This window comes from Notolepis coatsorum (assembly GCF_963971535.1).
Source record: "Notolepis coatsorum genome assembly, contig: SUPER_7_unloc_1, whole genome shotgun sequence".
NCBI lineage: Eukaryota > Metazoa > Chordata > Actinopteri > Aulopiformes > Paralepididae > Notolepis > Notolepis coatsorum.
In genome coordinates, this window is record NW_028174880.1 from 1,112,087 (window position 1) to 1,256,265 (window position 144,179).

Below are 144,179 nucleotides of genomic sequence, written 5' to 3' on the forward strand. Positions count from 1 at the left end.
GTCTATTTTTGCACCGAAGATATTCACTTGGGATTGTGTTTTGGAACAGTGCTCACCGTGTGTATTTACACGAAGATATTCACTTGGGATTGTGTTTTGGAACAGTGCTCACTGTGTGTATTTACACGAAGATATTCACTTGGGATTGTGTTTTGGAACTTTGCTCACTGTGTGTATTTACACGAAGATTAGTTCACTTGGATAACTTTTGTATTTGGGTACAAGTCACCTCTCCTGTTCTCCTGCTCGTTCCACCTGCACCCTTGTTGACTCGCTCCCTCTCTCTCTCTCTCGGTCCCGCAACACTTCGGAGATTCTGCCGAGAGAAGTCTGCAGAGCGGCTCAGACGTCAGCATCTGCTACCCCCTACTACCACCACGGGAGAAGCTGCAGAGCAGCAGAACATTTTCCCCCTTGCTTGTGTACCTGTCCTTTTTGACTTGCCTATTCTGTGCTCATTAATTAGTCTCAATAAACAAGCCCTTGTTTTTGGCAACTCTGAATTCCTACTCTCTTGTGTCGTGCGTTTGGGGTCGGTGTCAAACCATAACATTACGATCCAACCAAAATGACGACCCCAGCCGACACAGAGAGGGTCAGAACCGCACTTGCTAATCAAGTCGAGTTGACTAAGGATCACAGTCTCCAATTAGAGCGGGCTGCGGCTGCGGTGCAGAGTCTCAGGGATCAGGTCCTGCCTATGCAAGGGTCAATGGCCGCTATGGCGGGACAACAGTCCGACATTCTCGCTCAGCTTCACTCGCTGGGCGACACCGTTAATGCTTTTCATCTCTCACAACCTTCAGGAGCATTCCCCGCAGCCCCAGCAGATCCCGCACCTCGGGAACCCCGTCTCTCCGTCCCACGGCTGTTCGACGGCAATCCCGAGGAGTGTGCCACATTCATCATGCAATGTGAGTTGGTTTTCCGTCATCAACCAAGCCGTTTTTCTGCTCGTGGGTCCCAAGTGGCTTATATGACGAACTTGCTTTCAGGCCATGCTGCCCAGTGGGTCACTTCCTCCTGGGCAATGGAAGCAGATTTTGTGTTTTCCTATCCAGACTTCGTGGCGGAGCTCCGCAGAGTGTTCCACCATCCAGCCCGAGGTCTGGACCCTGGAGCCCGGTTGGGGACTTTCCGACAGGGGAGCGGCAGGGTGACGGACTATGTCTTGGAGTTTCGACTGGCGGCGGTGGAGAGTGGATGGAACGAACCTGCTCTTCGCCTAACCTTCTTGAGGGGGCTCAGTGACGCAGTCCGGGACCAGCTCGCTACCCGGGAGTTGCCCGACTCCCTCGAGGATCTGTTTAGCCTCGTCATCCGTATTGACGGACGCCTCCTGGAGAGAAGGCGCGAGAGGACCCGACTGTTACCTCCTGAGACACCCCGGATTCCCCGGACGCATGACGTCACTCCTGGACGCCCTGTCCTCAACACTACTGGTGGTAGCAGGCCCCCCCGTTCGGTTCGCGAGGAGGAACCCATGCAGCTGGGACGCTCTCATCTGAGCCAGGCGGAGCGTGAGGCAAGGCTCAGGTCCGGTCTCTGCCTCTACTGCGGAGGTGCGGGACACCGAATCGCCGACTGCCCCACCCGGCCAAAAGATCAGGCTCACCGAGACCCCGGGAGATCCTGGTGAGCCGTTTTTCCCATTCCCAGCGCCGCGCACCACCTGACCATCTGATGAGCGTCACCCTGGCCTGGGGGGACCAACGTGCCACGGTGGAGGCCCTCATCGACTCAGGAGCAGACGAGAATTTCCTCGACTTCGAGTTCGCCACCCGAGCCAACATTCCACTTGAGGACCTTGTGAGGCCCTTGGAGATCTTTTCGTTGGACCAACACCGCCTGGCCGACATCTCTCAACGCACCGGCCCAGTCGTGCTGACCATCGCTGGGAACCACGTCGAGAGAATCCAGTTCCTCATCACCCAATCCCCCCTTGTCCCGGTGGTCCTGGGTAGGCCCTGGCTCGCGCTGCACGAGCCCCACATCGCCTGGTCCTCCGGTACCATCAGGGGCTGGAGCTCCTCCTGTCACGCCCTGTGTCTGCAGGCGGCGTCCTGTCCCCCGCCCCGGAGGCCCGCTGGTGAGTTGCCTCCGGACCTCTCGTCCATACCTCCCGAGTACCACGACCTCTTGGAGGTTTTCAGTAAGACCAGGCCCTTCCACCTCACCGCCCCTATGACTGCGCCATCGACCTCCGCCAAGGGGCTCCCCTTCCCGGCAGCCGCCTCTACAGTCTGACTGTCCCGGAGAAGAAGGCGATGGATCTCTACATCTCTGAGTCATTGGAAGCAGGACTCATTCGGCCTTCCTCCTCCCCGGTGGCGGCCGGGTTCTTCTTTGTTGGTAAGAAGGATGGGGACCTGCGACCCTGCATCGACTATCGTCAGCTCAACGAGATCACCATCAAGAACAAATACCCTCTACCTCTCATGAGCTCCACCTTCGAGCCACTGACCCAGGCCTCGTTCTTCACCAAGCTGGACCTCCGGAGTGCCTACCATCTTGTCCGTATCCGTGAGGGCGATGAATGGAAGACCGCCTTCAAGACCCCCAGGGGCCACTACGAGTACCTAGTAATGCCGTTCGGCCTCACCAACGCCCCGGCGGTATTCCAGGCACTCATGAACGACGTCCTTCGTGACATGCTGGAGGTGTTCGTGGTGGTGTACCTGGACGACATTCTCATCTTTTCCAGGACCCTCGAGGAACACATCCAGCATGTCCGCCGTGTGCTGGAGCGCCTCCTCCACAATCGGCTCTTCGTCAAGGCGGAGAAGTGCCGTTTCCACTCCAACTCCGTCGACTACCTGGGCTTCATCGTTGAGAAGGGCTTGACCCGAGCGGATCCTCGCAAGATCCAGGCTGTGGAGGATTGGCCAGAACCCACCACTCGGAAGGAGTTACAGAGTTTCCTCGGGTTCGCCAACTTCTACCGAAGGTTCATCCGGAACTACAGTCAAGTGGCGGAGCCACTTACCAAGCTGACCTCCCCCGCTCTGCCGTTCGACTGGTCCCCAGCGGCATGCGCTGCGTTCGTATCCCTCAAGAGAAGGTTCACTTCCGCCCCTATCCTGCTCCACCCTGACCCCAAGAGACAGTTCATCGTGGAGGTGGACGCCTCGGATTCTGGCCTAGGCGCTGTCCTATCCCAACGTTCTCTTTCAGACCAGAAGGTGCATCCTTGCGCCTTCTACTCGCGTCGCTTCCTCCCTGCCGAGAGGAACTACGACACCGGCAATCGGGAGCTGCTGGCGGTCGTGGCTGCGCTGGAGGAGTGGCGTCATTGGCTAGAGGGTGCCGAGGAGCCTTTTACCATCTGGACGGACCACAAGAACCTGACGTTCATCCGCGCTTCCAGGCGCCTCAACGGTCGGCAGGCGAGATGGGCCAGTTTCCTCAGTCGGTTCGACTTCTCGCTGACCTTCCGCCCCGGTTCCCGCAACACGAAGGCCGACTCCCTGTCCCGGATGCACTCCAAGGGGGCTCCACCCTCTGAGGACCCTTCTCCCATCCTCCCGGAGGCCCGAGTGGTTGGAGCCATCACCATGGGCATCGAGGGTGTGGTAAGGCGTGCCCTACGCTTCCAACGTGCTCCTAGCAACGTCCCTAGGAGTCGTCTCTTCGTCCCCGACTCTGTCCGGTCCCAGGTACTGCTGTGGGGCCATACCAGCCGGTTCGCCTGCCACCCTGGCGTCCATCGCACGTTCTCCTTCCTGGCTCGTCGTTTCTGGTGGCCCACCATGCGGAACGACGTCAAGGAGTTCGTATTGGCCTGCACGGTCTGTGCCCGCAACAAGGCCTCTCACCAGGCACCCTCCGGGCTCTTGCAGCCACTTCCCGTTCCGAGCCGTCCGTGGTCACATGTGGCGCTGGACTTCGTCACTGGTCTGCCCTCCTCCCAGGGGAACACCTGCCTTCTAACCGTGGTGGATCGATTCAGCAAGGGGGTTCACCTCGTGGCCCTCTCCAAGCTTCCCTCGAAGGCCGAGACGGCGGACCTCCTGACGCACCACGTGTTCCGCCTTCATGGGTTTCCCCAGGACATCGTCTCTGACCGGGGGCCCCAGTTCACCTCCCAGGTATGGCGGGCCTTTTGCAAGGGATTGGGGGCAACGGTCAGTCTTTCCTCTGGTTATCATCCCCAGACTAACGGGCAGACGGAGAGGATGAACCAGAGCGTGGAGTCTGCTCTTCGGTGTGTGGCAGCCGAGAGACCAGCATCCTGGAGCCGTTTCCTTCCCTGGGTTGAATACTCCATCAATTCAATGGTCAGTTCCGCCACCGGCCTCTCCCCCTTTGAGGTCTCCCTGGGCTACCAGCCCCCTCTTTTCCCCGCACAGGAGACGGAAGTGGCAGTTCCCTCCGTGCAGGTCCACCTCGACCGCTGCCGACGAGTTTGGGAGATCACCGGGACCGCGCTGCTCCGGACATCTGAGCGCGCCTGTCGTGGTGCCGACCGGCGCCGGGTTCCTGCGCCGACTTACCGCCCTGGGCAGAGGGTGTGGCTCTCCGCAAAGGACCTCCCGCTACGGTCCTCGGCCAAGAAGCTCAACCCCCGTTTCGTCGGACCTTTCGAGGTCCTGAAGGTACTCAGTCCGGCGGCCCTGCGCCTGAAACTTCCTGCATCCATGCACATCCACCCCGTGTTCCATGTCTCCCGGGTTAGGCCCGTCTCCCTCAGTCCCCTTATGCCTCCAGCTCCTGATCCGCCGCCTCCCGTGTTGGTGGATGGTCACCCCCAGTGGCAGGTCCGCCGGTTGATGGGCATTCGTCGGCGGGGCCGGGGGTTCCAATACCTGGTGGACTGGGAGGGTTACGGCCCTGAGGAGCGTAGCTGGGTCTCCCGGCAGCTCATCGTGGATCCCGGCTTGATCACTGACTTCCATCGTGCCCATCCTGACGAGCCTGGTCGCCGGGTGGCTCCCGTGGAGGGGGGGGTACTGTGAGGTTTCTGTCCTTGCTCACTCACTCGTTCTGTTCCTTTAAACCACCTCGCTCTGTTTTCATTTGTTTCTGTTAATCATTCAATTCCCCCATTCACACGCTTCTTCCCAGTGACGTCGTCAGAGACGTCGTTGATTGGTTCTCTCCCGTCCGCACGCTTTTCAATCACATTCCCCAGCTGTCACTGCTTCATTTGTTTCTGTTAATCATTCAATTCCCCCATTCACACGCTTCTTCCCAGTGACGTCGTCAGAGACGTCGTTGATTGGTTCTCTCCCGTCCGCACGCTTTTCAATCACATTCCCCAGCTGTCACTGCTTGTCAATCAATCAATCCCGTATTATTTATACCCCGTTTCTCCACTCTAGTTTTGTTGGATCGTTTTGATATTTCTCTGTTTGCATTCTCCGTTCCTGCTGCTGCTGCTGTTGCTCTCTGTGCTTTACCTCCAGGATATTCCAAGAAGCCTTCCTCTTGGACACCTTTTCCCCGTGGCGACGCGCTCGCTCCGCTGCTGTTCCAGCACTCATTACGCACTACGTCTGGGTGAGTTTTTTACTGACTGTCTTGATCAAATTCCGTTTTCGTGTGTTTCTATAACACTGAAGATTACCACCTTTTTTATCAGACAGTCACTCACCCAGCGATCGCCTTTTTTGTTGTTCTCACTGGGATAATATTTTTGGGACTTTACATCTCCCACTGTGTGTAGTTCACACCGAAGATATTATTCACATTGGATTGTTTTTTGGACTTCACTCTCAGTGTCTATTTTTGCACCGAAGATATTCACTTGGGATTGTGTTTTGGAACAGTGCTCACCGTGTGTATTTACACGAAGATATTCACTTGGGATTGTGTTTTGGAACAGTGCTCACTGTGTGTATTTACACGAAGATATTCACTTGGGATTGTGTTTTGGAACTTTGCTCACTGTGTGTATTTACACGAAGATTAGTTCACTTGGATAACTTTTGTATTTGGGTACAAGTCACCTCTCCTGTTCTCCTGCTCGTTCCACCTGCACCCTTGTTGACTCGCTCCCTCTCTCTCTCTCTCGGTCCCGCAACACTTCGGAGATTCTGCCGAGAGAAGTCTGCAGAGCGGCTCAGACGTCAGCATCTGCTACCCCCTACTACCACCACGGGAGAAGCTGCAGAGCAGCAGAACATTTTCCCCCTTGCTTGTGTACCTGTCCTTTTTGACTTGCCTATTCTGTGCTCATTAATTAGTCTCAATAAACAAGCCCTTGTTTTTGGCAACTCTGAATTCCTACTCTCTTGTGTCGTGCGTTTGGGGTCGGTGTCAAACCATAACACTATTGCTCCTAAAACCATATTGATGGTCACTCAATAACCCATATTTTAGTCTATTTACAAAAATAATTTCAAGTATCTGAGTACTGAGTTTTTCCTTACCTTCTGGGAGTGTTGCATTCATTTAATTAATTTATTTTACATTTTATTTTATTCTATTTTGGTTTTCCTGGTATTTTTGTCTTTGTTCTTGATTTATTGTGATGTTTCTTCTTGACTTGTTTAAAGAAGACGTGTCCGGCCCGCGTGTAGCTTTATGTCAAGCAAGCAGTGCAAGAATGCGGAAGCATTCGTCACCGCACGCCACTACGGTAAAGCGCCTTTCTTTTCAGGCCCGCTTTGGGAGCTGTCGCGCGGAAATAGGCTGTCTATTGCCATTCTCTTTGACAAACTCTAACCTTAACCAGCTCCTTAACAGCGCCTAAACTTAACCGTTCTAACCTTAACCAACTCCGAAACAATGCCTAACCTTAACCTTAACCATGCCTAACCTTAACCATAGAAAGAATATTGCCATTCTCTTTGACAAACTCTAACCTTAACCAGCTCCTTAACAGCGCCTAAACTTAACCGTCCTAACCTTAACCAACTCCGAAACAATGCCTAACCTTAACCTTAACCATGCCTAACCTTAACCGGCGAAAGAATACACGTTAAAAAAAAATCACGTTAAAAAAAAAATATTTGATGGGATTCGAACTCGCCAGCAAACGAGCCGTAGGATCGTGCGGCACCCTGGAGTAGTTGGCCTTAACGTCCATTCACTCGCTCTTAACAACGCTCCATTCCCTTAACGACCATCCACTCCCTGTTTACAAAACCATGTATTATTTTGGCCATATGTGGCGCTGTTGCGAGTTTGTGGATGCTGCGCTGCTGTATCCACATTTAGGAGAAAAAGAACAGAAGAAGAGATCCGTTTGGCAGAGCTGGAGAAAGTAGCGTTTTTCATTCAACCTGTTAAAGTTTGAAGGTGAGTTTAAACTACTAAATAAGATCCGATTCCTAAACACTGTCACAACAGCAGTCATATTGTATATTTTCAACAATACGTTTGTTTACCAATAGGTTAAACTGTTTTTTAGCGTTTGTGTTGGCAGTTTCAACAGTTGGATGTACTCGGTGAAGCTGACTGAGTCGTGTTTTGTTTCTGCACAGCAGATCTTAACGATAATACATTGTGTGTCCTATCTATCTATCTGCTATGCTTCTATTTTTTACTCCGTTTATTTGATCAGGGACAGTGCATATCAATCAACAGTTATACATTTATAAATGAATACAAATTAAAAACTGTAAATATGCCAACATTAGCAGGGTTGCTAGTTTTCAGTTGTAGTCCCTGGGCTAGATGTTTAAAGCCCAACCTCCAGGTTAAACCCTACTGATCAATTATGGGTAGTTTACATCATTGGTATATAATTATATATATATCTGTACATATCTCTTACCTACTCTTACTAGTTACACTGCTGGTCAGAATGACTTACTACCATAGTGTCTTTATACCTGTATCACTGTACATATTAATACTATATCTAAATCTGTATATCTCTTACCTACTCTTACTAGTTACACTGCTGATCAGAATGACTTACTACCATAGTGTCTTTATACCTGTATCACTGTACATATTAATACTATATCTATATCTGTACATATCTCTTACCTACTCTTACTAGTTACACTGCTGGCCAGTATGACTTACTACCATAGTGTCTTTATACCTGTATCACTGTACATATTAATACTATATCTGTACATATCTCTTACCTACTCTTACTAGTTACACTGCTGGCCAGTATGACTTACTACCATAGTGTCTTTATACCTGTATCACTGTACATATTAATACTATATCTAAATCTGTACATATCTCTTACCTACTCTTACTAGTTACACTGCTGGCCAGTATGACTTATACCATAGTGTCTTTATACCTGTATCACTGTACATATTAATACTACAACTCTGTACATACATGTAGTACTCATAGTACTAATTTATATATGTTATACCCAGTTTAACCACCTGTACAGTGTATATTACTATTTCACGTTACTGCTACATAGTCACTCTGGTTGGATGCCAAACCTCTTTTAGTTGTACTGTACTTGTGCTGCATGATGACAATACATTACAATCTGCACTGAATTAGTCACAGAATGTTTTGGGACTAGAAGGTTTACAGGGTTAACCGGCTGTCGTGTGGCAGTGAAAGGGTTAACCTTCTGTGTATTGTTGAAGGTTTAGTCCACATTGTTTATTGAACAAAAATACAACATGAAGGTTGGCCTTTAAGCCAGAAACAATAGTACTGTTACGTGACATACGATATGCAAATATACAGTAAGGAACCTGACGCAAACTTTGCCATCACAACCATTGAACTATTATAATAGTTAGGATCTATGGGTAACAGTACTGTATATTTGCATATCGTATATGTCACAAATGTAACAGTACTATATACCTGTATGTCATGTATGTCCCTATGTCATAAATGTCATGATGTCATGTATGTTGTGTGTGTCATAAATGTCACTATGAATTGAAAATAGGGGACCCTGATGTAAACAAGACAAACGTCTTTCTCTGGTCTGCATCCCCTTAACAATTGTGTGTATTGAGCCGTACTGTATTGTACCCATTCTGCAATCTGTTAAATAAAGTTTTCATTCATTCATTCAGTGAGATGCTGGAGAAGCAGCAGCAGCAGCAACAACAACAGCGGCTCCCCAAGAGGACACACAACTGCCTCGCCTGTGGTCAGCCAAAGTCCCGGTTCCTCAGAGATGGCTCCACCATCCACTTTTTTTTTATCAGACTGGAGCGGTGAGATACTGTACTTCTACTGCTCCACTAAGGTCTTCCAGACCTATGCAGCAGAAGGACTCACCAATCCCAGGATGCCATTCCAGGACTTTGTTGAGACAGAGTTTTTTCAGAGGGAGTTGGAGGCCTGGAGGGATGTCTTTATTCTCCTTTATTTTATATATCAGAGGATTTTATAGTATGTCTGCACTTTATGTGCTCATTTCATCATTCATGTATTTTACATTCTACTAAAACTGAATCAAACCATAAACAAGGTGGCCCTAAAGGATGTTAGATCCTAATGTGAAAAACTGTGATTTTATATGTCTGCTCATTTGACTTATTTCTACTTTTATCTTTACGCCCCACTATCTGCTGGGTGCATACTATAACCTTATCATGTTTTGTAACAGATTACAGAAGCATATTGGAACGTGAGGTTCTGATATGAATTGATTAATATATCTGCATTATTTTATCCCACTTTATGCTTTGCTCTTGCTGCTTGTTTTACACTGATTTTATGTTTTATTTCTTACTGATGTAAAGCACTTTGAACTGCAATCCCCTGTATGAAAGGTGCTATACAAATAAAGTTATTATTATTATTATTACTGAGACACAGTTCTTTCAGATAGATAGTTTTTAAACCAGCTCAAAGCCGTTTTACCAAGACCTATATGCAGCCAAGCCTCTGCAGTAATGCGTGATCCACAGAGTCAAACGCTTTAGACAGATCAACAAACAATGCTGCACAGTGTTTTTTCTTGTCTAGTGCTTCAATTATGTCATTTGAGACTAGCATAGTCGCTGAAGTACTATGGATCTGAAGCCTGACTGAGACTTGTTAAGAATATTATGGTCAGCTAGAAACTCTTTCAGTTTGTTTACAAGCGATTCAAAGACTTTGGCCATTACAGACAATCTGGAAATAGGGCGATAATTATTTAGGTCAGAGGGGTCTCCGCCCTTTAACAAGGGGAGAACCATGGCCGACTTCCATGAGCTAGGTAATTCACCAGATATGATATGAACATTTCCTGATGACGCTGCCATTTTAGCTCTAATTAAGAATGACAGTGACCTAGCTGACTATTATTTGGAAATCCAGTGGTTTGTAAACTGGTGCGACAATAACTGTCTGGTTTTAAATGTTAAGAAGACTGAGGAGATGGTGTTTGACCCCAGAGGTGTTGGGGACCACAGGCCTGTGGTCATCCACACACAGTCCTCCTGTGCATAAATTAAGAAACATGATTTAAGTTGACAAAAACCTCTGCCGCTACAATCTAATGATAATCTAAATATGTGCAACAAGGAGAGACGGGGACAGAATTAATGAATGAAAACTTTATTTAACAGATTGCAGAATGGGTACAATACAGTACGGCTCAATACACAAAATGTTTAAGGGGATGCAGAGCAGAGAAAGACATTTGTCTTGTTTACATCAGGGTCCCCCATTTTCAATTCATAGTGACATTTATGACATACATGACATTTATGACAAGGACATACATGACATACAGGTATATAGTACTGTTACATTTGTGACATACGATATGCAAATATACAGTAAGGAACCTGACACGAACTTTGCCATCACAACCATTGAACTATTATAATAGCTTTACTATTATAATCTAAATCTGTGCAATATTCATGTTTATTTAGTGATATTCATGTTTATTGATTCAACATAGCTGTTTATCTTTGATAATGTATGACAGGCTTTTGCCCCGACCGGGATTCGAACACGGCTGCACGAGAGCAGTTCAGCTCCTTGGACAGCGTGACAAATGCACCCCATTTCATTGGCTGTCAGTCTGTTACACCTATACATGGCTGGCCATCGCGCCACAGCCATGCAGTCTTGCCAATTGAGCTATTTCTGGATACTGAATGAGGGGCGGTGACTTATATATATTGAGCTCCGCTCGTGTCGAACCAAGGCGGGATCTCATGCGCATGCGCGGGCACCTCGCGCGAGCACGCCGGCGCACGCACGTGTAAGCAGGTCGCGTGTAGCTGTTCCGCAACAGTAAGTGACTTCCGGGGTAGGCCTGATTGGCCCCGACAGGCACGTGACGCGCACCCCAAGGCACTTACTGTTGCGGAACCGGTACGCGTGTAGCTTTATGCCAAGCAAGCAGTGCAAAAATTTACCGTAGTGGCATGCAGTAATGCGCCTTTCATTTTCCGCCGCCCAGCGCCCAGGTCGCGCGGAAATAGGCTGTCTATTGCCATTCTCTTTGACAAACTCTAACCTTAACCAGCTCCTTAACAACGCCTAAACTTAACCGTTCTAACCTTAACCAACTCCGAAACAATGCCTAACCTTAACCTTAACCTTAACCATGCCTAACCTTAACCATAGAAATTATATTGCCATTCTCTTTGACAAACTCTAACCTTAACCAGCTCCTTAACAGCGCCTAAACTTAACCGTTCTAACCTTAACCAACTCCGAAACAATGCCTAACCTTAACCTTAACCGAAAGAATACACGTTAAAAAAAAATCACGTTAAAAAATATTTTTGATGGGATTCGAACTCGCCAGCAAACAAGCCATAGGATCCACAGCCATGTGTCCTTGCCAATTGAGCTATTGCTAGATACTGAATAAGGGGCGGTGACTTATATATATTGAGCTCCGCTCGTGTCGGATCTCATGCGCATGCGCGGGCACCTCGCGCGAGCACGCCGGCGCACGCACGCACCTGAGCGAGCACGCCGCCGCCGGTGCACGCACGGTAGCATTTGTCTGAAAAGAAGGGCGCTTTACCGCACTAGCGTGCGGTGACGAATGCGGAAGCATTTTTGCACTGCTTGCTTGGCATTAACGTACAGGCAACCGGCACACGCGTCCTGAGTTTGCCGCGTCACGTGCCTGTCGGGGCCAATCAGGCCTACCCGGAAGTCACTTACTGTTGCGGAACCGGTACACGACATTGATTATTATTATTATTATTGGGGTTTGAAATGTCACCAAATCCTGTTTATTATTTTATTAAGGGTTGAAATGTTATTAAATCCTGTTTACAAATGTTTAATGCTTACAATTGTTTATTATTTCTTTATACCAAAGGCACTTTTATTTGAATGTAACTTGGGAAGTTCACGTTCGAGAGTGTAGCACTTCCGGGGTCAATTATTAGCGCGATGATAGAAGCAACCTCTTCCGGTTTGGGGATTCAGTTGCAACAACTATTCAACCTGGGAGGTACGTTTGATTATTGTAGCGCGCAGCACTTTTATGTATTACACTGTTGTATATATATTTTGTATGTGAATTGAATGTTAACAGATGATAATGACTCGATAGTGTTGTAATGAATGGTGTGGTTATGTTATATGCACAATTGGTATTTCACCGTGGTAATATCGTCAATTTATTGTTCTCTGTCACCAGACTTGACGAGATATATTTGTGACGCTGTTCTTGTGGTATTTCGACCACCCATTTGATACAGGTATGTGTGCCTTAGAGTTCGGTCTATTGTGTAATTTGTCATTCACGTTTCATCAGGGTGTCCGCGGATCCTTAAAAAGTCTTAAATTTGTTTATCAATAATTAAGGCCTTAGTTTGTCTTAAAATGTCTTAAATCCATTTTCAGAGGTCTTAAAAATGCCATAGACAAAGACATAGATTTAATAATAAATCGCTATCTGACTGAATAGTTTGGTTTGTTTAGACAAAGAAATAAAATAAGTCGGAGCGATTCGATTGAGCCTATTTTGAAATCGCCTTTCACGCAAAATGAAATGTGGCTCGGCTCTACCCGTAGTGTTTTTAGCTGTGCTATCTGAGAACAGCGCGCGTGTGTGTGGTCAAAATGCCGGGAGGCTGCCGTTTTAATGAGCTCTGGCTCGAAAATATCAAATATAAGTCATGGTTGAAAAGCGGAGAACATCCTCGAGTAGCCGTCTGCAAAATATGCAGAAAGGACTTGAAGATTTTTACGATGGGGGAGAGTGCACTTTCGAGCCACATGCAAGGTGAGCTAATGGATCATATTATTAACGTGTCTCAGCCTGGCTCGACACTACAAGTGCTCCACACCGGTCTCCGTAAATGTTAGTTTTAAAAATACCACTTCAATAATCGAAATAGTCAAGTAACAGGCAGAATACACTATTGGAATTACAAACTTGTGTTTACCGGACTCTGTTTTCACCGCAGTGTTTTGAAATACGCAGCATGTAGCAAAGCCTTAACGTTAGGCGAATCAACGTTAGCTAATTTCCTTTCATGTATTTCAAAACACGAAAACTTGTTGTGTATTGAAATGGTATTTTATTTTTATAACGGAACATTTACGGAGACTGGCGTGGAACTGGTGTGGAGCAGTTGTAGGTTGGAACGCAGTAACGTACTGTATATGTGTATGTCATAAATGTTATGATGAATTGAAAATGGGGGACCCTGATGTAAACAAGACGAAAGTCTTTCTCTGGTCTGCATCCCCTTATTATTGTGTGTATTGAGCTGTACTGTATTGTACCCATTCTGAAATCTGTTAAATAAAGTATTCATTCAACCAAACCACAAAAACAAAACAACTGGATGAATGAGAACTTTATTTAACAGATTGCAGAATGTGTACAATACAGTACATACACACAATAATAAGGGGATGCAGACCAGAGAAAGACGTTTGTCTTGTTTACATCAGGGTCCCCCATTTTCAATTCATATAGACATTACTGATGAATTGAAAATGGGGGACCCTGATGTAAACAAGACGAAAGTCTTTCTCTGGTCTGCATCCCCTTAACAATTGTGTGTATTGAGCTGTACTGTATTGTACCCATTCTGCAATCTGTTAATAAAGTTTTCAATCAATCAATCAAAAACATACACAACATAGAATAGATAGAATAGAAATACTTTTATTATCCCGTGGGAAATTTGACACTGCAAATCGCTCAACATTTAAACATTTAGACAGGACAGGTCACTAATTAGAATAATAACACAAATCAATCAAGTTGCCTGGGATAAGAGTAGAGTAAAATAGAATAAAAATGAAATAAAATATACAGAAATAAATACAGTAAAAACATACATGACATCATGACATTTATGGCATAGGGACATGCATGACATACAGGTATATACTGTAGTACTGTTACATTTGTGACATACGATATGCAAATAATATACAGTACTGTTACCCAGAGATCCTAACAGAAAATATTATATATATATGATGGGGATGAGACTGTACATTAGGGGGGGGGGGGGGGGGTTGGACATTTACGGTGGCCAGTTTCGAATTGTAGCCTCCCGTAGGTGCTCTTAAAGAGCGGTTTTGAATGTGGGCAGGGGTAAAGTGGGTTTTAGGAGTGAGGTTAAGCAGTAGTCTGACCAGTTTGTTTTGTGATGTTTGTAATCTTGTTTTTAGTACCTTTGAGGTGCTTTGGTACCATGAGGTGTAGCCAGGCATAGTCGTAGTACCCTTGAATGAGTGTACTGAGAGTACCCATGATTTTTTGCCATTTTGTTATCGTGAAATTGGTATTAAATTTAATTCTGAGTGGCATTAAAAAGTCTTAAAAAAGCCTTAAATCTGACTGGGCTAAACCTGCAGATACCCCTGTTCATGCATTGCTAATGGTTTTGATATGTTAAATTACTATGTGAGATGTGGTTAAGCCATGCGGTACATGTAATGGGTTTTGATATTCTCGAGTTGCAACAACTATTCACTTAGCCTAGGTACAAGCCGCGCCGCTTCCTTTGCAGCTGGCTTTGGATTAGCTTAGCCTTTAGCTGCTCGGCGTTGTCGGATTTTAATACACCATCGTAGCGGTGGTGATGTTTCAGGTGACTTATTAGGTTGGATGTGTTATAGCTTGTTGCCCCTTTTCCCTCCTCGTGGAACTTCTGCATTTGTTACAAATAGCAAGCGAACTGTTTTCCTCTGAAACTTAACGTACACACGCTCGCCATGGACGGTCGCAAATCTCTGAGCTCCAGCAAGAACTCCAGCAACAACTACAATCAACACGGAAAACCAACAAGGTTTTTCATACATTTCATCATCTTCCTACTATGGATTACAGATTACTTTAATTCATCAAGAAAGCCGAACCAAACGGATAAAAGAGAAATCGGAAGAGAAAGCGGTAGTCACAATGACTTTTACCTCCTCGACGGCTCGGAGCAGAAACATCTGGCCATCGGAACCGCAGCTATCCACGGGTTCCTAACGGCAAATCCGGAGCGGAAGAAAATGCCCCCAGCAGGTAAACTAGATCGAAGGACGATAATCATCCTTTATCTACTCCTTGCGGGAGATATTAAATTAAACCCGGGGCCCGACTACACGACTACAACAGAAAGTGATGAATCAGAGGCTCCCACAAATAGTGACGGCTACCGTCGCGATCAACAATAATAACAACAACATCCCTTTCAACGACACCAACATCCTAACAACCGGCGTCGGGTGCATACATTCCACCCGTCACCGGAGCAGTGATGACTGCCGTCGCGATCAACAACGACAACAACATCCTTCTCAACAACAACAACAACATTGTCAACCCCGGACCCAGCCAAGTCAGGACCCCCGTCAGGACGCGAACCCAGACGCGACGACTGGGTCTGGCACTACAGGATGCAACGATGGCTTCGGATGCCTACTTTCCACCCGAGGCCGGAGCAATCAACACGCACGGCGCCGCCGCAAAGGAACACACGGGAGGACGAGACGTCTCCACAGCAGGGAGCCGGCGGGATGGAATCAACACAGCCCCTGGATCATGCCCCCTCCCCACGGAATTCCACCACCAGGCGACGCCAGCAGATGAACAGGACAAAGAATCTCACACCCCCCCCCCCCCACACACGGTCCAAATAATAACAACACAGCCCCCCCTCCCGTCGCGGGACACCCACCTTGATCAAAGGATCCCCCACCCCCCCTCCTTTCACCAGCAGAGGACAAAGGATCATCCCCACCCCCCCTCCTAACATCAATGAACACAGGACCCCATCCCCCCCTCTACCGCCACAAGATCAACCACACGGACTAGGATCCCCCACCCCCCCTCCGGACATCACAGAGCCCCCCCCCCCCCTTCCCACAGAAGAAGAATCCTACCTTGATCTCAATGATATAGACGACACAGCAGATAAAAACGGACTACATATCTTTCATCTCAATGTAAATAGCCTCAGGCACAAACTGCAGAAATAAGAAATCATTTCAGTAGCGGAAAGGTAAACATACTATGTTTCTCAGAAACCAAACTGGACCCATCAGTAACAGACCCGGAAATTGAATTAGAGAACTATTCTTTAGTCCGCAATGACAGGAACAGGCATGGAGGAGGTGTCTGTATGTACATCCATCAAGACACCAAATTTATTAACCGTACAGACCTAGATCATGAGGCTATTGAAACTGTTTTTGTAGAAATTCTATTTGAAAGGGCTAAATCTGTTCTAGTCGGCACAATTTACAGACCGCCAGACCAAAATGGCTTTTATGACGTGTTGGATGAGTGCTTAGCTGGAGTTGAGGATACAGAAATGATTCTTATTGGGGACTGGAACACGGATATGCAACAAAAAGATGCACCCGTCTTCAAATCCTACAATAGGTTTTGTGATCTGCACGGCCTCAGCCAACTAATCACACAACCCACACGTGTGTGTGAGTCAACTCAGACTACCATTGACCTCATCCTGACCTCTGACAAGTCCAAGATCGCCAATAAAGGGGTTATAGCATGCGGGTTAAGTGATCATTATATGATATTCTGTACCCGCAAAAAGCTAAAACAAAAGGCTGGCTGTCACAAAACAGTCACATCTAGAGACCTAAAAACCTACTCTAGCGAGGCCTTTAACCTTGAACTGGAGGGTCTGGACTGGTCAGATGAGCTCAATGGTACACTGGTTGAAGAAACATGGCTTGGCTTCAAAACCAAATTTTCAACGATACTAAACAACATGGCCCCCCTAAGAACCACCAGGGTAAAAAATCGCGCTGAGCCGTGGATGCACGCTGAAATACTGACCGCTATGAAAACCAGAGACAAAAAATGCTCTGAGTTTCGTAAAAGTCAGTCAAAGCTTAACATAAGCACGAGCAGTGAACTCCAAGCCCACGTGACTGAACTCAAACTGCAAAGAAACAGACTAAGAAATGATGTAAACTCCATGATCAAAACAGCAAAGAAAAAATTCATCAATGACAAAACCGAGGAAAACAAAAACAAACCGCGTGAACTTTGGAAATTACTCAATAACCAACTAGGCTGCAGTAAAAAACTTAAAACCAGATTCTCAAACATAAACATAAAGATGGACAACACGCTCATCACAGAAAAGCTGGATGTAGCCAATTACTTAAATAGTTTCTTCACAAACATAGCCACAACACTGGTAAACAAACTACCCTCCCACTCAGGGCATTATGGGGTAGAACACATAGTAGCTTACTACAAAAACCTAGGGGTCCACAAAGACGACTTCAAACTGGAAATGGTAACAACAGATGAGGTACTCAAAAAACTGAGCGCCCTCCAACCTAACAAGGCCACTGGCCATGACAACATCCCCTCCAAATTCCTCAGAGACTCAGCAGCCGCCATCACCCCAGTCATCACACACATAATAAACCTCTCTATAAAACAGGGACACGTCCCCAAGGACTTCAAAATTGCGAGAGTGACCCCTCTGCACAAAAAAGGCAGTAAATTAGACCCAGGCAACTACCGCCCTGTTTCTATCCTTACCTCCATCTCGAAAGTCATGGAAAAAATTGTATACGAACAGGTCGAAAAATACCTTGCGGAAAAAAATCTAATCTACGAATTCCAATCTGGCTTCAGAACATCCCACTCCACTGACACATGCCTTCTCTATTTAAACGACCACATCAAACAAGAGGTGGACGCGGGCAAATACTGCGGCATGGTCATGCTGGACCTACAAAAGGCCTTCGACACTGTCAATCACACCATTCTGTTTGACAAGCTAAAAGCAATTGGTTTTGATAGTCTATCAGTGAGCTGGATGCAATCCTACCTGGAGGGGAGAGAGCAGATGGTGGAGGTAAACGGTACCCTATCCCCCCCCCTCACAGTAAACTGTGGTGTTCCACAAGGAAGCATACTAGGTCCGCTACTGTTCCTAATTTATGCAAATGACATGTCGTCAGCTTGTGACTGCAACTTGTTCCTGTTTGCGGACGACTCAGCCCTGCTGGTCTCTGACAAGAACAAATTACAGGTTGAAAAAACCCTCAGCTCAGAACTAAGCAAAATCTGCATATGGCTCGCTGATAACAAACTATCATTACACATGGGCAAAACAGAGTCCATTCTCTTCGGTTCAAATAACAAACTCAGCAAGACCGACGGCTTCTCAGTTACAGTGGGTGACAATATTGTCACAAGGAAAGAAGATATTACCTACCTGGGTTCCATCCTAGAGGCAAATCTTTCCTGTGACAAAATGGCATCCAATGTAATAAAAAAAGTCAACCAACGAACTCGTTTCTTGTACCGGATCTCCTCACTGGTAAACAAGAATACCCTGAAGACTCTAGCAGGAGCACTCATTCAAGGGTACTACGACTATGCTTGCACCTCATGGTACCAAAGCACCTCAAAGGCGCTAAAAACAAAATTACAAACATCTCAAAACAAACTGGTCAGACTACTGCTTGACCTTACTCCTAGAACCCACCTCACCCCTGCCCACTTTGACAACCTAGGATGGCTTAGAGTAGACGACAGAGTACAGCAACTTGCAATGGGCCTGGTCTACAAGATACACTACACGACCAAGGTACCCATGTACATGACTAAATACTTCCCAAAGGTCAGTGAATACCACGATCACAACACCAGAGGGAGCTCCACAAATCATGTTAAACCCAGATTCGGCTCAAACAAGGGACTAAACACGTTTCGCAATTATGCCACATCAATGTGGAACGCCCTACCCAAAGCTGTAAAGGAATGTGAATCACTACCCACTTTCAAAAACACTCTCAAAAAACACCTAAGGGAGACTGCAACTCGAAACTGGCCCCTGTAAATGTCCGAACACAACCCCCGCCAACACCCCCCCCCCCCCACCCACTCCTACCCCCCCCCCCCCCCCCCCCCCCCAACCACCTCCAATGTACAGTCCCACCCCCACCTACCCAATCCAATGTACAGTTTCTACGCCTAATGTATATACTCTTTTCTTTCTGGACTCTTTTTGTATCACAAATACAGTACTGTAATTGCAAATCTGGTATGTCATAAATGTATAGATGTAGCAGTACTGTCTCTGTATGTCATATATGTTACGATGAATTGGAAATGGGGGACCCTGGTGGAAACAAGACGAAAGTCTTTCTCTGGTCTGCATCCCCTTAACAATTGTATGTATTGAGCTGTACTGCACTGTACCCATTCTGCAATCTGTTAATAAAGTTTTCATTCATTCATTCATTCATGGTGTACTGTAGTGTATCTTGTAGACCAGGCCCATTGCAAGTTGCTGTACGCTGTCGTCTACTCTAAGCCATCCTAGGATGTCAAAGTGGGCAGGGGTGAGGTGGGTTCTAGGAGTAAGGTCAAGCAGTAGTCTGACCAGTTTGTTTTGTGATGTTTGTAATCTTGTTTTTAGTGCCTTTGAGGTGCTTTGGTTTCGATTGATTGACTGAAAATTGTATTAACAGATTGCAGAATGGGTACAATACAGTACAGCTCAATACAAACAATTGTTAAGGGGATGCAGACCAGAGAAAGACTTTTGTCTTGTTTACATCAGGGTCCCCCATTTTCAATTCATCATAACATACATGACATACAGTTAATACTTCATGTATCCTTAATCCCTAGGCCAGTGGTTCTCAAACTTTTTACACCAAGTACCACCTGAGAACGTAGCTGGCTCTCCAAGTACCACCATATGACCGACGTTAAAAACAGTCTATTCAGCTATGCACAGTTCACGCAGGCAAATGTATTCCTAATACCATTATTTATTGTTAACTTTTGTCAGACACAGCCACAATGTACAAAGGGATAGCACTAGAATTAGCAAACGCTTCCACACAACTCGTACAATGCAAGGGGCATTGAGAACATAATAACTAACATTCTAACTAACAAGTGAGAAAATTAAGAACAACTGTATTTCAGCAAATGTACTTAATTCTCTCCCTCTCTCTCTCACACACACAGCAAGCAATTCGTCCTTCATCCCCCACCAGGAATAATTTTATTACAAAGACTTAATTTCCTGCATTCTGGTGCAGGAGTTTTTGAAATTGTACCCTTTAAATTCCAGTGTTGGTGATGGGCATCACAAATTATTGTAAAAAAAATAAAACATATTCAATACATTTTCGAATTGTAACCATTTAAATGCCTGTTTGTGTGATGGCATCACAAATTATTGTTAAAAAAACACACAAAAAGTAAAATATTTTCAATATATCAAATGCAAAGTAAATTTTTCTGGGGGGGATTATTACAGGCTAGGCATGTGTCAATGATTAACAACAACACAGATTTTGATGGATTTTTTTTAATGTCAGAAAAGTGGGAGTACTTCATTTGGTATCTGACATTACAAAAAATCTAAAAATAAAAATGGTTATGATCAGGGCTGAAGTTGAATAAAAGATGTATGACTGTTTAGACTGCATTACTCTCTGTCACAGTGATCTCCTGCATGGTTGTTCCCCACTTAGGTTATCTAACTATCGCGCCGCCGCAACTAGAAACACTGGCCTGGCCGCCTGAATACTTTAGACAACAAATGTTTGTTTCCGCGTCTCTGATTGGCCAGGTCATGTGACATGTACACCCAATCATGGGACCGCAAGTTTCTACACTGGTTAAGCTTAGGCGCTCTTTCGAAGTTGGTTAAGGTTAGAGTTTGTCTTAGAGCATGGCGATAGAACACCTGCCCTGATTCCAAACTCTAACCTTAACCAACTGCGAAAGAGTCGCCTAAGCTTAACCAGTGATAAACTAGGCGTTAGGTAGTTTGCAGGCTGTTAGACCCGGAAATAGGCGCCGAACTTGCTGTCCCACGATTGGCGCACATGACCTGGCCAATCAGAGCGCAAAACTCTAACGCGGAAACAAACATTTGTTGTCGAAAGTATAGACGCGGCAGGGCGGCTACGTGGTGCAGTGGGCAAGGCGCTCACCACGAATACTGGAGACTGGGCTCGAACAGGTACGCCTCCCTGTTCGAGCCCAGCGCTCCACATTGCTTTCAGTTTAGCTGGTCGTCCGCACTAATACACATTGGCAGTATTAGGGGGAGGGAAACTGATGGGTGGCGATCGGGCGTTGTGGACAGCGACTCCTACAGGTCGGTTGGTGCGCCTGCGCAGTAGAATCAGGAAGCGACGGGGGCGGGGCCCCTCCAAAGCCCAGACCCCTGACGCTGAAAGATCGAGCCGCGCAGGTGGAAAGATGCGACTGCTGTTACCTCAAGTATCGGAGGGGACTCGTGCTATGTATGACTTAGTCCACATTGCAGCCGGCTTGTGGGAGGCAAGAAACAGCGTTCAAAGAGAGGGGAGGGTTGAATTGGATGATACGAAAATTGGGATGGGAGAAAAATAGAAAATGGGAGAAAAAAGTGGATCAAAAAAAGAAAGTCACCATACAGCACATAAAGTCACCATACAGCACATAAGTACAGTACATTGAAAAGACGTTTGGGATCCAACCAGAGTGCAAATGTAACAGTAAAGTGCAATAGTAATGTACAAGTGATTTAAACTGGGTATACAATATATAAATGAGTACTACTGAGTAATAGTACTAATCAGATGTATGTACAGACTTGTAGTATTAATATGTACAGTGTTACAGACACTATGGTAGTAAGTCATACTGGCCAGCAGCGTAACTAGTAGAGTAGGTAAGGGATATGTATAGTATCCACTATTTAGAAAAAAAAGGGTTATACAGTATGTAGGCATGTACAGACTGTAGTGTATTGAGCTATGCGGGTACCCGTACTGGGAGTAACCCGGATGTGGGACGAGAGACGGCATTCTGTATATGCATGAAGCTGGAGAAGAGACATTAAATGAGGGAGTCGATGTTAGACTAAATCTGGTCGTCCTGTCAAGTCATTTCATAACACAAGACAAACATCACACAGACAGTGGATAGATATATATACCATAAGAATAAATTATACATTATTGTACATGCTATCATACAGAGTTATGGGTTATCCTCTAAAATCCCTTCAGTGTAGCAACAAGGCTTTGGTTTGGAGGAAGGAGTAGTTTTATTTACTGATTAAATGTGTTTTCTTTATGCTGCTTTCCTCCCCAGCTTCAGAGCAGCAGAGGGGACAGGTGTTGTGTGACGTCTGTTCGGACGGTGGCGTTGAGAAGGAAGCAGTGAAGACCTGTCAGACCTGCAGCTCCTCCTACTGTGAGAGACACCTGAAGAGACACAAGACGTCCCCAGACCTTCAGGGACACATTCTGCAGGAGCCCACTGCAGGACAGCGTAAGTGGAAAAGACACAGTTTGTCATTTCTACCGTTCATTCTTCAGAAGTAGCTTTAGCTGCATTGTTGTTTTTTCCCCATCTGCTGTTTCAGCAAAGACTCATCATCTACCCTATCTACTGTAGTACTGTGTAGCTATATTATGTACCAATTGATCTATATGTACTGTGTAGCTACAGTATGTACTAATATATCTATATGTACTGTGTAGCTACAGTATGTACTAATATATCTATATGTACTGTGTAGCTACAGTATGTACTAATATATCTATATGTACTGTGTAGCTACAGTATGTACTAATATATCTAATACTAAAAAATGCGGAAGAATAAAGGGTTAGAATAATATCATAGGTTACAATTAGGGATGTCCGATATTATCGGCCGATATTGGCAACTCTACGGCGATGCTGATATCGCGGGCGCGATAGAATGACGTCAATTGTTTGACGTGGTCTGCCTGGGAATTGTAGTCTTTTTCCAAGTTTTTTTTTACATAGGAAGTTACTCTAGACCGGAAGTTACACGCTACTTTTTATTTGGTGTTGATAAAACAATAAATAACTGAACCAGGATCATTTCAATTCGATGCTAAATAAACTTGTATGCATGCGTAAAATGTGCCAGATTTAATTTTACAGGCGTTGCATTTGTATCAATATCTTGGCCATTTCTTGTGCTACAATCAAACGGAAAAAACTGGACGGAAGTGCCGATTGATTGATTGATTGAAAACTTTATTAACAGATTGCAGAATGGGTACAATACAGTACAGCTCAATACACACAATTGTTAAGGGGATGCAGACCAGAGAAAGACTTTCGTCTTGTTTACATCAGGGTCCCCCATTTTCAATTCATCAGGACATATATGACATACATGACATACAGATAGTCAGTACTGCTACATCTATACATTTATGACATACCAGATTTGCAAATACAGTACTGTTTGTGATACAGAAGGAGTCAAGAAAAGGGAGTATATACATTTGACGTAGAAACTGTACATTGGAGGAGGTTGGGTGGGGGGGGTTGGGTTGGGTACATTGGGATATTGACAACCATACTGGGTAATTTACATTGGAGGTGGGGGGGGGGGGGGGGGGGCACACTGTATACAGGGTGTCCGCGGGACCTTAAAAAGTCTTAAAAAGTCTTAAATTCAACTATCAACTATTAAGGCCTTAATTTGTCTTAAAATGTCTTAAATCCGACTTTCGGAGGTCTTAAAAACATGCCATGTCATCTTATGTTTCATTGTGAAATCTGGGGGTTAACTATTATTAACGGGAGATAAAGTCAGGCTTTTTTTTTCTCTTTCACGCAAACGGTACGCAGTGGGGCGGAACCAATTTATGGTCCTTAATGTGTGTCGCCGTCGGGAGCTATTTCAGAACACCGGAGCATAGGTAACACGTTATTCAAGCCGTAGCGATAACGCTGACGTTTAGTTTCGTTTAATTGATTTGTATTTATTTGCACTCGTTAATTTAACATGGGAAAGTGCAAATTTAATGAGAACTGGCTCGAAAACCCTCTGTTTGCACCGTGGTTGGTCCCAGTGAAAGTACGAGGCCTGCTGCAAACTCCGCAAAAAGGATTTTAAACTGGGAACGATGGGAATAAAAGCAGTCGAGTCACACATGCACAGCGCTAAGCATGTTACATCTGCAAAAACCCGCCTGCAGACAACTTCAATATCAAATTTCTTTTCGACGCCGTCCACATCAACTGCTCAGGGACAGGTAGGTCTACCACCAATTACATCTGCACCTGTCCGGGTAACGTTCGGCTCCACGCCAACCCTTGAAGCTGAGGTACTGTGGGTTCTAAATACGGTCGCAAAGCATCAGTCCTACAATGGAAATGAGGGACTAGGAGAGGTGTTTCAAGCGATGTTCCCTGACTCTGTTAGGATCTATGCGTAACAGTACTGTATATTTGCATATCATGTATGTCACAAATGTAACGGTAATATATACCTGTATGTCATGTATATCCCTATGCCATAAATGTCATGTATGTTGTGCATGTCATAAATGTCACTATGAATTGAAAATGGGGGACCCTGATGTAAACAAGACAAACGTCTTTCTCTGGTCTGCATCCCCTTATTATTGTGTGTATTGAGCTGTACTGTATTGTACCCATTCTGAAATCTGTTAAATAAAGTATTCATTCAACCAAACCACAAAAACAAAACAACTGGATGAATGAAAACTTTATTTAACAGATTGCAGAATGTGTACAATACAGTACAGCTCAATACACACAATAATAAGGGGATGCAGACCAGAGAAAGACGTTTGTCTTGTTTACATCAGGGTCCCCCATTTTCAATTCATATTGACATACACAACATAGAATAGATAGAATAGAAATACTTTTATTATCCCGTGGGAAATTTGACACTGCAAATCGCTCAACATTTAAACATTTAGACAGGACAGGTCACAAATTAGAATAATAACACAAATCAATCAAGTTGCCTAGGATAAGAGTAGAGTAAAATAGAATAAAAATGAAATAAAATATACAGAAATAAATACAGTAAAAACATACATGACATAGTACTGTTCTGTTACCCAGAGAGCAAGGAGCAGAAGAACTGCCTTCAACCAGTTCAGTGCAGGCGAGACATGGAAGGATGGCTAACCAAGACAGGTGAGAGACTTATTATTATTATTATTATTATTATTATTATTATTATTAGTGCTTTTGTTTAGTTATAACTCTGTTCATAAAAGTTGAAAATAATGTATTTTTACATGTCATTGTCTACAGCAATGATTTGCCTGGGACATCCAGGTCAAGAAATGACCCAGACAGGTGAGAGACTTATTATGGATGTTTATTGCTTTTTTATTATTACTAGGTTTGCAGACTTTGTACGCAATATATACAGAATGGAATATTCCCCATTGCAATGTTTAGTGCAACATGTTTATTCGTGTTGATACACAGGGTCTCCATGGTATAGATCAGGTGTCAGCAACCTTTTTGACATGGAGTGCCTGTTTGAAATATAGTTGTAACTAGTGTGCCTCAACAATATTCCATGCATCGTAAAAAAAAATCTCATAATCAGGTATTCTTAATGATAATTTTTACATTATTACATCATTATTGTTATTGTTATTATTAACAATATCATTATGGTGGTTGTATCAACCCTAAATCTGAGTTGGGGCGGGGGTGCAATGCAGACAAACAGTTCTGCTTTACTGAGCTCCGTTATCTGGGGGCTGTAGTTGGTCACTTTAAGCTGCTCACCGGAGCATCTTTTAATCCAGCTGTTTGCTGTTCTCTGATATTTTCTGACATTTCGTTGATGCGTCGCTCGACACTTCGAGCTGACATGGGGATATCTTTTATCCTTGATTTGATTGTCTCTTTGTTTGGCAAGCCTTCAAACAAAACATCTGAGCTACAGAGAAAAGCCTCCTTGATATCAGTGAATGGCTTTCCACATTTCGCAATGAACTATGCGATAGCTTGCTTCAGTTGCATGGTTTTTAGCAGTCGTGAACACTTTGAGGGTGCTGGCTTGCTTTCCATACCTGGCCACGGCACGTTTAATCGATTCTGCCTTATCCGCCTGATCTTTGAAACTTTTTTGATGCTTCGTCTCAAAATGGCGTTTCACACCTGACGTTCTGCAAACTACATTTTCTAAACATAAAGTACACACAGCACGGTCCTTCTGACACACAAACCCGTAGTCGTCTGTCCACGAGGGCTGGAATGCCCGAATTTCCTTTGCTTTAACTTTCTTAGCGGGGGTTGCCATCATGAAAGACGGCACATACAGAATGCAACCGCAGCACTGTGTGATTACCTGGGAACTGCGCGCGGGCGCGGGAGGCCAGCTGACTGCTGACAGCTGAGCACCATGGGAACAGCTGTATAGCTGTCATAGGGGTGTGCAAAACAGTCGACTTACAAAAAAGAACCTGTGGGAGGATTTCAACAAGATAAATGCGAGAACAGTGCAAAATATTTCACTATAATATTTCAAAAAAAATAATATTATAATAAAAAAAATATTAAAAAAAATTATAATTCTTTTAATGCTGCCCCCTGTGCCAATGAAAATGCCCCCGCGTGCCTATGCAGGCACGCGTGCCTATGGTTGCCTACCCCTGCTCTAGAGGTTCAAATTCATGAACTCATATCAAGGCAAGAAGGACATGAACCCACATGAAAAGCTATTCGATTAGATTAAAATGTATTGTCATCATGCAGCACAAGTACAGTACATTGAAAAGACGTTTGGCATCCAACCAGAGTGCAAATGTAACAGTAAAGTGCAATAGTAATGCACAAGTGATTTAAACTGGGTATACAATATATAAATGAGTACTACTGACAGTACTGAGTAATAGTACTAATCAGATTTATGTACAGACTTGTAGTATTAATATGTACAGTGTTACAGGTATAAAGACACTATGGTAGTAAGTCATACTGGCCAGCAGCATAACTAGTACGAGTAGGTAAGGGATATGTACAGATATAGATATAGTATCCACTATCTATAGATGTGTAAAAAGGGTTATATGTAGGCATGTACAGACAGATATGGATAGATATATATACCGTAAGAATAAATTGTACATTATTGTACATGCTATCATACAGAGTTATGGGTTATCATCTAAAATCCCTTCAGTGTAGCAACAAGGCTTTGGTTTGGAGGAAGGAGTAGTTTTATTTACTGATTAAATGTGTTTTCTTTATGCTGCTTGGATCAACACACAGCTGCTGAAGAAATGTAAGGATTTGACATGTTTGATAATTTTACTCATCAAATTTTTTTATTGTTTTGACAGAACAATGGTGGACCGTATAAAGAGCAGCTACACACATGATCATTTTGGTGGCATGTTGCTGCGCTAGTGCTTGATAATAGGCTTGTTTGAGATGACTGATTGCTCACCGTGAAAATAGCAACACGTTCTCATCAGAAAACGTAAATAAAGTACTAATTTACCACAGGAAAAAAGGTACATGTACATTATGTTATAACCATAAGTAATAAAATAAGTATCGTCAAAAGTCCATAACAAACAACTCGACCAGGAGTCGAACAAACAATGATTATGATCACGGGCGAGTTCTCTCACCACTAGTAGACACCCACGCTGATACAAACACAGCAATACTATGATGAAGATTCATTTGAACCTTCAACGGTTATGCTTAAGATAGAAAATTAGTGTAAAGGTTATGGTTCATTTAAGGTAATAGTGTGGTTATGTTTTTGAATTTTTTATTTTATTCGATTTTATTAGGAAAAAGTATCATACAGGGCTCGAAATAAACTTTTTTACTTGGTAGCACTGGTGCTCCCAACTTCAAAAGGTTTGGAGCACCAGCAAACATTTTGGAGCACCAGCAAAGATTTAGGACCACCCACCAAAATGTAAGGAGCACCAACAATATATATGTAATCAGGGCCTGGAATTAACTTTTTGACTCACCGGCCAGTGGTAGATGGGGAAAATCTACCCGCCAAGTATATTTCTTACCGGCCCAAGAAAAAACACATTTTTGTGTCACATATATATATCAAATGTAAAGACTAACTCAAAAGATAACACACATATACTGTACATATGACACATATAACGATATATAATAATAATAATAATAATAATAATAATTAATAATGCAGGACCTCTTTAGGGGTCTTTATTCGGCATGCAACGAACTGGACATGCAATGGGAGCGGCACACACACACTGGGATACACACACACACACACACACACATGCATTGTCTTTTTCTCAGTCGCCGATGCGATTGAGTCTCTGCACTTGACCATCCCGTCTATGTGTACATGTAAGTAAGTACCGATAACTTAATATAACGTTCAGAAACAGCAGCAGTCTTTCAAGTGTATTTAAAGGTATGTGCTTGTTTGTCAGCTATATGTACAGAGATCAGTACAGTACAGGTAGTGCAGGAATACTTGCATGATTGACGGCCTTTATGGTGGTTGTATTCCATTGGATGTCCTTTTCTGTACAGTTGCACATTGCTGTACTCCACCCAGTAGGTATGGGAGTTTTCCGTTATTTGTCATGTTTTCAAACTCTTTGGGTGTTTGCAATTCATGGGAAGTATCTAATATCTTGGTACAGTGGGCAGGTTGTTAGAAAGTGTAGCTCTGACATGGCTGTTAGCCTAGCCACAGAGGGTCTTGAGGAGAGGCGCCGATGTAATCCGGGATACAGAGATGCAGCCAATGTGACAATGGCTCTGTTCATGGTCACGAATGGATTCCAGCTTCATTGATTTACTACCGATGACAAACGTGTTGTTTCTGTTTTTCCTTTTGACATACTTGCGGCACACAGAACAACTCATCACTACAGCCCAGCGTCATACTGTAGCCAGTCTCTTGAAACACCGCTATCTCCAAACTACCACTCCTCTCGAAACTTTCTTTTGTTAGGTGGTCTCGCTCTCGCTGCCGCGGTGGGTTTTCTTTTTAGCGGTCGGCTTACTCCTTCCATAGTTCCACATATTTGTAACCCATTTAACGTCATAGCAGCTAACGCTAGCTCCTTACAGTGCAAGCAGGCGCCACGGGCAGTCAAGACAGAAGAGTAGCGGATGTGACGTCGGTAAACAAGCCACAAATTAGGCCTGTCGTAAGACCAAAACACACTGCAGTTTTAATTATTTTACATTACTATTTTGTTACCCGCCACATGGCGGACAGACCACGAAAGGGAGTGATTGAAGGCTAATCTTAACCAATCTAAAATCAGCATTAAAGGTAAGAACGTCAAGCTCACGTTTGATTGGTTAGAATGGTCACTGTCAACTCACAAGGCACATACTGAGTGTACAAACTAGCGAATGTACAGAGAAAGGGACGTTCGGGGAGGGGGGGAGGAGGTCGCACCAGAACAATTATTTGCACTCGCACAAATGCTCCCAATTATTATCTTAGTCTGACATAATCGTAATAGTCTTGTTGTGATTTGTTCTTTTGAACCTGATAAGGGCTCCGTCTCTACTCCTGATGGACTCCAATATCTCCTGAGTAATTTAGTTTGGCAGTGTTCTGCTTTACCCCAATGTGTTTAATTGGAGCCAGTAAATCCAGCACTGATAGAAATGTCTCTTTAAAGAGATTCCATGCCTCATCTACGTCTTTACTGCTCAGTATGTCCATCCAATTTATCTCACTCAGTGATTCAATGAAGTGGTCTTTTGAATAGTGTTTCATTGTCCTTGTTTTTACATAATCCCTTTGAGCGTGGGGAGCTTTAGTGCGTTTGCGGGTACAATATGACCATATGCTCACTGAGGCCATAGGCTAACACTCCTGACTGGCTAATCTTCTCTGAATCAGATACCACGATCAGATCTAAAGTTGTTCTACTGCTGACACAAATACGCGTTGGTTCTTTTATCAGTTAGGATTAGGGTTAAGTTATAGTTAGTTTAAGGTAACAGTGTGGTTAGGGTTAAGGTTAGTTTAAGGTAACAGTGTGGTTAAGGTTAGTTTAAGGTAACAGTGTGGTTAGGGTTATGGTTAGTTTACAGTGACAGTGTGGTTAAGGTTAGGGTTTGGGTGAGGCTATCAGAAAAGTGTGTCTCTGTAGTCTTGAGGTAAAGGCATGCGAGTGTCCAGGGTTCATCTTAGTTTCCCATTGTTCATCTTAGTCTGAAGCCTAGTAAGCCTGATATCTCCCTTAGTCTGAAGCCTAGTAAGACTAATATCTCCCTTAGTCTGAAGCCTAGTAAGCCTGATATCTCCCTTAGTCTGAAGCCTAGTAATCCTGATATCTCCCTTAGTCTGAAGCCTAGTAAGCCTGATATCTCCCTTAGTCTGAAGCCTAGTAAGCCTGATATCTCCCTTAGTCTGAAGCCTAGTAATCCTGATATCTCCCTTAGTCTGAAGCCTAGTAAGACTAATATCTCCCTTAGTCTGAAGCCTAATCCTGATATCTCCCTTAGTCTGAAGCCTAGTAAGACTAGTATATCCCTTAGTCTGAAGCCTAGTAAGCCTGATATCTCCCTTAGTCTGAAGCCTAGTAAGACTAATATCTCCCTTAGTCTGAAGCCTAGTAAGCCTGATATCTCCCTTAGTCTGAAGCCTAGTAAGCCTGATATCTCCCTTAGTCTGAAGCCTAGTAATCCTGATATCTCCCTTAGTCTGAAGCCTAGTAAGACTAATATCTCCCTTAGTCTGAAGCCTAATCCTGATATCTCCCTTAGTCTGAAGCCTAGTAAGACTAATATATCCCTTAGTCTGAAGCCTAGTAAGCCTGATATCTCCCTTAGTCTGAAGCCTAGTAAGACTAATATCTCCCTTAGTCTGAAGCCTAGTAAGCCTGATATCTCCCTTAGTCTGAAGCCTAGTAAGACTAATATCTCCCTTGGTCTGAAGCCTAATCCTGATATCTCCCTTAGTCTGAAGCCTAGTAAGACTAATATCTCCCTTAGTCTGAAGCCTAGTAAGCCTGATATCTCCCTTAGTCTGAAGCCTAGTAAGACTAATATCTCCCATTAGTCTGAAGCCTAGTAAGCCTGATGGCTCCCTTAGTCTGAAGCCTAGTAAGACTAATATCTCCCTTAGTCTGAAGCCTAGTAAGCCTAATATCTCCCTTAGTCTGAAGCCTAGTAAGACTAATATCTCCCTTAGTCTGAAGCCTAGTAAGACTAATATCTCCCTTAGTCTGAAGCCTAGTAAGCCTGATATCTCCCTAGTCTGAAGCCTAGTAAGCCTGATATCTCCCTTAGTCTGAAGCCTAGTAAGACTAATATCTCCCTTAGTCTGAAGCCTAGTAAGACTAATATCTCCCTTAGTCTGAAGCCTAGTAAGACTAATATCTCCCTTGGTCTGAAGCCTAATCCTGATATCTCCCTTAGTCTGAAGCCTAGTAAGACAAATATCTCCCTTAGTCTGAAGCCTAGTAAGACTAATATCTCCCTTAGTCTGAAGCCTAGTAAGACTAATATCTCCCTTAGTCTGAAGCCTAATCCTGATATCTCCCTTAGTCTGAAGCCTAGTAAGACTAATATCTCCCTTAGTCTGAAGCCTAGTAAGACTAATATCTCCCTTAGTCTGAAGCCTAGTAAGACTAATATCTCCCTTAGTCTGAAACCTAATCCTGATATCTCCCAGATACCGAGATGGCACACCATGTACCTGTTTATTGCACTGTTTTATTGGATTCTATTAATATGTTGTACCACTGTATTTTTATTGGATTCTATTATATGTTGTACCACTGTATTGCACATCGTCGCGGGCAAGACCAGCCGCATTTCATTGTATACCTGTATGCCGTGACAATTAAAACTCTTGAATCTTGAATCTTGAATCCCTTAGTCTGAAGCCTAGTAAGACTAATATCTCCCTTAGTCTGAAGCCTAGTAAGACTAATATCTCCCTTAGTCTGAAGCCTAGTAAGCCTAATATTTCCCTTAGTCTGAAGCCTAGTAAGACTAATATCTCTGGTTAATAACATCTGGTTGATGTGCGGTTTCCCATGTGGGGGACCAGGTTCAGATCCATGTTGTTACACACAGACCCACAGCAACGCACATAGCACACACATCCACACGCACACACTCACTTTAAACAGACACACTGTAGCACCCACTCCACACACTTTATAGCACACACCCACTTTAAACAAACACACTGTAGCACCCACTCCCCACACTTTATATTTATTGATGAAGGATTGCACTACAACTCGTACACCTTACTGTAAATTGTACCTGAATTGTACCTCATCCCATTTCTGCTTTGCACTATATAGTACTGTACATTAGTACACTGCATAGTATTGTATATTATATGGTAACTCAGAACATTGTACATATGTCTATACCGAACACTGTGACCTCATTTTCTTCTTCTAAATTACATGCTATACTATGTTATTTGATACTATCTTGTCTAGCACAGTCTCTGGAGCGTAACAGTAAGAAGCATTTTGTATGAAAGTATTCTGTACTTCTGTATGACAACTATTAAAGAAACTTGAAACTAAAGAAACTTGAAACATCTGTATGAAGTGTAATATTTCTATCTGATTTAACAGGATTAAAAAAGTAGAGTTTTAGTCACCAAACATGTGTGTGAGCTTGTAAACTTGTGTGGATGAAAACACACAGAGACTCAAACACTGGATGCTTCACACACACACGCACGCACGCACGCACGCACACGCACACGCAAAGAGACTCTCACACCGGATGCTTCACACACACACACACACACACACACACACACACACGCAAAGAGACTCACACCGGAAGCTACGCACGCACGCACGCACGCACGCACGCAAAGAGACTCTCACACCGGAAGCTACCCACATAGACACACCAGATGCTTCACACACACACACACACACACAGACACACACACACTTTGTTACACACACACACACACACACACGCACACGCAAAGAGACTCTCACACCAGAAGCTACCCACATAGACACACCAGATGCTTCACACACACACACACACACACACACACACAGACACACACACACACTTTGTTACACACACACACACTTTGTTACATGTCTGGCTGTGTGACGTCAACTTGTCAGCATGAAATAACCGCACCAGGATAGCTTAGCAAGTAGATAATCAGACGTTGTCGCTTTTGGAATTTACTCCACACCCATTTATTATTAAAAACATTGAATCAGGGCTATGAAATTACAATGCCTGGTCATACAGCATTCATTCAATGTACATAATCAACAAATAGTTTTCACAGACACAAGCCACATCGTTGAGAAGCATCCAGCTGCACAGCCGGAGAGCAAGGCTCCCAGGGCCGCGCTTTGGGGGCCGCGCTGTGAGGTCCGCGCTGTGGTTGGAGTATTGCAGCTTGGTCTCTGTGCACGAGACTGTGAGGAACGTGCGAAAACAATCGAAAGTAAGTAACGTTAGTGCATAACTAACACTTTAATAACTAAAAAGGAATATTAATATAGGAGAATTTGACAACCAAATTAACTATGATGGCGCAAGGGATTGAGATATAATAATTATTGTGTCTAATGGCACTGACTTCAACGACCGTAGCCTAAGTATTAACCTGCAAAACTAATCGTTAGTCCAACATTAGTTTAACGTTCTGTTATATTTCAATTGCCTTACTTACTTACTGCCTAAATATATGGTAAGGGTATACTCTTGCTATACAGTATGTGGATATGATAAGTAAATGTATGATAAGATATGATGAAGTAAATAAGGAATGGTGAATATTACATGTATGTGTATACTGGATATTAACAGCAGTATTATAGGCATACAGCAGTATTGTACAGCAGTATTGTACAGCCAGCAATATTATACATTATTATACATGACTATTCTATGCAAGTAGGCTATGTCTAAGCTATTTTACAGTATTATACACAACCTATGTGCAATATGCATAAGACTATGAGCTATATGTGGGTATGTCAGGTTGTCTTGTGGTCAAAGTTATGTATGTGGAATCATATAAGAATGTTCAATTTGACCAATTAGGCCCTTTCTTTTTCTAGATGCATATCACCATTAAAAATGGTGAATCTTGATGCACCACATGCTGCCAGCACTTTCATTGCCCTTTCTGCAATACATCCTTATTCAAACGAACAAGGTTGAGAGGTCCATTTTAAGCAGGCAGTTTCCTATGAAGGTAAAGTTGGCCAACATTCTCTGGGAAATGCAAATGGGTTTACAGTAGAGACCATTAGAGAAATTAATCAAAACTAACCCTTCTGTGATGTCTGTGGCAGGTAATAGGTATATGATTCAGATGTTGTAGCATATTCAATTGACAAATGATCTCTCTCTCGCTCTCGCCCTCTCTCGCTCTCGCTCTCGCTCTCGCTCTCGCTCTCGCTCTCTCTCTCTCAGGGGAAGGAGTCCAGCTGGAACTGCATAGCTGTTCCTCCATCCATCCACCTATCTATTCTTCCCTACCTCCTTGTCAATAAAAAAATATAAACAAATAAAGCCGTTCCGTCCTCTGAGCTTTTAAAATTGACAAACTGGTTTAGGTAACTTAGAATCTAGATCACAAGTCAGTTTTGGGAAAGTTATGTGAACACAGAAGAGCTTGTGATAACGGCTGCAGTGGCTACTTTTGTGTTATATTGTTAAGATATTGTGTGAGCAAATAAAAAGAAAAATACATTTTATGAAGTATAGTTAATATAACTATATATTAATTTGAATGTAATGTATTAATGTATACTAACTATACATAACATTTGTAATTAATGTATAGTTAATTTACTCATACAGTATGCACATCCTCTGGCCTGTTTGTAGAACTTCCCTGTGTTGTTGACAAAGCTAAACCCTATTGATATGAAGTCGAATGGGAACATGAGAGGATTCAAGATTCAAGATTGTTTATAGTCATGTGCACAGTTAAACAGACAGTTTGCCATACAATGAAAATCTTACTTTGCTAGTCTCTGTTCAGTATTGCACTACTGAGTTATTTGCTGCTATGTTTCAATATAATAATAAGAAGAAGAAGAAGAAGAAGAATTATAATTAATACTTTTGAGTTTTTATTTGTTAGCATGGAAAAGCAAAGAAACGTGATTGTCAGTTGTGTATATACAGAGCTCCAGATTCAGCATTGAAGGACTGCATGGAGGTGTTATTTGCCCAGACTCAGAAGGTTACATTCATCTGCGGGGATAAATCACTGTACATTCTATATTGCTCACTAATAAATACTACCATATCTGAACTACTGTGTGGAGATTTGGGGTAACACTTATAAAAGTAACTTAAAACCATTATGCACACTACAAAAAAGAGCAATTGGGATTATCAATAAGGTAGGATATCTGGAACACACAAACACAGTTTTTAAAATCACATCCCATGAAACTCGGGGACCTGGCTGAATTTAAGACTGCACAAATCATGTTTAAAGCATGAAACAATTCACTCCCGGGTTACTTTTCGATCGCGTGACATTGTTCAGAAAGTTTGGTGCACTTGACAAATCGCTGTGTGAAAGCAAACCGAACCAAATTAAGAATGCAACCTAACTGCACCCCCCCCCCCCCCTCCAGAGTGACAAACATGGCACTCATAAGTCTGCACCTAAATAATAATGTAATAAAAACGTGGGTTATATGATCATTAGCAGGGGAAACTGCTGTTTGTCAAAATGCCCTTCAATAACCAACTGCACAGCCGGGGTACAAAAGAGTAACAACTGTATTAGATAAAAGCACCAATGATGATCGGATCATAGTTACAGGGGACACGGGGTTAATAATCAGGCACCGTAAAGTGCTTCTGTTATATAAGTAACTAACTGATCACAGTCTATACACAACCATATGGAACACACAATAGTGGATACAATGTAAAATGGGTTAGGGTCATTACAGGGTTAATGCCCAATCGCCTCTACGAGCGGAACGTAACACATTTCATTCACCAGTTTCGCAGAATGTATCTGGAGAAGAAGGTATTTGAACACGTGACGACCGGCCGCGTTGTTATGCAAAGTAGTGCCGCGCGTGCAGCGCGTTCCTGTGTGCACGCGCGCGCGCGCACCAATAATGACCCGCGTGGGTCCCTGCTGCTCCTCCTGACGTCGTCATCACCCGCGCTCACTCGCGTCACAATAATAACAACACAAATATAATAACGCGCACATGTTGTGTGTGTGACTGTTACAACTTCTGATTAGTCATCATCACTTTTATTTGTTATTTCTTGTTTAGATGACCGTCGACTCACAATGGATCCCAACACAGTAAGTAGGTGGATCTTACTGTCCGAGGGGAACAGAAGAGCGAGGTGGACACGTGAGCCGCAGACATATCCTGATCGCCCGGAGAGATTTGACTACAGTCTTGAAGTGCTGTGTGGAGAGAGTCTGACTGGACGCTGCTACTGGGAGGTAGAGACCAGGGGATATGTTGATGTAGGAGTGGCGTACGGGAGCATCGACAGGAAAGAAGCGCGAGGCCTGAGGGACAGAAGAAGCAGCGACAAGCTCTGGTTCTGTAAGATTCTTCCTGACGGGGCTGGTTCTCACTTTACTTTCTATCACAACCGTGAAGAAGACACCGTGTTTGTCCCGGGTCCCCGCCTCACCCTCCTCTACAGACTCGGAGTGTATCTGGACTGGCCCGCTGGCATCCTGGCAGTCTACCAGGTCTCCGCTGATGGCGACACACGGACCCACCTTCACACCTACAACACCACGTTCACTGAACCCCTCTACCCGTGGTTTCACATCTATGGAGAGGTGACCTTGTGCAGAGTATACCAGAGTAATGACGTGAGTATTTCTGTTGGCATCTTCCTGACCTGCATATACACTGTATATATCATTGTCAAATTAAGTGTTGATAGCGTGGATTAATTACCACGAAGAGATGCTATAGCATTGAATGAATGAATGAATGAATGAATGAATGAATGAAAACTTTATTTAACAGATTGCAGAATGGGTACAATACAGTATACGGCTCAATACACACAATTGTTAAGGTGTTGCAGACCAGAGAAAGACGTTTGTCTTGTTTACATCAGGGTCCCCCATTTTCAATTCATAGTGTAATAATAATGTGTAATTGTGTAGTGTGTAATTACTGAGAAAGTTGCCATCGTTAATATAGTACGGTACTTTGATTTAAATGTCTCAAGCTATAATCTTCTGTGCAATAATATACATTTCCTTCGTTTTTTTTTTTACATTTAAAAAAAAATTATAAACCTTTGGAAATTTTACCCGGAGACAACCGAATGAAACCAATAGATAAGAGGTTGCTGTTACAATGTCATAAAGATAATAAAGATAATAAACCCCACGTTATCTAAATAGATTTGACTGTGACGTATGGGAATTCTACGTTGGTCAAACTTTAGCACAGTATTGATGTTGGTATCTTTTAGAAAACAACACGTTCTGTTCCTTTTTTGTATTCCAGTCCTGGACGAGCTTCACACCTGACGTGTCAACTGTCTCTACAAGCACCTACAAGTAACCACATTTTAATACAGGCTCCTTTCTGTTTCCCCTGCCCTTCAAGATGTTAACATTTGAATCTGTACAAATTCTAAATAACAATTTACTTTGAATTGCCATACTTGGTTTGAATGACTTATATGTTATAGAAAGTGGAGTATACACACACAGTAAATTTCGCAGAGTAGATTTTACTCAAACTGAGTAACATTTTAGTAAGTTTGAGTAGTAGTAGTTGAGTAGTTTGAGTAAAATTTACTCTGCAAAATTTACTCTGTGAAATTTACTGTGCACTAAGCCTAATATCTCCCTTGGTCTGAAGCCTATAATAAGACTAATCTCCCTTAGGCTCAGTGGTGCAGTCCTAATATGGGAACTGGTAACACGCCACGCCACGTGCACGCGCGGGTACGTGCATGCGCACATAACTGATTTATACACACACACGCACGCACACACACAAGCGCATATACGCAAGTGCAATCTTTCTATCATACAAGCTCTTCTTGCTCTCTATTTGTGTGAATGTGCGCGTGGGAAGCTGGCGCGCAGCACAGACGCTTGATTCAATATCATAAGCAGGTAGACCCCCATCACGAATTCCGAGCCACATTAGTATTCACCTCCACTGCCTGTGTCACACAGAATGAAGGGGGAGATGCATTCAGATAGCCAACACCCAGACACTTAGTCTACCTGCGCTTTTTGTTATGTAAAACGGTGGCCGGGTACTTAGTCACAACGAATGGATACAGCGCATTTTTGTGTGCGCGTACACGCGAGTACACATCCGTGCGCGATCGCGCGTACTTCTGCCTCAGTGATGTGGTAACACGGCGTGTAACCGGGTGTGACCGCGACTGCACCACTGCTTAGGCTGATGCCTAGTAAGACTAATATCTCACTTAGTCTGAAGCCTAGTAAGCCTAAAATCTCACTTAGTCTGAAGCCTAGTAAACCAGACCCACAGCAACTGTATGAAGTGTGATATTTGTATTTGATTTATCAAGATTAAATAAGTAGAGTTTTAGTCACCAAACATGCATGTTGTGAGAGTGTACCTCTCTGCTGTTCCAAGAACTATAGCTATTCAGATAGAGCCCTAATGTTTCATGGCTTTAGAAAAGAACTTAACTTCAATTCGAGCAAATACTAGCTTCTCTATTGCATGTGTGCCTATATTGGGACAGAATTATTGGACTGGAGGAACTGAATATATTGCTATCATTATTAAACGTCAGTTTCTGCATCACTGTAGGGAAAACAGACATTAGTATAAATCTGATTCTTTGGTTATAACCTGCATCTGAATCGTTCTGATACAGGTGTTCCTATGGTGTCTCAGATTCAGGTTATATAAACACACATACTAATAATTATAGAGCCAACGTTATAGTTGTTTGAATCTTTGCCCCAGATTCAGGTTATATAAAAACAGATGGTATAAACAAAGCCAACATCATGTAATCTTTCTAATACAGCAGTTACTATTGTGTGCCCCAGGTCCAGGTTGCCCAGTGTAGGTGTGTTCAAGTGTGGTTCCACAGGGCTGGTGTTGTGTGACGTCTGTTTGGACGATGACGTTGAGAAGGAAGCAGTGAAGACCTGTCAGACCTGCAGCTCCTCCTACTGTGAGAGACACCTGAAGAGACACAAGACGTCCCCAAACCTTCAGAGACACATTCTGCAGGAGCCCACTGCAGGACAGCGTAAGTGGAAAAGACACAGTTTGTATTTTCTAGCGTTCATTCTTCAGAAGTAGCTTTAGCTGCATTGTTGTGTTTTCCCCATCTGGCAACACATCACCCCCACCCTGCAAAAACTCCACTGGAATGCTCAACTTCACATCATTAGATTTTATCGTTTTAGCCTTAGGTACCATCTTACCCTTCAAGCATTTTAAATATAGCTCATTCTGCTCATCTTTCGTTTTAGTGTCCCATATGACATTGGGGCACTTTGAGGTTCTTTGGGGTATTTTGTGAAACTTTGTGGTATTTTAGGGTATATTTGGGGGCACTTGGGGTACTTTGTGGTATATTTCCAGGCACTTTGGGGTATTTTGGGGTACTTTGAGTTATTTTTAGGGTACTTTGTGGTATACTTTAGCTGCATTGTTGTGTTTTCCCCATCTGGCAACACATCACCCCCACCCTGCAAAAACTCCACTGGCTCCACATCATCTACCGAATCCCTACAAGATCCTCCTCCTCACCTACAAATCCCTGCACGGGTTGGCCCCTTCCTACCTGACCGACCTACTCCACCCTACACTCCACCCTACACTCCACCCTACACTCTACCCCTACACTCCACCCTACACTCCACCCTACACTCCACCCCTACACTCCACCCTACACTCCACCCTACACTCCACCCTACACTCCACCCCTACACTCCACCCCTACACTCCACCCCTACACTCCACCCCTACACTCCACCCTACACTCCACCCTACACTCCACCCCTACACTCCACCCCTACACTCCAGACCTACACTCCAGACCTACTCCACCCTACACTCCACCCTACACTCCACCCTACACTCCACCCTACACTCCACCCTACACTCCACCCTACACTCCACCCTACACTCCACCCTACACTCCACCCCTACACTCCACCCTACACTCCACCCTACACTCCAGACCTACTCCACCCTACACTCCACCCTACACTCCACCCCTACACTCCACCCTACACTCCAGACCTACTCCACCCTACACTCCACCCTACACTCCACCCCTACACTCCACCCTACACTCCAGACCTACACTCCACCCCTACACTCCACCCTACACTCCACCCCTACACTCCACCCTACACTCCACCCCTACACTCCACCCTACACTCCACCCTACACTCCACCCTACACTCCACCCCTACACTCCACCCCTACACTCCACCCTACACTCTACCCCTACACTCCACCCTACACTCCACCCCTACACTCCACCCTACACTCCACCCTACACTCCACCCCTACACTCCACCCTACACTCCACCCTACACTCCACCCTACACTCCACCCCTACACTCCACCGCTACACTCCACCCCTACACTCCACCCTACACTCCACCCTACACTCCACCCTACACTCCACCCTACACTCCACCCTACACTCCACCCTACACTCCACCCCTACACTCCACCCTACACTCCACCCCTACACTCCACCCCTACACTCCAGACCTACACTCCAGACCTACACTCCACCCTACACTCCACCCCTACACTCCACCCCTACACTCCACCCTACACTCCACCCTACACTCCACCCTACACTCCACCCCTACACTCCACCCTACACTCCACCCTACACTCCACCCTACACTCCACCCTACACTCCACCCTACACTCCACCCCTACACTCCACCCCTACACTCCACCCTACACTCCACCCTACACTCCACCCTACACTCCACCCTACACTCCAGACCTACACTCCACCCTACACTCCACCCTACACTCCACCCTACACTCCACCCTACACTCCACCCCTACACTCCAGACCTACACTCCAACCTCCTCACCATCCCCCGCACCAGGCGTTCCACACTGGGAGACCGAGCCTTCTCCTTGGTGCCCCCAGGCTGTGGAACTCCCTCTCCCCCTCCATCCGAGGCTCTGCCACCATCAACCTCTTCAAAACCCACCTAAAAACACACCTGTTCACACTTGCGTTCACGCAACACAGCGCTGCTCCCAAGTAGCCCACCCCCTTCACCCCTTCCCCCCCCCCCCCTGACGCTTTTATTTTAAACTACTGATCCTGTTGTTTTAGTTTTAGTTTATTTTGTGTTACTGTTTCTTCCAAATGTTCTGCACCTTGCTTCCTTTTTATTTTTATTTGTTTTATTTTCCTGTTGTTACTATACATATATATTCATATTCTTATCTTGTCTTTCATATAGCTTCTCTCTCATTGTAAAGTGTGCTTGAGTCTGAGAAAGGCGCTCTCTAAATCCAATCTATTATTATTATTATTATTATTATTATTATTATTATTATTATTATTATTATTATTATTATTATTATTATTATTATTATTATTATTATTATCTGCTGTTGCAGCAAAGACTCATCGTCGACCCTTAACAATAAAAAGACTCATCATAACTTTAACTATTTCCATCTATTGCCTCAAGCTCAACTTTGAATGTAAACTGATGTATCTCACAGCTCTGAAGACCCTCAAGTGGATCTAAAACACCCACTTACCTAAAACCTCAAGCTTCAATCTGCAAACATGTTATAGGCCTGTAGTTAGTACTGTACATTATGTACCAGTCTATATATATATGTGCTGTGTACTGTAGTTACAGTATGTACTAATGTATCTATATGTACCGTGTAGCTACAGTATGTACTAATATATCTATATGTACCGTGTAGCTACAGTATGTACTAATATATCTATACATATATACTGTGTAGCTACAGTATGTACTAATATATCTATATGTACTGTGTAGCTACAGTATGTACTAATATATATATATATGTACTGTGTAGCTACAGTATGTACTAATATATCTATATGTACTGTGTAGCTACAGTATGTACTAATATATCTATATGTACCGTGTAGCTACAGTATGTACTAATATATGTACTGTGTAGCTACAGTATGTACTAATATATCTATTTGTACCGTGTAGCTACAGTATGTACTAATATATGTACTGTGTAGCTACAGTATGTACTAATATATCTATTTGTACCGTGTAGCTACAGTATGTACTAATATATCTATACATATATACTGTGTAGCTACAGTATGTGTTGCTGTCAAAATTAGATTGAAAGTCCATGAATTTGCCAAATCTGTGCAGAAAAACTGTTGGCACTGTCACGCTTTACAAAACATCTTGATTTACAAAACATCTTGATTTACAAAACATCTTGATTTACAAAACATCTTGATTTACAAAACATCTTGATTTACAAAACATCTTGATTTACAAAACATCTTGCAAAAACACGATGAGTCTTTTAATAGCAGCTGGAGTTGGAGCAGGCCGGTCTCTTTGACACCTGACACGTGTGTTTGGGGCGAACGCTCTGGGAGGAGGAGCCAAACCAAAATGCGGAAGAATAAAGTGTTAGAATAATATCATAGGTTACAATTAGGGATGTCCGATATTATCGGCCGATATTGGCAACTCTACGGCGATGCTGATATCGCGGGCGCGATAGAATGACGTCAATTGTTTGACGTGGTCTGCCTGGGAATTGTAGTCTTTTTCCAGGTTTTTTTTTACATAGGAAGTTACTCTAGACCGGAAGTTACACGCTACTTTTTATTTGGTGTTGATAAAACAATAAATAACTGAACCAGGATCATTTCAATTCGATGCTAAATAAACTTGTATGCATGCGTAAAATGTGCCAGATTTAATTTTACAGGCGTTGCATTTGTATCAATATCTTGGCCATTTCTTGTGCTACAATCAAACGGAAAAAACTGGACGGAAGTGCCGATTGATTGATTGATTGAAAACTTTATTAACAGATTGCAGAATGGGTACAATACAGTACAGCTCAATACACACAATTGTTAAGGGGATGCAGACCAGAGAAAGACTTTCATCTTGTTTACATCAGGGTCCCCCATTTTCAATTCATCAGGACATATATGACATACATGACATACAGATAGTCAGTACTGCTACATCTATACATTTATGACATACCAGATTTGCAAATACAGTACTGTTTGTGATACAGAAGGAGTCAAGAAAAGGGAGTATATACATTTGACGTAGAAACTGTACATTGGAGGAGGTTGGGTGGGGGGGGGTTGGGTACATTGGGATATTGACAACCATACTGGGTCATTTACATTGGAGGTGGTTGGGGGGGGGGGGGGCACACTGTATAAACAAGCAAAACTGTACATTGAGGGGGGGGGGGGGAGACACTGTACAAACAAACAAAATTGTACATTGGACTATTGACAAAACCATACTAGGTAAATGACTGTACATTGGAGGGGGTTGGGTTAGGATATTTACAGGGGCCAGTGTTGAATTGCAGTCTCCCGTAGGTGTCCCTTGAGAGAGGTTTTGAAAGTGGGTAGTGATCCACATTCCTTTACAGCTTTGGGTAGGGCGTTCCACATTGATGTGGCATAATTGCGAAACGTGTTTAGTCTCTTATTTGAGCCGAGAGAGGCGAGAGAGGCGGAAGTTGACTGCGAGAAAAGAAGAGTAGAAGAAGAACGAAAGTGAGAGAGAATCCGTTCACAAGATAATTTCTGAGGAACACACACGTTTTTCCAGCCAGCAAAACTTTAGCTTTAGTAGTTCGACTTATAACAGTAGTAGTAGCAGTAGTAGTAGTAGTAGTAGTAGTAGTAGCAGTAGCAGTAGTAGTAGTAGTAGTAGTAGTAGTAGTAGTAGTAGTAGTAGTAGTAGTAGCAGCAGCAGCAGTAGTAGTAGTAGTAGTAGTAGTAGTAGTAGTAGTAGTAGTAGCAGTAGTAGTAGCAGTAGCAGTAGCAGCAGTAGCAGTAGCAGTAGCAGTAGTAGTAGTAGTAGTAGTAGTAGTAGTAATAGTAGTAGTTTTAGTAGTAGTAGTAGTAGTAGTAGTAGTAGTAGTAGTAGTAGTAGTTTTAGTAGTAGCTATCCGGTGCTAACATGAGGCGAGGTGAGCGTGTCTGCTCTGTGCCAATGTGGAGCTCTCTCTCTATGCTGGAGAAGAGGACATGAGAGAACTGCTAGGGGAGGATACATCATCTGAAGAATCTTCAGATGATTCAGATGTTGACGATCCATCTTTTGTTTAGTCAGTCACACTCTTACTGTACTTGTTGGGTTTGCAAAGAAAGGCTTGCACATGATAAGTGTACATGATGAATGCACATGATAAGTGTACATGATGAATGCACATGATAAGTGTACATGATGAATGTACATGATGAATGTACATGACAAGTGTACATTATAAGTGTGCATGATAAGTGTACATGATGATTGTACATGATAAGTGTACATGATAAGTGTACATGCTAAGTGTACATGATGATTGTACATGATAAGTGTACATGATAAGTGTGCATGATAAGTGTGCATGATAAGTGTACATGATAAGTGTACATGATAAGTGTACATGATAAGTGTGCATGATAGGTGTACATGATGAATGTACATGATAAGTGTACATGATAAATGTACATGATAGGTGTACATGATGAATGTACATGATAAATGTACATGATAAACACTCTTTGGATTGTAAATATGTGCTGTGCTGTGTGCTGTATAAGATAAGAGATTCCTTGTTGAATGTTGAAAATAATGTGCTTTTTATTGTTTTCTACAGTGAGGAGCAAGGAGCAGAAGAACTGCCTTCAACCAGTTCAGTGCAGGCGAGACATGGAAGGAGGGCTAACCAAGACAGGTGAGAGACTTATTATTATTATTATTATTATTATTAGTGCTTTTGTTTAGTTATAACTCTGTTCATAAAAGTTGAAAATAATGTATTTTTACATGTCATTGTCTACAGCAATGATTTGCCTGGGACATCCAGGTCAAGAAATGACCCAGACAGGTGAGAGACTTATTATGGATGTTTATTGCTTTTTTATTATTACTAGGTGGAATATTCCCCATTGCAATGTTTAGTGCAACATGTTTATTCGTGTTGATACACAGGGTCTCCATGGTATAGATCAGGTGTCAGCAACCTTTTTGACATGGAGTGCCTGTTTGAAATATAGTTGTAACTAGTGTTAGTGTTGTAACTACTAGACCCTCTTTGCGTCGCCCCTGTGCCTCAAATAGATCCGCTATCAACTCTATCTTTAATCTTTCAAAATGTTCAGTTGCTATCGCTATTAGCTCTATCTTTAATCTTTCAAAATGTACAGTTGCTATTGCATGCACTCATCTGTGTTTCACCACACACATGAGTGCATGCTTACCAACTGTCCGTCTGCAACACTACTATCACCAACATCTAAGAAGGGAGATCCCCCCTTGAATGGCCCTTCTAAGGTTTCTCTCCTCCACACTGCCTGTGGAGCTTTTTTCCCTATTGTTAGGTTTTAGTGAGTTTTTCCTTACCTTCGCGTGGGGTATGTCTGGGAGTGCTTGCATTCTTTCATTTATTTGCATTCATCTAAAAATGTTTGGACCTTATGGTGTTCTTGTTCTTATCTTGACTTATTGTTATGTTTTCTTCTTGACTTGTTTAAAGAAGACGTGTACGGCCCATGGGGACATTAACGTGTGTTGTCGGGCCCTATAAATAAATTTGATTTGATTTGATTTAGTGTGCCTCAACAATATTCCATGCATCGTAAAAAAAAAAATCTCATAATCAGGTATTCTTAATGATAATTTTTACATTATTACATCATTATTGTTATTGTTATTATTAACAATATTATTATGATGGTTGTATCAACCCTAAATCTGAGTTGGGGCGGGGGTGCAATGCAGACAAACAGTTCTGCTTTACTGAGCTCCGTTATCTGGGGGCTGTAGTTGGTCACTTTAAGCTGCACACCGCTCTGTTATCTGGGGCTGTAGTTGGTCACTTTAAGCTGCACACCGCTCTGTTATCTGGGGGCTGCAGTTGGTCACTTTAAGCTGCACACCGCTCTGTTATCTGGGGCTGTAGTTGGTCACTTTAAGCTGCACACCGCTCTGTTATCTGGGGCTGTAGTTGGTCACTTTAAGCTGCACACCGCTCTGTTATCTGGGGGCTGTAGTTGGTCACTTTAAGATGCACACCGGAGCATCTTTTAATCCAGCTGTTTGCTGTTCTCTGATATTTTCTGACATTTCGTTGATGCGTCGCTCGACACTTCGAGCTGACATGGGGATATCTTTTATCCTTGATTTGATTGTCTCTTTGTTTGGCAAGCCTTCAAACAAAACATCTGAGCTACAGAGAAAAGCCTCCTTGATATCAGTGAATGGCTTTCCACATTTCGCAATGCAATGAACTATGCGATAGCTTGCTTCAGTTGCGTGGTTTTTAGCAGTCGTGAACACTTTGAGGGTGCTGGCTTGCTTTCCATACCTGGCCACGGCACGTTTAATCGATTCTGCCTTATCCGCCTGATCTTTGAAACTTTTTTGATGCTTCGTCTCAAAATGGCGTTTCACACCTGACGTTCTGCAAACTACATTTTCTAAACATAAAGTACACACAGCACGGTCCTTCTGACACACAAACCCGTAGTCGTCTGTCCACGAGGGCTGGAATGCCCGAATTTCCTTTGCTTTAACTTTCTTAGCGGGGGTTGCCATCATGAAAGACGGCACATACAGAATGCAACCGCAGCACTGTGTGATTACCTGGGAACTGCGCGCGGGCGCGGGAGGCCAGCTGACTGCTGACAGCTGAGCACCATGGGAACAGCTGTATAGCTGTCATAGGGGTGTGCAAAACAGTCGACTTACAAAAAAGAACCTGTGGGAGGATTTCAACAAGATAAATGCGAGAACAGTGCAAAATATTTCACTATAATATTTCAAAAAAAATTATATTATAATAAAAAAAATATTAAAAAAAATTATAATTTTCTTTTAATGCTGCCCCCTGTGCCAATGAAAATGCCCCCGCGTGCCTATGCAGGCACGCGTGCCTATGGTTGCCTACCCCTGCTCTAGAGGTTCAAATTCATGAACTCATATCAAGGCAAGAATGACATGAACCCACATGAAAAGCTATTCGATTAGATTCAAATGTATTGTCATCATACAGCACAAGTACAGTACATTGAAAAGACGTTTGGCATCCAACCAGAGTGCAAATGTAACAGTAAAGTGCAATAGTAATGCACAAGTGATTTAAACTGGGTATACAATATATAAATGAGTACTACATACAGTACTGAGTAATAGTACTAATCAGATTTATGTACAGACTTGTAGTATTAATATGTACAGTGTTACAGGTATAAAGACACTATGGTAGTAAGTCATACTGGCCAGCAGCGTAACTAGTACGAGTAGGTAAGGGATATGTACAGATATAGATATAGTATCCACTATCTATAGATGTGTAAAAAGGGTTATATGTAGGCATGTACAGACAGATATGGATAGATATATATACCGTAAGAATAAATTGTACATTATTGTACATGCTATCATACAGAGTTATGGGTTATCATCTAAAATCCCTTCAGTGTAGCAACAAGGCTTTGGTTTGGAGGAAGGAGTAGTTTTATTTACTGATTAAATGTGTTTTCTTTATGCTGCTTGGATCAACACACAGCTGCTGAAGAAATGTAAGGATTTGACATGTTTGATAATTTTACTCATCAACATTTTTTATTGTTTTGACAGAACAATGGTGGACCGTATAAAGAGCAGCTACACACATGATCATTTTGGTGGCATGTTGCTGCGCTAGTGCTTGATAATAGGCTTGTTTGAGATGACTGATTGCTCACCGCGAAAATAGCAACACGTTCTCATCAGAAAACGTAAATAAAGTACTAATTTACCACAGGAAAAAAGGTACATGTACATTATGTTATAACCATAAGTAATAAAATAAGTATCGGCGAAAGTCCATAACAAACAACTCGACCAGGAGTCGAACAAACAATGATTATGATCACGGGCGAGTTCTCTCACCACTAGACACCCACGCTGATACAAACACAGCAATACTATGATGAAGATTCATTTGAACCTTTAACGGTTATGCTTAAGATAGAAAATTAGTGTAAAGGTTATGGTTCATTTAAGGTAATAGTGTGGTTATTTTTTTGAATTTTTTATTTTATTCGATTTTATTAGGAAAAAGTATCATACAGGGCTCGAAATAAACTTTTTTACTTGGTAGCACTGGTGCTCCCAACTTAAAAAGGTTTGGAGCACCAGCAAAAATTTAGGAGCACCAGCAAAGATTTAGGACCACCCACCAAAATGTAAGGAGTAATTTCTAGCGTTCATTCTTCAGAAGTAGCTTTAGCTGCATTGTTGTTTTTTCCCCATCTGCTGTTTCAGCAAAGACTCATCATCTACCCTATCTATTGTAGTACTGTGTAGCTACATTATGTACTAATATATCTATATGTACTGTGTAGCTACAGTATGTACTAATATATCTATATATATATACTGTGTAGCTACAGTATTTACTAATATATTGTAGCGCTGAGAGAAAGGAGTCGGAGGCGGTGTCTCGAAGTTAAACCTAATTCCTTTATTAATCATCAGCGTAACAACAAGTCGACGTAGTCGTGTCGACAGTAAGTAAGAATGCCGGTGGCAGGAAGTGCCACTCTATAAATCGTCCGGGGGGAACTACTATTCCCAACGAGTTCTGTGTGAATTATGTACAGTCACTACAATATCTATATGTACTGTGTAGATTTACATTTACATTTAGTCATTTAGCTGAAACGCTTTTATCCAAAGCGACTTACAAGTTCTGTATGACAGGTCATCAGGAAGGATACAACTCTATCAGCTGAGTAACAATATTCATCAAAGTGTTGCGTGTTATAATGGCGCGGATCCACCTGCCTTATGACCGCACGCGTCTTTTTTCAATGTATCCCAATGGGGAGAGAGCGTATGCGGCCGCATGCGCCGCCTATAGGAAATGCGCTGCAGTTGGCTTATTTTTTCAGCTTTTTTGTGCGGCCGAAAGTTGAAACGTTCTGAACTTTCAGAGCGATGCGCTGAGCTCATTTTCAGACAACCAATCACAGCCATTCATATCTACCACTCTGTTTGTAACCAGACACCGGAGCTGCCTGCCTGTCTTGGCTGTCTCCCACAAGAGACAGGTCATTGAGATTTGCGACAAAACACAAATACACTAATAATAATAACTACACGAATACACTACTAAAAAGCTAATAAAAAGCAAAGGGCGAACTGTGGTGTCAGGCAATAACTATATATATAATTAATATACAATAAAGTTATTAAAATATGCTATAATATGTGCAAAACCGCGGCAGGAAAAAACGATAAAAGGCTGTAGATTTCTTTCTGTCATCTACAAGATGCGCTTCATGCCAGCGCTGCCGGCGCACTGCCAGTGTTTTTGTGAGATTGGTGGACGCGGGCCCTTACAGTGTAGGTTAGTTTATTAGGACAAGTGCATGACAGTAAGGTTAGTCAGGGTTAGATTTTTTAATTTTTTTAGATACAGTATGTACTAATATATATATATGTACTGTGTAGCTACAGTATGTACTAATATATATATATATACTGTGTAGCTACAGTATGTACTAATATATCTATATGTACTGTGTAGCTACAGTATGTACTAATATATCTATATGTACTGTGTAGCTACAGTATGTACTAATATATATATATATATACTGTGTAGCTACAGTATGTACTAATATATATACTGTGTAGCTACAGTATGTACTAATATATATATATGTACTGTGTAGCTACAGTATGTACTAATATATATATATACTGTGTAGCTACAGTATGTACTAATATATCTATATGTACTGTGTAGCTACAGTATGTACTAATATATCTATATGTACCGTGTAGCTACAGTATGTACTAATATATCTATATGTACTGTGTAGCTACAGTATGTAGTAATATATCTATATGTACCGTGTAGCTACAGTATGTACTAATATATCTATATGTACTGTGTAGCTACAGTATGTAGTAATATATCTATATGTACCGTGTAGCTACAGTATGTACTAATATATCTATATGTACTGTGTAGCTACAGTATGTACTAATATATCTATATGTACCGTGTAGCTACAGTATGTACTAATATATCTATATGTACTGTGTAGCTACAGTATGTACTAATATATCTATATGTACCGTGTAGCTACAGTATGTACTAATATATGTACTGTGTAGCTACAGTATGTACTAATATATCTATATGTACCGTGTAGCTACAGTATGTACTAATATATGTACTGTGTAGCTACAGTATGTACTAATATATCTATTTGTACCGTGTAGCTACAGTATGTACTAATATATCTATATGTACCGTGTAGCTACAGTATGTACTAATATATCTATACATATATACTGTGTAGCTACAGTATGTACTAATATATCTATACATATATACTGTGTAGCTACAGTATGTACTAATATATCTATATATATATACTGTGTAGCTACAGTATGTACTAATATATCTATATGTACTGTGTAGCTACAGTATGTACTAATATATCTATATGTACCGTGTAGCTACAGTATGTACTAATATATATATATGTACCGTGTAGCTACAGTATGTACTAATATATCTATATGTACTGTGTAGCTACAGTATGTACTAATATATCTATATGTACTGTGTAGCTACAGTATGTACTGATATATCTATATATACTGTGTAGCTACAGTATGTACCAATATATCTATATGTACCGTGTAGCTACAGTATGTACTAATATATCTATATGTACTGTGTAGCTACAGTATGTACTAATATATCTATATGTACTGTGTAGCTACAGTATGTACTGATATATCTATATATACTGTTTAGCTACAGTATGTACCAATATATCTATATGTACCGTGTAGCTACAGTATGTACTAATATATCTATATGTACTGTGTAGCTACAGTATGTACTAATATATCTATATGTACTGTGTAGCTACAGTATGTACTAATATATCTATATGTACTGTGTAGCTACAGTATGTACTGATATATATATATATACTGTTTAGCTACAGTATGTACCAATATATCCATATATATTGTGTAGCTACAGTATGTGTTGCTGTCAAAATTAGATTGAAAGTCCATGAATTTGCCAAATCTGTGCAGAAAAACTGTTGCCACTGTCACGCTTTACAAAACATCTTGATTTACAAAACATCTTGATTTACAAAACATCTTGATTTACAAAACATCTTGATTTACCAAACATCTTGATTTACAAAACATCTTGCAAAAACACGTTGAGTCTTTTAATAGCAGCTGGAGTTGGAGCAGGCCGGTCTCTTTGACACCTGACACGTGTGTTTGGGGCGAACGCTCTGGGAGGAGGAGCCAAACCAAAATGAGGAAGAATAAAGGGTTAGAATAATATCATAGGTTACAATAGTATGACTGGCTCAGCCAGGTCACCCACACTAATACAGACAGTACATGAATAAAAAGGACAAGAGATACTAAAAGTGTACGATAACATTGTACTAATAATGTAGTAAAGTCAACTACTAACGAGTCGGTCGCAGTCAACCAGCACCTGCTCACGGGTCTGACCCTTTAGCTCAGCTGGTTAGTGCGGCCGCCTGTGGATCCTATGGTCGCAGGTTCAAATCCACTCGGTTACACTAATAATGATGATGTTATTCTCCCTGTAGTGGTTCCAGCACCAGAAAAGCTGAAGGTGGAGGCGGTGACGTCCTCAACAGCTACCATGAACTGGAACCTGCCAAGCGGAACAGATCAAACTCTGTTCCACTACCAGGTGTCCTACCAGCGCCCAAAGATGGAGGAGCCCATTGTCCAAACGATACAGACCTCAAGAATCACACTGTCTGATCTGCACTGTGACTCAGAGTACCTCGTCTCTGTCTGCACTGTCTCACAAAACCATGAAAACAGCCAACCTGTGAGTGTGTCAGTGACCTTCAAAACAAGTAAGCAGTCCCCAGAAAACCAAGTAGAACTGGCTCATACTATACAGTGGTTATATTGTATTCTATACAGTGGTTCTATTGTATTCTATACAGTGGTTATATTGTATACTATATAGTGGTTATATTGTATACTATACAGTGGTTATATTGTATACTATACAGTGGTTATATTGTATACTATACAGTGGTTATATTGTATACTATACACTGGTTATATTGTATACTATACAGTGGTTATATTGTATACTATACAGTATTTATATTGTATACTACACAGTGGTTATATTGTATATACAGTGGTTATATTATATACTATACAGTGGTTATATTGTATACTATACAGTGGTTATATTGTATTCTATACAGTGGTTATATTATATACTATACAGTATTTATATTGTATACTATACAGTGGTTATATTGTATACTACACAGTGGTTATATTGTATTCTATACAGTGGTTATATTGTATACTATACAGTGGTTATATTGTATACTATACAGTAGTTATATTGTATACTATACAGTGGTTATATTGTATACTATACACTGGTTATATTGTATACTATACAGTGGTTATATTATATACTATACAGTGGTTATATTGTATACTATACAGTGGTTATATTATATACTATACAGTATTTATATTGTATACTACACAGTGGTTATATTGTATATACAGTGGTTATATTGTATACTATACAGTGGTTATATTGTATTCTATACAGTGGTTATATTATATACTATACAGTATTTATATTGTATACTATACAGTGGTTATATTGTATACTACACAGTGGTTATATTGTATTCTATACAGTGGTTATATTGTATACTATACAGTGGTTATATTGTATACTATACAGTAGTTATATTGTATACTATACAGTGGTTATATTGTATACTATACACTGGTTATATTGTATACTATACAGTGGTTATATTGTATACTATACAGTATTTATATTGTATACTATAAAGTGGTTATATTTAGTGCTGTCAATCGATACAAATATTTAATCTGATTAATCGCATGATTGTCCATAGTTAACTCGCAATTAATCACAAATGAATCAAATTTTTATTAAAAAAAAATGTATCTACCTTAAACGGATCTTTTTCAAGTCCCAAGTTTTAATACTCTTATCAACATGAGAGTCAACAAATGCTTGCTTTATGCAGCCATTTAACACAAAAGGATGACCCTCATGCATTGCAAATTTGCATTAAATTCAAAACAAAGTGATGCACAAAATAACTTAAAAGAAAATAGGGGCGCTGGTGGCTGGGTGGCGCAGCGGAGATTGCGGTCGTCACCAATGCAAGAGACTCCGGTCTCGAATCCGGGTGTCAGCATTGCCTCTGGCTTGGGCCGGCCGTCATACTAACTCATTGGCAGAGTTAGCGGGTGGAGGTCAATGGGTGGTAATCTGGACGTTGTGGACAGCCACTCCTACAGGTCGGTCAGGGCACCTGCACAGCAGAGACAGGAAATGGCGGGGGTAGTGTGAGCCTCCCACACGTTACACCTCGCCAATGAGAGTCCGCGCTGGCAGGTGAAAAGATGTGACAGGCTGCCTCCTCGTGTACCGGAGGGGACACGTGATGCAAGGCTTCTATCCTCCCTACGGCCGACCAGTGGGAGGCATATGCGAGCAACGTTCAAGACAGGGGAGGGGAGAATTGGAAACATGAAATTGGGATGGGAGTAAAATAGAAAAATAAGGAGAAAAAGTGGATAAAAAAAAAAGAAAATAGGGGCGCCCAAGTGCGTTAATACCGTGTTAACTTTGACAGCCTTAGTTATATCTCGTATATGGCTATCGCGTCCCGCTCTAGCCTTATGAGATACCCCTTATCTCCTAGTACCTACTGTACACCAATACGAACAACTTAATGCACCCATACCTGATCGGGCCCCGCCCCTATGGAGGCGTAGCCTATATAACCATGACTATGGTCACCAAACACTCTTCCTCTATTTTCGTTCCATCGTATCGGCTGCGTGCACCGTATGTAACTAGTAGTATGAAAAAGATTGGAGGAATTGTGTAATGTTGAAAGCTTACCGGAGGTTGCTGGCCCCTGGCATCTTCGAAGCATGTTTTCAGCGACACAACGGGCCTATGTTGATGTTTCCTCGTCTGATGGCAGCAGACCAAGGTTCAGCTGTGCAAGATTGGCTGTCGGGCCAGCTTGTACCCAGGTAGGCCCTGTGTCTTCAGGCATGGGTATTAGTGTTAGTAATGCTGGTTTGTTTTGTTACACAACCATTTTGTGTGTTGGCGCCGGGGGCAGGATGGTTTGGTGAACGTTTCACTGCAGTGAACGGTTTCCAAACGGTCTTGGGCGTGCTGTTAAACATCTAATGCTATGCTACATGCTAACGCTAATGCTACATGCTAACACTACTGCTACATGCTAACTGCTACGCTGTTCTAATGTCTCCGCCGTGAGATGTTGTCACTTCTCCCTCCTCTTGCCCGGTTCATCAATGAAGGTCAGTCGGTAGCTGTTGTGGGGGTTTGGCTGAGTCCTATTTACCTTTTTTACGGGTAAATGGGTTGACAACAGGGTAGGCCGTGGCTAGGTAGCCTAGCCAGTTACGTTACCTTTGTGTTCCGGCGGGGTCTGTGGAACGGTGTCCCCATCTGGGGCCGATGCGTGAGCTCGGCGGTGTAGCAGTAGAGCTATATTACTGCAGGATGGGACTTAACGGCGGGTTATGGCTCAGCTGGCTAGTTCCTATCCACATTGGCGTCGGGTAGTGGGGCTATGGGTCCAGCCGACATGGTAAACATGTTGCGTGTCTGTGCGCAGGCGGTTGTTGATCTGGGTCCCACATCGCCTCACGCTAGGCTGTAGTAGGACTAGATTGATTGAGAGGACGCGACCCCGGTCAGACGCCTCTGGTTTAGCTCCGCAACGATGTACACACTTTTAGCTATTATGTTTGTTTTTTCTACTTTTTTTATTAAAGCAACACTGGCGGGTACGTCATACGACCGCCAGACACTTATGGACCTAAACCCCGGGCTCAAAGAGGAGTTTGGAGACACTTTATGCCTAGAATGGCCAGCAGAGATTAGACGGGAGAATGGCGGCAAGGAAAAGAACAAAGGATACGGCAGGAAGAGGCATAGAGGGAGACGAGGAGGTATTCGGCTGAGATTAAAAAGAGCTGCTTACCGCCCAGCAATTCCATCCATCTTCCTGGCGAATGCACGTTCGTTGGAGGGTACGATGGATGACTTAAGGGCGAGGGTTCGCTTCCAACGGGAGATGAGAGACATCAACATCATGTGTTTCACGGAAACATGGCTCAAGTCGGCGACTCCGGACAAAAGCGTCTCTCCCTCGGACGCCTTCAACGTATTGCGTGCAGACCGAACGGCAGCCTCTGGAAAGAGCGCCGGTGGCGGGGTCTGCATCCTCACGAACAATTCCTGGGTTAATCCCGAAGGGGTGCATGTTCTCTCGAGCTCGTGTTCCCCAGATATGGAACATCTTTCAATCCTGTGCCGTCCGTTCCATCTACCCCGGGAGTTTACCGCGGTCATCATGACCGCTGTATATATTCCACCACAGGCGAATACTGGCAAAGCGTTGGGGGAACTACATGATCACCTGAACAGACACCAGATAAAACACCCGGACGCGGCGATGATCGTGGCTGGCGACTTCAACCAGGCGAACCTGAAGAAAGTGATGCCGTCCTTTTTTCAGCACATCGCCTGCTCCACGAGGGGGAGGAACACGCTAGACCACTGTTATTCCCCGTTCAGAGCCGGCTACAAGGCAGTAGCGGCTCCACCATTAACGGGGTCTTCAAGCTCGAGTGATCACGACTCCATCTTGCTATTCCCCGCATACACACAAAGATCACGTGACGCCGTCGTGTCACGTGAGACAAAGAAGTGGACTGACGAATCAGAGGCCACGCTCCAGGACGTGTTAGCAGACACGGATTGGGATATGTTTCAAGGCAGCGGCAATGACGTCAGCGAGCTCGCAGACACAGTGGTGAGCTACATAACAACAGTAGCTGATAGTATTGTCCTCACGAAAAAGGTGCGGGTCTTCCCAAACCAGAAACCGTGGGTGGACAGTACTATTAGAGCAGCTCTGAACTCTCGCACCACCGCTTACAACCTGGGCAGAGAGTCAGGAAACATGGAGGAGTATAAGGCTTCAGTCTATACTCTACGCAAGGCTGTTAAACTTGCTAAGAGGACATATGCTGACAAACTGGAGACACAAATGGCACAAAACGACACAAGAGGCTTATGGCGGGGACTGAAGACAATAACTGACTACAAATTCAGCGCCCCCTCAATGGGGAGCGACAACGCCTCCCTCGCGGACAAGCTCAACTCCTTCTACGCTCGGTTTGGTGTAGACAGTGACGCTGCTAGCTCTCCGGCTAGTGACGTCACTGGCGCGCCGGCTGTTGTGGAGGGGGGGGGGGGCAACCGCGGAGGGGCGGGGATGCTCTCTCGTTGATGGAACACAGTGTGAGAAGAGCATTTATGCAGGTGAACACCAGGAAGGCTGCTGGCCCAGATGGTATAACAGGACGCATACTTAAGTCCTGTGCCAACCAGCTTGCCCCGGTGTTCACCGCCATAGTTAATCAATCCCTGGCGGAGTCAGTGGTCCCTGCCTGCTTCAAGATGTCTACCATCATCCCTGTACCGAAGAAACCCTCCCCAACATGTCCAAATGACTACAGACCGGTGGCACTCACCTCTGTGGTCATGAAATGTTTCGAGAGGCTGGTCAAGGACCACATTTGTGCCTCCCTCCCCAGTGATATGGACCCTATGCAATTTGCATACAGGACAAACAGGTCCACTGACGACGCGGTCTCCCAGGTACTGCACAGCACCCTCTCTCACCTCGACCGTCAGAAGGGGGGCTATGTGAGACTGTTGTTCATTGACTACAGCTCAGCGTTCAACACCATAGTCCCCACCAGACTGGTGGACAAGCTGATCGAGCTGGGTCTGAGCTCCGCCCTGAGCGCCTGGGTACTGGACTTTCTGAGTGAAAGACCCCAGGCGGTCAGGGTGGGGGGTCAGACCTCCAACACCATCACCCTGAGCATCGGGTCCCCCCAGGGCTGTGTTCTGAGCCCCCTGCTGTACTCACTCTACACACACGATTGTGTGGCCAAGTTCAGCTCCAACTCCATAGTGAAGTTCGCAGACGACACGGTGGTGGTGGGGCTGATCTCGGACAACGACGAGAAGGCCTACCGGGAGGAGGTTGAGGTACTGGAACGCTGGTGCCAGCACAACAGCCTGCTCCTGAACATTGGTAAAACCAAGGAGCTGATCGTGGATTATAGGAGAGGACAGCAGGAGACACACACACCACTGATGATTAACGGGGCTACCGTGGACAGGGTGAGCAGCTTTAAGTACCTTGGGGTCCACATCTCAGAGGACCTGACATGGTCAACACACATAGACACAGTAGTAAAGAAGGCGAAACAGCGCCTCTACCACCTGAGACAGTTAAGGAAGTTCAGAGTATCGGGGAAGATACTCCAGTCCTTCTACTCAGGAGCTGTAGAGAGCATCTTGACCGGAAACATCACTACCTGGTATGGGAACAGCACGGCACAGGACAAGAAGGCCCTACAGAGAGTGGTGCGCTCAGCCGAGCGTACCACGGGTATTGCACTACCTCCCCTGCAGGTTCTATACAACAAGAGGTGCAAATCCAGAGCCTGCAGAATAATGAAAGACCCCCACCACCCCAATAACAGCCTGTTCCAGCTGCTGAGGTCAGGCAGACGCCTGCGAACCCCAGCTACTAGGACAGAGAGGCTTAGGCTCAGCTTCTTCCCCCAGGCCATCAGAGCCCTGAACAATGAACATTGAGTGCCACAGAACACTGAACTATCCACACACAAGCACACATGAGCACACACACGACATGCACGCTGTGCACGCTCACACACTAGCAGACACTTTAACACTTTAACATGAGCAGGCACACACTCATGCCGCACACACCCACACTTATTGCCAAAAGGAAAGGCCACTTTAAACTAGTATAGCAACAGTAACAGTGTATTGCACTACCAAAGCTACCTAGCATGTCCTATATGCTCTGTAAATAACTATGTACAGATATCGAGATGTCACACCATGTTACCTGTTACCTGTTATTGCACAATGTTTTTTATTGGATTCTATTATATGTTGTACCACTATTGCACATCGTTGCAGGCAAGACCACCCGCATTTCATTGTATACTTGTATGCCGTGACGAATAAAACTCTTGACTTGACTTGACTAGAAGTGTAGTGGGCTACTGTTTCGTTCTGTCACTCTGCTATGAGAAGGTCTGTCTTTGCTACAGCTTTCTCTCCTCTCAACCATTTCATACTGACGGTCAATCGGTATACTGGGGGAGTAGTGTGGGGGGGGCTTTGTTTACCTTTTTTGGTAAATGGGCTAAGCTAGGGCTGGTGTGCTGTTGTGAATATTTTGAATGAAGGCGGGACTAGTTCGCTCTGGTCCGCCTCCCCTTAACGTTGTGTATATGGGTTTGCTCATTCTACAGTATTTTGTGGTTTAGTTCTTTTATTCATTTAACCCTTTCATGGTGCACACCACAGTGGAGGTTGCTGTTTGCAACATCCACTGGTGCTCCGTGTTAACATCAGTCCTTTGTTTTTCACATATTGAAACAGTGCCCCACCCGGCCGACGCCATGGGTGGGTCGGCCTGGCGAGTGGCACGGTATGGAATTGGCAGCGATTAGAACTGTGTTAGAATTGCTGTTTTTTTCTATTAAAAAAAAATTGTGTCTGGTGGCGGGGCCTTGAGGGCCAGCCGACGTCGACACATCGCGCGAGGTTGTTGACGTTATTAGCTTTGACCCAGCCGCAAGCTATAAGCGCTCAGGGTTCCCCTCTCCGCAGGGGATTTTGGTCTTCTGCTGGAGCGCGGGCGGTATTGTCCTAGGCCCCACACCGCCTCACACCGCGCAGCCAGAAGAAGAGAGAGCACGGCCTCGTCAGCGGCGATGACGAGGCCCTCGACAGGCGGCCATGTTTTCCCCCGCCGGAGGTATCCTGGGCGTTGAATCGACAGGTGTCCACAAGGCCGACAGCCTTGGCGGCCGAGGGATCGGCCATGTAGGATGGGTTCGGCTTGAACAAACAAGCCGTCACCGTCCTGCCACGAGCAGCCCGCTCTCCGATCACTCCCTTCCCCAACACCAGCGGAAAAAGTGGGCTCTGATTGTTTCCTTTGGCTGCGGGCCGCGTGCCTTCGTTGAAGCGCGGGCGGCCCCACTTTTCGCTTCTCATGGGGACAGGGGCTGACACCCAGTTGATGGCTGAGCCTGGGTCTGTCCGTGAGAATGTTGTGCTGTCAAGCGGCTCCCACACCATAAGCTGTGTTGGTTGAGCCTGGTGTTACGTCTGTCAACTTAAGTGTTGTCAGCAGGGGGGCTCGAAACCTTTTGAGGCACACAGTGCGGGCTTCCCCGGCCTCGCCTTCGCCAGGCCAGGTATCATGTTGGTGCCTCCCACTCCTGAAACATTGGCAGTGGTCTCGCAGGCACGCGTGATTTGGGGTGGTAGTAATATCACTGCAGGGCTACGGTGTGTAGGAACCCATGGGGTCCTTACACCTTGCATGTCCGGCTGCAGAACAACTCCTCAGCATGTTCTGGAGGGGTGTTCAGTGGGGGGGCTTTTTTCACCTAGGAAGCCCCCCGTATCAAACCGGCCCTTTCTGTCGGGGTCCCCCCTTGGGTGCGATTGCCTCGTGGGTGGTGTCAGGGTCAGATGTCCCGACACGGAACGCTCTGCTCGCACGGTTCCAGGGTTGGCTACGCACAGCGGGGGGACCGGGCCAACTATCTACAGTTCCTGGCGGACCTGCGCCACATGGCGTCGGGTGCGTTGGGAGTGTCATCACATATGACTACGGCAGTACCATATGTCGAGGTGGATGGAGAGAACGCTGAGGCGGGGACTTGTGTTTACACAACCCCACCCGTTTTCAGGTTTGGTACAGACCCTATTGTCAGGGTCTCCAGCAGTGACAGCTCTGGTCAACGAGATCCAATCTCTGTGGACGAAGCAAGCCATCGTCGTGGCGTTCTCCTCCCGGTGTTCTCTGCCTGAGAAATCGGGAGGGGGGGGTGTCAGACCCAGGCTGGACCTGTCCCATGGGAAGGTTCAGCATTTTTTGGATCGTCTCCTACCTGTTGAACACTGTCAGGTGGGGGTCTGGTTCTCCTCCATAGACCTGTAGGATGCGTATGCGCATCTCCGATCTTCCATCCTAGGGCTTACCTACGCTTCCTTTGCAGGGTTAGCGTATGAGTACCAGAGGCTGCCGTTCGGTTTTCTCTGGCTCCCCGCATCTTCATCAAGTGCGTGGAGGCCGCACTGGGGCCTCTGCGTCGTCAGGGGTTACGGAGTGTTCTGCCCTGACGACGTTCTGGTCCTTCGCGGTCAAGGTGGATCGTCAGGTCTCGTACCAGGCAGGTCTCTACCAGCCTGGGGTTGCTGTAGACTGGAAGTAGAGTACTCCTCTTCCCAGTCAACGGTTGGAGGGCTATGGGCATCCCTCTCAGAGCGTGTTGTCAACACGCTCGGGAGGTTCCGTCCTAGGACGGTTACGGCGCTGTCTCACGTCGCGTTTTCACCGACGCCTCCCTCGCTGGTGACGCGTCGGGCCAACGCAGTAGGGGGCAGCTGGCAAACCATGCTGCCCGGTCTGCGCTACGTTCAATGTGTTGGTGTTGAAAGCGGTCCTTCTGGTCCACAAATGGTGTTGATCAGGACGGACGATACGACGTCAGTGTCGTGTATCGACAGACAGGGAGGAGTACGCTCCCCCCGTCTGCACCAGGCGGCGGGCGGCTGGCTATGGGCATCCTCCATCTGCGCGGCCTGAGGGCTCCCCACATCCCCGGCAGGGAGAATGTGGGTACAGGTGTACTGTCGCGGCGCGGTCCTCATCCTGACGGGTGGGGATTACGTCCGGACATAGCCAGGCAGGTCTGGGACCGATGCCGTGCCGCCTGGGATTCTTCCCCATACATCTGTTAGGTCAGTTGTTGGGACGGGTACGTTGAGGGGCGCAGGTTCTTGATCCTGATGGTGTTACCATCCGGAATGCGCATGCTCCCTCCACTGTCGCGCTTACGCGGGCAGATGACTTATGTTCCAAGTGTGGTGTAAGGCGGGGGGCCGGGACTCAGTCTCCTGCCCCCTGGATGCTGTCCTTAGTTACCTCCAGTCTCTCCTTGATAGACTGTTGGCTTCGACGGTGAGGGTATATGCAGCAGCTATATCCTCCTATCATGAGGGGTTTGAGGGGATGTCTTGTTCAGCCACCCTCTTGTGAAGCGTTTCCTGCTTGGCGCTCGACACGTTAAGCCGGTGCAACGCTCCTGGGCTCGGACTTGGGATCTTCAACTGGTCCTCGGTCGGTTGTCCTTGGCCCCGTTTGAGCCGCTCGAGCAGGCGCCGTTGGAACAGCTGTCGTTCAAGACCGCGTTCTTGCTGGCCGTCACCTCCGCTGACGCGTGGGTGTGCTTTGTGCTCTCTCGGTACGACCAGAGTGCCTGTCTTTCGTTCCGATTGCGGTGCCACTCTGCGGCCTAATCCTGCCTTCGTGCCTGTAAATATCCGGAGTTCTTCCGCTCCAGGGATATTGTGGTTCAGGCGTTTCATCCGCCTCCTCACAGTGGTGAGTTAGATGCGGGCCTTCACCTGTCATGTCCGGTCCGTGCTTTGGGAATTGCCTCAGCCGTACTCAGGACCTCGGGGTCACCGTTCGGCTTTTTGTCTGTCACGGTGGTTCTCATGCCGGTAAGGCACTATCGAACAACGCCTGTCCCATTGGTTGTGCGAGGGCATTGCCCTCTGCTACACGTTGGCTGGGCAGGATCCCCCTGGGGGCATCAGGGCGCACTCCACTCGTGGGGTGGCTGCCTCTGCCGCTCTCCTGGGTGGGGCCTCGGTGGAGGACATCTGTGCTGCAGCTTCATGGTCCTCCCCGGGCCCCTTTGTAAGGTTTTATCTCATGGACATGACCGGGGGTTCTGTCTCCCAGGCGGTTCTGGGGTCTGTGGCCTTTCCTGCTTCCCGTCCTTTGGTAGGGTAGCAGGAGTGTGTGGGTATGGGCCACAGTGTGTTGAGTCACACATGGTTCCGCCTGTGCGGTGTGTTCAAGGGGTTCTAGTTCCCTCTTGTTCGCATTCAGGTGGAGTTGACTGCGCCCCCCCTTCATTAGGAAGGATGGGGTGACAGGGCTCCCCGCACCCCTTGATGTGGGCTTACGGGTCCTCAGGGGGTACATCTGTCGGGTCTTGCGTCCGCTCTAACCCATATCTCATAAGGCTAGAGCGGGACGCGATAGCCATATATGAGATATAACGATTATGTATATAACCTAGTTATATTAGTATTGGCTGAGCGTCCCGCTCTACGCGGCCCTGAGTTCCCTTTTGAGGGATCTTTTGCTGGAACGAGATTTGGCGAGGAAGAGTGTTTGGTGACCATAGTCATGGTTATATAGGCTACGCCTCCATAGGGGCGGGGCCCGATCAGGTATGGGTGCATTAAGTTGTTCGTATTGGTGTACAGTAGGTACTAGGAGATAAGGGGTATCTCATAAGGCTAGAGCGGGACGCTCAGCCAATACTAATATAACTAGGTTATATACATAACCTATCGTTATATTGTATACTATACAGTGGTTTTATTTTCTAAGCACCTCGGTTATGAATAAGTTAATCAAATATACATTTTAATTGAGAAGTTTACCTGATCAAAAAGCAGCAGAAGATAGGAGACAGTTTATGACCTTTGAATCTTATTAATCCATATTGTAAAATATGAATATTTGTAATAATCAAGTCACAATGCAAATTAGCAGGCATTTAATTGAAAGTTATATGTCGTATGAATGTGGTGCATTGTCAGCTTATATTATGGCCTATAGTATGGGCTGTTGCCGATACTAAAAGTGTACGATAACATTGTACTAATAATGTAGTAAAGTCAACTACTAACGAGTCGGTCGCAGTCAACCAGCACCTGCTCACGGGTCTGACCCTTTAGCTCAGCTGGTTAGTGCGGCCGCCTGTGGATCCTATGGTCGCAGGTTCAAATCCACTCAGTTACACTAATAATGATGATGTTATTCTCCCTGTAGTGGTTCCAGCACCAGAAAAGCTGAAGGTGGAGGCGGTGACGTCCTCAACAGCTACCGTGAACTGGAACCTGCCAAGCGGAACAGATCAAACTCTGTTCCACTACCAGGTGTCCTACCAGTGCCCAAAGATGGAGGAGCCCATTGTCCAAACGATACAGACCCCAAGAATCATCTGGTCTGGTCTGCACTGTGACTCAGAGTACCTCGTCTCTGTCTGCACTGTCTCACAAAACCATGAAAACAGCCAACCTGTGTCAGTGACCTTCAAAACAAGTAAGCAGTCCCCAGAAAACCAAGTAGAACTGGCTCATACTATACAGTGTTTATATTGTATACTATACAGTGGTTATATTGTATACTATACAGTGGTTATATTGTATACTAAGTGGTTATATTGTATACTATACAGTGGTTATATTGTATACTATACAGTGGTTATATTGTATACTACACAGTGGTTATATTGTATACTACACAGTGGTTATATTGTATACTACACAGTGGTTATATTGTATACTAGTGGTTATATTTAGTGCTGTCAATCGATTAAAATATTTAATCTGATTAATCGCATGATTGTCCATAGTTAACTCACGATTAATCGCAAATTAATCGCATTTTTATTTAAAAAATGTGTATCTACCTTAAACGGATCTTTTTCAAGTTCCAAGTTTTAATACTCTTACCAACATGAGTCAACAAATGCTTGCTTTATGCAGCCATTTAACACAAAAGGATGACCCTCATGCATTGCAAATTTGCAATAAATTCAAAACAAAGTGATGCACAAAATAACTTAAAAGAAAATAGGGGCGCTGGCGGCTGGGTGGCGCAGCGGAGATTGCGGTCGTCACCAATGCAAGAGACTCCGGTCTCGAATCCGGGTGTCAGCATTGCCTCTGGCTTGGGCCGGCCGTCATACTAACTCATTGGCAGAGTTAGCGGGTGGAGGTCAATGGGTGGTAATCTGGACGTTGTGGACAGCGACTCCTACAGGTCGGTCAGGGCACCTGCACAGCAGAGACAGGAAATGGCGGGGGTAGTGTGAGCCTCCCACACGTTACACCTCGCCAATGAGAGTCCGCGCTGGCAGGTGAAAAGATGTGACAGGCTGCCTCCTCGTGTACCGGAGGGGACACGTGATGCAAGGCTTCTATCCTCCCTACGGCCGACCAGTGGGAGGCATATGCGAGCAACGTTCAAGACAGGGGAGGGGAGAATTGGAAACACGAAATTGGGATGGGAGTAAAATAGAAAAATAAGGAGAAAAAGTGGATAAAAAAAAAGAAAATAGGGGCGCCCAAGTGCGTTAATACCGCGTTAACTTTGACAGCCTTAGTTATATTGTATACTATACAGTGGTTTTGTTATGGTTTGAAACCGACCCCAACAGCACGGCACAAATCAGAATTAACAAAAAGGAGAATGCTTTCGGCAGAGATGTCTCCGGCTCTGCAGATCCTCCCGGTTTAGAGGTGGGGAATCGGCGTAGGCGCCACTACCTCTGCGGGTACGTTGAGGGGCGCAGGTTCTTGATCCTGATGGTGTTACCATCCGGAATGCGCATGCTCCCTCCACTGTCGCGCTTACGCGGGCAGATGACGTATGTTCCAAGTGTGGTGTAAGGCGGGGGGCCGGGACTCAGTCTCCTGCCCCCTGGATGCTGTCCTTAGTTACCTCCAGTCTCTCCTTGATAGACTGTTGGCTTCGACGGTGAGGGTATATGCAGCAGCTATATCCTCCTATCATGAGGGGTTTGAGGGGATGTCTTGTTCAGCCACCCTCTTGTGAAGCGTTTCCTGCTTGGCGCTCGACACGTTAAGCCGGTGCAACGCTCCTGGGCTCGGACTTGGGATCTTCAACTGGTCCTCGGTCGGTTGTCCTTGGCCCCGTTTGAGCCGCTCGAGCAGGCGCCGTTGGAACAGCTGTCGTTCAAGACCGCGTTCTTGCTGGCCGTCACCTCCGCTGACGCGTGGGTGTGCTTTGTGCTCTCTCGGTACGACCAGAGTGCCTGTCTTTCGTTCCGATTGCGGTGCCACTCTGCGGCCTAATCCTGCCTTCGTGCCTGTAAATATCCGGAGTTCTTCCGCTCCAGGGATATTGTGGTTCAGGCGTTTCATCCGCCTCCTCACAGTGGTGAGTTAGATGCGGGCCTTCACCTGTCATGTCCGGTCCGTGCTTTGGGAATTGCCTCAGCCGTACTCAGGACCTCGGGGTCACCGTTCGGCTTTTTGTCTGTCACGGTGGTTCTCATGCCGGTAAGGCACTATCGAACAACGCCTGTCCCATTGGTTGTGCGAGGGCATTGCCCTCTGCTACACGTTGGCTGGGCAGGATCCCCCTGGGGGCATCAGGGCGCACTCCACTCGTGGGGTGGCTGCCTCTGCCGCTCTCCTGGGTGGGGCCTCGGTGGAGGACATCTGTGCTGCAGCTTCATGGTCCTCCCCGGGCCCCTTTGTAAGGTTTTATCTCATGGACATGACCGGGGGTTCTGTCTCCCAGGCGGTTCTGGGGTCTGTGGCCTTTCCTGCTTCCCGTCCTTTGGTAGGGTAGCAGGAGTGTGTGGGTATGGGCCACAGTGTGTTGAGTCACACATGGTTCCGCCTGTGCGGTGTGTTCAAGGGGTTCTAGTTCCCTCTTGTTCGCATTCAGGTGGAGTTGACTGCGCCCCCCCTTCATTAGGAAGGATGGGGTGACAGGGCTCCCCGCACCCCTTGATGTGGGCTTACGGGTCCTCAGGGGGTACATCTGTCGGGTCTTGCGTCCGCTCTAACCCATATCTCATAAGGCTAGAGCGGGACGCGATAGCCATATATGAGATATAACGATTATGTATATAACCTAGTTATATTAGTATTGGCTGAGCGTCCCGCTCTACGCGGCCCTGAGTTCCCTTTTGAGGGATCTTTTGCTGGAACGAGATTTGGCGAGGAAGAGTGTTTGGTGACCATAGTCATGGTTATATAGGCTACGCCTCCATAGGGGCGGGGCCCGATCAGGTATGGGTGCATTAAGTTGTTCGTATTGGTGTACAGTAGGTACTAGGAGATAAGGGGTATCTCATAAGGCTAGAGCGGGACGCTCAGCCAATACTAATATAACTAGGTTATATACATAACCTATCGTTATATTGTATACTATACAGTGGTTTTATTTTCTAAGCACCTCGGTTATGAATAAGTTAATCAAATATACATTTTAATTGAGAAGTTTACCTGATCAAAAAGCAGCAGAAGATAGGAGACAGTTTATGACCTTTGAATCTTATTAATCCATATTGTAAAATATGAATATTTGTAATAATCAAGTCACAATGCAAATTAGCAGGCATTTAATTGAAAGTTATATGTCGTATGAATGTGGTGCATTGTCAGCTTATATTATGGCCTATAGTATGGGCTGTTGCCGATACTAAAAGTGTACGATAACATTGTACTAATAATGTAGTAAAGTCAACTACTAACGAGTCGGTCGCAGTCAACCAGCACCTGCTCACGGGTCTGACCCTTTAGCTCAGCTGGTTAGTGCGGCCGCCTGTGGATCCTATGGTCGCAGGTTCAAATCCACTCAGTTACACTAATAATGATGATGTTATTCTCCCTGTAGTGGTTCCAGCACCAGAAAAGCTGAAGGTGGAGGCGGTGACGTCCTCAACAGCTACCGTGAACTGGAACCTGCCAAGCGGAACAGATCAAACTCTGTTCCACTACCAGGTGTCCTACCAGTGCCCAAAGATGGAGGAGCCCATTGTCCAAACGATACAGACCCCAAGAATCATCTGGTCTGGTCTGCACTGTGACTCAGAGTACCTCGTCTCTGTCTGCACTGTCTCACAAAACCATGAAAACAGCCAACCTGTGTCAGTGACCTTCAAAACAAGTAAGCAGTCCCCAGAAAACCAAGTAGAACTGGCTCATACTATACAGTGTTTATATTGTATACTATACAGTGGTTATATTGTATACTATACAGTGGTTATATTGTATACTAAGTGGTTATATTGTATACTATACAGTGGTTATATTGTATACTATACAGTGGTTATATTGTATACTACACAGTGGTTATATTGTATACTACACAGTGGTTATATTGTATACTAGTGGTTATATTTAGTGCTGTCAATCGATTAAAATATTTAATCTGATTAATCGCATGATTGTCCATAGTTAACTCGCGATTAATCGCAAATTAATCGCATTTTTATTTAAAAAATGTGTATCTACCTTAAACGGATCTTTTTCAAGTTCCAAGTTTTAATACTCTTACCAACATGAGTCAACAAATGCTTGCTTTATGCAGCCATTTAACACAAAAGGATGACCCTCATGCATTGCAAATTTGCAATAAATTCAAAACAAAGTGATGCACAAAATAACTTAAAAGAAAATAGGGGCGCTGGCGGCTGGGTGGCGCAGCGGAGATTGCGGTCGTCACCAATGCAAGAGACTCCGGTCTCGAATCCGGGTGTCAGCATTGCCTCTGGCTTGGGCCGGCCGTCATACTAACTCATTGGCAGAGTTAGCGGGTGGAGGTCAATGGGTGGTAATCTGGACGTTGTGGACAGCGACTCCTACAGGTCGGTCAGGGCACCTGCACAGCAGAGACAGGAAATGGCGGGGGTAGTGTGAGCCTCCCACACGTTACACCTCGCCAATGAGAGTCCGCGCTGGCAGGTGAAAAGATGTGACAGGCTGCCTCCTCGTGTACCGGAGGGGACACGTGATGCAAGGCTTCTATCCTCCCTACGGCCGACCAGTGGGAGGCATATGCGAGCAACGTTCAAGACAGGGGAGGGGAGAATTGGAAACACGAAATTGGGATGGGAGTAAAATAGAAAAATAAGGAGAAAAAGTGGATAAAAAAAAAGAAAATAGGGGCGCCCAAGTGCGTTAATACCGCGTTAACTTTGACAGCCTTAGTTATATTGTATACTATACAGTGGTTTTGTTATGGTTTGAAACCGACCCCAACAGCACGGCACAAATCAGAATTAACAAAAAGGAGAATGCTTTCGGCAGAGATGTCTCCGGCTCTGCAGATCCTCCCGGTTTAGAGGTGGGGAATCGGCGTAGGCGCCACTACCTCTGCGGCTCTGCAGATACTCCCGGATCCAACTCGGGGAGGAAACGGAGAGAGAGAGAGAGTGGTCAATAATCAATCCAACTGTACACAGAGGCAGTGCAGTTCAGTCCTCCTTAGCTGAGTCCAGTATAAATCACAAGTGACTTGATCTTCGGTGTACCAACACACAAGTTAGCTGAGTCCAGTACAAAACAAAAACGGTACTTCTTCAGTGTTATCCTAACACACAAATTAGCTGAGTCCAGTACAAAACAAAAACGGTATTTCTTCAGTGTTATCCAAACACACAAAAAACAGATAATCCAAAAGGTTTGTTTCCAAAAAACTCACCAAAGCGCAAACGCGTAAAGCGGGCAACGAGGCACGGCTCCAACGGATGATCGAGACATACACCAGCGGCGACTTCCAAAGACGTCCTGGAGAAGAAGTAGACGAGGCACAACAACGGGGGGGAACAGGCAATAGCAGTAGTAATCCAAAACGACCCGACAACGATTGATAGAAAGCCTGAGTATATGAAGCCTCTGGAGCGCTAATTACAAACTTACAACAGGTGCGTGATGGAAATTGGTAATAGCTCCTGAAGCGTGTGGCGGGGAATGGACCAATCATCACAGTACCTTGAAGAAGCGTGTGGCGGGGAATGGGCCAATCCTCACAGTACCCCCCCCTCCACGGGAGCCACCCGGCGACCAGCCCGACCCGGCTTGTCCGGATGGGAACGATGGAAGTCGGTGATCAGGTCGGGGTCCATGATGAGCTGGCGGGAGACCCAGCTCCGTTCCTCCGGGGCAATCCCTCCCAGTCCACCAGGTACTGGAACCCCCGACCCCGCCGTCGGACGTCCATCAGCTGACGGACCTGCCACTGGGGGTGTCCGTCCACCATCTCGGGAGGAGGCGGATCCGGAGCAGGAGGCATCAGGGGACTGAGAGAGACAGGCTTAACCCGGGACACATGGAAAGCTGGGTGAATGCGCATGGACGCAGGAAGCTTAAGACAACACCCTCTACCCAGGCTGGTACGTCGACGCAGGGATCCGGCGCTGGTCAGCTCCACGACTGGTGCGCTCCGATGACCGGAGCAGTGCAGTCCTGGTGATCTCCCAGACCTGTCGGCACCGGTCGAGATGCTCCTGTACGGAGGGAACTGCCACCTCCGACTCCTGTGCAGGGAAAAGAGGGGGTTGGTAGCCCAGGGATACCTCAAAAGGTGAGAGGCCGGTGGCGGAACTGACCAGGGAGTTGATGGCGTACTCGACCCAGGGGAGGAACCGGCTCCAAGAAGCGGGTTTCTCGGCAGCCACACAACGAAGAGCAGACTCCACGCTCTGGTTCATCCTCTCCGTTTGTCCGTTAGTCTGGGGATGATAACCAGAGGAAAGACTGACTGTTGCCCCCAATCCCTTGCAAAAAGCCCGCCATACCTGGGAAGTGAACTGGGGCCCCCGGTCCGAGACGGCGTCCTGGGGAAACCCATGGAGGCGGAACATGTGGCGTGTCAGGAGGTCCGCTGTCTCAGCAGCCGAGGGAAGCTTGGGAAGGGCCACGAGGTGAACCCCCTTGCTGAACCGATCCACCACGGTCAGTAGGCATGTGTTCCCCTGGGACGAAGGAAGACCCGTGACGAAGTCCAACGCCACATGGGACCAAGGGCGGCTCGGAATGGGAAGCGGCTGCAATAGCCCGGAGGGTGCCTGGTGGGAGGCCTTGCTGCGGGCGCAGACTACGCAGGCCAGAACGAACTCCTTGACATCGTTCCTCATGGTGGGCCACCAGAATCGACGAGCCAGGAAGGAGAACGTGCGATGAACGCCCGGGTGGCAGGCGAACCGGCTGGTATGACCCCACTGGAGGACCCGGGACCGGACTGAGTCGGGGACGAAGAGGCGACGAACAGGTACATTGCCGGGAGCGGGATGGAAGCGTAGGGCACGCCTTACCAACCCCTCGATGCCCAAGGTGACCACTCCCACCACCCTGGCCTCTGGGAGGATGGGAGTCGGATCCTCAGTGGTTGGAGCCCCCTTGGAGTGTAACCGGGACAGGGAGTCGGCCTTCGGGAACCAGGGCGAAAGGTCAGCGAGAAGTCGAACCGACTGAGGAAGCTGGCCCATCTTGCCTGCCGGCCGTTGAGGCGCTTGGAAGCACGGATGTACGTCAAGTTCTTGTGGTCCGTCCAAATGGTGAATGGTTCCTCGGCCCCCTCTAGCCAATGACGCCACTCCTCCAAGGCAGCCACAACCGCCAGCAGCTCCCGATTGCCGATGTCATAGTTCCTCTCGGCAGGGAGGAAACGACGTGAGTAGAAGGCGCACAGATGTACCTTCTGGTCCGTTGCCGACGGCTGAGACAAGATAGCCCCTAGTCCAGTATCCGAGGCGTCCACCTCTACAATGAACTGTCTCCTGGGGTCTGGGTGGAGCAAGACCGGGGCGGTGGTGAACCTCTTCTTGAAGGAACGGAACACAGCACAAGCCGCTGGGGACCAGTCGAACGGCAGGGCGGGAGAGGTTAGCCTGGTAAGTGGTTCCGCCACCTGGCTGTAGTTCCGGATGAATCTTCGGTAGAAGTTTGCGAACCCGAGGAAGCTCTGTAGCTCCTTCCGAGAGGTGGGTTCCGGCCACTCCTCCACGGCCCGGATCTTGCTCGGGTCAGCTCGGGTCAGGCCGCTCTCCACGATGAAGCCCAGGTAATCGACGGAGTCGGAGTGAAATCAGCACTTCTCTGCCTTGACGAAGAGCCGATTGTGGAGGAGGCGCTCCAGCACACGGCGGACATGCTGGATGTGTTCCTCGAGGGTCTTGGAGAAAATGAGGATGTCGTCCAGGTATACCACCACAAACTCCTCCAGCATGTCACGGAGGACGTCGTTCATGAGCGCCTGGAATACCGCCGGACCGTTGGTGAGGCCGAACGGCATTACCAGGTACTCGTAGTGGCCCCTGGGAGTCTTGAAGGCGGTCTTCCATTCATCGCCCTCTCGGATACGGACCAGATGGTAGGCACTCCGGAAGTCCGGCTTGGTAAAGACGGTAGCCTGGGTGAGAGGCTCGAAGGTGGAGTTCATGAGAGGAAGAGGATACTTGTTCTTAATGGTGATCTCGTTGAGTTGGCGATAGTCGATGCAGGGTCGAAGGTCTCCATCCTTCTTCCCAACAAAAAAGAAACCGGCCGCCACCGGGGAGGAGGAAGGCCGAATGAGGCCTGCTTCCAAGGACTCAGAGATGTACTTCTCCATCGCTGCCTTCTCAGGGACGGTCAGACTGTAGAGGCGGCTGCCGGGAAGGGGAGCCCCAGAGAGGAGGTCGATGGCACAGTCGTAAGGCCGGTGAGGCGGAAGGGCCCGGGACTTACTGAAAACCTCCTCGAGGTTGTGGTATTCGGGGGGTATAGTCGAGAGGTCCGGGGGCGGCTCACAAAGGGATCTCCGGGGCGAGGGACAGGACGCCGCCTGAAGACACTGGGCATGACAGGAGGAGCTCCACCCCCTGATGGTACCGGAGGACCAGGCGATGTGGGGCTCATGCAGCGCGAGCCAGGGCCGACCCAGGACTACTGGGACAAGAGGGGATCTGGTGATAAAAAACTGGAGTCTCTCAACGTGGTTACCAGCAATGGTGAGAAGGACTGGACAGGTGCGTTGAGTGATGTCAGCCAGGCGGTGCTGGTCCAACGCGAACACCTCCAAGGGTCTCACAAGGTCCTCTAGAGGAATGTTGGCCTGGGTAGCAAACTCGAAATCCAGGAAACTCTCGTCAGCACCCGAGTCAATGAGTGCCTCCACCGTCGCCCGTTGGTCCGCCCAGGCCAGGGTGACGCTCATCAGACGGCTAGGTGGTGCACGGGTGTGGGAACGAGAAAAACGGCTCACCAGGATCTCCCGGGGTCCCGGCGAGCCTGGTCTTTTGGCCGGGTGGGGCAGTTGGAGATACGGTGCCCATCCCGGCCGCAGTAGAGGCAAAGGCCGGACCTGAACCTGGCTTCCCGTTCAGCCTGGCTGAGGTGTGAGCGTCCCAGCTGCATGGGTTCCTCCTCGGGCACCGAACGGGAGGGGAAGGAAGTGCACTGCAACCTTGCCCAGGCCCGACGGTTCGGGCTGGGTAGGGCTTTTTTTTTAATAAATAATTCGGGCTCGGCCGGGCCCGGGCACCGCCGTTTTTAATTCTTTTTTTTTTGCGTTTTTTTTTGCGTTTTTTTCTCCATATAACTAGGGTTATAGGATAACCTTCGTTTTAAGATTCGCTTTCTCTTTTGCGCCAGAGAAACATTTGGATGTAATTACTGCAGCGCGCAGGGAGAACTCAGGGGACAAGTTCAACTCGATTGGTTGTGTTGGAATATAGCCAGTTGGCGAACGTTTTAATTTGTTCTTGGGATGTATGTAGCCGGTTTTGTTAACGGTGTTCAACGCGTTGCTGACGTCATGGTGAGTGATGTTTATTATTTGCTGGGTCGCGACTCGCTACCTGTTTTGTTGTGATTTTCATTACGTTGCTCTGCTCGAAATCTGATTTCTGTTTTCTGTTTGTTTGTTTGACTGAGTAGGCTATTGTGTGTCGTGTGTGTGTGTGTGTGTGTGTGTGTGTGTGTGTGTGTGTGTGTGTCAAAGAAGATTCTATAGCCTTCAATACGTTTTACGAGGCTGATGTGTGAGTCAGTCTATATAAGCGAGCACTGGGAGAGACGGCATTGCGAAACAGGCTATGTAAATGCTTCTTAGTTTTGTTTATTTATTACGTTCATATAAAACCGTGTTTCGAATATTTAAAACAAATACAAAAAAAAGTATATTTTAATAATAATAATAATAAAAAAAAATTCTGGTTTTCACGCGGGCTAGGGCTTAAAATATTATTTACAGTCGGGCTTATTTTCAGGCAGGGCCTGAAGTTCACGGGCTCGGGCAGGGCTCGGGCTTTATTTCAAGGCCCTTGCAGACCACAAGGAACCACCAGTTGTGGAGGGAGCAGGACGGACCGCAGTACCGTCACGAGTGCGGGGGTCTGGGGGACGTCTGGGGGTCCCAGTCGGGCTCTCTCACGCCTTCTCTCCCGGAGGCATCCGTCGATGCGAATGGCGAGGTTGAATAGGTCCTCGAGGGAATCAGCCTCCTCACGGGTCGCGAGCTGGTCCCTTACAGCGTCGTTGAGACCCCTCATGAAGGTGAGACGAAGCGCTTGATCGTTCCAACCGCTCTCCGTTGCGGCCAGTCTGAACTCCAGCACGTAGTCGGTGACCCCGCTACTGCCCTGCCGGAAGGTGCCCAACCGAGCTCCTGGGTCCTGGCCACGAGCTGGGTGGTGGAAAACCCTGCGGAGCTCTGCCACGAAGTCTGAGTAGGAAAAACAAAAATCAGCCCTCATCGACCAGGAGGCAGTAACCCACTGTGCTGCCCGGCCTGAGAGCAGGTTAGTCATGTAAGCCACTCGGGCTCCCTCTGAAGTAAATCGGCTGGGTTGATGAAGAAAAACCAACTCACATTGCATGATGAATGTGGCACAATTCTCGAAGTTACCATTGAACAACCGTGTTTCGGAGAGACGGGGCTCCCGAGGTGCGGGGTCGGGAGACGCGGGGTCCGCCACGGCTGCGGGTGGTGCTCTGGCCGAGACTCCTGAAGTAGGTGGGGTTACAAGCAGGGCGTTAAATGCTTCACTCAACGTCTGTAATTGGTGAAGAATATCAGCCTGCTGATTACCCTGGGCTGTCTGCAGGGTAGCCAGAGAGCCAAGGGACTCCTGAATAGGCAGGACCTGGGCTCGGAGCTCCTGTACAGCAGCCGCAGCCGCACCTAACTGTAGGCTGTGGTCGTTGGTCAATTCGATCTGGACCGCCAACGCTGTCCTGACTCTGTCTGTGTCGGCTGAGGTCGTCATGGTCGGGTCGTAATGTTATGGTTTGAAACCGACCCCAACAGCACGGCACAGACAGGTAGTTCAGAGTTAGCCAAACACTAGGGCGTATTTATTACAGAATCAAAAATGAGCCAAATAACAAATCAGAATTAACAAAAAGGAGAATGCTTTCGGCAGAGTTGTCTGCGGCTCTGCAGATCCTCCCGGTTTAGAGGTGGGGAATCGGCGTAGGCGCCACTACCTCTGCGGCTCTGCAGATACTCCCGGATCCAACTCGGGGAGGAAACGGAGAGAGAGAGAGAGTGGTCAATAATCAATCCAACTGTACACAGAGGCAGTGCAGTTCAGTCCTCCTTAGCTGAGTCCAGTATAAATCACAAGTGACTTGATCTTCGGTGTACCAACACACAAGTTAGCTGAGTCCAGTACAAAACAAAAACGGTACTTCTTCAGTGTTATCCTAACACACAAATTAGCTGAGTCCAGTACAAAACAAAAACGGTATTTCTTCAGTGTTATCCAAACACACAAAAAACAGATAATCCAAACGGTTTGTTTCCAAAAAACTCACCAAAGCGCAAACGCGTAAAGCGTGCAACGAGGCACGGTTCCAACGGATGATCGAGACATACACCAGCGGCGACTTCCAAAGACGTCCTGGAGAAGAAGTAGACGAGGCACAACAACGGGGGGGAACAGGCAATAGCAGTAGTAATCCAAAACGACCCGACAACGATTGATAGAAGGCCTGAGTATATGAAGCCTCTGGAGCGCTAATTACAAACTACAACAGGTGCGTGATGGAAATTGGTAATCGCTCCTGAAGTGTGTGGCGGGGAATGGACCAATCATCACAGTACCTTGAAGAAGCGTGTGGCGGGGAATGGGCCAATCCTCACAGGTTTTATTTTCTAAGCACCTCGGTTATGAATAAGTTAATCAAATATACAATTTAATTGAGAAGTTTACCTGATCAAAAAGCAGCAGAAGATAGGAAATTAACATGACAGTTTATGACCCTTGAATCTTATTAATCCATATTGTAAAATATGAATATTTGTAATAATCAAGTCACAATGCAAATTAGCAGGCATTCAATTGAAAGTTATATGTCGTATGAATGTGGTGCATTGTCAGCTTATATTATGGCCTATAGTATGGGCTGTTGCCGATACTAAAAGTGTACGATAACATTGTACTAATAATGTAGTAAAGTCAACTACTAACGAGTCGGTCGCAGTCAACCAGCACCTGCTCACGGGTCTGACCCTTTAGCTCAGCTGGTTAGTGCGGCCGCCTGTGGATCCTATGGTCGCAGGTTCAAATCCACTCGGTTACACTAATAATGATGATGTTATTCTCCCTGTAGTGGTTCCAGCACCAGAAAAGCTGAAGGTGGAGGCGGTGACGTCCTCAACAGCTACCGTGAACTGGAACCCGCCAAGCGGAACAGATCAAACTCTGTTCCACTACCAGGTGTCCTACCAGCGCCCAACGGTGGAGGAGCCCATTGTCCAAATGATACAGACCCCAAGAATCATCTGGTCTGGTCTGCACTGTGACTCAGAGTACCTCGTCTCTGTCTGCACTGTCTCACAAAACCATGGAAACAGCCAACCTGTGTCAGTGACCTTCAAAACAAGTAAGCAGTCCCCAGAAAACCAAGTAGAACTGGCTCATACTATACAGTGGTTATATTGTATACTATACAGTAGTTATATTGTATAGTATACAGTGGTTATATTGTATAGTATACAGTGGTTATATTGTATACTATACAGTGGTTATATTGTATTCTATACAGTGGTTATTTTGTATACTATACAGTGGTTATATTGTATACTATATAGTGGTTATATTGTATACACAGTGGTTATATTGTATACTACACAGTGGTTATATTGTATACTATACAGTATTTATATTGTATACTATACAGTGGTTATATTGTATACTATACAGTGGTTATATTGTATACTATACAGTGGTTATATTGTATACTATACAGTGGTTATATTGTATACTATACAGTGGTTATATTGTATTCTATACAGTGGTTATATTGTATTCTATACAGTGGTTATATTGTATACTATACAGTGGTTATATTGTATACTACACAGTGGTCATATTGTATGCTATGCAGTATTTATATTATATACTATACAGTATTTTATCCTCTAAAATCCCTTCAGTGTAGCAACAAGGCTTTGGTTTGGAGGAAGGAGTCGTTTTATTTACTGATTAAATGTGTTTTCTTTATGCTGCTTTCCTCCCCAGCTTCAGAGCAGCAGAGGGGACAGGTGTTGTGTGACGTCTGTTCGGACGATGACGTTAAGAAGGAAGCAGTGAAGACCTGTCAGACCTGCAACAGCTACTCCTACTGTGAGAGACACCTGAAGAGACACAAGACGTCCCCAGACCTTCAGGGACACATTCTGCAGGAGCCCACCGGAGGACAGCGTAAGTGGAAAAGACACAGTTTGTCATTTCTAGCGTTCATTCTTCAGAAGTGTTATGGCAGCGGTGGCTGAGCCCAATAGCAGAACACACAGGGAGAGAGAGAATGGAGCGTTTTAGGCTTGTTTATTTCCTTAGGTACCAGGCAGACAGGTTTATAGTTGACAGGAATGTGCGGCTTGGACGGGCAGGGGCGCTCGCTTTGGATTCCCAGGAACGTCCGGGCGGGCGGTGTGTCGAGAGACAGCGTAGGCCGGCAGCGATGGTCCTGGGCACAGGGAGAACAGAGGTTAGAGCACGGCAGGCAATACAGACAGAGCAGCAAGGTGGGGTACGTCCTCGTACCTAGGTAGGTATGGCAACACTCGGACGATGAGGGGCAGGATCCGTAGGGTAGATATCGGGGTTGGTGATCTGCTGGGTTACTGTGTTGCAAAACGACATGCAATTAATGAAAGATTTATTCTGTGTGGCAGTAAAACTGCTCTTATACCATTAGAGTATAATTCAGTGACATCAGTGTGTCTCATAGTCTTCTACACCAGGGGTTCTCAAACTTTTTTATACCGCGACCCCATTATATTTAGGATTTTCTTTGGTTTTGGGGACCCCACACTTAATGTATCTTGGGGACCCCACACTTAATGTATCTTTGGGGACCCCACACTTAATGTATCGTTAGTTTGTGGACCCCACACTTAATGTATCGCGTAATTTCAACGTGGAATTAAGGAATATCAAAATAAAAGCACACATTGAACTTGATCATGCATATTTATTAGAATATTTTATTACAGCACTATGTTATCCATACACATTTATAAAATGAGGCATATTTAGCCAGAATATGTTGCCAGAACATAGTTTTTTTTCTTTTCTTATGTGTCTTATAATTCACACTATAGGGAGAAGTGTCTCTTATAATTCACACTATAGGGAGAAGTGTCTATTATATTCACACTATAGGGAGAAGAGTATCTTATAATTCACACTATAGGGAGAAGTGTCTCTTATAATTCACACTATAGGGAGAAGAGTATTTTATAATTCACACTATAGGGAGAAGAGTATTTTATAATTCACACTATAGGGAGAAGAGTATTTTATAATTCACACTATAGGGAGAAGAGTATTTTATAATTCACACTATAGGGAGAAGAGTATTTTATAATTCACACTATAGGGAGAAGAGTATTTTATAATTCACACTATAGGGAGAAGAGTATTTTATAATTCTCTCTCTCTCTCTCTCTCTCTCTCTCTCTCTCTCTCTCTCTCTCTCTCTCTCTCTCTGATCAACAATGGCAGCGCATTCAGAACTACTGTCCAACATCCTGAAGGAGTTAAGACAGGAGGAGCTGAAGGAGTTCCGGTGGTATTTGAACAAAGAGGTCCTGGAGGGCTACCCTCCCATCCCGGAGGGCCGGCTGGAGAAGGCTGACATACATGACGTGGTGGATCTGATGGTGCGCCACTATTCTGATGTAGCTGTGAAGATTACAGAGAAGATACTGAAGAGGCTCAACAGGAATGATCTGGTGGCACATCTACAAGCAGCGTCTGGTGGAGCGTCTGGTGCAGCGTCTGGTGGAGCGTCTGGTGGAGCGTCTGGTGCAGCGTCTGGTGGAGCGTCTGGTGGAGCGTCTGGTGCAGCGTCTGGTGCAGCATCTGGTGCAGCGTCTGGTGGAGCGTCTGGTGGAGCATCTGGTGCAGCGTCTGGTGGAGCATCTTACATAGGAGGTAAGGTTTAGTGGTATAGGATTTTGATATTCAATTTGTTTTTGAAAATGAAGTTTATTATTATTTGTATTAGGTAATGCTTTATATTAAGGTCTTTGTAATAAGTGTTAGTTAATAGGTAATAAGGTCCTTATAAGTCCTTAATATAGACTTTATTAACACATACTACTGTTGATAAGCATCATATTGAGTATTATCATCAGAGTGTTAATAACAGCATAATAAACACATGTATTGGTAGATTATAAGACATTTATAAGGACTTGTTAACAATTTATAGACGTTTAATAATGTTAATAAAGGCTTTATGAGTTTATTATAATTGTTTATAATACCAAACACTTATTGAGTGTTATTAATTAATAACTTACCTATTATCCTCTAAAATCCCTTCAGTGTAGCAACAAGGCTTTGGTTTGGAGGAAGGAGTCGTTTTATTTACTGATTAAATGTGTTTTCTTTATGCTGCTTTCCTCCCCAGCTTCAGAGCAGCAGAGGGGACAGGTGTTGTGTGACGTCTTTTCGGACGATGGCGTTGAGAAGGAAGCAGTGAAGACCTGTCAGACCTGCAACAGCTACTCCTACTGTGAGAGACACCTGAAGAGACACAAGACGTCCCCAGACCTTCAGGGACACATTCTGCAGGAGCCCACCGGAGGACAGCGTAAGTGGAAAAGACACAGTTTGTCATTTCTAGCGTTCATTCTTCAGAAGTGTTATGGCAGCGGTGGCTGAGCCCAATAGCAGAACACACAGGGAGAGAGAGAATGGAGCGTTTTAGGCTTGTTTATTTCCTTAGGTACCAGGCAGACAGGTTTATAGTTGACAGGAATGTGCGGCTTGGACGGGCAGGGGCGCTCGCTTTGGATTCCCAGGAACGTCCGGGCGGGCGGTGTGTCGAGAGACAGCGTAGGTCGGCAGCGATGGTCCTGGGCACAGGGAGAACAGAGGTTAGAGCACGGCAGGCAATACAGACAGAGCAGCAAGGTGGGGTACGTCCTCGTACCTAGGTAGGTATGGCAACACTCGGACGATGAGGGGCAGGATCCGTAGGGTGGATATCGGGGTTGGTGATGAGTGGATGACTCTCAGCTGCGCTGATTGCTGCCAGGTGACAGCGTGAGAACGCTGGGGTAGGAAGCTGCCCATATAAGGGCGTGGAAGCAGGGGGAGAGAGAGAGGCTAGAATAATAATGTTAGAATAATATCATAGGTTACAATAGTATGACTGGCTTAGCCAGGTCACCCACACTAATACATACATGAATAAAAAGGACAAGAGATACTAAAAGTGTACGATAACATTGTACTAATAATGTAGTAAAGTCAACTACTAACGAGTCGGTCGCAGTCAACCAGCACCTGCTCACGGGTCTGACCCTTTAGCTCAGCTGGTTAGTGCGGCCGCCTGTGGATCCTATGGTTGCAGGTTCAAATCCACTCGGTTACACTAATAATGATGATGTTATTCTCCCTGTAGTGGTTCCAGCACCAGAAAAGCTGAAGGTGGAGGCAGTGACGTCCTCAACAGCTACCGTGAACTGGAACCTGCCAAGCGGAACAGATCAAACTCTGTTCCACTACCAGGTGTCCTACCAGCGCCCAAAGATGGAGGAGCCCATTGTCCAAACGATACAGACCTCAAGAATCACACTGTCTGATCTGCACTGTGACTCAGAGTACCTCGTCTCTGTCTGCACTGTCTCACAAAACCATGGAAACAGCCAACCTGTGTCAGTGACCTTCAAAACAAGTAAGCAGTCCCCAGAAAACCAAGTAGGACTGGCTCATACTATACAGTGGTTATATTGTATACTATACAGTGGTTCTATTGTATTCTATACAGTGGTTATATTGTATACTATATAGTGGTTATATTGTATACTATACAGTGGTTATATTGTATACTATACAGTGGTTATATTGTATACTATACAGTGGTTCTATTGTATTCTATACAGTGGTTATATTGTATACTATATAGTGGTTATATTGTATACTATACAGTGGTTATATTGTATACTATACAGTGGTTATATTGTATACTATACAGTGGTTATATTGTATACTATACAGTGGTTATATTGTATTCTATACAGTGGTTATATTGTATACTATACAGTAGTTATATTGTATTCTATACAGTGGTTATATTGTATACTATACAGTATTTATATTGTATACTATACAGTATTTATATTGTATGCTATACAGTATTTATATTGTATACTATACAGGATTTATATTGTATGCTATACAGTATTTATATTGTATACTATACAGTGGTTATATTGTATACTATACAGTGGTTATATTGTATACTATACAGTATTTATATTGTATACTATACAGTGGTTATATTGTATACTATACAGTGGTTATATTGTATACTATACAGTGGTTATATTGTATACTATACAGTATTTATATTGTATACTATACAGTATTTATATTGTATGCTATACAGTATTTATATTGTATACTATACAGGATTTATATTGTATGCTATACAGTATTTATATTGTATACTATGCAAGTCAAGTCAAGTCAAGAGTTTTATTTGTCACGGCATACAAGCATACAGTGAAATGCGGGAGGTCATGCCCGCAGCGATTGTGCAATAATACAAGTAATAAGAATAAGACATAACAGGTATAATGTACATAAAGTTTACAAAAAGCATGGTAAAGACATGCTAGGTCCTGCGATAGTGCAATACAATGTTAGCTATGGATGAGGCACTGGGTCTTATGTACACTACTATACAATACTATACTATACAATCTACAGTTATACTATATATCCTTATGCTATCTTGTTATATCCATCTATTTACTATACAAGAACCACTCCCGTTCTTTTTGTTTGAAATTTTTTTTAAGTGGCCTTTTCGTTGTGTAAAGTGACCGTTGAGTGTGAGCGTGTGCAGCATGTGTGTGTGTGTTCGTGCTAAAGTGACTGTTAGTGTGTGAGCGTATACAGTATGTGTGTGCTCATGTGTGCTTGTGTGTGGAGAGTTCAGTGTTCAAGACTCTGATGGCCTGGGGGCGGCTGGGTGGCGCAGCGGACTAAGCGTTCATCACCCACGCGAGAGACACTGGTATCGAATCCGGCTGTCAGCGTTGCCTCCGGCTTGGCCGGCCGTCATACTGGCTCAATTGGCAGAGTCAGCGGGAGGGAAGCCGGTGGGTGGTAATCTGGTCGTTGTAAACAGCGACTCCTACAGGTTGGTCAGGGCGCCTGCACAGCGAGGAAGGGAGATGGTGAGGGTAGTGTGAGCCTTCCACACGTTACACCTCACCAATGAGAGTCCGCGCTGGCAGGTGAAAAGAAGTGGCTGGCTGACTCCGCATGTATCGGAGGGGACATGTGATAGTATCTATCAACCCTCCCTAGACCGACCAGTGGGGGGCACATGCAAGCAACGACCAGGAAGGGGAGGGGGGAATTGGCATGACGACTAAATTGGGATGGGAGAAAAACACAGAAAAACAGGAGGAGAAAAAGTAAAACAAATTAAAAAAAGACTGATGGCCTGGGGGAAGAAGCTGAGCCGAAGTCTCTCTGTCCTAGTTGCTGGTGTGCGCAGGCGTTTGCCTGACCGCAGCAGGTTGAACAGGCTGTTGTTGGGGTGGTGAGGGTCTTTCATTATTCTGCAGGCTCTGGATTTGCACCTCTTGTTATATAAGTCCTGCTGGGGTGGTAGTGCAATACCCGTAGTGCGCTCAGCTGAGCGCACCACTCTATGTAGGGCCTTCTTGTCCTGTGCTTTGCTGTTTCCATACCAGGCAGTGATGTTTCCAGTCAAGATGCTCTCTACAGCTCCGGAGTAGAAGGACTGGAGTATCTTCCCCGATACTCTGAACTTCCTTAACTGTCTCAGGTGGTAGAGGCGCTGCTTCACCTTTTTTACGACTGAGTCTATGCAGTGGTTATATTGTATACTATACAGTGGTTATATTGTATACTATACAGTGGTTATATTGTATACTATACAGTGGTTATATTGTATACTATACAGTGGTTATATTGTATGCTATACACTGGTTATATTGTATGCTATACAGTGGTCATATTGTATGCTATGCAGTATTTATATTATATACTATACAGTATTTTATCCTCTAAAATCCCTTCAGTGTAGCAACAAGGCGTTGGTTTGGAGTAAGGAGTCGTTTTATTTACTGATTAAATGTGTTTTCTTTATGCTGCTTTCCTCCCCAGCTTCAGAGCAGCAGAGGGGACAGGTGTTGTGTGACATCTGTTCGGAGATTGGCGTTGAGAAGGAAGCAGTGAAGACCTGTCAGACTTGCAGCTCCTCCTACTGTGAGAGACACCTGGAGAGACACAAGACGTCCCCAGACCTTCAGAGACACATTCTGCAGGAGCCCACTGCAGGACAGTGTAAGTGGAAATTTCTAGCGTTCATTCTTCAGAAGTGTTATGGCAGCGGTGGCTGAGCCCAATAGCAGAACACACAGGGAGAGAGAGAATGGAGCGTTTTAGGCTTGTTTATTTCCTTAGGTACCAGGCAGACAGGTTTATAGTTGACAGGAATGTGCGGCTTGGACGGGCAGGGGCGCTCGCTTTGGATTCCCAGGAACGTCCGGGCGGGCGGTGTGTCGAGAGACAGCGTAGGCCGGCAGCGATGGTCCTGGGCACAGGGAGAACAGAGGTTAGAGCACGGCAGGCAATACAGACAGAGCAGCAAGGTGGGGTACGTCCTCGTACCTAGGTAGGTATGGCAACACTCGGACGATGAGGGGCAGGATCCGTAGGGTAGATATCGGGGTTGGTGATGAGCGGATGACTCTCAGCTGCGCTGATTGCTGCCAGGTGACAGCGTGAGAACGCTGGGGTAGGAAGCTGCCCATATAAGGGCGTGGAAGCAGGGGAAGAGAGAGAGGCTAGAATAATAATGTTAGAATAATATCATAGGTTACAATAGTATGACTGGCTTAGCCAGGTCACCCACACTAATACATACATGAATAAAAAGGACACGAGATACTAAAAGTGTACGATAACGCTGTACTAATAATGTAGTAAAGTCAACTACTAACGAGTCGGTCGCAGTCAACCAGCACCTGCTCACGGGTCTGACCCTTTAGCTCAGCTGGTTAGTGCGGCCGCCTGTGGATCCTATGGTCGCAGGTTCAAATCCACTCGGTTACACTAATAATGATGATGTTATTCTCCCTGTAGTGGTTCCAGCACCAGAAAAGCTGAAGGTGGAGGCGGTGACGTCCTCAACAGCTACCATGAACTGGAACCTGCCAAGCGGAACAGATCAAACTCTGTTCCACTACCAGGTGTCCTACCAGCGCCCAAAGATGGAGGAGCCCATTGTCCAAACGATACAGACCCCAAGAATCACACTGTCTGATCTGCACTGTGACTCAGAGTACCTCGTCTCTGTCTGCACTGTCTCACAAAACCATGAAAACAGCCAACCTGTGTCAGTGACCTTCAAAACAAGTAAGCAGTCCCCAGAAAACCAAGTAGGACTGGCTCATACTATACAGTGTTTATATTGTATACTATACAGTGGTTATATTGTATACTATACAGTGGTTATATTGTATACTAAGTGGTTATATTGTATACTATACAGTGGTTATATTGTATACTATACAGTGGTTATATTGTATACTAAGTGGTTATATTGTATACTATACAGTGGTTATATTGTATACTATACAGTGGTTATATTGTATACTATACACTGGTTATATTGTATACTATACAGTGGTTATATTGTATACTATACAGTATTTATATTGTATACTACACAGTGGTTATATTGTATATACAGTGGTTATATTATATACTATACAGTGGTTATATTGTATACTATACAGTGGTTATATTGTATTCTATACAGTGGTTATATTATATACTATACAGTATTTATATTGTATACTATACAGTGGTTATATTGTATACTACACAGTGGTTATATTGTATTCTATACAGTGGTTATATTGTATACTATACAGTGGTTATATTGTATACTATACAGTAGTTATATTGTATACTATACAGTGGTTATATTGTATACTATACACTGGTTATATTGTATACTATACAGTGGTTATATTGTATACTATACAGTATTTATATTGTATACTATAAAGTGGTTATATTTAGTGCTGTCAATCGATACAAATATTTAATCTGATTAATCGCATGATTGTCCATAGTTAACTCGCAATTAATCACAAATGAATCAAATTTTTATTAAAAAAAAATGTATCTACCTTAAACGGATCTTTTTCAAGTCCCAAGTTTTAATACTCTTATCAACATGAGAGTCAACAAATGCTTGCTTTATGCAGCCATTTAACACAAAAGGATGACCCTCATGCATTGCAAATTTGCATTAAATTCAAAACAAAGTGATGCACAAAATAACTTAAAATAAAATTGGGGCGCTGGCGGCTGGGTGGTGCAGCGGAGATTGCGGTCGTCACCAATGCAAGAGACTCCGGTCTCGAATCCGGGTGTCAGCATTGCCTCTGGCTTGGGCCGGCCGTCATACTAACTCATTGGCAGAGTTAGCGGGTGGAGGTCAATGGGTGGTAATCTGGACATTGTGGACAGCGACTCCTACAGGTCGGTCAGGGCGCCTGCACAGCAGAGACAGGAAATGGCGGGGGTAGTGTGAGCCTCCCACACGTTACACCTCGCCAATGAGAGTCCGCGCTGGCAGGTGAAAAGACGCGACAGGCTGCCTCCTCGTGTACCGGAGGGGACACGTGATGCAAGGCTTCTATCCTGCCTACGGCCAACCAGTGGGAGGCATATGCGAGCAACGTTCAAGACAGGGGAGGGGAGAATTGGAAACACGAAATTGGGATGGGAGTAAAATAGAAAAATAAGGAGAAAAAGTGGATAAAAATAAAGAAAATAGGGGCGCCCAAGTGCGTTAATACCGCGTTAACTTTGACAGCCTTAGTTATATTGTATACTATACAGTGGTTTTATTTTCTAAGCACCTCGGTTATGAATAAGTGAATCAAATATACAATTTAATTGAGAAGTTTACCTGATCAAAAAGCAGCAAAAGATAGGAAATTAACATGACAGTTTATGACCCTTGAATCTTATTAATCCATATTGTAAAATATGAATATTTGTAATAATCAAGTCACAATGCAAATTAGCAGGCATTCAATTGAAAGTTATGTCGTATGAATGTGGTGCATTGTCAGCTTATATTATGGCCTATAGTATGGGCTGTTGCCTCTACTGTACAAACTCTGACCTCTGTTGCTCAGCTTATATCTGTCTACTGCCTTCATAGTCTACAACTGCCTTACACTGTAATCATAACTACCTACCTCAAACTATAGTCTACCCTGATAGCCATGTACAATAATACTGTATTTACCATATTCATCTATCTGCATATATTCCTGCATGTATATTCCTGTTTATATACATACTGTATATAGTATATATCTGTATATATCCCATACCTACACGTATTACTTATACCACTGGCCAGTCTGGGTTACTACAATAGTGTATTTATACTTATATCACTGCACATAATAATACAGTACATACAGCAGATGCTCATATTACTCTAGCTTTATTATACATAATCCATTTGAATCACTTGTTTACATTTAATCACACTGCATATTGTTATGCACTTACTTACATACTGTTACCTTTGCACTGTGGTTAGATGCCAACTTCTTTTCATTGTACTGTATTTAGAATAGAAATACTTTTTTATTATCCTGCGGGAAATACTTGTGCTGTACGATGACAATAGAAATGTAATCTAATCTCTATACGCTGTATTCCTTATTGTTTCAGAATCCAGCCTGAAATCATGTTTGGCGAAACTAGGACTTGGACAGCACTTCTCAAAGAAACTGTCACTGAATACAACTCTCGCTCTCAACGGACGGACAGTGGATGAAAGCAAAGCTCCAACTCTACAAACTCTCGTGCCGCGTTTTCTCAGTGAACTGATGAAGGTTAACGCGGCGGCCAGAGATGTTTTGTGCTCTTTTTCTGATGAGAATGATCATGTGAATCCACTAGATCTCGTAGTTTCACTGTTCTTATGCTCTGATCCCTTCCTACAGCAGGAGATCGCCTTGAAAATGTCCATGTGTCAGTTTGCCGTTCCGCTTCTGCTGCCCAAGTGTGAACCGCAAGGGGTGACTCTGATGCAGTGGTCTCTGAGGAACATAGTGAAGAGCTTTAGGCCTCATTCCATGGTGGAGCAGAGAGGGTTTGTAGAGGACCGCATTGTTCTGACGGACCTCCCCATGGTGTCTTTTGTCAGGCTTGGAGAAAGTAGCTTGTCAAAGTCACAGCTTCTCAATGAGGTTCTGAGTAAATCTCAGCAGGTCAATAACACTTTTGTTCATCGAAACATGACAGGCGGTAATCAATCCAGGATGATGTCCGATGGCTTGGTAGAGATGAGCTGGTACATGCCCTGTGGGAAAGAAAGCATCGATGTCTTTCCAGAGGCTTTGGCTGTGGCTAATCTTCGTGGGGATCTCCGACATTTTGAAACCCAGTTCTCTTTCCTCCAGAAAACATCAGCAGCAATGTTTGTGTTTTGTGATGATTTAGCCACTAGTGAAGGTTTGCTGTCTTTACCACACCAGGGTAAACTTTTCATTGTCTGCAACACTGAAGACCAGGGCTATAATGCAGCAAGCTTTGAGAAGACCCAAATACAAGATGGTCAGATGATAAGGAAAGACAGACGGATGAACAACGCGCAGCTTGTGAAAAAACTGTCCTCTGTAATCACACAAGTGATCTCAGCAAACCCACATACATGCAGTGTGGAAAAAATGTCTGACGTTGCACGTAGCATTGGCATCTCTGTGGATGAAGAAGCTTGTCAGGATTCCCGCAAGGAAGCAAATTCAATCAGTGATGGAATCTCCCAAACATCACATTTTAAGGAGAAAGAATTGCCATTGCAAGACGAGCTCTTGAGTGCCATAGCAAAACTGGAAAGGGAGGAGTGTAAATGTAAAGATGTAGGACAGGAAAACGTTGACCAGTACAAAGGCAGGCTGAGGAAGCAAAAAGACAACTTAAGGAAACAGCAAGTGGCTCAAGGACAGAACGGAACTGTGGTCAAATTGATTGATTATTTGAGAAAGTACGAAGGGCAGCAACGTTCCTTCTATCTCAAATGGTTAAAAATTAATTTAGATGACCATTCCAGAATACTCGTCTCTCACTTGAAGAATGAGTATAAAGAACTCTGTAAAGATTCTAAAGATGGGAAAGCACTCGCACTCCTTGAAGCAAAGATCTCAAATACCTCGCTAGGAATAGAACATTTCTTAAGAGAGATTGGACAGCTCTACGAGTCTGCGGTTACCCTTCCTGAAAATGATGCCACTCGAAAAAAAGTCAAAGATTTGCCAAAGATCTGTGCCCAGCTAATGTTGGATGGCTTTCCATTGGAGCTCATGGATGGCGATGCATCATACATCCCGATTAGGTGGATTGAAGACGTGCTGAAGGAAATTCACTCTTTGACCAAATCGGAAAGCAAAATCAGAGTCATCACAGTGCTCGGTGTTCAGAGTTCTGGCAAGTCCACTCTCCTCAACACCATGTTTGGGGTTCAGTTTGCTGTCAGCAGTGGTAGATGCACAAGAGGTGCTTTCATGCAACTCATCAGAGTGGAAGAGGACCTAAAGGAAAAGCTTGGCTGCAACTTCATCATGGTCATTGACACAGAGGGCCTGAAGGCTCCAGAGCTGGCTCAGCTGGCCGACAGTTATGAGCATGACAATGAACTGGCAACAATGGTCATCGGACTGAGCGATGTTACAATCATCAACATAGCGATGGAGAACGCCGCGGAGATGAAGGACGTCTTGCAGATTGTGGTGCACGCCTTCCTCAGAATGAAGGAAGTGGGAAAGAAACCACTGTGTCTGTTTGTACATCAGAATGTACCAGGTGTTGCTGCCCATGCAAAAAATGCAAGTGGCAGAAATATCTTTGTGCAGCAGCTGGATGAGATGACAGGAATAGCAGCCAAGATGGAGAAGAAAGTAGTCAATAAGAGATTCACAGACATCATGGTGTATAACCCGGAACAGGACAGCTTCTACCTTCCTGGCCTGTGGCATGGCACTCCACCAATGGCACCTGTCAGTACAGGCTACAGTGATGCAGTGGCCGTGGTGAAGAAAAGTATCATCCAGAAGTTGGAAGACTTGAAGACTCCTGTTTCCTCTATCATGGACTTTCTGGAGTGGACCAAGAGCTTGTGGAACGCTGTGAAGCACGAGAACTTCATCTTCAGCTTTCGCAACTGCCTCGAGGTAGACGCGTACAATAGCTTGTCTCAGGAGTTCGGTGAGTGGGACAGGAACTTCAGGAACAACATGCAGAGTTGTTGGCAAGGAGCCGAGATGGAGATATCAAACCACGGAACGGTGGCCTGTTCAAAAAGAGCCCGTACCCTACATGTGCTTAAGGACCGTCTCTGGTCTGAGTGCACAGCTACACTACGTGACCAAGAGAAAGAGATTCAGGGAAAAGTGCAAAAGTACTTTGAGAAGAAAGAAAATCATGCTGAACTAGTGGAAAAGCACAAAGGGAACTTTGAGAACAGTGCAAAGATGCTGTCTACAGAGATGGAAAACTCGCTGAAGAACCATCTTGAATCTGCAGTGGAGAAAAGGCAGAACATGAACAAAATAGATGATCTAAAGAAAACTCAGTCAGACAAAATAGAAAAGCAGGTTGTTGCCTTGCTTACTGCTTGCAGGGAAAAGGGAACCATGACAGACGAGCAACTAGGGGAAGAATTTGAAAAAACATGGAATTCTATAGTTAAAGAGCTGTCCATCAAAAGCCTTGAGAAGCGAAACATTCGTCAAGAGATGGAGCAACATCTGAGAAATGATCTGAGGAACAGAGGATCTGCTGTAAATCAGTTGCTCAGTAATGTTAGTTTCTCAACCTCTGGTACACAGGTTGTGACGCCAACAGGTGTAAAAGCAACAAGTGCACAAGCATGGACGTTTTGGAAGGGATTCAAAGGGAATGATTCAAAAATGTCTGAAATAGAACAAATAGCTACCAACATCAGTCGGACATGTGACCGATTTGTCAATGAGAAAGTGGCCCAGCCATCTGATTACCAAGCTATGTATACCACTGACCTGCTGAAAATGATTGACGATGATCTCGACAGATCAAACTTCAAGAAAAGTGCAGAATTTGAGGTTAATCTGAAGATTGAAATCTTCCGCAAAGCAATGGAAAAGTTTCAATGCTTGCACAATAGATTCCTTGAAAAGAATGACCCAAAAGAAATCCTGGAGGAGCACAAGTCCATGTATCTGGCTGACCTCATGGATCAGTACAAAGAGGCAGACCAGTGCGAGAGGAAAGCAGAGGAGTTCACCGAATGCCTGAAGAAGGCGGTGAAAGAACATGTCAACAGAAGTCTGTGGCCAGCCATTGAAAAGAACATCAGAGAGGAATCCAAACAAAGCTCCAATTTCACAACCAGGACATTTCTCCAGTATGCAATACTCAAACAACTACTGGAGGATGATAACATTGAACAGTTTGTTCAGTATTCCATCCACTATGAGGCATTTGTTGAAGCATGGATTGATAAAGAGATTGAGACGTTTGCATCACAAGATAAACACACCATAGCACATTTGGAAGTGAAAATCTTGAAAGAGATCACAGACAAAGTACAGGAAGCGATCAGTAGTTCAGAAGTGGAGAACACAGACGTTCACAGCCTCATTAGCGCGATCTGCCAGAAGCTCAACAAGAACCTGGTGATCTCCTATGATGAACTGAAGGCTGGCCTTCGCTGGACCTCGAAAGAGCCCGCAAAGTTTTCTACACACCTGAAACAGTGTGTCGGTCGGATGGAAAAGTCCCTTGAGGACGGGTTTTACACAGAAACAGATGTGAAAAAGAAACTAGCAAACCTGCCACTGAAATCACAAACAAACTTTAAAAGTTTGTTAGGATGTGGGCGTCTGTGTCCGTTCTGCTACGCTCCCTGTGAAGCAGGAGAGAAAGGTCACACGGAGCACTTCACCCCCATTCACAGGCCCAGGGGGATGGGGAGAGTCCACTGGATAGACTCTAAGAAACTGGTCTCTGACTTGTGTTCTTCCGATGTCAGTGAAACTAGAACGTTCAGTAATGCAGATACAAAGGAACAACGCATTCCATATAAAGAATATCGGAAGTTCTACCCAGATTGGAAGATCCAACCAGACCCCAGCATGGAGGCCTCTGATTACTGGAAGTATGTCTTTGCGCAGCACAACGAGGGATTCGCAAAGGAGTACAAGGCAGAGCCTGCCGACCTGCCCCCTGGCTGGAAGGACATCACAAAGGAACAAGCCAGAGAAAGCTTAACAAAGATGTACAGACTGTAAAGTTCAATCAAATCAAATCAAATCAAATGTATTTACAAGTCAAGAAGAAAACATCACAATAGATCCAGAACAAAAAACACCATAAACTCCACATATGCAACACCCCCAGACTTTAGGGTTAGGGTTAACACCCCCAGACTTTAGGGTTAGGGTTAACACCCCCAGACTTTAGGGTTAGGGTTAACACCCCCAGACTTTAGGGTTAGGGTTAACACCCCCAGACTTTAGGGTTAGGGTTAACACCCCCAGACTTTCCCAGATGAAGATGAGGAGCGACTCACTAAAAACGAGCAAAATAAAATAATAATAAAAACAACACAGGCGGCGTGGCAATCAAAAGGAACCAAAGTTGGAAAGACATGGAGCAGACCATAGACATCTTGATGAAACACACTGGATGTAAGAAGATAACACTGATGAAATATCAAGCAAATGGTCAGTTTAGGTGAAAGTCCTTTTGTAAAATATACTTTTTTTGTGTGCTTATTTCTGTATGTACACTCGACAGTATGAAATGAAACATGTTTGTACTTATTTCTGTACGTACACATTTTTATTTCACATTTTAAATCGGCGTTGCAATCTGATGAGAAAGGGCGGAGAAATTATACTAAATCCAGATTGAACTCTGCCATTGGAAAGGGGAGATTTGGCCCAATCCATCGATAATAAGGTCATTTGTAGGCCTGATATTCTATATTCTATAATCATATTTCAAATTGCATGTGTTCAGAATTCAATACTGTCTCTACAAAATCTCCTGTTTAATCATTCCCTTCCCTTTATTGGACCTTGGAGAAGTGGAGAAATCTTCCATTTACTTAAGTGGTATGTTTAGGCAGATTCTCTGAAAATAGGGCTTAAGAGGTTAAGGCTATTGTCACTCTTAACTCACCTAGTGCCTACGCCAGCTTTAAGGCTATTGTCACTCTTAATTCACCTACTGTACACTTGCTTAAGTTTACATGTGCTGGCATGGTTTCCACATGTGTCATGGAGTCACGATGTATACTACAAACTGTGTGGCAAAATATCCTACTGAAATAAAGACATGTAATGATGTATACACAAACTGTGTTGCAAAATATTCTACTGAAATAAAGACATGTAATGATGTATACTACAAACTGTGTGGCAAAATATCCTACTGAAATAAAGACATGTAATGATGTATACACAAACTGTGTTGCAAAATATTCTACTGAAATAAAGACATGTAATGATGTATACACAAACTGTGTGGCAAAGGATTCTACTGAAATAAAGACATGTAATGATGTATACACAAACTGTGTTGCAAAATATCCTACTGAAATAAAGACATGTAATGATGTATACACAAACTGTGTGGCAAAATATCCTACTGAAATAAAGATATGTAATGATGTATACACAAACTGTGTGGCAAAATATCCTACTGAAATAAAGACATGTAATGATGTATACACAAACTGTGTGGCAAAGGATTCTACTGAAATAAAGACATGTAATGATGTATACACAAACTGTGTGGCAAAGGATTCTACTGAAATAAAGACATGTAATGATGTATACACAAACTGTGTGGCCAAAGAGTCTACTGAAATAAAGACATGTAATGATGTATACACAAACTGTGTGGCAAAGGATTCTACTGAAATAAAGACATGTAATGATGTATACACAAACTGTGTGGCCAAAGAGTCTACTGAAATAAAGACATGTAATGATGTATACACAAACTGTGTGGCCAAAGGATTCTACTGAAATAAAGACATGTAATGGACACAGAGTCGGTTCAACATTATTTTAATATTCATCAATAGAAATGTAGAAATGTTTTTCATTGATTTACAAAGGTTTCTGATTACACAGGGTTAAAAGGTTTCTGACATGCATGGTCAAGTTAAAGGTGTTATAGATGTCATTGTCAGAGTAATTACAATAATAATTATAATAATAATACATCCAGAGCTTTCTGAAAAGTATGGACTAAATAGGCAGCGAAACGCCTGGATTCTTACAGTATGTTCAAATACAGATCTACATTTAGAGGCGGTGTGAACGCATACAAACTCACATCACGGCCCACTTCAGCAGTTGTGATTGGAAGGTGGAATCAAAACGTTGACACGGCCAAGACCTCTGTATATATCTAGTATATCTTCACAATGGATATGAAAAGGACTGCTCTGAATGCTCTGTAGCCTATAGATATTGAATAGATTACATTAGAAAAGGACTGATATGAATGGTCTGTAGCCTATAGATATTGAATAGATTACATTCCATCTGATGGAAACAAGACAAACGTCTTTCTCTGGTCTGCATCCCCTTAACAATTGTGTGTATTGAGCCGTACTGTATTGTACCCATTCTGCAATCTGTTAAATAAAGTTTTCATTCATTCATTCTGTAGCCTATAGATATTGAATAGATTACATTAGAAAAGGACTGCTATGAATGCTCTGTAGCCTATAGATATTGAATAGATTACATTAGAAAAGGACTGCTATGAATGCTCTGGCCTATAGATATATTGAATAGGTTAAAGAAATTGTCTCCTTTTTTGTAAATGTAAACAATGCTATTTTTAAGAGACACTAGCACGTCTTCACGGCAGTTCTGCTAGCATCCCAACTGTTCTGCTAGCATCCCAACTGTTCTGCTAGCATCCCAACTGTTCTGCTAGCTTCCCAACTGTTCTGCTAGCATCCCAACTGTTCTGCTAGCATCCCAACTGTTCTGCTAGCATCCCAACTGTTCTGCTAGCTTCCCAACTGTTCTGCTAGCTTCCCAACTGTTCTGCTAGCTTCCCAACTGTTCTGCTAGCATCCCAACTGTTCTGCTAGCATCCCAACTGTTCTGCTAGCTTCCCAACTGTTCTGCTAGCTTCCCAACTGTTCTGCTAGCATCCCAACTGTTCTGCAGCTTCCCAACTGTTCTGCTAGCTTCCCAACTGTTCTGCTAGCTTCCCAACTGTTCTGCTGTTCTGTTCGTCAACCATGTGTCCCCAAGAACATTATGATCATCTCCTGCTGGTTTATTGAAGGTTCATCTATCAAGAATATTATGATCATCTACTGCTGGTTTATTGAAGGTTCATCTATCACAGGGGTTCCCAAACTTTTCAGGCCAGGGCCCAGAAAATAAGGCGTCAGAGAGCCGGCCCAATGCACATCGTCTGGCTTTTTTTTTTTTTTTTTTGCCAGGCAATGATTTTTTAAGCCAAATATCACTTCAATCCTATTAAGTTAGTTCAAGTTAGTTATTCATTTATATGTGCTATTTATGAGAGGGCTAACTTGTTGCAAAATAATAATAATAATAATAATAGCCTCATTAAAATACTATTGTTGCTTCGGTTGTTTTCAGCGTTTTATGTGCATAATCTGTTATTTAGTTTGAAATGTTCGTTGAAATAAGTAGATTTTTCGTTTTTGTTTATTTATTACGTTAATATAAAACCATATAGTCACATTTTAGAATACAATAGAATATAATTTTAGAATACAACTAGAAACACTGTCCTGGCCTGCTTCTAAGTTCAGTGGCCTGAGGGAAAAAAATTATAAAAAAATAAAAAAAATAAATAATTTTTATTTTTTTTTATTTATTTTTTTTAATCATCTCGCGGCCCACCCGTGGCTGCTCGCGGCCCACCTTTGGGTCGCGACCCCGACTTTGGGAACCACTGATCTATCAAGTACATTATGATCATCTCCTGCTGGTTTATTGAAGGTTCAACTATCAAGAACATTATGATCATCTCCTGCTGGTTTATTGAAGGTTCATCTATCAAGAACATTATGATCATCTACTGCTGGTTTATTGAAGGTTCATCTATCAAGAACATTATGATCATCTCCTGCTGGTTTATTGAAGGTTCAACTATCAAGAACATTATGATCATCTCCTGCTGGTTTATTGAAGGTTCATCTATCAAGAACATTATGATCATCTACTGCTGGTTTATTGAAGGTTCATCTATCAAGAACATTATGATCATCTCCTGCTGGTTTATTGAAGGTTCAACTATCAAGAACATTATGATCATCTCCTGCTGGTTTATTGAAGGTTCAACTATCAAGAACATTATGATCATCTCCTGCTGGTTTATTGAAGGTTCATCTATCAAGAACATTATGATCATCTACTGCTGGTTTATTGAAGGTTCATCTATCAAGAACATTATGATCATCTCCTGCTGGTTTATTGAAGGTTCATCTATCAAGAACATTATGATCATCTCCTGCTGGTTTATTGAAGGTTCATCTATCAAGAACATTATGATCATCTCCTGCTGGTTTATTGAAGGTTCATCTATCAAGAACATTATGATCATCTCCTGCTGGTTTATTGAAGGTTCATCTATCAAGAACATTATGATCATCTCCTGCTGGTTTATTGAAGGTTCATCTATCAAGAACATTATGATCATCTCCTGCTGGTTTATTGAAGGTTCAACTATCAAGAACATTATGATCATCTCCTGCTGGTTTATTGAAGGTTCAACTATCAAGAACATTATGATCATCTCCTGCTGGTTTATTGAAGGTTCATCTATCAAGAACATTATGATCATCTCCTGCTGGTTTATTGAAGGTTCAACTATCAAGAACATTATGATCATCTCCTGCTGGTTTATTGAAGGTTCATCTATCAAGAACATTATGATCATCTCCTGCTGGTTTATTGAAGGTTCAACTATCAAGAACATTATGATCATCTCCTGCTGGTTTATTGAAGGTTCATCTATCAAGAACATTATGATCATCTACTGCTGGTTTATTGAAGGTTCATCTATCAAGAACATTATGATCATCTACTGCTGGTTTATTGAAGGTTCATCTATCAAGAACATTATGATCATCTCCTGCTGGTTTATTGAAGGTTCATCTATCAAGAACATTATGATCATCTCCTGCTGGTTTATTGAAGGTTCATCTATCAAGAACATTATGATCATCTCCTGCTGGTTTATTGAAGGTTCATCTATCAAGAACATTATGATCATCTACTGCTGGTTTATTGAAGGTTCATCTATCAAGAACATTATGATCATCTCCTGCTGGTTTATTGAAGGTTGCCAACAGCAGCGAAAAGAGAATTAGGGAGGCAGCCGTTGCTAATTACACACCAAAGGTAAACACGTACCTCTCCACCTTCAGCCTTTTAATACATTCTGCCACTTAGATTCATTACATCCACACTGTGAGTATTGTATTGTAAACGAGAGCTATTCTATTTCTCTCTTCTATTCTGCCTTTTTCAATGATAAAAAAATAGATTATTGTATACTGTAAATTAGCTATTCTATATCTGCCTATATCTACGCATTGCTTTCTGTCGATGTTATGCTCATTTTAGGCCCATATCTATTTTACTGCTGTGAAGCACTTTGGGCTGCAATTCCTGTGTGAAAGGTGCTACACTAATAAAGTTGATTATTATCAATATTAATATTTCTCTTTGCATTGTAGCTGAACATACGTTAACCTTAACATGCAGCTGCTGTAGCTTTATACCATTAACCGTAGCTCCTGTACGTGTAGCTTTGAAGCAGCTATTTTCAAGCCTTAATGGTCACAGCTTAACTCACAGCTTAACTCACCTAGTGCCTACGCCAGCTTTAAGACTATTGTCACTCTTAACTCACCTAGTGCCTACGCCAGCTTTAAGACTATTGTCACTCTTAACTCACCTAGTGCCTACGCCAGCTTTAAGACTATTGTCACTCTTAACTCACCTAGTGCCTACGCCAGCTTTAAGACTATTGTCACTCTTAATTCACCTAGTGTCTACGCCAGCTTTAAGACTATTGTCACTCTTAATTCACCTAGTGCCTACGCCACCTTTAAGGCTATTGTCACTCTTAACTCACCTAGTGCCTACGCCAGCTTTAAGACTATTGTCACTCTTAATTCACCTAGTGCCTACGCCAGCTTTAAGGCTATTGTCACTCTTAATTCACCTAGTGCCTACGCCAGCTTTAAGGCTATTGTCACTCTTAATTCACCTAGTGCCTACGCCAGCTTTAAGGCTATTGTCACTCTTAATTCACCTAGTGCCTACGCCCGTTTTTTTTTTTTTTTTTTTATTGTTGCAAAACAAAATTGTTAAAAGTCAGTACTCAACACACAATGCATAATGAAACTAACAATTAAGGTGGCTAAAATGACATGCAAGTACAGAAACAGAAAACAAAAAAAAGTATATAATAATATTTTACCGTATACAGTGTATATCCAACGAAATTACCAATTGTACCAATGTCTTATACAGGATATACTCCTAATACCTATTATCTAAAACCCTACACACATATGCTCCAGCTCGAACCCCCCCCTCCCGGACCCCTCCTTGGATAGTACCTCCATTATCCCTCACTCCTAACCAGACACTACCATTATAAGCTAGCTTTTATTCTCTCCACCACTTCTAACCACATTGACATTTTGGATTCGTTGAGTCCCAGAATTCTTGCTGTAGATATTTCTTGATAAATCACATCGAGATATGTAAGAAACCAAACCTTCCGGCAAATTTTTTCCGGTTGAAACCAGCGTGATGCGATCAGTTTTTTAGCTACTGTGATACCCGATAAAACCAATCTCTTTAGCTGTGGATTTACTGCAAACTCAAAAACATCATTCAATAGTAATACAGAGGGGTGTACTGGTATATTCCAAGATACGAGTTTTGATTATTGATGGGTCACATCTTTCCAGAATGCCTTAACTGGTGGGCAGTCCCAATACATGTGCATAAATGTTCCTTCGTCTCCATTTGTACATTGGGAGCATTTTGAGTCTTGTTTGAGACCCATTCTGTTCAGTCTTATAGGAGTCAAGTATGTCCTGTGAATATAGTTAAGATTGATTTGTTGATGGTCCGGGTTCCTTGATGTAAGACGGACATTTGCCCATGCTCCTTGCCAATCAAAGTCACTTTCCAGGTCTGGTATATCCCTCCTCCAGACAGAGTCTAGTTGGAGGGTTTCATACGAGGACGTTAGTAATTGATAATAAAAACCTGATACAAAACCTCTCGATGTCTCTCTTTCATAGAAGAATTTGTGGTATCTGTGGTGTTCAACTGGTATGTCTAATGGAACACCGTGAGACTTCAAACATAGCTGTAACTGTATGTAAAAAAGCCATGTGGACTCGGTGAGATTAAATTTTGTGCATATTTCTCCATAACTACAAAAACCCTGGTTGTTAAAAACATCCCCTAATGAGTGTATGCCTTGCTCTTCCCATATAGGGAATCTTATAGGACGTTTTTCAATTAAGAGTGCATTGTTATTGAATAAGGGAGTGTGATTGTGCCATTTTTGTGGGTTAGGATATTTTTTTTGTGTTTCACGCCATATCCGGATCGCATGGGTAATTATGGGGCCAAATTTCTGCTCACAGTGCTTGATTGGTAGTTTAGTGTGTGCTATGTCCTTCAGTCTATGTGGGGCTACTATGTTTTCTTCCAATTTTCTCCAGGATACTAATGCTTGGGGATCAAACCATATTGTCAATGGTCTTAATGTGTACGCCTTAAAATATTGGAAAAAATCTGGAACTGCCATGCCACCGTCTGCTTTATTTCTCTGTGCGGTGGATCTTTTTATACGTGGTGGTTTGTTATTCCAAATAAATTTGTATGTGGAGGAGTGTAATCTTTTACAGTAACCCTCTGGAGGGGGTAACGGTAGCATTGAACTGATGAAGTTGATTCTAGGTAGTACATCCATCTTAACTATTGATACCCTTGCCTGTACTGAGTTTTTAAGTTTTGCCCACCTGTCCAGGTCGTCTTTGATTTTGTTCTGTATTTTTGTGTAATTGTGCTTCACCGTTTGTCTTATGGTGGGAAATATTTCCACACCCAAGCATCTAAAATGTTTTACCATAGGTATCTCACCTGGGAGGGTTGTATCTTTTTTTGCATGGGTGTTAAGTGGAAGGAAAGCCGACTTCGGCCAATTTATTTTAAATCCCGATAATCACCAAAGTTCTCAATCAACTTGAGTAGATGAGGCAATGTGGTGTTGGGGCTTTGCATGAACAATATTACGTTGTCCGCATATAAACTAATTTTATGTTGTGTGCCCTTGATTACGATTGGTTCTATGGATTGGGATTGTCTTATATATTGTGCTAAAGGCTCTAATGATAGATCGAATAGTCCGGGACTAAGAGGGCAACCCTGTCTGGCTGAGCGTGATACCGGAAAGATTTCGGAGATGAATGTACCTGTTGTAATCATGGCCGATGGGTCTTTGTATAATACTTTAATCATATCAATGAATCCTTTTCCTAACCCCATCCTTTCTAATACTGCCCATAGATATGACCATTCCAGCCTGTCAAAGGCTTTCATAGCATCCAGGGACAGCATCGCCTTAGGTATGGTGTCGTCCTTGTCTGCATCTAGTACGTGCAGTATTCGTCTTATGTTATCAGTGATCAGGCGACCTCTTATGAAGCCAGTTTGGTCCGGATGAACTAAAGACGTCATATGCTTTTGTAATCTGATGGCTAATACCTTAGAGTACAGTTTGACATCGGTTCCGAGGAGGCTTAAGGGTCTGTAACTACCGCACTCGGTGGGGTCTTTGTCTTTTTTGAGAAGGACTGAAATGAGTGCAATATTGTCGTTTTTATGGAAGCTCCCCTCCTTGACTGAGTATAAGATCATATTTAGTAATAAGGGTCCAATTATGTCCCAACAAGAAAGGTACATTTCTGATGGGATACCGTCTCTTCCAGGAGCCTTACCATTTAGCATTTAGGATATGGCCTTCTTGAGTTCCTCTAGTGTGATCGGTGTTTCTAACTGTTTAGCGTCATCCTCTGAAAGTTTAGGGAGAATAATTTGATTAAGATATGTGTCCATTTTGTATTGATCGAAGGTCGTTTCTGATTTATATAAGTCGGAGTAGAATTCTTTGAATGTATCATTTATTGTTTTGGGGTCTGTTTCAAGTACTTGTTGTGCTCTAATGGTAGTTATATCTGCAAATTTTGCATTAATTCTTAATCGCATGGCTAATAGGTGACTAGGTTTAGAACCTTGGGAGTACTGCTGTTGTCTTGTGCTGCGTATTTGCATTTCCGATTGTTGTCTGTATATGGCATTGATCTCTGTTTTTAGTACGTTAACTTGATTTTCTAGTCTAGTTGAGTTGTTGTATTTTAAAGAATTAAATAACGTTGAGTAAAGCGTTTCCAGTTCAGACAGTTTTGTGCATTGATTTTTGCGCATTATGGAGGAAAATCTATCAGTGAAATCCTTGATCATACCCTTTACCGACATCCATATTATTCTGGGGTCTTGCACCGAGTTTGCATTCTCCCGTAGGAATACTATGAGAGCTTCTTTGAGTTGTGTAATGAATTCCTTGTTATTAAGCAGCATCGAATTAAAACGCCATCTTGGGGCCCGGGAAGATAGTATACCAAATGTTGCTTTTAGGAGTAAATAACAGTGATCTGATAGTGCATTGGGTATCATTTCCACTTCATATTTATCAAATAGTCTCGGGGATGCAAAGACATAATCAATTCTGGAAAATGTGTTATGTCTTGCCGATCGACAAGAGTACTTTCGGGTCGTGGGATTAAGTGAACGCCATAAATCATTTACACCTGTAATCTTTGACCAATCCTTTAATGCTTTAGATGAATTTTTTTGTTCGCTGGAAAAGGCGAGGTAAGATTTGTCCATCCTTGGATTCCAAATGGCATTAAAATCCGCACCTATTATAAATGAGTAATCGGGATGGTTTAACAATCTTTGCAAAGATCCTCGTAGATAAATATTGGGTTTTCACCATGTTTCAGCTTTCCCCTTTGGTTGCGAGCAATTTTGATGATGTGATCTCTTATTGCCGTCTTGCGCAGAGTAACAATGATGACTCTTGGCCCGTTGCTTCTTTGATCCCGAGTACCGATTCTGTAAGCTTGGTCCACTATCGGCTCTGTGTTTAGAAAGTTGTTACCCAAAATCTCTGATAGCACTGTTGGAAACTTGTCGTCTGCGCAATTGACTGCTTCGTCAAGTCCTACAATGCGGATGTTATTTCGCTTGTAGTAGCGTTGGGTTTCGAGTAGCCTCTCCATCGCTTCATCTTTAACTTCTTGTATTTTCCTCCGGCATGCCTCTTCCACCCTTTTTATCTCCTTTGTTACCTCTGTCAAACCAACGTTGATGGTGTTCTCGTTCTCTTTGACTGCCTGTGTAATTTCTGTCACCGTATTCTCCACTGTCGTGATTCGCTCGGACTGTACAGCGACCGCTTTCATAACTTCTTCTAATTTAGCATCGATGTGTTCGAATTTAGTATCGATGTGTGCGACGTGTAATTTGAAAGCTACCATCTGTTCCATAATCAGATCCTTGATCAGGCTAGTCAAGGAGTTAAAGTCGGGTTGTGTAATTACACTGCCAGTGCCAGTTGATATTGTAGCTGCAGTGATGGGGCCGACGGGTTTGTTGGCTATTATCTTCTCAATATCCTCTGCTTTGTCCTTCACGCTACTTTTTCCTGTCGTTCCCGTTGTGTTGTCCTCTATTGTCTCCATCTCGGAGCCAGTCGCCGATGTACCCGGTATATTCTCCGTTATATTCCCATCGGGGGTTGTCAACGGCGGATCTACCGGCGCGCCGTCTGTTATTTTCTTGGAGCGTGTATCAATCGTCGCCGTTGTATTCGCTGCTTCTTTTTTCTTTCTACCCTTATTCTCATCCTTACCCCCCATGTTGAGTCTTTATGTCTTTTGATATAGTTAGTAGGAGTTCCTATCAATACATACGATGTGGTCTAATCTCTTTGGTATTTGTTAAAATAATGTTTTTGAACGAAATTAACGGTGACGGGAGCGGAGCTGTTACCAAATGCGTGTGCTACATGTTGTAGCTAAACCGGAAGTCCACTTTACCACTTTTTCATGTCCGATACTGATACCGATATGACAGCCTTGAGTATCGGCCGATACCAATCCGATCCTACCCCCACCAAAAGAAAATGTAAAACAAATATAATTGAGTTTTATTTAAATTATTTTATATACATTTATTATTTGAACATCTTAAGGCTATATCTGTACTTGATGTTTTGTTTGTTGTGTTGCATATTTGAAATAAACTTCAATCAAATCAAATCAAACCCCCTCTCTTGAAAACAAAAACCCTGTGTTTAACCTAGCCATCTATAAAACATCATGCTAAAACTGTGAAACAAATTTCCTACTCCCCTAAAGGAAGAAATACATAGCAAACATGACTCAGTTATCCAATAGTGCTGCTGCTTTTTATTTTGTTAAAATCTTTCTGTTAATAAGTTAATAAGACTACAGCGATTTCATGACGGCTTCCCGTCCTCGCGTTTTTCGGTGCAATGCACATAGATTTTTAAAGCATTGGTAAACAAACGTAGTGCTGAAAATATTCACGTTGACTACTGTTTTTATAATAGGGTTATGATTATACTCTTGGCTACATTCGAAAAAGAAACACAACATTGTACTTATTTGGAATAGCAGTGTCGGAGATCTTGAATGTGCACAGGGATGGAATTTTTGCGTTTTGTTCCACGCTCCAATTTGGGTCCCAAATTGCTGTACAAATCAAGGAGAATGTGTCTCGGGTAGCGGTCTCTACTTAAATAAGTTCTCTCTGCAAACAGACGGCCCTATCTCTGAAAACACGCTCACCACAGAGCGCACCCCGTGACAAGTCTTCCGATAACGCAAGATAAGCCATGCTGCATTCCTTCGGAAAGACCTATTCCAAATGCTATTTATAGGGTTTGACAATAATTACACTCATGTCTCTATTTTACAATTAATTAAACCTTTTCCGCCCGTATGACATAATGGTCATAAATCAATATTTTCAGACTGTTCTATAAAACTAGCGATTTTTATTTCAAACGTATTCAAGTATAAACATCATGGACATGTCACAACAGCTTTTAGAATGTATATTATCATCAATACGTTAGTTTAGGAATAGGTTAAAGTGTTATATAGATAGATTTTCCTCTTTGGAATGTCGATTTATATTCCGCGAGAGGCAACCATTTTGTAAAATCGAGGGAATGGGAATTGTAGTTTTTTTGCAGCCATTTTGTAGCGGACTTCCACATGTCTGGTTCTGTGTTGAATTTCTTTTAAACTACACTTCCTGGAAGATTCTATTGGGTTCAAGGTTCATAGTACTTTATGGATTATTTCAATAACTGCTATTATTCAGGATAATTCTACCACAAAAGTTTACGTTTATGACTAATATTGAAACATAGTTAGTTTCTCTTCCCTATTGTTAGCATGTAGCAACAATTAGATCTTAAATTACTTTCAAAACGGTTGCACCCTAATCAAAATAAAAAAGCTAGTGTATTTACAGTAGATTTCATTATCTGTTCTTATGCACGCCTGGTGATACTAAATCCAAATTGAACTCGGGAGTTTTTAATGTTTGGTCATTATTAGCATGGTGTTATTCACTGTCAAAGTTGCAAAGAAAAATCCTAATTCATATTCTCCTTTGTTTCATCAGAATTTAAGCAAGCCTAGTAACAGACACAATATTTCTGACACTGGGAATACATTCACTGAGGTCCATAGATGTCCCTAGATACCAAGAATATGCAATTGGGCCTTGTAGAAGTGGAGCAATATTCCATTTACTTTTCCATTTATTTTAGGCGGATTTTCCGAAAATAGGCTCCGGGTGGAAGAGGTTAAGCAATAACACACGACAACCAGTGGAACATCAGGAATATTGCCACGGCTGTGATGCCCCCGCGGCCCGCCCACAGTCACAAGAGCGAAGCTCGAATGGCGTAGGCATCACAGAGTGTGGCAATATTCCTGATGTTCCACTGATTCTCGTGTATTATTGCTTTTTTACAGCAAGTTGCACCGTCGGGAAAATATAGGATGAATACAGACAATTCTAGGGTCTTTTATATTGATTTCAGTGAACTTGGCGTAGAAAAATAGTGCATGTAGTGTATGTATCGTTGCTGTGGAATTTCAAATGGAGTAGGCTATAGTATCAACCAGCTTGGCAACGCAAACGAATGATAGTATTATTCTAATTCATACAACAGGTAGGTCCGACCACCTATTTACCATAAGGTGGAACGCTGTTTTAATGTACGACCTAGGACCATTCTTTTTATTATTATTATAAAAATCAAGCGAGAATGTACCCATTTAGATTACAAATATGTAGTCAGTTCGTCCAAATAAAGGCTTTGGAAATTTGCTCCAACGTTTCTGGAGTTTGGGCGGCTGCGACAGGACTTTGGTCGACGCACGGCCCGTTTAACAATGTGCTTCGGTCGTCCCGCTATATTCCTTTATCTGTAATTGATCAGTCTCAATAGTAGCTAGATTCATATATTTAGTGGAAGTGTCAATAATCAAATAATCTGGACAAAACCATCGCTTTTATCCGTCTGATTCAGATGACTCTAACAGACATTTTGAACCGCTCTTTGTCCATATATTGGGCATAATGCAGGTCATGTCTCCTCCGTAGACCAGACCGTCTCATTTAACCAGAGGCTTGTTTGAGATTCAAATAGCTCCTACGGGAACGTTAAATTAAACGTAACGTTGTCCGCGCAGTAGGTCATGTCGACCGTTTCTGTTTGATGAATGGCAGTTGAAACTTTCTACAACACTCTAAGGCCAGCGCAGTGGTAATATATTCATGGTGATTTAACTGAAGCCAGCGCAGTGGTAATATATTCATGGTGATTTAACTGAAGCCAGCGCAGTGGTAATATATTCATGGTGATTTAACTGAAGCCAGCGCAGTGGTAATATATTCATGGTGATTTAACTGAAGCCAGTGCAGTGGTAATATATTCATGGTGATTTAACTGAAGCCAGCGCAGTGGTAATATAATAATAATAATAATAATTCATTTAATTTATATAGCGCTTCTCAATAACCCGAAGTCGCTGACAGTAGTCGGGAGCAGGGGTACAAACAAAGAAACGAAAGCAAAAAAACAAAACAAAACAACAAAGAAACAAAAACAAAGGAACATGAGACCATGGGGGGAACGGGGGAGACAGCCTGATGGCACAAAAAAAAAAGACTAGAGACATATCGATCAGGTTGGAGGGGAGGGGGGGGTTTAGGGGTGGGGGGGGGTTGAAGGCAAGGGAGAACAGGTGGGTTTTGAGGCGAGCTTTGAAGGTGGAGAGTGTAGGGGAGTCTCTGATGGACTGGGGGAGGGAGTTCCAGAGTCGGGGTGCAGTGCGAGAGAAGGCCCGATCTCCGAAGTTTTTAAGCTTGGATGTCGGGACAGTGAGGGAGGCAGTGGAGGAGGACCGGAGGGAACGGGTTGGGCGGTAGGGGAGAAGGAGATCAGTCAGGTAGGGGGGGGCCAGGCTGTGGAGGGCTTTGAAGGTGAGGAGTAGTGTTTTAAAGTTAATGCGGTGTTTGATCGGGAGCCAGTGGAGGGAGTGGAGGACAGGAGTGATGTGTTCGCGGGACCGGGTGTTAGTGAGGAGGCGGGCGGCTGAATTTTGGACCATTTGCAGTTTATGGAGGGAGCGGGAGGTGATACCAGTGAGGAGGGAGTTGCAGTAGTCCAGGCGGGAGGAGATGAAGGCGTGAATGAGGGATTCAGCGGCGGGGGGGGAGAGGCAGTGACGGATTTTTGCGATGTTGCGGAGGTGGAAGTAGGATGTTTTCACGATGGAGCGGACGTGGGGGTCAAATGAGAGGGTGGGGTCAAGGAGGACACCAAGGTTGCGGACTAGGGGGGAGGGGGTGATGGTGGAGTCGTTGATGGTGAGTGTGATGGGTCCGGATCTGGTGAGGGTGGTTTTGGTGCCAATGATGAGAAGTTCAGTCTTGTCACTGTTCAGTTTGAGGAAGTTGTGGGTCATCCAAGTTTGGAGTTCGGTGATGCATGATTCGATGTGACTGAGGGGTGGGCTGTGGGGGGATTGTGTACTGATGTATATTTGGGTGTCGTCAGCGTAACAGTGGAAGTTGAGGTGGTATTTGCGGATGATGTGACCAAGGGGGAGAATGTAGCAGATGAAGAGCAGGGGGCCAAGGACTGAGCCTTGGGGGACCCCCTGTGTGACTGGGGAGGGGGAGGAGGTGTGGCCGGAGAGGGAGATATATAGAGAATATATTCATGGTGATTTAACTGAAGCCAGCGCAGTGGTAATATATTCATGGTGATTTAACTGAAGCCAGCGCAGTGGTAATATATTCATGGTGATTTAACTGAAGCCAGTGCAGTGGTAATATATTCATGGTGATTTAACTGAAGCCAGCGCAGTGGTAATATATTCATGGTGATTTAACTGAAGCCAGCGCAGTGGTAATATATTCATGGTGATTTAACTGAAGCCAGCGCAGTGGTAATATATTCATGGTGATTTAACTGAAGCCAGCGCAGTGGTAATATATTCATGGTGATTTAACTGAAGCCAGCGCAGTGGTAATATATTCATGGTGATTTAACTGAAGCAAGCGCAGTGGTAATATATTCATGGTGATTTAACTGAAGCCAGCGCAGTGGTAATATATTCATGGTGATTTAACTGAAGCCAGCGCAGTGGTAATATATTCATGGTGATTTAACTGAAGCAAGCGCAGTGGTAATATATTCATGGTGATTTAACTGAAGCCAGCGCAGTGGTAATATATTCATGGTGATTTAACTGAAGCCAGCGCAGTGGTAATATATTCATGGTGATTTAACTAAAGCCAGCGCAGTGGTAATATATTCATGGTGATTTAACTAAAGCCAGCGCAGTGGTAATATATTCATGGTGATTTAACTGAAGCCAGCGCAGTGGTAATATATTCATGGTGATTTAACTGAAGCAAGCGCAGTGGTAATATATTCATGGTGATTTAACTGAAGCCAGCGCAGTGGTAATATATTCATGGTGATTTAACTGAAGCCAGCGCAGTGGTAATATATTCATGGTGATTTAACTGAAGCCAGCGCAGTGGTAATATATTCATGGTGATTTAACTAAAGCCAGCGCAGTGGTAATATATTCATGAGGATTTAACTGAAGCCAGCGCAGTGGTAATATATTCATGGTGATTTAACTGAAGCCAGCGCAGTGGTAATATATTCATGGTGATTTAACTGAAGCCAGCGCAGTGGTAATATATTCATGGTGATTTAACTAAAGCCAGCGCAGTGGTAATATATTCATGGTGATTTAACTGAAGCCAGCGCAGTGGTAATATATTCATGGTGATTTAACTGAAGCCAGTGCAGTGGTAATATATTCATGGTGATTTAACTGAAGCCAGCGCAGTGGTAATATATTCATGGTGATTTAACTGAAGCCAGTGCAGTGGTAATATATTCATGGTGATTTAACTGAAGCCAGCGCAGTGGTAATATATTCATGGTGATTTAACTGAAGCCAGCGCAGTGGTAATATATTCATGGTGATTTAACTGAAGCCAGCGCAGTGGTAATATATTCATGGTGATTTAACTGAAGCCAGCGCAGTGGTAATATATTCATGGTGATTTAACTGAAGCCAGCGCAGTGGTAATATATTCATGGTGATTTAACTGAAGCCAGCGCAGTGGTAATATATTCATGGTGATTTAACCGTGGGTGTATCATGAATATACTCATGGCTTAGAACGCTCTGGACCATTCTCGATGTGTGGTCGGACCTACCTGTTGTATAACTATAATTAATTATGAGTGATACCGAACACGTCGGTGTTGAAACTCTAATGCATGAAAGCTTATTCCATCTGTTGCAGTTTTCCTATTCTACCGCATGGCGGTGCCATGTACGCACGGTCGGAGCTGTGCGTAGATGTACGCACAATCTCAAGCACACGTTCACATTGATAAATCCCACACTTTGCTTACAAATGATCGTACGCACAGTTTACGCACCTATCTGTGCGTACGCAGCATTGATAAATGAGGACCCTGGTCTCCCTGGCGTGAGAGAGATCTTGAGAGGTCTTGTTTTTCTTGTCAGAGGTCTTCTTCAGCCAGAGGTCTTCTTCAGCCAGAGGTCTCCTTCATCTTGCCAGAGGTCTCCTTCATCTTGCCAGAGGTCTCCTTCATCTTGCCATCCCAGCCACTTCACTGCCGGTTGTGAATGTTTACGTCCTGGTTTTGCTTGGTCAGAGGTCAGAGGTCATTAGTTCAACTTTGATGGGAACTACTAACCTGTGCACCTGGAGGCAGCTAGCTAGCAGCAGGGCAGAGCCCTCTACTAACCTGTGCACCTGGAGGCAGCTAGCTAGCAGCAGGGCAGAGCCCTCTACTAACCTGTGCACCTGGAGGCAGCTAGCTAGCAGCAGGGCAGAGCCCTCTACTAACCTGTGCACCTGGAGGCAGCTAGCTAGCAGCAGGGCAGAGCCCTCTACTAACCTGTGCACCTGGAGGCAGCTAGCTAGCAGCAGGGCAGAGCCCTCTACTAACCTGTGCACCTGGAGGCAGCTAGCTAGCAGCAGGGCAGAGCCCTCTACTAACCTGTGCACCTGGAGGCAGCTAGCTAGCAGCAGGGCAGAGCCCTCTACTAACCTGTGCACCTGGAGGCAGCTAGCTAGCAGCAGGGCAGAGCCCTCTACTAACCTGTGCACCTGGAGGCAGCTAGCTAGCAGCAGGGCAGAGCCCTCTACTAACCTGGTCACCTGGAGGCAGCTAGCTAGCAGCAGGGCAGAGCCCTCTACTAACCTGTGCACCTGGAGGCAGCTAGCTAGCAGCAGGGCAGAGCCCTCTACTAACCTGTGCACCTGGAGGCAGCTAGCTAGCAGCAGGGCAGAGCCCTCTACTAACCTGTGCACCTGGAGGCAGCTAGCTAGCAGCAGGGCAGAGCCCTCTACTAACCTGTGCACCTGGAGGCAGCTAGCTAGCAGCAGGGCAGAGCCCTCTACTAACCTGTGCACCTGGAGGCAGCTAGCTAGCAGCAGGGCAGAGCCCTCTACTAACCTGTACACCTGGAGGCAGCTAGCTAGCAGCAGGGCAGAGCCCTCTACTAACCTGTGCACCTGGAGGCAGCTAGCTAGCAGCAGGGCAGAGCCCTCTACTAACCTGTGCACCTGGAGGCAGCTAGCTAGCAGCAGGGCAGAGCCCTCTACTAACCTGTGCACCTGGAGGCAGCTAGCTAGCAGCAGGGCAGAGCCCTCTACTAACCTGTGCACCTGGAGGCAGCTAGCTAGCAGCAGGGCAGAGCCCTCTACTAACCTGTGCACCTGGAGGCAGCTAGCTAGCAGCAGGGCAGAGCCCTCTACTAACCTGTGCACCTGGAGGCAGCTAGCTAGCAGCAGGGCAGAGCCCTCTACTAACCTGTGCACCTGGAGGCAGCTAGCTAGCAGCAGGGCAGAGCCCTCTACTAACCTGTGCACCTGGAGGCAGCTAGCTAGCAGCAGGGCAGACCCCTCTACTAACCTGTGCACCTGGAGGCAGCTAGCTAGCAGCAGGGCAGAGCCCTCTACTCAGTTATTTAGCGCCAGGATGTGTGGGTGACTGGGTGGGTATCCATGCATCACTGGAGCAGCACTTTATCACCTAATAATATCTAATATGAGTCGTTGAAACGCACTCCTCTAAACACAGCCCTGCTCTCATGACCTTTCAATGTCTCTCTCTCTCTCTCTCTCTCTCTCTCTCTCTCTCTCTCTCTCTCTCTCTCTCTCTTCTCTCTCTCTCTCTCTCTCTCTCTCTCTCTCTCTCTCTCTCTCTCTCTCTCTCTCTCTCTCTCTCTCTCTCTCTCCACTCTCACTCTCACTCCCACACACACACACACACACACACACACACACACACACACACACACACACACACACACACACACACACACACACACACACACACACAAATTATATTACATAAACAGGGAATCAAATGTATCGGGGCCAAAGCAGCACTGAACACTTACGGGACACACAGCACCTCCTTCTCCACGCGGCTAAGCTGCCAATAATAGCTGAGACAGAGCAATATTTGGCAATTTGTTTGGCTTTTCTTTTAGACATTGCAGCAATTCTCAGACCGGTCATGGTGCATTTGTATACATGGCCAAGACTTCCGAATACAAGTACACTGTATCTACACCTGTACCCAAGGTCGGCCATCACACTGAGCAGGGGTTGGTATTTGATATACTTGTCCCGGAAGGCCTGGTCCATGTACAGGTCAAAGGTACAGCCTACTTCTATGACCAGCACCACACACACACACACACACACACACACACACACACACACACACACACGCACACACACACACACACACACATCTATAATAGTGTCAGGTGGGCATGTTATTCTCCTATACCTTGAGGTTGGTTTGATACTACTACTGTTGAATCACTGTGTTACCATTTCCTGCATGTAGTTTAATTTCTCATGAAACCAGACCGTCATTCCAAACCAATGAGCGTTCCTGTGCAGGTATTTCAACACAGGTAGCAGGACCACTCTCGTCAAGTTCCTTTGAAATGGTCCGAATCAAAAGTGACATTGTTACTTTTGTCACAGGTTCACGTTGCCAATAGACAAACGAGCCAAGCTTTCGAAAAACAACAACATGTGATCACGCAGATCAGCCTCTTATTGGACGTCACAAAGCCATGTGATCACGCAGATCAGCCTCTTATTGGACGTCACAAAGCCATGCGATCACGCAGATCAGCCTCTTATTGGACGTCACAAAGCCATGTGATCACGCAGATCAGCCTCTTATTGGACGTCACAAAGCCATGCGATCACGCAGATCAGCCTCTTATTGGACGTCACAAAGCCATGCGATCACGCAGATCAGCCTCTTATTGGACGTCACAAAGCCATGCGATCACGCAGATCAGCCTCTTATTGGACGTCATTATTTTGAAACCCATACCTGCCAACATTGTGCTGTGAAAAAGGGGCTTTAAACTACTCTCATAAGGTAAATGTACAGTACAATGAAGGAGTGGATTCTTTTGAAAATGTAGCTAATAAATATGCCTGTTCTAGTAATCACTTCCATCGATAGCTGCAAGTAAGAAGCTACTTGAAAGAAAAAGTGCAAATTAAAACTCTTGAAGATCTCCATCCCCTTCTGAAATACACGATAAAGACTCAACAAAGCCATAACCTCAAAAACACAACTGGACAAATCTACAGAATACTTCAAGAAAACAAAATTGAAGATTTAAGCTATATTAAAAATAATTGGGAGAAGCAACTGAAAATAAATATACCAGAGTGGAATCAAAGTTTTAAAGATATCTTCCATTACATAAAATCACCATTTTGGCAGGAGTATGCTTGTAAAATAACTACTCTCATTTGTTGTCCTACTGTGCACATGGCACTGAGGAGATGCACGTTCACTCTGGGTGGCCAGGATCTGCAGGAATAATAAGCGTAGTGTATGAAGCGGATACAATGGTTTCTCAATGTAATGTGGCAACACACATCCCCCATACAAAACCAGGTTTCTTTTATTTATTTATTTTTTATTTTGAAATAATAATAATAAATAAACAAAAGCAAAACATAACTCAATTTACATGTTCGAAAAGGAGTAGGAAGAAGTATACACTTATTTAATCCTACCCCTTTTCCACTACTCAAATGAGTGTACTAATTTAAAACCTCACAAACAAATATATATATATATATATATATATATATATATATATATATATATATATATGCAAAACAAAAAACAAAAACTATATATGTAAAACATGAAAGAAATAAAATACAAATGTAAACACCCGTGAATGTCAAATCCCTTCCTCATCCCTGTACCTCGTTTCACTCCACATATTGAGATGCAGTGTCTTCTCATGGTAGTGCGTACATTAAGAACTCTTAAATTGAGTTCTCCCCTCAGATTATAACCCCCCTCCCTATCAAAGAACAGTTCTTGAATGTTTCCTGGAAGTACATTACCTTTTGCTTTATACATTAATTGTGCTGTTTTAAATTCCACAAGATCATTTAACTTCAATGTTTTTGACTTTAAAAATAATATGCTTGTGTGATCGCGATTCTTCAGGTTACAACTTCGGTGGCCTAAAGGTTAGAGACGCGGGTTTGTGACCGGAAGGTCGCCGGTTCGATCCCCCGGACCGGCAGGAAAGATCTGGGCTGGGGAAGTGAATGAATAACTCTCTCCCATACCCTCAACACCAACCGCTGAAGTGCCCTTGAACAAGGCACTTAACCCCCAACTGCTCCAGTGGAGTTGCTCAGTGGCCAACGGTGTCAGACTGTGGTTGTACTGGGCAGCTCCCAGGTGTGAATGGAACTGTGTGAATGTGAAGCAGGGTGTTACTGAAAAAGAAGATTCGTGCTCAGAAAACCTACCCTGGTAAATAAAGGTAACATTTTTTTTCTTTTTTTTTTTTTAAACCTCTTTGGTAAACGGTATGTACTGTATGTAAAGGGCAGACTCGTAGATACCCATAGAACCCATCTTTATACAGATATGTTGAGGGCAGGGGCGGCTGAGTGGGCAAGGCGCTCGCCACTAACGCAGGAGACGCTGGTATCGAGCCCAGCTCTCGGCGTTGCTACCGGCTTGGCCGGCCGTCATACTAACACAATTGGCAGTGTTAGAGGGTGGGAAAGCCGGTGGGTGTGGATTGGACGTGATAGTAAAGGGTTAACCTTCTGTGTATTGTCACAGTGAAAGGGTTAACCGGCTGTCGTGTGGCAATGAAAGGGTTAAGGTGCCTCCATATCATATCATATCATGTCCAGTTTTACTATGGAAGTCAATGGCGAATCGGACAGAAAAAGGTCAAGTAAAAACAGGCTGTGTCTGTGTGTGTTTGTGTGTGGCTGTGTGGTTGTGTGTGAGTGTGTGTGTTTGTGTGTGTTTGTGTGTGTTTGTGTGTGTAAGGTTGCCGTTTACAACGCAGTACTGTATGTCTCTCCACTCTGCTCCATGGAGCAGAATCCTGGACCCCATACCGCCGGCACATCACCAACCTGGACGCCGTCCACATCCGTTGCCTCCAAAGGATCCTCGGCCTGACCTGGGAAGATCGAGTCCCGCACACAGACATCCTCAACAACACCAACTCAATCTGTACGGCCGCAGCTGTGGCTAAAAAACAGAAGTGTGCAAACATCACGCAGCTTGAAACTCTGGCACTCGACAGATCAGCCTGGCAAGTCACTTGTGCCACTGCAGTTTCCCAAATACACCAAACGAACCAAGACCGAAGATCTGAGAGGCGCACGCGACGACACCAGCGGGCGGCTGGCATCCCCCAGGTATCTGGCTTCCCTTGCGCCATCTGTGGACGGGTGTGCGGCTCAAGGATCTGACTCAACGCCCACGAGAAGTGGCACCGGCGGCAGTGTCGCTAACCCCCCCCCCCTCACCCCCTCACCCCATCCCTGGAGCAAGCGTCATCATCGAACACGATGGACAGCTAAGAGAGTGTGTGTGTTTGTATGTGTTTGTGTGTGTTTGTGTGTGTATGTGTTTGTGCGTGGTTGCATGTGGTTGTGTGTGTTTGTGCGTGGTTGCATGTGGCTGTGTGTGTTTGTGCGTGGTTGTGCGTGGTTGTGTGTGTTTGTGTGTGTTTGTGCGTGGTTGTGTGTGGTTGTGTGTGTTTGTGTGTGTTTGTGTGTGTTTGTGCTAGTCTGGTTTGCGTCTGTTTGTCTCCGTCAGTCTGCTCTGGCTCTTTGTATTTCTGTCATAATTACATGTATGTTTTCTCCCTTATCTCTCCGACACCATCACTCCGCGGGTGTTGACTGATCCAGCCTCACCGCAGCACCTCACCAGACCTGCCCTGCCGCACGCAGACACCCCCCCCCCCCCCCCCCCCCCCCCCACCGGCTCTCTTCCTGCCCACCGCTGTGTTTAGTCGAGTTCAATCAGTGCATTTGCAGTGCATGTCTTTAACCCTTTACTACTGCACTACAGACGATTAACCTTTCACTACCACACTACAGACGGTTAACCCTTTCACTACCACACTACAGACGGTTAACCTTTCACTGCCACACTACAGACGATTAACCTTTCACTACCACACTACAGACGGTTAACCCTTTCACTACCACACTACAGACGGTTAACCTTTCACTACCACACTACAGAAGGTTAACCTTTCACTACCACACTACAGAAGGTTAACCTTTCACTACCACACTACAGAAGGTTAACCTTTCACTACCACACTACAGAAGGTTAACCTTTCACTACCACACTACAGACGGTTAACCCTTTCACTACCACACTACACAAGGTTAACCTTTCACTACCACACTACAGAAGGTTAACGCTTTTACTACCACATTACAGACGGTTAACCTTTCACTACCACACTACAGAAGGTTAACCTTTCACTACCACACTACAGAAGGTTAACCCTTTCACTACCACACTACAGAAGGTTAACCTTTCACTACCACACTACAGAAGGTTAACCTTTCACTACCACACTACACAAGGTTAACCTTTCACTACCACACTACACAAGGTTAACCTTTCACTACCACACTACAGACGGTTAACCTTTCACTACCACACTACACAAGGTTAACCTTTCACTGCCACACTACAGACGATTAACCTTTCACTACCACACTACAGACGGTTAACCCTTTCACTACCACACTACAGACGGTTAACCTTTCACTACCACACTACAGAAGGTTAACCTTTCACTACCACACTACAGAAGGTTAACCTTTCACTACCACACTACAGAAGGTTAACCTTTCACTACCACACTACAGAAGGTTAACCTTTCACTACCACACTACAGACGGTTAACCCTTTCACTACCACACTACACAAGGTTAACCTTTCACTACCACACTACAGAAGGTTAACGCTTTTACTACCACACTACAGACGGTTAACCTTTCACTACCACACTACAGAAGGTTAACCTTTCACTACCACACTACAGAAGGTTAACCCTTTCACTACCACACTACAGAAGGTTAACCTTTCACTACCACACTACAGAAGGTTAACCTTTCACTACCACACTACACAAGGTTAACCTTTCACTACCACACTACACAAGGTTAACCTTTCACTACCACACTACAGACGGTTAACCTTTCACTACCACACTACAGACGGTTAACCCTTTCACTACCACACTACAGACGATTAACCTTTCACTACCACACTACAGAAGGTTAACCTTTCACTACCACACTACAGAAGGTTAACCTTTCACTACCACACTACAGAAGGTTAACCTTTCACTACCACACTACAGAAGGTTAACCTTTCACTACCACACTACAGAAGGTTAACCTTTCACTACCACACTACAGACGGTTAACCCTTTCACTACCACACTACAGAAGGTTAACCTTTCACTACCACACTACAGACGGTTAACCCTTTCACTACCACACTACAGACGGTTAACCCTTTCACTACCACACTACAGACGGTTAACCCTTTCACTACCACACTACAGACGGTTAACCCTTTCACTACCACACTACAGACGATTAACCTTTCACTACCACACTACACAAGGTTAACCTTTCACTACCACACTACAGAAGGTTAACCTTTCACTACCACACTACAGACGGTTAACCCTTTCACTACCACACTACAGACGGTTAACCCTTTCACTACCACACTACAGACGGTTAACCCTTTCACTACCACACTACAGACGGTTAACCCTTTCACTACCACACTACAGACGATTAACCTTTCACTACCACACTACAGAAGGTTAACCCTTTCACTACCACACTACAGAAGGTTAACCTTTCACTACCACACTACAGAAGGTTAACCTTTCACTACCACACTACAGAAGGTTAACCTTTCACTACCACACTACAGAACGTTAACCTTTCACTACCACACTACAGAACGTTAACCTTTCACTACCACACTACAGAAGGTTAACCTTTCACTACCACACTACAGACGGTTAACCCTTTCACTACCACACTACAGACGGTTAACCCTTCCACTACCACACTACAGACGGTTAACCCTTTCACTACCACACTACACAAGGTTAACCTTTCACTACCACACTACAGAAGGTTAACCTTTCACTACCACACTACAGACGGTTAACCCTTTCACTACCACACTACAGACGGTTAACCCTTTCACTACCACACTACAGACGGTTAACCCTTTCACTACCACACTACAGACGGTTAACCCTTCCACTACCACACTACAGACGGTTAACCCTTTCACTACCTTTCACTACCACACTACAGACGGTTAACCCTTTCACTACCACACTACAGACGGTTAACCCTTTCACTACCACACTACAGACGGTTAACCCTTTCACTACCACACTACAGACGGTTAACCTTTCACTACCACACTACAGAAGGTTAACCTTTCACTACCACACTACAGAAGGTTAACCCTTTCACTACCACGCTACAGAAGGTTAACCTTTCACTACCACACTACAGAAGGTTAACCTTTCACTACCACACTACACAAGGTTAACCTTTCACTACCACACTACACAAGGTTAACCTTTCACTACCACACTACAGACGGTTAACCTTTCACTACCACACTACAGAAGGTTAACCCTTTCACTACCACACTACAGAAGGTTAACCTTTCACTACCACACTACAGACGGTTAACCCTTTCACTACCACACTACAGACGATTAACCTTTCACTACCACACTACAGAAGGTTAACCTTTCACTACCACACTACAGAAGGTTAACCTTTCACTACCACACTACAGAAGGTTAACCTTTCACTACCACACTACAGAAGGTTAACCTTTCACTACCACACTACAGAAGGTTAACCTTTCACTACCACACTACAGACGGTTAACCCTTTCACTACCACACTACAGAAGGTTAACCTTTCACTACCACACTACAGACGGTTAACCCTTTCACTACCACACTACAGACGGTTAACCCTTTCACTACCACACTACAGACGGTTAACCCTTTCACTACCACACTACAGACGGTTAACCCTTTCACTACCACACTACAGACGATTAACCTTTCACTACCACACTACACAAGGTTAACCTTTCACTACCACACTACAGAAGGTTAACCTTTCACTACCACACTACAGACGGTTAACCCTTTCACTACCACACTACAGGCGGTTAACCCTTTCACTACCACACTACAGACGGTTAACCCTTTCACTACCACACTACAGACGGTTAACCCTTTCACTACCACACTACAGACGATTAACCTTTCACTACCACACTACAGAAGGTTAACCCTTTCACTACCACACTACAGAAGGTTAACCTTTCACTACCACATTACAGAAGGTTAACCTTTCACTACCACACTACAGAAGGTTAACCTTTCACTACCACACTACAGAACGTTAACCTTTCACTACCACACTACAGAAGGTTAACCTTTCACTACCACACTACAGACGGTTAACCCTTTCACTACCACACTACAGACGGTTAACCCTTCCACTACCACACTACAGACGGTTAACCCTTTCACTACCACACTACACAAGGTTAACCTTTCACTACCACACTACAGAAGGTTAACCTTTCACTACCACACTACAGACGGTTAACCCTTTCACTACCACACTACAGACGGTTAACCCTTTCACTACCACACTACAGACGGTTAACCCTTTCACTACCACACTACAGACGGTTAACCCTTCCACTACCACACTACAGACGGTTAACCCTTTCACTACCACACTACAGACGGTTAACCCTTTCACTACCACACTACAGACGGTTAACCCTTTCACTACCACACTACAGACGATTAACCTTTCACTACCACACTACACAATGTTAACCTTTCACTACCACACTACAGAAGGTTAACCTTTCACTACCACACTACAGACGGTTAACCCTTTCACTACCACACTACAGACGGTTAACCCTTTCACTACCACACTACAGACGGTTAACCCTTTCACTACCACACTACAGACGGTTAACCCTTTCACTACCACACTACAGACGATTAACATTTCACTACCACACTACAGAAGGTTAACCCTTTCACTACCACACTACAGAAGGTTAACCCTTTCACTACCACACTACAGACGATTAACCTTTCACTACCACACTACACAAGGTTAACCTTTCACTACCACACTACACAAGGTTAACCTTTCACTACCACACTACAGACGGTTAACCTTTCACTACCACACTACAGAAGGTTAACCCTTTCACTACCACACTACAGAAGGTTAACCTTTCACTACCACACTACAGACGGTTAACCCTTTCACTACCACACTACAGACGATTAACCTTTCACTACCACACTACAGACGATTAACCTTTCACTACCACACTACAGAAGGTTAACCTTTCACTACCACACTACAGAAGGTTAACCCTTTCACTACCACACTACAGACGATTAACCTTTCACTACCACACTACAGAAGGTTAACCTTTCACTACCACACTACAGAAGGTTAACCCTTTCACTACCACACTACACAAGGTTAACCTTTCACTACCACACTACAGAAGGTTAACCTTTCACTACCACACTACAGAAGGTTAACCCTTTCACTACCACACTACAGACGGTTAACCCTTTCACTACCACACTACATACGGTTAACCCTTTCACTACCACACTACAGACGGTTAACCCTTTCACTACCACACTACAGACGGTTAACCCTTTCACTACCATACTACAGACGATTAACCTTTCACTACCACACTACACAATGTTAACCTTTCACTACCACACTACAGAAGGTTAACCTTTCACTACCACACTACAGACGGTTAACCCTTTCACTACCACACTACAGACAGTTAACCCTTTCACTACCACACTACAGACGGTTAACCCTTTCACTACCACACTACAGACGGTTAACCCTTTCACTACCACACTACAGACGATTAACCTTTCACTACCACACTACAGAAGGTTAACCCTTTCACTACCACACTACAGAAGGTTAACCCTTTCACTACCACACTACAGACGATTAACCTTTCACTACCACACTACACAAGGTTAACCTTTCACTACCACACTACACAAGGTTAACCTTTCACTACCACACTACAGACGGTTAACCTTTCACTACCACACTACAGAAGGTTAACCCTTTCACTACCACACTACAGAAGGTTAACCTTTCACTACCACACTACAGACGGTTAACCCTTTCACTACCACACTACAGACGATTAACCTTTCACTACCACACTACAGAAGGTTAACCTTTCACTACCACACTACAGAAGGTTAACCTTTCACTACCACACTACAGAAGGTTAACCTTTCACTACCACACTACAGAAGGTTAACCCTTTCACTACCACACTACAGACGATTAACCTTTCACTACCACACTACAGAAGGTTAACCTTTCACTACCACACTACAGAAGGTTAACCCTTTCACTACCACACTACACAAGGTTAACCTTTCACTACCACACTACAGAAGGTTAACCTTTCACTACCACACTACAGAAGGTTAACCCTTTCACTACCACACTACAGACGATTAACCTTTCACTACCACACTACAGAAGGTTAACCCTTTCACTACCACACTACACAAGGTTAACCTTTCACTACCACACTACACAATGTTAACCTTTCACTACCACACTACAGAAGGTTAACCTTTCACTACCATACTACAGACGGTTAACCTTTCACTACCACACTACAGAAGGTTAACCCTTTCACTACCACACTACAGACGGTTAACCTTTCACTGCCACACTACAGAAGGTTAACCCTTTCACTACCACACTACAGACGGTTAACCTTTCACTACCACACTACAGAAGGTTAACCTTCTTTAGTGTAAAAGTAACCTTCTGTAGTGTGGTAGTGAAAGGGTTGACCTTCTGTAATGTGGTAGTGAAAGGGTTAACCTTCTGTAATGTGGTAATGAAAGGGTCACATACAATAGACACATCACCACATACAATAGACACATCACATACAATAGACACATCACATACTGTTGTGAAGGATCAGATTAAACCGAATATATATATTTATTTATGGATATATATTTAATAGTATTTGTATATCGTTTGATATCCCTTGTATATTCCTTGTACATATACACTGAATATCCCTTTATTCTACTACAGCCCATAATAGTTCATTCTCTTATTGGACAAAAGGACCAGGCGCCAGGGACAAGCCCCTGGCGTTCAAGTTCAAAGGTACCGACAAGACATGCCCTTACTAGCCTCAGCTCCGCGCAGGAATACGGCTACCGAAAGCAGAGCGGCACTACTTGTCCACTGTGCATATAAATATGGCGCAAGAAATGTAGAATTCCTCTTAGTCCTTTTACCCATCTACCCAACTAAGTAACAAGACGTGAAGCCTCACCCCACGATACCGCGTGCGGTGTAGTACGGCCTGTTTGGCCTTAGAATAGCAGTGAGACCTCGTGCGAATTAATAGCTGAATTGCCAGAGTTTGGCACCGTATTTCTATTAAGTAATAATAGTCTATTATGTATGGTGCATCGTTCGGTTAGAGTTCTAAAGTGAGCAGCACCCCCATCGTTTCCTCGCGTTATCTAGAGTCTTAACCAGGCTGGGCAGACCACGCGTGGTGCTTTCATCCGAGGAGTTCTGGGCGAGGACGAGTGGACCTGCACATTGGATTACCTACCCCGACGACTGCTGAGCCCTATACGGCATGGAATATCTATTTGCTTTGGTGCTTTGATTTGTGGAGCGGATAATCGCCAACACCGGTGAGTGTTGGATTTACCCCGAGAGGAGCCAAGGTGAGATGGCGCTCAGACCAGACTGAGGTCGCCTCGCTTCTTCTTCGTTGTGGACCGACAGCGACAGCTACAGCTATCGTCTACAAGAGAGCCCAAGTGTATTCATCTGTGGATCAAGGTTCCACGGGCACTGTTTTCTGTACCTGAATTCTCCCTGGAAATCGTTGACCAGACGGGATACAGCCGACGGCTCTCCTACCCCCCCTACTGGCTTACAACCGGCGGGACCCCTTCAGTATATTATCCAGCTATAATCATTAAGTGACCATCGCTATAATCCCCTAAGAGCCAGGTTGTATACTTGCTTCCTGTGTAACCAGAGATTGGACATTCAGTGTTAATTTGCATACGAGTACTCATTTGCCTTACAAGAGCATTCAATTCAAATCATAAATGTAATAAGTAATTATTATATGTACCTTTTGCTATATATTAAATATTTGACTATTACCTTTGTGTGGACCTGATTTCATATGTGGGAAAGTGTTCATCATACTTAGATATCGTGTACTGTATGGCCAGTAATTAAAGTACATAAAGCGGTAGTGGTTTAATGATACCATACTTATCAATACAGTCAGGGAATTGTACCCCTCAGTTACACATACAATAGATACATCACATACAATACACACACAATAGACACATCACATACAATAGACACATCACATACAATAGACACATCACATACAATAGACACATCACATACAATAGCTAAGATAAAGATAATTAATCTAAAACACCTATGCACATACCATCGTTTCACGCATGCACACACACACAGAAAGTATTTGCAGTAATACGGTAACAACAAGCTAAAACAAGGTAATAACAGGGAACAAGTAGTAATCTGAATTAGATCTGGTGTAAGAGGTTTGTTTTTGGACGCTTCTAGTGTCAGGAGTCAGACTGACAACATATGTGGGAAGAGAATTCCATATATTTTCTCAATCAATATCAAGTGTAGTTATGAAATTGGAAATCCATTGGGAAGAAGTCATGGTATAAAAGTGGCTGTCATGGTACAAAGTGTGCATTCGGAGGGTTCATTTGATGGATATTAAAGATGGCCAATTTCTCAAATAAAGGGGTAGAGTACATTATAGCCTGCTGTTTTGTCATTCAACTGAACCATTAGCTTGAAAAAGCTAAATTAACTAGGAATATACCGGGTTTCAAGCCAATATTGATCATTAGGATTGCAAAAATAAGTTCACACACACGGTTCAGCAGTGTTATGAAACATGTCCTGCAGGTTTTGTAATGTTTCGATAAAGAAACGTTGATTCATAGTCCGATTTGTATTATGCCACGCGGCCTACCTTTAGCATTTATAAATTAAAACCACGCAAATTAAAACCACACCTCCTGTGTGGGACTCAAAAACTAGTTTCCAGCCTGACTGGTTATTGCTACCGGATTATGATGATGACACACTAGAAGAATGAAAAGAATGCTTTTACGGTAAATCTTTTTGATTTAGTTCCGCCTGCATGACCCACATACTGCAGGTTGGTTTCGGAATTCTCTTCACACCCTGATACTGGCAATAGAGCTCGTCTAACTTGTCTAAATGATTCCTTGATTATTTCCTAATGTAGTGTAGGGGTTAGTAGGTGGAATGAGTACCATTGATTGGAGAAATGTTTCTAGTTTATTTAAGTTTTTGAATTCAGAATTAGTTCTTAAAACAAATTGGTTAAAAACAGTGTCACACACACACATACACACAGAGAAAAACACAAACAAATAAACAAACATAGGAAAGTAATGTTCTGGTCAGTAGGGCTGCAACAACTAATCGACTAACCGATCATAAGCAAAAGGTTATGATGTTCCTGTGAGGATGGGGTTTGGCGGAGCCCAATAGCAGAACACAGGAGGAGATAGAATGGAGCGTTTTAGGGTGGTTTTAATGTTATTCCCCCAAGCAGGCAGTTTACAGGCAAATACAGGAATGTGCAATATTGGTCTGCGGGTGCAATATTGGTCTGCGGGTGCAATATTGGTCTGCGGGTGCAATATTGGTCTGCGGGTGGTATCCGGAGGAGAGGCTGACCGTGGCCCCCAGGGCCCGGCAGAAGGCCTTCCAGACTTGGGAGATGAATTGCGGGCCCCTGTCGGAGACGATGTCCACCGGGATCCCGTGGAGGCGGAAGACGTGGAGCACCATCAGGGTCCGCGGTCTCTGAAGCAGAGGGGAGTTTGGGGAGAGCGACAAAGTGAACAGCCTTCGAAAAACGGTCAACAATGGTGAGAATGACTGTGTTACAGTACCATGTGAGGGGGGGCAGACCGGTGACGAAGTCCAGGGCGACGTGTGACCAGGGCCGGCCGGGAACGGGGAGCGGACGGAGGAGCCCGGCGGGTGGTCGGTGGGAAGCCTTCCCACGAGCACAGACGGTGCAGACAAGGACGAAGGCGCGGGTGTCCTCCCTCATGAAGACCCACCAGAAGTGCCGCTTCAGCAGGGACAGGGTACGGTCGATCCCAGGATGACAGGTGAACCGGGAGGCGTGGATCCACTGGAGCACCTGGGAGCGGACAAGGTCGGGGACAAAAAGCCGGTCAGGCGGACCGTTACCTGGATCAGGCTGGACGCGCTGAGCCTCCCGGACGACGGACTGGATCTCCCAGGTGGCGGAGGCCACCAAGCAGGAGGAGGGGAGGATGGTGTCAGGGTGTGCGGGCCCCCCTTCGGGGACACACTGCCGGGAGAGGGAGTCCGGCTTAGTGTTCTTGGAGCCTGGCCCGTGGGTCAGGGTGAACTTGAACAGCCCTTGAGCAGACCCGACAGGGAGGAGATCTTGGACTTATCGTTTTGGAAGGTTTGCGGCTGCTGTCCGAATACTAATGAACATTGAAAAATAAAGGCACGACACTTAGAGACGTGTCCGTCATAACGTTCTGGTGCGGGGACATGGGGCTCCCTGTGCGGGGATACAACAAGTGGGGATACAACAGGTGGGGCGTCTAGCTGGGCAGTGACGTATGCATTAAAACGCTCACATTGTCTGTCTCGCTCCACGGAGCGGAGCGAGAGAGCGCCGAGTCGGGCAATGGTTTCGTCCAGTAATTGTGAGTGTTGGTTTACCGGAACATTGAGGACGGTCTGGATGTTCCCCCATTCTCCGGTCTCCTGTGGTGCTGGAGTCGTCATCGTGGTCGGAGAGGATGGGGTTTGGCGGAGCCCAATAGCAGAACACAGGAGGGGAGAGAATGGAGCGTTTTAGGGTGGTTTTAATGTTATTCCCCCAAGCAGACAGTTTACAGGCAAATACAGGAATGTGCAATAGGTACAAGGATGTGAAAAGGCAAGGGCGGGAGCACTCCTTGTGCAGCACGGGGCGACAGGTACAGGGATGTACGATAGATGAGAGCTGGTGCACTCCTTGTGCAGTGCAGGGTAACAGGTACGTGTTGTAATGGGCGAGAGCAGGAGCACTCCTTGTGCAGCACGAGACGTCCAGGTAGGAGGTGTACTGGAGCGGTGGTCCTGGGCACAGAGAGAAACAGATTAGGACAAGTTATATCAACGAGGACAGGGTTGCAAGGCTTAGGTTCGTCGTTGTACCTAGGAAGCTAGTTTAACACTCCGACGAGGGTAGGACAGGATCTGCAGGTTGAAGTACCATCTCGTTGATGAGGGGATGAGTCACAGCCGTGTTGATTGATGAGCTGGCAGCGTGTGAATCAGGGGAAAGGATGCTGCCCATATAAGGGTGTGAGAGGATAAGGGGTGAGTGTGGCTTCCGCCGTGAATGTGGGGGAGGAGGAGGAGGAGTGAAGAAGGCTCTCGCCGTGATTATGACAGGTCTTCCATGGCCTGTTGTGTGATGGTTAGGGTTAGCAGTGTATATGCAGCTGTTATGTTTTGACCATTTGCGGCCCCTAGCTTAGTAATACTGAGAACCCGTGTTTGCATTTTGTCTCCTGTCAAATAGCGTTGTAGTAACGTTAAAGTGAGCAAGCAACCTAAACACTAGTGCCAGTGCCTTTTGGGTAAACTGAAACATCTCCCAATTTGTGACATAAAGATAAAGACACATGAAAACAAACAACACATCAGATGAAGACACATGAAAAAAACACATCAGATGAAGACACATGAAAACAAACAACACATCAGATGAACACACATGAAAAGAAAAGGGGGGGCTGACTTTTAACTCAATGGGTGCCAATAACCAATGAACTCGTTATTGCCAGCCAAGCGTTTAGTGCCAATAACGAGTAAACTCGTTTTCAGATCGTTTTTTCTATTTTTCTATTTTAATATTCTATATACACTCATGGACCTCAATGTTACCGTTGGAACCCATTCTGAGACCTCGAGAGTGCAATACCGGCCAAATCCTGCTAGGTGGCAGTATCCGCCTTCCCTTTGAAACCCTATTCCACACTGTGTGTTACATCTCATCGTCCGGGTGGAGAATTTGGACCCAGGCAAGCGTAACGGTTGATCCGAGCACCTTGGAACGCGTCCAGCACACTTGATGCATAGTTTGTGCCATTTCATGTCAGGGACCCGATGGACATCAATACTGGAAATCGCGATCAGACAATTGGAATATTCTTTTTGGATTAACCCCTAGCAAAGGTAAGGACTATATGACGTCAATCCTACCTTGATCCTACAATGTTCAAAATATATAAACAAGCCTTATGCAACTTTTGATAAGCTTCATCCATTAACACTAGCACAGCCGACAAGGGGTCACATGACCCCTAGGCATTTTCAATAAATGTATCCTCGTCACTCGGTTGAGCTCCAGCTCTGTCACTCAATGACTTTTCCTAAAAGTACCCGTTTTATCTGGCACTGTTTCTGACATTTCTAGATGACTTCAGGAAAATGGAATTAGAACGTTATTCCAGCTATTTCTGCAGCTATTTCTGCTGAGCGGCCATCTTTCCCCCCTGATTTGCTGGCTTCAATTCCTCTTTTTTTTTCTTCTTTTTTTATATAAATATATATATATTGTATGTATGTATGTATGTATGTATGTATGTATGTATATATATTTTAGTGCTGTCAGGCGATTAAAAAAATGTATCTAATTAATTACAGGATTTGTAATTAATTAATCTAATTAATCGCATTTTTATCGCATAACCATCTTGTGCCTAATATTCTATATTCTATAATCATATTTCAAATTGCATGTGTCCGGATGGCAGAATTCAGTACTGTATCTACAAAACCTTCTGTTTAATCATCTTCCATTTATTAATTTGCTTAGACTTTTCAGGTCTGGTACATTTTAGCACGGTGTTATTCACAGTCAAAGATACAACATTTTTTATTGATATTCTCATTTGGTTCATTCCAATTTACTCAAGCCTAGTAACAGACACAGTATTTCTGACACTGGGAATACATTCCCTGAGATCCATAGATGTCCCTAGAATCAGATACCAAGAACATGCAAATGAACCATTTAAAAAAAAAGTCTGTAAATGTTTATTCTATGTTTTAATGGAATGAATGAGATTCATAAAAAATTAAATAAAATAAAATCTTTTTTTTATTAATTTTGAGTAAATGTTCATAACGCGATAATTTGCTGGTAATTAATTAATCTAATTAACGCGATAAACTGACAGCCCTAATAATAATATAATAATAGCACTAACAATACAGCAATAATACAATACTTGAATTATATAATAATAGCACTAACAACACAACAATAATAGAATAATATCACTAACAATACAACAATAATACAATACTTGAATTATATAATAATAGCACTAACAACACAACAATAATATAATAATAGCACTAACAATACAAATTAATGACTGAATGTACATGCTACTATGACTGAATTGACATGCTATACTATGACTGAATTGACAGGCTATATGACTGAATTTACAGGCTATATGACTGAATTGAAATGCTATATGACTGAATTGACAGGCTACTATGACTGAATTGACAGGCTATAATTATGACTGAATTGACAGGCTACTATGACTGAATTGACAGGCTATATGACTGAATTGACAGGCTACTATGACTGAATTGACAGGCTATAATTATGACTGAATTGACAGGCTACTATGACTGAATTGACAGGCTATATGACTGAATTGACATGCTATTATGACTGAAAATAAAGGCAATGGTATTTGCTCCAACTAGATCAACTGTCTCTCCCCCCTCTATTTTCACCGTTGACGGTTGTTTTATTGAGGTTATTGAAACTGCAAATACCTTGGCTGGACAAGAACCGAGATTTTAAACAGCATATTGATGCTTTAACCAAAAAACATAAATGCACAGTTGCTTTTTTCTACATGGTTAAATCATGCTTTTCCCCCGCCTCGCGTAAACAGGTGGTTATGGCCCTTTTTCTGTCACAATTAGATTCTGGCGACATCGTTTATAGATGTGCTCGTCCTGCTGCCTTAGCCAAACTCGATCCGCTTTACCATGCCGCTGATTACTGTTGCTACCTCAGCTAACGTTACATAAGTTACATACATTACTACTGATTACTGTTGCTATACCTCAGCTAACGTTACATAAGTTACATACATTACTACTGATTACTGTTGCTATACCTCAGCTAACGTTACATAAGTTACATACATTACTACTGATTACTGTTGCTACCTCAGCTAACGTTACATAAGTTACATACATTACTACTGATTACTGTTGCTATACCTCAGCTAACGTTACATAAGTTACATACATTACTACTGATTACTGTTGCTACCTCAGCTAACGTTACATAAGTTACATACATTACTACTGATTACTGTTGCTATACCTCAGCTAACGTTACATAAGTTACATACATTACCACTGATTACTGTTGCTACCTCAGCTAACGTTACATAAGTTACATACATTACTACTGATTACTGTTGCTACCTCAGCTAACGTTACATAAGTTACATACATTACTACTGATTACTGTTGCTACCTCAGCTAACGTTACATACATTACTACTGATTACTGTTGCTACCTCAGCTAACGTTACATAAGTTACATACATTACTACTGATTACTGTTGCTACCTCAGCTAACGTTACATAAGTTACATACATTACCACTGATTACTGTTGCTACCTCAGCTAACGTTACATAAGTTACATACATTACTACTGATTACTGTTGCTACCTCAGCTAACGTTACATAAGTTACATACATTACTACTGATTACTGTTGCTACTTCAGCTAACATTACATAAGTTACATACATTACTACTGATTACTGTTGCTACCTCAGCTAACGTTACATAAGTTACTACTGATTACTGTTGCTACTTCAGCTAACGTTACATAAGTTACATACATTACTACTGATTACTGTTGCTACCTCAGCTAACGTTACATAAGTTACATACATTACTACTGATTACTGTTGCTACCTCAGCTAACGTTACATAAGTTACATACATTACTACTGATTACTGTTGCTACCTCAGCTAACATTACATAAGTTACATACATTACCACTGATTACTGTTGCTACCTCGGCTAACGTTACATAAGTTACATACATTACTACTGATTACTGTTGCTACCTCAGCTAACGTTACATAAGTTACATACATTACTACTGATTACTGTTGCTACCTCAGCTAACGTTACATAAGTTACATACATTACTACTGATTACTGTTGCTACCTCGGCTAACGTTACATAAGTTACATACATTACTACTGATTACTGTTGCTACCTCAGCTAACGTTACATAAGTTACATACATTACTACTGATTACTGTTGCTACCTCAGCTAACGTTACATAAGTTACATACATTACTACTGATTACTGTTGCTACCTCAGCTAACGTTACATAAGTTACATACATTACTACTGATTACTGTTGCTACCTCAGCTAACGTTACATAAGTTACATACATTACCACTGATTACTGTTGCTACCTCAGCTAACGTTACATAAGTTACATACATTACCACTGATTACTGTTGCTACCTCAGCTAACATTACATAAGTTACATACATTACTACTGATTACTGTTGCTACCTCAGCTAACGTTACATAAGTTACATACATTACTACTGATTACTGTTGCTACCTCGGCTAATGTTACATAAGTTACATACATTACTACTGATTACTGTTGCTACCTCGGCTAACGTTACATAAGTTACATACATTACTACTGATTACTGTTGCTACTTCAGCTAACATTACATAAGTTACATACATTACTACTGATTACTGTTGCTACCTCAGCTAACGTTACATAAGTTACATACATTACTACTGATTACTGTTGCTACCTCGACTAACGTTACATAAGTTACATACATTACTACTGATTACTGTTGCTACCTCAGCTAACGTTACATAAGTTACATACATTACTACTGATTACTGTTGCTACCTCAGCTAACGTTACATAAGTTACATACATTACCACTGATTACTGTTGCTACCTCAGCTAACGTTACATAAGTTACATACATTACCACTGATTACTGTTGCTACTTCAGCTAACATTACATAAGTTACATACATTACTACTGATTACTGTTGCTACCTCAGCTAACGTTACATAAGTTACATACATTACTACTGATTACTGTTGCTATACCTCAGCTAACGTTACATAAGTTACTACTGATTACTGTTGCTATACCTCAGCAAACGTTACATAAGTTATATACATTACTACTGATTACTGTTGCTACCTCAGCTAACGTTACATAAGTTACATACATTACTACTGATTACTGTTGCTACCTCAGCTAACGTTACATAAGTTACATACATTACCACTGATTACTGTTGCTACCTCAGCTAACATTACATAAGTTACATACATTACTACTGATTACTGTTGCTACCTCAGCTAACGTTACATAAGTTACATACATTACTACTGATTACTGTTGCTACTTCAGCTAACGTTACATAAGTTATATACATTACTACTGATTACTGTTGCTACCTCAGCTAACGTTACATAAGTTACATACATTACTACTGATTACTGTTGCTACCTCAGCTAACGTTACATAAGTTACATACATTACTACTGATTACTGTTGCTACTTCAGCTAACGTTACATAAGTTGGTCCTCGTGGTTTACAAGCAGCGGTGCGTTCCTGATATCAACATGCGCATAAATGTCCCCTCGCTTGAGCACAGACTAAAGACAGTGCCTAATTGCCTCTACGAATGGAATGTAACACATATCATTCACAAGTTAGGTGTGAATGTATCTGAGAACGTATTTAACACACCTGACGACCGGCGCTATTGATATGCAAAGTAGCCCAGGTGGGTACTTATAGCGAGTTGGCAAGTGCACGCATTCCTGTGTGCGTGCACGCGCTTCTGCTCAAATCTTTGCTCAAATCTTACTCTGCACGGAGTGCAATCTCATCCCATGAGCAACGCATGCCTGTTTACCAGAAAAGCAGTGACTGGGAAGACAGAGGCGAGGCAGGTTCTTTGCTGCCATTGGTTGATTTGGATGAATGATTACTGAATTGGGACGTCATAGCAGCAGGGGCGGGGCGGGGGGGGGGGGGGGGGGGGGGGGGGTACAATAAGCATGACCAAGGGGATGAACTGGCTATAAAAGAGCCTCCAGACCCACAGAGAGGCACTGAGGCAGAAGACATTACCAGGTAAGACATTTGTTGTAATGCAATTCTTCAAAACAAAGACGGAAATTAAGTTTCATTTGACAAACACTACTGTTACTGTGTGATGGCTTGAGTATATAATTCATAGTAAACGCTACTGTATGATGGCTTGAGTATATAATTCATAGTAAACGTTACTGTATGATGGCTTGAGTATATAATTCATAGTAAACGTTACTGTATGGTGGATTGAGTATATAATTCATAGTAAACGTTACTGTGTGATGGCTTGAGTATATAATTCATAGTAAACGTTACTGTATGATGGATTGATTATAGAATTCATAGTAAACATTACTGATGGATTGGGTATAGAATTCATAGTAAACATTACTGATGGATTGGGTATATAAAAAAAGTATATATATATTTTATATATATATAAAAAAAGAAGTTTGGCATCCGACCAGAGTGCAAATGTAGCTGTAAAGTGCGATAGTGTGTGCGGTAAATTAAATTGATATCATTGAAATTGTAAGAACATTTTTAAACAAAACATCAACTGATATAAATAAACTCCATTGACAATTAAAGAAGAATTATTAAAGAAGTAATTGATTATATTGTAAAACCTTTGACCTATATAATATCTGTATTTTCAAAGAGGTGTGTTTCCTAATAAAATGAAATCAGAGGGAATTCCATTATTTAAAAATGGAGATATAAGCATCAAATGGTAAATTATAGGCCGGTGTCTCTACTTCCTCAATTTACCAAAATATTAGAGAAATTATTTGTGAAACAACTGGATCTTTTCATTGGCAAATACAAAATATTGAGTGAACACTAGTATGGGTTTAGGGAAAATAGAACTACTACATATGCAGTGTTGGAGATGGTAGAAGAAATAACAAAGGCAGTGGAAATGATGAGTGTTCTATTGGTATTGTTTTATATTGACCTGCAGAAGGCTATTGATACAATAGATCACAGCATATTCGTGAGAAAATTGGAGAAGTATGGGATACGAGGTATAGCTAACTCTCGGCTGAAGAGCTACTTGGAAAACACACAGCAATGTGTGCAAATTAATGCCACTGTGTCAGGATTTAGGAAGGTCACCTGTGGAGTACCCCGCGGATCTGTGATAGGTCCACAACTTTATATTAATGATATTTGCAATGTTACTGAACTGTTAACGTTTGTTATTTTTGCAGACGATAGAAATTTATATTGCTCAGGAAGTAATTTAAAGGAACATCTGTTTGATATTCTCAAAACGTGGTTTGATGTTAATAAATTGTCTCTCAATATTAAGAAAACTAAATGTTTGTTTTTTGGTAATTGAAAAGAAATAGAGGGGGACATCGAGTTAAAAATCTCTGATGTAAACTTTTGAAGAGTTTCTAGGGGTAGTTATTGATCAGAAATTAACATGGAAACAACATATACTGCCCTCACATCGCTCACTGCTTTTAAACTAAATCTGCACCAGATCATAACCGACTGTCGCACCTGCTGACTGCCTCCCAATCGCACGCATAGCCCTCAGACTCTTATCTCCTCCCCCTGGGCCCCCTCACCTACCTCCCTCCCTCTCCCCCTTTCTTCTCTCTCTCTCTCTTCCTCTGGTTCTCGCTCTCCCTCTCTCTCCCTCTGGTTCTCACTCTTCCTTTCTCTTTTTCCCTTTCTCTTTTTCCCTCTCTCCCTTTCATTCTCTCCCTTATTTATTGTTGTCTATGTATACTATTGCATCATTTTGTATTTTATTTACTTGTATGCATGTACATAACCTTGTTTTTGTTACAGCATCCCCCCCCCCTTCCCACAAAATGCCTTTGCTTTTTGGACAGGCTGCTTTTGTATATAATAAGTTGTTCTTAATTGCTCGCCTGGATAAATAAAGGTTAAATAAAATAAATAAAATATAACTATATTCAAGGAAAAATGTCTAAGTCAGTAGCAATCCTGTATAAATGTAAGGATATATTAAACTATAAGGCCTTATATAATTACATAATACATAATTTACAGCTTACTTATACTTCCTTACATATCTTACTGTGTGGACGTCTGGGGGTCGGCATTTTAAAACACTATAAATCCAATAGTCTTACTGCAAAAGCGAGCCATTCTGAGCCTTTATAAGGCTGTTACTATGAACACACAAATCCACTGCTTATAAAGTCTCATGTTATGAAATTTAATGTAATGATTTGGTTTATTATAGAATTATGCAAATAATGTACAGAGCTAAGGCAAAGTTACTCTCAGATGGTGTGCAAAGGTTTTTTTTAATACATGAAAGAAAATATGATTTGAGAGACGTTTGTAAATGTACGGTTCAAAAAGCTAAGAAAGGGATTAAAAGGAGTTGTATTTCTATATTTCTATTATTGGGGTAAACTGGTGGAGCAATGCAGATATACAGTTAAGAATGAGTCATTCTATCATTTTGGTTTTCAAAAAATTTGTTTGTATTGTGTTTTTTTTAAGGCTGTCAATCTATTAAAATATTCTGATTAATCACATGATTGTCCATAGCTAATCGTGATTAATCGCAAATTAATTGCATATTTTGTATCTGTTCTAAATCTACCTTAAACGGATCCTTTTAAAGTACTCTTATCAACATGAGAGTAGACAAATGCTTGCTTTATGCAAAAAATGTAGACGTTTATTTATTGCCACAATGAGAAATACTGTCCAGAATCTTCAAGTAAGATGTGCAAACTGCATTGTAAAACAAAATGCTGAAATCATGAAATGTTTTTATAAAAGCCCAACAAAAAAAGTGTGTTGAACTTTAGTGTGTTGAACTTTACACTTGAACTCTTCATCCCCATGTCTTTGTTTAACCCTTTCACTGCCACACGACAGAAGGTTAGCCCTTTACTATCACACAAACGACGGCGATGCTCCATCATTATGTGATAGTAAAGGGCTAACCTTCTGTATTGTCACAGTATTGTCGTGTGGCAGTGAAAGGGTTAAGCAGCCATTTAACACAAAAGGATGACCCTCATGCATTGCAAATTTGCATCAAATTCAAAACAAACAGAGTGATGCACAAAATAACTTAAAAGAAAATAATAATAAAAAACAATGAATAAAGTGTGCATGAAATAATAGGGGAAAGAAAAAGTTAGGAACTTGTTACATTCACCCACACAAGGGCTGATGACTCACCCCCGCCCCCCCCCCCCTCTCTCTCTCACACACACTCTCCCAGCTCTTTCTCTCTTGCCCCTTCCTCATCATCTCTGGCACACCCTCTCTCTCTCTCTCTCTCTCTCTCTCTCTCTCTCTCTCTCTCTCTCTCTCTCTCTCTCTCTCTCTCTCTCTCTCTCTCTCTCTCGCTCTCTCTCTCTCACACACACACACACTTTGAGTGGGAGCATGTCTATGTTCCCCGGGTCCTATGTTCCCCGGGTTCTATGTTCCCCGCTTTGATTGATTGATAGATTGAACATTTTAGACCACCAGCCCTGATTCCAAACTCTAACCTTAACCAGTTCGAACGAGAGCCTAAGCTTAACCGTTCGAAACAAGGCGGACATTAATAATTAATAAAATAATACAAATTTATAAAATTTTCAATCTATTAATCAATCAAAGCGGGGAACATAGAACCCGGGGAACATAGGACCCGGGGAACATAGGGATGATCCCCTTTGGGTCAGAAAAAAACATAGTATCAATGAGAGTATCAATAATGCACCTGAGTGAAGTCCAATAGTCTCCAGTGAGCGCAGCGGTGATGCGATGCGTATTATTTCACGCAGACCGTTGTCCTCCACCATGTCATTCGGCCTGCCCCGCTGTCTCCCCTGCCAATTATCCAGCGTGGTTTGCATCGGTGTGCTTGGCCGACGAAAGTAGTATTTGAGACTAGATGTACTCCGGTGGTAACTAAATTCACATCAACAGTAAATCCAAATTACTTTTGTCCTGTCGAGAGAGCCATCAGGCTCATGCCAGCTACGGCTAGTTAGCTACAATCCACACTGTTCCTCATACCAGCTACGGCTAGTTAGCTACAATCCACACTGTTCCTCATACCAGCTACGGCTAGTTAGCTACAATCCACACTGTTCCTCATACCAGCTACGGCTAGTTAGCTACAATCCACACTGTTCCTCATACCAGCTACGTCTAGTTAGCTACAATACACACTGTTCCTCATACCAGCTACGGCTAGTTAGCTACAATGTTCCTCATGCCAGCTACGGCTAGTTAGCCACAATCCACACTGTTCCTCATGCCAGCTACGTCTAGTTAGCTACAATCCACACTGTTCCTCATACCAGCTACGGCTAGTTAGCTGCAATCCACACTGTTCCTCATACCAGCTACGGCTAGTTAGCTGCAATCCACACTGTTCCTCATGCCAGCTACGGCTAGTTAGCTACAATCCACACTGTTCCTCATGCCAGCTACGGCTAGTTAGCCACAATCCAATGCAAAGTCAATGGGGTCACACTCCTGTCTGTACAATCTGACTCTGTACAAATCCAGCAGAAATTTACTCTACAGTGCACAGAAAGTAGATTTCAGCTTGTACAGAGTAGACGGGAGCTCGACCCCATTGACTTTGCATTGGTCTGTGGCTAACTAGCCGGAGCTAGCATGAGGAACAGCACGGACTCTCCTGAACAACATCATCAGTAAGTAAGAAGTGGGGTCATGGTTCCAAAAATCACCACCATCCCTCTAAGCTCCTTCGTTAGGCTCCTACTTTTTTGTGAACTGTTTTGCTGAATCACATTGTGCTACAGTGCAGCCGTCTGGCTGCCTTCCTTGAGAAAGGACATCATGACCTCTGACCTCGTTGTGCTGTACTTGTGCTGTATGATGACAATACATTTGAATCTAATCTAATCTAATCTAATCTATGAGTAATACATCGGGCTAGGTGCTTCCGTTCACCGCACCTTCAAATGATTGACCAATGTGTCTCTGTGTTGGTTTGCAGGTTGAAGCTTGTTTCAGCTCGATCCCTCCAGGACTGTCCCATAGAGGGCGTCACAATGGAGAGTCCTCCTGAGGACAGCACAGGCTCACCGGGCAAAAGGTAACCGGCATGTAGAGTTTCTAACTATACTTTTTTTTTTTTTTTTTACCAAAACCACCTTCACTGTTATTGGTTACTTACGTTCCTCAAACCTCCAGATCAGAGATGAATATAAACAACATTACAGACCTTCCACTGGGTTACTGCTGTAGCACCTCCTGCCCCCTCCACCCCAGTACCTATCTGACCCCCTGCACCCTCCACCCAGTACCTATCTGACCCCCTGCACCCTCCACCCAGTACCTATCTGACCCCCTGCACCCTCCACCCCAGTACCTGAAGAAGGTCCAGGGTTCGATTCCCGCTTGGGGACCAGGTTTCCATGATGCCAGTTACCCAGGTGGGGTATCTCCCAGCCCCAGGCCTTTCTGTGTGGAGTTTGCATGTTCTCCCCGTGCTCGCAAGGGTTTCCCCCCCGATAAGATAAACCCAATGGAAAAACATGCACAACAACAAGATCGCTAACGCTGTGGCGTCCTTGACGAAGACGGACAGGAGCACTTGGATTGGTCCCCTGGCGCGGCTCACGTTGACGCCTGTCTGCTCCCGGCTGCCCTTGGGGGGGAAGGGCGACGGGATGGGTTAATCGCAGATACGAATTGCATGCATGCATCGCATGTGTGCCAATTGATGACCTCGGAGCAGGTCCTAAATTATTATTATTATACCTATCTGACCCCCTGCACCCTCCACCCAGTACCTATCTGACCCCCTGCACCCTCCACCCAGTACCTATCTGACCCCCTGCACCCTCCACCCAGTACCTATCTGACCCCCTGCACCCTCCACCCAGTACCTATCTGACCCCCTGCACCCTCCACCCAGTACCTATCTGACCCCCTGCACCCTCCACCCAGTACCTATCTGACCCCCTGCACCCTCCACCCAGTACCTATCTGACCCCCTGCACCCTCCACCCCCCCAGTACCTATCTGACCTCCTGCACCCTCCACGCCCCCCAGTACCTATCTGACCTCCTGCACCCTCCACGCCCCCCAGTACCTATCTGACCTCCTCCCGACCCCTCCACGCCCCCCAGTACCTATCTGACCTCCTCCCGACCCCTCCACGCCCCCCAGTACCTATCTGACCTCCTCCACCCCAGTACCTATCTGACCTCCTCCATGCCCCCCAGTACCTATCTGACCTCCTCCACCCCCCCCAGTACCTATCTGACCTCCTCCCGACCCCTCCACGCCCCCCAGTACCTATCTGACCTCCTCCCGACCCCTCCACGCCCCCCAGTACCTGTCTGACCTCCTCCCGACCCCTCCATGCCCCCCAGTACCTATCTGACCTCCTCCCGACCCCTCCATGCCCCCCAGTACCTATCTGACCTCCTCCCGACCCCTCCATGCCCCCCAGTACCTATCTGACCTCCTCCCGACCCCTCCATGCCCCCCAGTACCTATCTGACCTCCTCCCGACCCCTCCATGCCCCCCAGTACCTATCTGACCTCCTGCACCCTCCACGCCCCCCAGTACCTATCTGACCCCCTGCACCCTCCACCCAGTACCTATCTGACCCCCTGCACCCTCCACCCAGTACCTATCTGACCCCCTGCACCCTCCACCCAGTACCTATCTGACCCCCTGCACCCTCCACCCAGTACCTATCTGACCCCCTGCACCCTCCACCCAGTACCTATCTGACCCCCTGCACCCTCCACCCAGTACCTATCTGACCCCCTGCACCCTCCACCCCCCCAGTACCTATCTGACCTCCTGCACCCTCCACGCCCCCCAGTACCTATCTGACCTCCTGCACCCTCCACGCCCCCCAGTACCTATCTGACCTCCTCCCGACCCCTCCACGCCCCCCAGTACCTATCTGACCTCCTCCCGACCCCTCCACGCCCCCCAGTACCTATCTGACCTCCTCCACCCCAGTACCTATCTGACCTCCTCCATGCCCCCCAGTACCTATCTGACCTCCTCCACCCCCCCCAGTACCTATCTGACCTCCTCCCGACCCCTCCACGCCCCCCAGTACCTATCTGACCTCCTCCCGACCCCTCCACGCCCCCCAGTACCTGTCTGACCTCCTCCCGACCCCTCCATGCCCCCCAGTACCTATCTGACCTCCTCCCGACCCCTCCATGCCCCCCAGTACCTATCTGACCTCCTCCCGACCCCTCCATGCCCCCCAGTACCTATCTGACCTCCTCCCGACCCCTCCATGCCCCCCAGTACCTATCTGACCTCCTCCCGACCCCTCCATGCCCCCCAGTACCTATCTGACCTCCTGCACCCTATTACCACGTTTTCTACAACTTGATAGAACTGAGTTGTATTTCCATTGTACAGAATAACTCATACATGTTTCTGAAATGTAGCAGCGTACTTACAGCATGTTTAAACCTTTCTACAACTAGTTACACGCAAACCAATACTGGAATATGGTATCTTTAAAGATGATATGTTTCCCCCACACACCCTTGTGGCCTAGTTAGCGCCATGAAGGTCAATGTCCGCTTCCATTCATTTATGCTAAGCTAGGCTAGCTGGTCCATATCCGCTTCCATTCATTTATGCTAAGCTAGGCTAGCTGGTCCATATCCGCTTCCATTCACTTGTGCTAAGCTAGGCTAGCTGGTCCATATCCGCTTCCATTCATTTGTGCTAAGCTAGGCTAGCTGGTCCATATCCGCTTCCATTAATTTGTGCTAAGCTAGGCTAGCTGGTCCATATCCGCTTCCATTCATTTGTACTAAGATAGGCTAGCTGGTCCATATCCGCTTCCATTCATTTGTACTAAGATAGGCTAGCTGGTCCATATCCGCTTCCATTCATTTGTACTAAGATAGGCTAGCTGGTCCATATCCGCTTCCATTCATTTGTACTAAGATAGGCTAGCTGGTCCATATCCGCTTCCATTCATTTGTACTAAGATAGGCTAGCTGGTCCATATCCGCTTCCATTCATTTGTACTAAGATAGGCTAGCTGGTCCATATCCGCTTCCATTCATTTGTGCTAAGCTAGGCTAGCTGGTCCATATCCGCTTCCATTCATTTGTGCTAAGCTAGGCTAGCTGGTCCATATCCGCTATCAATCAATAGCATGCACCCGGATACCTTACCTAACTGAATGCACAGAGAGGAAATTCCTGTCTGACTCTGGAGAAGACGGAAGCACCATAATGTTGGTATCTATCTTCCTGTCTGACTCTGGAGAAGACAGTAAGCACCATAATGTTGGTATCTATCTTCTTGTCTGACTCTGCAGAAGACAGTAAGCACCATAATGTTGGTATCTATCTTCTTGTCTGACTCTGCAGAAGACAGTAAGCACCATAATGTTGGTATCTATCTTCTTGTCTGACTCTGCAGAAGACAGTAAGCACCATAATGTTGGTATCTATCTTCTTGTCTGACTCTGCAGAAGACAGAAGCACCATAATGTTGGTATCTATCTTCTTGTCTGACTCTGCAGAAGACAGTAAGCACCATAATGTTGGTATCTATCTTCTTGTCTGACTCTGCAGAAGACAGTAAGCACCATAATGTTGGTATCTATCTTCTTGTCTGACTCTGCAGAAGACAGTAAGCACCATAATGTTGGTATCTATCTTCTTGTCTGACTCTGCAGAAGACAGTAAGCACCATAATGTTGGCCTGTTTCTTTAAAATCTGCCTTTGTTTTCTCCACTATTTTCCACTGCAGCCCTGAGATGTTGCGTGACGCGCTCGAGCCCACTGGAGGACAGCGTGAGTGGAAAAGACATAGCGTCTCTATGATCGCCAATGTCACTCACTCACTCACTCACTCACTCACTCACTCACTCACTCACTCACCCACTCACCCATCACTCATCACTCATCACTCACTCACTCACTCACTCACTCACTCACTCACTCACTCACTCACTCACTCACTCACTCACTCACTCACTCACTCACGGTTAGCTGCTCCGCCCCCTCGTGGCGGCTAAATGGAAATGTACTTTGTGTGTGCTCTAGATAACGTTTTTATAATTTAAACATAATAATAAATACATCCACAGAGTTTTTAGAAAGGTGGAGGATAAAAGTATTGCACCAATACTGACTGTTGTTGTTTACATGTTGTGTGCATGTATGTAGCCCCTCCCTCCTTCCCATCTCCCCAGGTGGAATGCACCTGCTTGGATAAATGACACACTGGTGATCTAGTGCGACATCTAGTGGCTGAATGTGGTCTATAGTACTTTTAATTGTTCATTGTGAAAAGATTTTGCATAGAAAACATGGCACAAATGTATGAAGATTATACACTTTCACATTTGAAGCCTGCCAACATCAAGATGACATAATCAGAGCAGCATAACTGGACCACATACCACTTTAACATAACCATACCACAAAGAACCACAAAGTACCCCAAAGTATACAACAAAGTACCATAAAATACCCCAAAGTGCCCCGAAATACCCCAAAGTGCCCCAAAGTATACCCCAAAAGACCACAAAGTACCATAAAATACCCCAAAGTGCCTGGAAATATACCACAAAGTACCCCAAAGTATACCCTAAAATATCACAAAAGTATCACAAAAAAAACCCAAAGAACCTCAAAGTTCCCCAAAGTAATGTACCACAAAATACTGGCTCAGAGGTAGAGCAGGTCAACTAATGATCATATGGTCAATGGTTTGGTCAGTGGTTTGAATCCCAGCTCCTTCTGTTCACATGCCGAAGTGTCCTTGGGCAAGACACTGACCCCCAAATTGCTCCCAATGAGCAGGCTAGCACCTTGCACCTTTCATGGCATCTGGCTGCCATTGCTCTGAGTGCATGTGTGCATTTTTAAAGGAGAGGCCATTATAAAGCTCTTTGTGCAGGATGAAAAGCGCTATATGCATTCCATTTCCCATTCCCAAAGTACCACATATTTTCAAAACAATTTTTTTTTTTTTTTTTTTTATCTTTTTCCCCCTCCATTTTCCTCCGATTTTCTCCCATCCCAATGTTAGTCGTATGCCAATTCCCAATCCCTTCCTGGTCGCTGCGCACTTACCCCCAACAAATGTTTATTTTAATATATTATAATCTCCAAATGTAATAACATCTGTATTGAACACTGAACAGACACTATAACATTTTTTAACAAATTCCAGTAATGATATACCTATGTGTTCACTTTTCTTAGTTTTGAGGTTGTTCGCAAATGTTTTGCCGTTCGTTTTTGGCCAGGTTCTTTGGCTATCTGGGGTACCACTGGAATGCTCAACTTCCCATCATTAGATTCTATCGTTTTAGCCTTTAGCCTAGGTACCATCTTACCCTTCAAGAATTTTAAATATAGCTCATTCTGCTCATCTTCCGTTTTAGTGTCCCATATGACATTGGGGCACTTTGGGGTTCTTTGGGGTATTTTGTGAAACTTTGTGGTATTTTAGGGTATATTTGGGGGCACTTGTGGTATTTTGGGGTACTTTGAGTTATTTTTAGGGTACTTTGTGGTATACTTTGGGGTACTTTGGGGTATTTTTAGGGTACTTTGAGGTATTTTTGGTTACTTTGTGGTATTTTGGGGTATACTTTGTGGTATTTTAGGGTATATTTGGGGGCACTTGGGGTACTTTGTGATATATTTCCAGGCACTTTGGGGTATTTTGGGGTACTTTTGTGTATTTTGGGGTACTTTGGTTACTTTGTGGTATTTTGTGGTACTTTGGGGTATATTTTGGGGTATTTTTAGGGTACTTTGTGGTATTTTGGGGTATACTTTGGGGTATTTTTAGGGTACTTTGTGGTATTTTGGGGTATACTTTGGGGTATTTTGTGGTACTTTGTGGTTCTTTGTGGTACTTTATGGTGATTAGTAGGACCCCAGTTGGGGTGTAAAGTCCACACTACAGGCTTAGTAACTACTAGTGTTTCACTAAATCAGCTAGTAAAAGCGGTTGCACCACGATTACTTAGTCTACAAGCTAACTAGTTTGGACGAAAAGTCATAACTAAGGCAAGTGGCCAATCAACGATCACAGATAGAATTCCATCGCCATGGTTACCTTCTGGCTGGCATCTGCTGGGTTACTGTGTTGCAAAACGACATGCAATTAATGAAAGATTTATTCTGTGTGGCAGTAAAACTGCTCTCATACCATTAGAGTATAATTCAGTGACATCAGTGTGTCTCATAGTCTTCTACACCAGGGGTTCTCAAACATTTTTATACCGCAACCCCATTTAATTTATTTTTTATTTTAAACCACACTTTATATTTATTGGCAAATAATTTGCACTACAACCCATACCTCATTACACCTTACTGTAAATTGTACCTAAATTGTACCTCATCCCATTTCTGCATTGTACTGTATAGTATATTGTATTGTAACTCAGTTACTTTTTTACTCTGCATTGTACATTGTATATATGTATATATTGAACACTTTTGTCTACGTACTTGACTTCTATTTTATACTTACTATACTTTTTATAATTATCCATTTTTATCTAGCAAAATCTCTGGAGCAAAACAGAAAGAAGCATTTTATATAAAAGTATTCTGTACTTCTGTATGACAACTAATAAAGAAACTTGAAACTATTTAGATTTTCTTTGGTTTTGGGGACCCCACACTTAATGTATAGTTAGTTTGGGGACCCCACACTTAATGTATAGCGTAATTTCAACATGGAATTAAGGAACATCAAAATAAAAGCACACATTGAACTTGATCATGCATATTTATTAGAAGATTTTATTACAGCACTATGTTATCAATACACATTTATAAAATGAGGCATATTTAGCCAGAATATGTTGCCAGAACATAAAAAAACTCTTATATGTGTCTTATAATTCACACTATAGGGAGAAGTGTCTCTTATAATTCACACTATAGGGAGAAGTGTCTCTTATAATTCACACTATAGGGAGAAGAGTATTTTATAATTCACACTATAGGGAGAAGTGTCTCTTATAATTCACACTATAGGGAGTCTCTTATAATTCACACTATAGGGAGAAGTGTCTCTTATAATTCACACTATAGGGAGAGTCTCTTATAATTCACACTATAGGGAGAGTCTCTTATAATTCACACTATAGGGAGAAGTGTCTCTTATAATTCACACTATAGGGAGAAGTGTCTCTTATAATTCACACTATAGGGAGAATTGTCTATTATATTCACACTATAGGGAGAAGTGTCTCTTATAATTCACACTATAGGGAGAATTGTCTATTATATTCACACTATAGGGAGAAGTGTATTTTTAGGGTACTTTGTGGTATTTTGGGGTATACTTTGGGGGACTTTCGGGTACTTTGTGGTTCTTTGTGGTGATTAGTAGGACCCCAGTTGGGGTGTAAAGTCCACACTACTATCCTATCATACAGAGTTATGGGTTATCCTCTAAAATCCCTTCAGTGTAGCAACAAAGCTTTGGTTTGGAGGAAGGAGTCGTTTTATTTACTGATTAAATGTGTTTTCTTTATGCTGCTTTCCTCCCCAGCTTCAGAGCAGCAGAGGGGACAGGTGTTGTGTGACGCCTGTTTGGACGATGGCGTTGAGAAGGAAGCAGTGAAGACCTGTCAGACCTGCAGCTCCTCCTACTGTGAGAGACACCTGAAGAGACACAAGACGTCCCCAGACCTTCAGAGACACATTCTGCAGGAGCCCACTGCAGGACAGCGTAAGTGGAAAAGACACAGTTTGTCATTTCTAGCGTTCATTCTTCAGAAGTAGCTTTAGCTGCATTGTTGTGTTTTCCCCATCTGGCAACACATCACCCCCACCCTGCAAAAACTCCACTGGCACCACATCATCTACCGAATCCCTACAAGATCCTCCTCCTCACCTACAAATCCCTGCACGGGTTGGCCCCTTCCTACCTGACCGACCTACTCCACCCCTACACTCCACCCCTACACTCTACCCTACACTCCACCCCTACACTCCACCCTACACTCCACCCCTACACTCTACCCTACACTCCACCCTACACTCCACCCTACACTCCAGACCTACACTCCACCCCTACACTCCAGACCTACACTCCACCCTACACTCCACCCTACACTCCACCCCTACACTCCACCCTACACTCCACCCCTACACTCCACCCTACACTCCACCCTACACTCCACCCCTACACTCCACCCTACACTCCACCCTACACTCCACCCCTACACTCCACCCTACACTCCACCCCTACACTCCACCCCTACACTCCACCCTACACTCCACCCTACACTCCACCCCTACACTCCACCCTACACTCCACCCTACACTCCACCCCTACACTCCACCCTACACTCCACCCTACACTCCACCCCTACACTCCACCCTACACTCCACCCCTACACTCCACCCTACACTCCACCCTACACTCCACCCTACACTCCACCCCTACACTCCACCCTACACTCCACCCCTACACTCCACCCTACACTCCACCCTACACTCCACCCCTACACTCCACCCTACACTCCACCCCTACACTCCACCCTACACTCCACCCTACACTCCACCCCTACACTCCAGACCTACACTCCACCCTACACTCCACCCTACACTCCACCCCTACACTCCAGACCTACTCCACCCTACACTCCACCCTACACTCCACCCCTACACTCCAGACCTACACTCCACCCTACACTCCACCCTACACTCCACCCTACACTCCACCCCTACACTCCAGACCTACACTCCACCCTACACTCCACCCTACACTCCACCCTACACTCCACCCCTACACTCCACCCTACACTCCACCCCTACACTCCACCCTACACTCCACCCTACACTCCACCCCTACACTCCACCCTACACTCCACCCCTACACTCCACCCCTACACTCCA

General features: G+C 44.1%; 2 protein-coding genes across 4 annotated transcripts in view; both read left to right on the forward strand.

Moving 5' to 3' along the window:
* Positions 1 to 12,517: 12,517 nt before the first annotated feature.
* LOC311232718 (interferon-induced very large GTPase 1-like) lies at positions 12,518 to 91,229 on the forward strand. 3 transcript variants are annotated; one of them, XM_084338293.1, is made up of 20 exons: positions 12,518 to 12,560; positions 22,421 to 22,600; positions 25,195 to 25,269; positions 25,390 to 25,434; positions 36,357 to 36,919; positions 37,572 to 37,624; positions 39,113 to 39,318; positions 44,934 to 45,011; positions 45,120 to 45,164; positions 51,934 to 52,212; positions 63,415 to 63,687; positions 67,021 to 67,293; positions 75,726 to 75,998; positions 76,637 to 76,819; positions 78,125 to 78,556; positions 79,038 to 79,220; positions 80,037 to 80,309; positions 82,781 to 82,960; positions 83,762 to 84,034; positions 86,387 to 91,229. In XM_084338293.1, the coding sequence occupies exons 3-20, from the start codon at positions 25,245 to 25,247 to the stop codon at positions 90,982 to 90,984; spliced, it is 8,235 nt and encodes a 2,744-aa protein (XP_084194419.1). In that variant the 5' UTR covers positions 12,518 to 12,560; positions 22,421 to 22,600; positions 25,195 to 25,244; the 3' UTR covers positions 90,985 to 91,229. The 3 variants fall into 3 exon arrangements, with proteins under 3 accessions (XP_084194419.1, XP_084194418.1, XP_084194420.1); XM_084338292.1 differs by lacking the exon at positions 12,518 to 12,560 and adding an exon at positions 12,957 to 13,087; XM_084338294.1 differs by lacking the exons at positions 12,518 to 12,560; positions 78,125 to 78,556 and adding an exon at positions 12,957 to 13,087.
* A 43,709-nt stretch (positions 91,230 to 134,938) lies between these two features.
* The window catches only part of LOC311232695 (uncharacterized protein), a gene marked incomplete at both ends in the record, with an annotated part of 15,762 nt that continues 6,521 nt past the window's right edge, over positions 134,939 to 144,179 (forward strand). The window contains 4 exons of the mRNA XM_084338276.1: positions 134,939 to 134,976; positions 135,285 to 135,383; positions 139,048 to 139,091; positions 142,828 to 143,007. Of these exons, the coding sequence (XP_084194402.1) occupies positions 134,939 to 134,976; positions 135,285 to 135,383; positions 139,048 to 139,091; positions 142,828 to 143,007 (361 nt within the window). The remainder of the gene's footprint in view (positions 134,977 to 135,284; positions 135,384 to 139,047; positions 139,092 to 142,827; positions 143,008 to 144,179) is intronic.

Excerpts from the sequence above, each read along its gene's own strand:
- LOC311232718 (XM_084338292.1), top strand. The coding sequence starts at position 13,054 with ATGGGGGAGAGTGCACTTTCGAGCCACATGCAAG. Across the intron at positions 45,165-51,933 it reads TCAAGAAATGACCCAGACAG|TGGTTCCAGCACCAGAAAAG; the intron begins GTGAGAGACTTA and ends TTCTCCCTGTAG. Across the intron at positions 52,213-63,414 it reads GTCAGTGACCTTCAAAACAA|TGGTTCCAGCACCAGAAAAG; the intron begins GTAAGCAGTCCC and ends TTCTCCCTGTAG.